Raw genomic sequence first — 144,179 nt, 5'->3', positions numbered from 1 at the left:
GAGGTTTCCACTCTGAATATATAATAAAACATTCATTGTAACAAACATGCTGTGTATAAATCAGAACTACCAATAATTGTCACTCATCTACCTGATGATGGTGAGGGATGGTGTGACCTTCCTGTGTGGAATCCCGGGAATACAGAGGACGGGGACATCTCTCTGGTGGGTTTCTGTAGCTGGATGACTCCACCATGGTGTCCTGGTACAGATCTTTGTGTTCTTTTAGAGACTCTGACTCCTCCATCACCCCATCCTCATCATCCTCCTCTTTTATCTCTTCTTTAATCTCAACTTTAGAATCTCTCAGGTTTCCACTCTGAATATAGAATAAAAATGACATCAATGGTAACAATGCAGATAATGTACAGATACTAATGATACTATCAGTGATTGTTCCTCGTCTACCTGATGATGGTGGGGGATGGTGTGACCTTCCTGTGTGGAATCCCGGGAATACAGAGGACGGGGACATCTCTCTGGTGGGTTCCCATTACTGGATCCATCTGTAGGAAACACACACACTGACTGAATACATTGTTTCTATGTGTTTATCAGATGATGGGGGATCTAGGTGGAGCCTCCGTACTGCTCTCTCCTTTACAATAAAGTCTCCTCTTACCCGGTGATGTGAGGGGCGGCTGATTGTCCATCATGACGTCCTTGTAGAGATCCTTGTGTCCTTCTAAATACTCCCACTCCTCCATGGAGAAATAGACAGTGACATCCTGACACCTTATAGGAACCTGACACACACAATGATACAGTCACCATCCAGACACACCCCTTGTCTGTTACTGGATAATGTCCCAGAATTCCCGGCACCGCTCACCTCTCCTCCATCATCTCTTAACTTCCGACTTCTAGAATCTTCTTTGTATTTCTCTATTCTATCAGGGAGGGAGGTGGAGGCAATGTGATGGTCATATGATCTCCAGACTTCAAAGGAGAAAAACTCTAAATATGAACACAAATCATACAATTAAAAGATATTCACAGAATGCTCCTCACCTCACCATTCAGGTTTCCATTTTATTTAAGCTCCACTTCAGTCTGAGGTATAATTTACACACACAGGACCCCCACACTATGCAGGTTAAAAGCTTGTAGCAGGCATTCTGATGTCATTACATACAATGCAGGACCAACAGTCCCACTTTGCTAGTGAGGATGCCAAGGGTCCGCCCACATCTTAAGAGCATCAGTATCTAGTCATATGACCAAACACTAGATACAGTGTGAAACGCGTCAGCTATCCAAGTTTTGTTTGCTGTGGCTTGTAGTGCTGCCAGAATTTTAATAAAGGCTACCATTGTTCAGAAATACATCCTTGCTATTCCTGCCTTGCTGATTGCATTGTCTGCACTTGAGATCTCTGTGGGATGGATCACCACCAAGGTTCCCACCTGGAGCGGCTTCCTTTCTTTCCCCTGCTGAGAGGGACATTAGGAGGAGGAGCTGTGAGGTCAGTGTGATGTCATAGGACATATAGACTCTGGATGGATGGACATTTGGATGGGGAGATTTGCGGGCCTCTATATGAGGCTCACGTGCAAACCAAATCATCGTTCCTGGGTGTGTCCCACCTCTCCTAAACTGAAGAGTGAACTTTGACCTTTGCCATACAGAAAGTTGGCAGGAATTTGTAAGAATTTGTAAGCTCTCATGTAAGCAGGTGAAGTGCAGAGGAACGGAGTTTAAATAGCAGACAATTAATCCAGATGTGGCCTGACCAGAGGGGAAACACAATCAAAAAACTGGGAGGGGCAGTGGCTTTTGACCTCTTATTTAATTGTGTTTCCTGTCAGGCGGGATCAGTCATCACTCAGGGTACCATCCTTGAAGACGACTTGAGATAATTTTCTTTTTTTTACATGCTAATCTTCTGCCGGCTTTGGTAGCTGCAGCTCGACATTGTTATTGCACAGACTGGGCCAGATTCTTGTAGAAAGTAGGCGGGCGTCGCGTAAGCCATTTAGACTCCGCCGCCCCAACCTACAGGAGCAAGTGCTGTATTCCCCAAACACTTGCTCCGTAGTTTGGGGCGGCGTAGTGTAGTTGGCCCGGCATATCCCCGCGTAAATCCAAGGGGGCGGCTTCTATTTAAATTAAGCGCGCCCCCGATTCGAACGAACTGCGCATGCGCCGGGCTTAAAATAGCCCAGTGCGCATGCTCCAGTTCTCGGCGTAAAACGTCAATGACGCCGACGTGTGCGTCATTGACGTACAGTCGTATTCAAGAACGACTTAGTAAAACGACGTACCCGACGGGAAAACACGACGCGGACCCGACGCCATACTTAACATGGCCTACGTGGGACTGGCGTAAGGTTACCCCTCATATAGCAGGGGTAACCTTACGCCTACGCAAACGACGTAAGCAACGGTTACGCAACGCAAATTCGTTCGGGAATCGGCGTATCAGGCTTATTTGCATAAACAAATGAGACCTGAACGTAAACGCCACCTAGCGGCCGGCGGAGTAATTACATTTAGGATCCGACAGTGTAAGTGTCTTACACTAGTCGGATCCTAGCCTAAATCCGGCGTATATTGTTTTGTGAATACAAAACAATGATACGCCGGCGGGAATTTTGAATTACGCCGGTGTATCAGTAGATACACCGGCGTAACTTGTTTAAGAATATGGTCCTCTGTCTTCTACTAGGACCCCCAGATCGTTCTCCATTATTGACTCCTCCAGTGGTTCTCCCCCCATGCAGGGTACCAGAGAAAAGGGTAGGTCACCAGAGCACATGGGATGCAGGAGAAGGGTGCAGAATGCAGGACATGGGGTGTATGGTACCAGAGAAGGGTGTAGGTCACCACAGCACATGGGATGCAGGAGAAGGGTGCAGAATGCAGATCATGGGGTGCAGGAGAAGGGTACATTGTGCAGAATGCAGGACATGGGCTGCAGAACATGTGGTGCAGGGTACCAGAGAAGGGTGTAGCAGAGAAAAGTCTAGGTCACCACAGCACATGGGATGCAGGACAAGGGTGCAGAATGCAGTACATGGGGTGCACGGTACCAGAGAAGGGTGTAGGTCACACGGGATGCAGGAGAAGTGTGCAGAACACAGGACATTGGGTGCAAGGGAAGAGTACATTGTGCAGAATGCAGGACATAGGGCGCAGGAAATGCAATGCAGGGTACCAGAGAAGGGTGTGGATCACCACAGCACATGGGAAGCAGGACTAGGGTGCCAAATGCAGGACATGTGGTGCAGGGGACCAGAAAGAGTGTAGGTCACCACAACACATGGGATGCAAGAGAATAGTGCAGAATGCAGGACATAGGGTGCAGGGGAAAGGTACATTGTGCAGAATGCAGGACATGGGGTACGGGGTACCAGAGAAGGGTGTAGGTCACCGCAGGACATGGGGTGCAGGAAAAGGTTGCCGAACACAGGACATGGGGTGCAGGGGAAGAATACAGTTTGCAGAATGCAGGACATGGGGAGCAAGGTGCAGAAGGGTGAAGGGCATGTGGTGCAGAATGCAGGACATGGGGTACAGGTTACCAGAAATGGGTGCAGGTCATCACAAAACACAGGGCATAGGGTGCAGGGTACCGGAGAAGGAAGAATATCACTGCAGGACATGGGATGCAGAAGAAGGGTGCAGAATGCAAGACATGGGGTGCAGGGGAAGGGTAGAGGGTGCAGGTCACCTCAGGATCTTCAGGATGCAGGACAAGGGTGCAGAATGCAGGAAATGCTGTGCAGGACACAGGACATGGGGTACAGAGTGTAGGACAGTAATGCATTCCCCCCTCCCCCTGTGTCCTCCTGCATGTCCTGTACATCTCCCCCAGCAGTGTGTGAGAGCAGAGTGGATGGAGAGGACATCTTGTGTACATAAAGCAGCATGTCCCTCCCTGGCTGGTCTCTTAGCTGGCTGCTTTGCAGGCTTGTCCTGGTTACTACTGTAAGGACTCTGTAGACCTGTTTCTCAGCACCTTGTGGGAATCTTTGTGGCTGTGCCATGTTGGAGATTCGGTCCCGCTCCTTCCTCTCTGTTCTGCTGGAGGGCTCTGCAGGGACACAGGCAGCTGTGGGTGGAAGAAGGAGCCGATGGTGACAGTAATACAGATGCGGAAAGGAGAACGATTGGCAGCGGGAGCTCAGTGAGATGAGTCCTCTCATGCTGCTGTCCTGCCCAGTCCTCCCGACTTCACAGGTCGGGTGCCTCCTCCTTCTTCTTCCCCCTCACCCTCCCGCCTGGCCCCACTCCGAGCCACATTCATGTCAGAATAATGTGTCCGGGTTTCAGGCAGAAACATTATTCAGACCAACAGTGAGAATGGGCTGACAAAAGCCCAGGTGCCAGGACGCCATTTTTAGACACCATGGTGACCTGGGATTTGTTAATCCCGGACTTATGGTGACCATAGATACATGGAAATTAGACTGGTTCAGCAAGGATCGGTCACATTTCCATCCATGTATGGCCACTGCCAGATAAAAGTCACTCAATCAGCAACTGCAGCCAATAGCTTCATCACTGATCTGTGTATTCTGAGAGTGGAGGAGCGCCCCCCAATGTCAGAATACATTAGTGCAGCGGGGACGATTCCCCCATCCCCCTTTAATTTGTGGATAGGGGAAATCATTTCAGTTTTTTTCACTCATCCCGCTGGCTGAATGATACAAGTGAACCATGTATGGCCAGCTTTGGAAGCAAGATATGTTCATCACCAACTGATCCCCCTGAAGGGGTTAATCTACGCATTACCTCCTCTGCCGCCAGATCCAGCAACATTTCCTCTCTACCTCCTTCCAAATGGAATGTCCTTTGTCCTATCTGTATCTGACATAACTTCCTATCTGACATCACTTCCTGTCTGTACCTGACATCACTTCCTGTCTGTATTCCATAGAGACTTCCTGTCTGGGTAAAAGTGAGATCACCACCTTGTGGATGTCAGAGGAACTGCAGCCCAGAGAAACGTCTCGTAGTGTAAACATGGCCTTGTGCTGTGTGTGGAGATGGGTCATCTCCACTCTTACCAAGGGGGATAAAAATATATAACTGCTCAGGAGGAGACATTTTGGCACCTTTAATTTTTCAATAAAATTGATGGCAGATTAAGGCCCCTTTCACACGTGCGGATAGTATGTCCGTATTTCATCCATCCGTTTTCGGATGAAATACGGACATACATGCATTTCGGGGGGAAAGACCGGTGCAGCATGAGGGACAGCTGTGAACACCGCTCTCCCTGTATAGCTGACAGACACTTCTCATTCTCTCCCTCACGTGGCTGTCAGCTAAAAAGCTATACAGGGGAATTGGTGATCACAGCTGTCCCTCCTGCTGCACCAATAAACCCCGACTGTATCCTTCTCCTCCAGCCCCCTCTGTGCTCTTCTACCCCCCTGTTCTTCTCCCCCCGTTCTTCTATGGTTCCCCTCCATGACGTTCACCCGGCTCCCTGTCCTCCTTCTCCACCCTCCCTCATCCCCCACAGCCAGCTTCCCTCTTCTCCTCTCCCGCCAGCTGTGGGGATCTGTCAGGATGGAGAGCGGAGGAAGGGACCTGTCATTTACTGGCCTCTTCCTTTTCTGAATTGGACACAGTGAGCAAGATTGCTCCTGTGAAAACCGAGTAACCTGTTTGTTTAAATGCTCAGTTTATGAATGGAGAGGAGCCGCTGTCTTCTGTTTATTCATCTTTAATGCTGAGAAAGGGACTGGGGAATCTGTGCCCTCAGCCTTTTTCTCTGTCTCAAAGGGGAGATGTCAGGTTTAGACCAAACATGTAATTGGAAACAAAAAAATCAGTCATAATAAAAAAATAAAAAAACTACTGACACCACCCCCTGCCCTACCAACACTGGCCCAGATTCAAGAAGCAATTGCGCCCGTGTAACCATGAGTTACACGGCGCAATTGCTTACTTGCTCCGGTGTAACGAGTGCTCCTGATTCAGGAACCTCGTTACACCGACTGCAGGCTAAAATCTGCGCGGCATAAGGCTCTTATGCCTCGCAGATTTTAGGCTGCATTCTTGCGGGGGCCGCTAGGGGGCGCTCCCATTGATTATCAGCGTGTAGTATGCAAATTGCATACTACCACTGATTCACAATCTTGCGCGGGCCCCGCGCAAGCCAGGTACGGAGTTTCCGTACGGCTACTTTAGCGCAAGGCTGCCCTTTCTAATAGCAGGGGCAGCCTGTGCTAAAGTATACCGCCGCTCCCGCGTCGCGACGTTCAAATGTTACGTCGTTTGCGTAAGTGCTTCGTGAATGGCGCTGGACGCCATTCACTTTGAAGCAAATGACGTCCTTGCGACATCATTTGCCGCAATGCACGTCGGGAAAGTTTCCCGACGGAGCATGAGCTGTACGCCCCCGGCGGGATCATTTAACTTGCGCGCGCTTACGCCGGGCAAATTTCCCGGCGCGCCCTCGCAAGTCACGGAGCTACTGCTAATTTTCCATTAGTTTTGTTATATGTATTAAAGCGGGGGTTCACCCTGTTAAAAAAAAAAAAAGTTTTTTTTTATTATTCCATTACTTTCGGCATCGTAGCGCGAGCTACGGTATGCCGGTCCTAAATTTTTAATCCCCGTACTCACTGTGCTATCGTTGATTGAAGAATCCGGGGAATGGGCGTTCCTATGGTGAGAGAAGGTGATTGACGGCCGGCTCTGGCACGTCACGCTTCTCCGGAAATAGCCGAAATAGGCTTGGCTATTCACGGCGCCTGCGCATAGCCTGTGCGCAGGCGCTGTGAATAGCCGAGACCTACTCCGGCTGTCTTCGGGGAGCGTGACGTGCCAGAGCCGGCCGTCAATCATCCTCCCTCTCCATAGGCACGCCCATTCCCCGCGGGAGTCGGATTCTTCAATCAACAATAGCACAGTGAGTACGGGGATTAAAAATTTAGGACCGGCATACCGTAGCTCGCGCTACGATGCCGAAAGTAATGGAATAATGGGGTGAAGGAGGGTGAACTACCGCTTTAATCTGCATTCAACAGCTAATCACCTGCCTTAGTCTGCATACTTGTAAATCACCATCGTATTAGAAACAGCACAAACATACTTAAAGCGGTGGTTCACCCTGCAGAACAACATTTCAGCATAAAATCCGGCATAGTAGCGCGAGCTACAGTATGCGCAGGCGCCGTGAAGAGCCAAGCCTATTTCGGCTATTTCCGGAGAAGCGTGACGTGCCAGAGCCGGCCGTCAATCACCTTCTCTCACCATAGGAACGCCCATTCCCCGGAATCTTCTATGTACGATATAACAGTGAGTACGGCGATAAAAAAATACAGACAGGCATACTGTAGCTCGCGCTACTATGCCGAATTTAATGCTAGAGGGAAAAAAATTTTTTTTTTTTTTTATATAGGGTGAACCCCCGCTTTAACACAAATAAGATTAAAATCCCCAAAAATAGGTCCATCAACTAAACTTATATACTGAGCTGTAATTTTTTTTATTTAGTTCAAGGACAGACATCTGAGTAGATACAGTTTGTTGCATTACACATCATAGCAACTAGACACTACATAAAATGTCACATTACAGCATTCAAATGACACTGGGCCAATTTCTCAGAAGAGTTACGACGGTGTATCTCATGAAACTCCGTCGTATCCTCCGTATATTTTTTGACCCGGGGATCTATGCGAGTGATTCCTAGAATCATTTTCGCATAGATACGCTGAAGATCCGACAGGTGTAAGTCACTTTTTTACCATTTATTGTTTTTGTTTATCCAACGTCAGCTGCTGCCTATAGACTCTGCTGTGGGAGCGCGGTTTTCTGTTTTCCAAGTCACTTACACTGTCGGATCTTAAATGTAATTCGCCGCCGGCCGCTAGGTGGCGTTTACGTTCAGGTCTCATTTGTTTATGCAAATGAGCCTGATACGCCGATTCCCGAATGAAATCGCGTTGCGTAACCGTCGCTTGCGTAAGGTTACCCCTGCTATATGAGGGATAACCTTACGCAAGTCCCACGTATGCCATGTTAAGTATGGCATCGGGTCCGCGTCGTCTTTTCCCGTCGGGTACGTTGTTTTCGTAAGTCGTTCTTGAATACGACTTTACGTCAATGACGCACACGTCGGCGTCATTGACGTTTTCCGCCGAGAACTGGAGCATGCGCACTGGGCTATGCGCAGTTCGATCGGAACGGGGGCGCGATTAATTTAAATATAAGCCGCCCCCTTTGAAATACGCGGGGATATGCCGGGCCTTTTACACTACGCCTCCGCAAACTACGGAGCAAGTGCTTGAGGAATACGGCACTTTCTCAAGTAAGTTGCGGCAGCGTAGTGTAAATAGCTTACGCGAGGCCGCCGCAGATTATTGGAGAATCTGGACCAATATGTCTATCTGCAACCTGGGATGTCTCGCGTGTTCCGTAGCGATGGTGTAATAGGTAGTAACTGGGAACCGGGTCTACTCAAGATGGGTTATTACCTAGTGTGACCAAACATCCCTGGTTTCCAGAGACAGTCCCTGGATTGAGGACACCATCCCCGGAGCAAGTCTGTCCCTGGATTGGATTTGAACAGGGGCTGAGACAATTTCAAAGACAGTTGGTGCAGAATAAAAAAAAAATCTGAATTACACACCCCTGCTCCGCTGCTCCTAATAGATTAGGGGGGTGTATTTTTTTCCATTATCTGTGCCCCTTTCTGATGATCATGTGCTGGTCGGAGCGGAAGGAATATTTCTTCAGTTTCGGGTGCATGGCCATTCAGCTTCGCTCGCATGTTCTTCTGCCTTGGCTCAAATCCCGGCCAGCCGCCTGCCTGCTAATCTCCTTGCCTTCCCTGGCGGAGTGATCTTCCTCCGCTCCCCACCCAGTAGTAGCCGGGGGCCCAGAGAGTAAGACTAGAGAGGCTGTGAGGCAGATGGCAGCGGCGATGGACAGAGAGTCGCTGATTGTTTCCATTACTAGTAAGAAAAAAAAAATATGTCCCTGGATTTCATTTTAAATATCTGGTCACCTTATTATTACCGTAACCAATATATTCCACTCAAAATAGGGTCCCAGACCAATCCAGATAAATTTTATAGTTTTAAATATTTAAAAAATTGCTTTGAGTCAGCAAGCACCTGTCCATATAACAGGTGTAGCACCCCCCTACTTTCAGTATGGGAACTACACTAAAGTTAATGGGAAATGGGAGAGTTAGTTTACTCCCATTTGCAATTTATTGAAATTTGGGCTGTTGTCAATTCAGAACTGTCCTGTAGGTCAGTCTGCGCTCCAGGGGTGCGTTACCACCCCTGGGCGACAGTTGGCGCTAGAGGGGTCTTGACAGACTCACTCTCCCCAGCAGCCAATCAGAGGGGTGGTTCCCTCTTGGGCATGCTGGGGGGTATAGCTGTGGCAACCGCCATTAGTTGTTCTGTTCTGTGCGGGGCCCGAGTTTCAGGTGCGGCATCCACCTTCAGGGTGCGCGCATCCATGGGCCCCGCCACCGTGGCCTACTTCACCGAGGTTGCGCACCATGCGGAGCTTCACCCTGACATTGAGAAGGGCCCCAGTGGCCCAGCAACCCTCTGCTGAGAGTATCCTAAGCTGGGAGCTGTGCGATGGGGGATCGGCTCGAGGAGAACCTAGAACTAGAGGTTGTCCAGGAGGCCTAGACGAACCATCGGTGATCCAGTCACTACACCGAATGACAGGTATGCTTAAGCTGTCAATTGGTGACACTATTCGAACTGACTGGGAGGATTCACTCAATCCAATCTCTTATATCTCAAATTGTTAAGCCTGTGGCAGAGGCTCTGAGTCAGGCCTGTGGCAGAGGTCTGTTCCTCCCAGTGATTTGCAAGTGGCGCTCCGGCTGCCAGGCCTTTGACAACAGCCTTTTTTGGGGGCACTTTACCCACTCTAGCTGGAGTGGCGACGAGTTGAGCTTAATTGTTGCCGAGAGCAGGCTTGCTCTCCTTCATATCCAAGGCCTGATACTAAAGTTCTCTCCTCGCTCATCAAACTTTCTCTATTGTGTGCCATGTTGATGTTGGCCATGTTGGGCCTTGGAATAAAGCAGGGGTGGCCAACCAGTGGCCCGGGGGCCACATGTGGCCCGCGGAGCCCTCTGACGTGGCCCTTGACCCCCTGCTCTGGAATGGCGGCTTGGCAAGCACAGTTTGCAGGTTGCCAACCCGTCATACCACAGCATCAGTGTTGTGAATGAAGCTGGTGGTAGAGGAAGAAAATGGCTGCGGAGCAGAACCCCATAAGCCGATGCTTCCTGTACAGGAGGAGTCTATGGCAAAACCCGCAGGATAGACATAGGTGCACTACGCTGCACCCGCGGTGTGGGTAAACCGCAGCACATCAGTGTGAAAGCAGTCTCAGGCCCTTTTCACACGATCGTCCCTACCTAATCGGACTCTCAATTCATCTCTACAGAGCGGCAGATGTAAACAGACTTTTGTCCGTTTACGTCCACCTACCTCCAATCCGATCCTCTAAAAAAAAATAGAAGGGAATTAATCCCCTTCCATGTGGGCAGATCAGATCGGAGGCCCTATAGGAGTACCTGTCATCCGCCTGCAGGATTCTGAGGTTGTGATAGTTGCTGATGAGCCACTACTGAGAGGATTTCTTATTAAACAGAGGGGGTAACAAGACTAGTAGGTGAAAAGGTGGCAGAACATGAAAGGCTGAGGGTGAAGGGGGAGGGGGAGGGGGGGGGCAGTGAGAGGCAAACAAGTAGTGGGAGAGAAGAGACATTGAGCAGCTGGACAGGACTGAGTGTGAGGAGTTCTCATGTGTGCAGGGATGCAGGAAACATCTTCAGCTCTGAGGGTTCATGCTGGGACCTGTAGTTCTTCACTTTTGGGGGGGGGGGAGTCAAGCGGGCGGCAGGTAGCAACCAGTTTGGGCACTGAGCCAGCGGTGGTGAATAAAGTAAAAAGGGGTCTCGCTCTCTGTTAGCTAGGGGCCCACCACAGGCTGAGACAGAGATGATGCATGCAAAGGCTATTTTAGGGGGCATTAGATCGGCCCAGGCCAATTCCGGGACTCTGTATTGTCCCGTAAGGAGGGTGCCCAGGACACGGGACACAAGTATTATTTAAGGGACAATCCCGGGCAATGCGGGACACGTGGTCACTGGTCAGGTCACCCTACCTCCAATGTGTGGATGGGGGAATCGGTTCAGTTTTTTTCACTCAGCTCGCTGGCTGAATGATAAAACTGAACCATGTATGGCCAGCTTTGGAAGCAAGATATATTAATCATCAACTGATCCCCCTGAAGGGGTTAATCTACGTATTACCTATTCTGCTGCCAGTTCCAGATAATGTCTCCTCTGACATCACTTCCTGTCTCTATTCCATAGAGACTTTCTGTCTGGGAAGACGTGAGATCACCATCTTGTGGAGCTCAGAGGAACTGCAGCCCTGAGAAATGTCTCGTAGTGTGAACACCATGTTCCGTCAGATTTGGCGATCTGTCAAATCTGGTAACAGAATTGACGTTCCACCGTGGCCATCTTGGTACACCCCGCACTCGTCTGCAGTAAGCCTACAGTTAGAAGGCGGCAATCGGACATCTTTTTACACCCATCGAAGTATTTCACACTTGTTTTTAATGGTAAACTGAGCTTATATAGGAAAATACAGTATTTAGAAATCCGTGAACTGTTTTGGTGTTGAATTTGAAAAGCAGCGGCAAGCCTTCTGATCTCACAAGTTTGCTGATAAGACAGAACTGCTTTTACAATTCAACATCAAAACAGTCTGACGAATCTCAAAATACTGTATTTCAGTATACAAGCTCAGTTTACTGTTAAAAATAAGTGTGAAATGCAAGACTGTAAGATGTAAAAAGATGTCCGATTGCCGACTTCTAACTATAGGCTTACTGCGGACATGTGTGGGGTGTAGCAATATTGCGGCAACGGAACGTCTTCCATTACCAGATTTCATGGGTCACTGATTCTGATGGAACAACGGCCTTGTGCTGTGTGTGTATGTACTCTATATCCTTATAGATGGGTCATCTCCACTCCCACCAAGGGGGATAGAAATATATTACTGCTCGGGGGAGGGGGGGAGACATTTTGGCCCCTTTGATTTTGCAGTAAAATTGATGTGAGATTTAGTCATGTAGAACATCTGTTATATGGATACAAAGGACCCCAGCCGAGAGTAAAGGGTGGAAATGGCTCCTGATCCCCAGATTTGGGCAATTATGTCCCCAAAATAAATAGAAAAAACCTGCGCTATGTGTAACAACTCAAATACCTCCAGAAATAACTTCTACCGGACTGCTGCTGTAACAAATGTAGCGCTACCCCCAAAGGAGCCGCTGGTTGATTTTGGGTTTGGCCTGCTAAGTTACCCTGGCAATGTCTAGGGGTGCAATATATGAGAGTAACAGGAGTGAGTGGAGGTCCAGACATTCAATAAAGAATTTTCAATGCTTTATTGCCCAGGCCAAACACGGCCAACATCAACACAATTCAGGAAGGTCAAAGTTGATGAAGGAAGAAAAGAGAACCATGCGGTATCAGGCCTAGATATAGAACTGAGCAATACACTGCTCTGCATTGAACCAATTGGAATATGTGGGGAAAATTGGGGACAGGGAAATGCGCAAGGTGACCGTTAATTTAATGGGTACTTGGGGCCAGATTCACCAAAGAGATACGCCGTCGTATCTCTGTTTCTATCTATGCGGCTGTTTCATAGAATCAGTTACGCATAGATATCCACAAGATCCGACAGGTGTAATTGTTTTACACTGTCGGATCTTAGGATGCAGTACCGCAGCCGCCGCTGGGGGGAGTTTGCGTCGTAAACCAGCGTCGGGTATGCAAATTAGGAGTTACGGCGGATCCACGACGGATTTTTGCGTTCGCTACGTCGCCGCTAGTCTAGTTTCCCGTCCCAAAGTTAGTCATCGTTTTTGGTGCCCTAGCTTTAGTCAGCAAACGTATTGCTGTCTAAAGTATGGCCGTCGTTCCCGCGTCGAAATGTAAAAAATAACGTCGTTTGCGTAACACGTCCGGGAATACTGAATTAGGCTATGCGCGTCGCCATTCAAAAAAATTACGTCACGGCGCGCAAAGCACGGCGGGAGTTAAGAAACGGAGCATGCGCAGTAGGTCCGGCGCGGGAGCGCCCCTTATTTAAATGGCACACGCCCATTTGAATTGGCCCGCCTTGCGCCGGCGTAGTTTTCATCGCAAGTGCTTTGTGAATCAGGCACTTGCGATGAAAACTTGCGGCGGTGTAACGTATCTATGATACGTTACGCCGCCGCACTTCTACCAGAATCTGGCCCTAAGTATGTTACCCCACCATGAAGGGTATATACAAATGGGTTCTGTTGCTGTAACCAAACTACATAGCTTAAAAATGGGGCGGGGAGAGAAGGAAGAGAAGGGAGGTGGCCAAGGACAGACCAGAAGAGGTTACTAGTAGCAGCAGAAAGTAATTGGTCAAGAGATGTTCAGATAGTATAAATATACAAAATTATTTATTAATATTAATATCAAGAACATATATAAGGAATAATTCAACAATGCCTGGATAGGAGATCAATCAATCATAAAGAATTTTTATGAAAAAATGGCAATTCGGCTGTAAAAAATATTTCCAAAAAAGGAGGATGGTAGAGCCACTTGAAAATATGAAATCCTGTATGGGGCTGTTTGAGGAGATACTGATTGGAACAATTTGTGCCAGATCAAAGCAGGTAAGTTGATTAGCAAGGAGCAACATGAACTAATTAGCATGGAACACCATATGCTGGTATAGCATAGGAAGATTGCCTATGTTAATGCAGAGTTCGTTTGGTAAGTTTGTACAATATAATTTAAATATTTTAGTTGTGTGCTGGGTATGAGTCTGACCACAAATGGTTAAGCACCCATAAAGCACAGATAGTAGCAGGCTGCAAACTTATAGCCTAGATTGTTTGTACATTACCGACTTCTTGCTTGTAATCAAATTTCAGTCATCTTAATGGGGATGACGATGGATGGATTCCTGGGCTTGTCCGATCAATGTATTAAATCACCGGGTTTGGAAGGTCCACAGTTAGGGATGGATGGCCTGATGTGGCGTCCGTATGGTCGGTGCTGAGGCGCACCATGCACTCAAACCTGGGCAGCTTTCTCGGTGTTTGTTCGAATCCTCAAAGCCCCGCGCTTAGCTTCGTCGTTCCTCTGCGTTCCTCTCACACACAGAGGACGTCACGTGACGAGGCCGGGTGGTGACGTCAACGCGTTTCGCTTGGCAGATAGCGTAGCTTCATCTCGGACGTTATACTGGCCCCCAGTGGTCATACGTATATATGCACACTGAGCGAGAGAGAGAGAGAGAGAGAGAGAGAGACTTGTAAAGCGCAACACATGCGAACTGAATCGCCTCTGGGCGCTGTATCCATTTCATGGGTAAGGAACCCCTTGACCTCAGAAGAGATGGGTTTTAATCTTTCTCCTGAAGGCCAAGTGGTCCGACTCCAGTCGGATGGTGGTTGGTAGTGCATTCCACAGGCGAGGTCCCTGGACTGCAAATCTTCGATCTCCTTTGGACTTGTATCTGGCTTTGGGTATCTGGAGGAGGTTTTGATTGGTGGATCGCAGAATGCGATTGGGGTTATGGGCTTTTATTTTTTTGCATAGATATTGGGGGGCGTTGCCTTGAATACACTTATGTATTAGGCAGAGCGCCTTGAAAGTGATTCTGTCTTTTACCGGCAACCAATGAAGGGATCTCAGTGAAGGTGAGATGGATTCCCATGGTTTTTTCCCAGTCACTAGTCGAGCGGCCGTATTTTGAACGACTTGCAGACGAGTGATTTGGTATTTGGGGAGTCCTAGATAGAGGGCATTTGCGTAGTCGAGTCTGGAATTGATGATTGTTCCCACCATGACTGCAATGTCCTCTTTCGGGATAAAGGGCGTGAGTCTGCGTAGTAGGTGCAGCAGATGGTGCGATCCGCTGACCACTGACCCTATTTGTGCATCCATTGTCATGTAGGTGTCGAAAATGACTCCGAGACTTTTGACTTTGGTGCTAGGGGTGATAGTTTTACCCAGAATGGGTGGGGGAGTCCATGTTGACGCGGGGTGATTTTTCCGGGTGGCGTGAAACAGGAGAAGTTCTGTTTTCGAACCATTGAGTTTAAGATAACTGTTTGTCATACAGTTATCTATTAGAGTAAGGCATTTCTCTAGTCCAAGAGAATGATCCTTTTTGTTGCAGATGCGGAAATACAGTTCTGTGTCGTCTGCATAGGAGTGGTAAAGTAACTTCTGGTTACTGATGATTTCAAAGACAGGGCGAAGATAGATATTAAACAATACGGGCGATAAGGGAGATCCCTGAGGGACTCCGCATGACACCGTACGTTTTTCAGAAGTGAAAGACCCCAGTTTCACTATTTGTGATCGGTTTTCCAAGAAGGAGGAGAACCAGGGTAAAACACCTTCAGCGACTCCGGCTACTTCAGCTAGCCTAGCCAGTAGTAGTCCGTGGTCTACAGTGTCAAAAGCCGCGCTTAGGTCCAGCAGTATCAGGAGACAAGATTCTCCTTCGTCTGCGGCCTCTAGAGCGTCATCCCATATTTTAAGCAGCGCCGTTTCTGTTCCGTGACCCGGACGGAAGCCTGATTGAAACGGATCGAGTAATTTATGGGTGTCTAAATGCAGTTGCAGCTGTTGTACAAGCGGCCAGTAATTGTCACCAGGAAAAAAGATGACTAATTGCCAGGTTCCCAGGTCCCTGCCTGTAGCCCTTCTAAATGCCCATATACCTCAAATATCAAAGGCTACACAAAAACAAATTCACTTTATCTTCACAGGAGCCAAGCTCACAATAGCCAAAGCATGGAAGAAACCTAAACCCTTCCTCTCGGAAGCCAGAAGGAAAATATCCTGGATAATGACCCAATAAAAATTGGCCAGTATCCTGACTCATACAATCCCGAAGTTCGAAAAAATCTGGGAACCATGGGCTAGATTTGTAGGGATTTCACTTAATCATGGTGTTCCATCGGTTCTTCACCCCTACACAGCCTTAGGGTAGACACGTACCCCTCTTCCAACCCTCTTTAATTTTTCTCCTCTTCCCCCCCTTCTTTTCCTTCTATCTCCTGCTATTGGGGAACCTGGAGATGACCTTAGGGAAATCTATTTCGCTTCTAACTTTAAAAAAAATAGAAGTATCAGACAAGTTAGCCTTGAGACTTGTCTACATGACCGGATCCTTCTGACTGGGTGGCTTTGGGGGCCCTGAGGTGGGGCCATGGGGGAGGTGGGAGGTTCTCTCCCCTGGTATAGCTTGATCCCGATAGGGGTACCGGGGGGTCAGGGGTGTCTCCGTCTCTCAGATGGCCTATTTGGGGGGGCTTCTCTGGGGTGGGCTAGTTTAAATGTGTTTATACCCGTTACTTGACATGCTAAGGCCATAATTAAAGATGACCTATTCTTTCATTATCTGATTATATGATAAATGCTTTTCTCTCATGCTGTCATCCTCCAGGTTTTGTTGTTAATTAAATGTAATGTAATAAATTATACTGTATACCTTTTGAAAATAGTAAAAAAGTAAAGTAAAAAATAAATGAAGTAGGTAAAGTAGTAAAGTGGAAGCAGTAGATCTGCAGAGAATATTATTGGAGCCCCTAGCACTTTATATATGAATGGGTGGCACACACAATAAGAGATGTTTCTCAGGGCTGCAGTTCCTCTGAGCTCCACAAGGTGGTGATCTCACCTCTACCCAGATAGGAAGACTCTATGGAATAGAAGCAGGAAGTGATGTCAGATACAGGCAGGATATTCAATTTAAAAGGACGCAAAGAGAAGACAATGCAGGATTTTGTGGCAGAAGAGGTAATATGCAGATTAACCCCTTCAGGGGATCAGTTGATGAATATATCTTGCTTCCAAAGCTGGCCATACATGGTTCAGTTTTATCGTTCAGCCAGTGGAATAAGTGAAAAAACTGAACTGATTCCCCCATCCACACACTGGAGGGGGATGGGGGAATCCTCCCCCGCTGCACTATTGTATTCTCCTCCGCTCTCAGAATACACAGATCAGTGATGAAGCTATTGGCTGCAGCCGCTGATCGAGTGGCTTTTATCCGGCAGTGACCACACATGGATGGAAATGTGACCGATCCCTGCTGAACCAGCTGAATTTCCATGTATCTATGGTCACCTTAAAGCGGAGGTCCACCCCAAATCCTGCAGCTGCTGACTTTTAATAAATGGACACTTACCTGTCCAGCGCACCCGCGATGTCGGCAGCCGAGGCCGAGCAATCCCTCGGTGAGGGAATCAGGAAGTGAAGTGTTGCGGCTTCACTGCCCGGTTCCCTATTGCGCATGTGCAAGTTGCCCGGCGCATCATTACTGGTCCTGCTGTCTCCTGGGACCTGTGTGTTTTCCAGAAGACAGTGGGGGGTGACGCGAAGGGGGCGTGACTCCCGCAGGAGTCTATTCCCGGAAGTGGGTGCAAATACCTGTATTATACAGGTATCTGCACCCCCTGAAAGGTGCCAAATGTGACATCTCAGGGGAGGAGGGTTCCGAAAAGCAGAGGTTCACTTTTTGTGTGGACTTCTGCTTTAAGTGACTTCCTCCCCTCCCCCTCATCTCCTTCATCATGTAAGTCATGCTGAGATAATCTCCCATTGGCTGAGCAATATTCTCATTTGTCTCTGAGCTCCTTCTTGCTATTCCTCGTCCTGCCTGTTGTTTCCTTGGATTGATTTTCTGTGTAGTGACCCCGGCTTCATCTCTTGGATGCGCTCGTCTGTTGCTTGTCCTGACCTTTATCCTGATTCCTGGATCTCCTCCTCATCTCTCCTCCATATCCTCTTACACAGATTTTCTCCACACCTGCAGTGACCCTGGGGGGTGGAAACTTGGCACCAACACTCAGAAAAATCCATCCTCACCATTAGGAGCTCTGGAGAAAATTGTTTGCTATTTACACTCCGTTCCTCCGCATGTCACCTGATCACATGAGAACTTACTTTCACAGATTTCTGACAGATTTCTGTATGGTAAAAGTTAAACTTCACTCTTCAGTTTAGGAGAGGTAGGACGCACCCAGGAACAATGATTTGGTTTGCACAAAAGCCTCATATAGAGGGCCCCTCAAATCTCTCCATCCAAATGTCCCTCCATTCAGATTCTATATGTCCTATGACATCACACTGACCTCACAGTTCCTTCTTCCCATGTCCCTCCATCTCTTTTGTTTTCTAATACTCTCAGGATGTGGACTGTTGGTCCTGCGTTGTATGTAATGACATCAGAATGCCTGCAACAAGCTTTAAACCTGCATAGTGTGGGGGTCCTGTGTTATATCTCAGTCTGAAGTGAGGCTTTAATAAAACAGAAACCTGAATGGTGAGGTGAGGAGGATTCTGGGAATATTGATGGATTTATTTTGCTCTTTGTGTCCAGATCTAGAGTTTTCCTCCTGTGAAGTCTGGAGATCATATAACCATCGCATTGCCTCCACCTCCCTCCCTGATAGAATAGAGAAATACAAAGAAGATTCTAGAAGTCACCAGAGAGATGATGGAGGAGAGGTGAGCGGTGCTGGGAATTCTGGGACATTATCCAGTAACAGACAAGGGATGTGTCTGGATGGTGACTGTATCATTGTGTGTGTCAGGTTCCTATAAGGTGTCAGGATGTCACTGTCTATTTCTCCATGGAGGAGTGGGAGTATTTAGAAGGACACATGGATCGATGCGGTCGAAGAAACATACAAAATGGAAGAACTGAAAGAAAGCTTAGAGGGAAATAACATACTACAAAGTATAAAATGGGATAACTGGAGGACCTTTAAGAGATCATGGAGTTATGCAGAAAAGTTAAGGGAAGAAGCCTAAAAGAATCTCTAGAAGAAATCAGAAAGAATTAGAGGTCTTCGAGCACGTCTAGGGTGAGACGGGGGGGGGAGGGGGGGGGGGAGGGAGGGGAAGGGGGGGTAAAAATTGAGAAGGATATACTTTGTGAGGTCTTCATTACTCTGTTATGCTTAAGCAGATAGTGGAAGCATACACGATATATTTACACTTATATATATATATAAAAAAAAAAAAAAAAAAAAAGAGAAAAAAAAAAAAAAAAAGAAGGACACAAGGATCTCTACAAGGACGTCATGATGGACAATCAGCCGCCCCTCACATCACCGGGTAAGAGGAGACTTTATTGTAAAGGAGAGAGCAGTACGGAGGCTCCACCTAGATCCCCCATCATCTGATAAACACATAGAAACAATGGGCCAGATTCTCAAAAGAGATACGCATAGATAACCATTAGATCCGACAGGCGTAAGGCTCTTGCGCTGTCGGATCTTAAATGCGCAGTACGTTCGGCGCAGGAACGCGCCTAATTTAAATGATCCACACCCCCTACCCGGATCATTTGAATTAGGCGGGCTTGCGCCGGAGGATTTCCGCTACGCCGCCGCAACTTTACAGGCAAGTGCTTTGTGAATCAAGCACTTGCCCGTAAAACTTGCGGCGGCGTAACGTAAATGAGATACGTTACGCCGCCGCAAAGATGCGGCGATCTACAAGAATCTGGCCCAATGTATTCAGTCAGTGTGTGTGTTTCCTACAGATGGATCCAGTAATGGGAACCCACCAGAGAGATGTCCCCGTCCTCAGGATTCCCGGGATTCCACACAGGAAGGTCACACCATCCCCCACCATCATCAGGTAGATGACTGACATTTATTGGTAGATATAAATAGTACATGCAAACAAAATACAGTGTAGCACAACCAAAAAACAATCATAATATATCAAGTCCTCATATTATCAAAATTCCACCGTTGTGCAACTTTCAGTGACAGTTCAATAATATCTGGTGACTTCGGTAACCACCACCTCTAGCTGGAATGCCTGATCACCTCCAAAAGTTGTCCCCACTACAGAGTCGCACACGCCTGAAATATATCTCTCAGGATACCTCAGGAAAAACGACCCCTCCTTGTGGTGTTCCTGGACAAGACAGACCTCCTCCCGGGTTCTCCCAATGTCGTGCCCACTACAGAGTCACACACGCCTAGTGTAATATATAAATATTACATGGGGATGGAGAGATTTGAGGGGTCCTCTATATGAGGCTCCCGTACAAACCAAATCATTGTTCCTGGGTGCGTCCCACCTCTCCTAAACTGAAGAGTGAACTTTGATGTTTACCATACAGAAATGTGTCAGGAATCTGTGAAAGTATTTATATATTACACCAGGCGTGTGTGACTTTGTAGTGGGGTCCACATTGGGAGAACCCGGGTAGAGGTCTGTCTTGTCCAGGAACACCAGGAGGAGTTGTTTTCCCTGAGGTATCTTGAGAGATATATTCCAGGCTTGTGTGACTCTGTAGTGGGGTCCACATTGGGAGAACCCGGGTAGAGGTCTGTCTTGTCCAGGAACACCAGGAGGAGGAGTCGTTTTCCCTGAGGTATCTTGAGAGATATATTCCAGGCTTGTGTGACTCTGTAGTGGGGTCCACATTGGGAGAACCCGGGTAGAGGTCTGTCTTGTCCAGGAACACCAGGAGGAGGAGTCGTTTTCCCTGAGGTATCTTGAGAGATATATTCCAGGCTTGTGTGACTCTGTAGTGGGGTCTACATTGGGAGAACCCGGGTAGAGGTCTGTCTTGTCCAGGAACACCAGGAGGAGGAGTCGTTTTCCCTGAGGTATCTTGAGAGATATATTCCAGGCTTGTGTGACTCTGTAGTGGGGTCCACATTGGGAGAACCCGGGAGGAGGTCTGTCTTGTCCATGAACACCCTGAGGAGTCGTTTTCCCTGAGGTATCCTGAGAGATATATTCCAGGCTTGTGTGACTCTGTAGTGGGGTCCACATTGGGAGAACCCGGGAGGAGGTCTGTCTTGTCCAGGAACACCCTGAGGAGTCGTTTTCCCTGAGGTATCCTGAGAGATATATTCCAGGCTTGTGTGACTCTGTAGTGGGGTCCACATTGGGAGAACCCGGGAGGAGGTCTGTCTTGTCCAGGAACACCCTGAGGAGTCGTTTTCCCTGAGGTATCCTGAGAGATATATTCCAGGCGTGTGGGGACAACTTTTGGAGGTGATCAGGCATTCCAGCTAGAGGTGGTGGTCACCGAAGTCACCGGATATTAATGAACTGTCACTGAATGTCAGGTCACCTGTGGCCAGGTGACAAGTGCACCCCGTTGGGGTCAGGAATGCACCACAGGGTAGTGAACCCTATGACCGACTGCTGCAATCAGAGAGGAAGCGTGAACCCAAGATTACCCAGGGCGCGGAGTCTAAGACCCAGCTTTGTGTTCACCAGAGCCTCTAGTGGTGTGGCTGGCCTTCGCTGCAGCTGGATCCAGGTCGCGACCCCTGGGATCCCCTAAGTCACGCTCCGCAGGGAGAGAGGGGAAGCAGCAACCAGGACAAGCGATAATAATGGGTAAGCCAAGGTCAGGACAACAGGCAGACAAGGGTAACCGAGGGATAGGCAAAAGGGTCAGGGTCAGGGTCACAGGCAAACAGGAGAAGTCAGGGACGAGCCAAAAACGGTACACAGGAAGGTAAACGTAGCACACTGCAGACAGGAACTTAAGCTAACAGCAAGGTTGAACAGCAAAGCAGACCTGCAGTGCAACAGTTAATATAGACTTCCTGGGATGGCCTGGGGTGGGGCCATACAGGAAGGAGAGGTGATAAAAAGGCAGCCAGAAGAGAGTCAGGCCTCTGATGGAGACATGAGAAGAAGGTAAGCTGCCAGACATTATTGCATGTCCATGACACTGAAAGTTCCACATCGGTGGAATTTTGATAATATGAGAACTTGATTTATTATTATTATTGTATTTTGGTTGCACTACACTATATTTTGTTTGCTAGGATTTCAATGAGAGTTACGTGTGGATTCTCTCTAAGAGGTGTGGGCACGTCAAGCCTATTAATAGGCTAATCCATTGAATATTTCATTTTATTATATTTACTCACATTATTTTTGTATTGTATATTGTGCTGATTATATATTTTCTCACATTATGATTTATATACAGCATGTTTATTACAATGAATGTTTTATTATATATTCAGAGTGGAAACCTCGGGGACGATAATATTGTTGTTAAAAAAGAGTATAAAGAGGAGGATGAGGAGTATGGAGTGATGGAGGAGTTTTCAGAAGGACACAAGGATATGATGGGGCCACCTAATACCAGGAACCAACCAGAGAGGTGTCCCCGTCCTCTGTATTCCCGGGATTCCACACAGGAAGGTCACACCACCCCCCACTGTTACAAGGTTGGTGGGACGGAGGTTATAAAACACACTTATAGAGACAATATTTTTTATGTGATGTCACAATATGGAGCTTAAATCTGACAGATGATATTCTCTCTCATTCTCTTGGTTTAGAGTGGAGATCCAATCGATATAGAATTTGAGGTGAAATCAGAAGAAGAAGAAGAAGAAGAAGAGAGTTATGTGAGGGATGATCAGCAGTCTATGGAGGAGGATGGAATAACGGGGACATTTATAGAGGAGGACACTCCTACAGAGATCAGCACAGGTGGGTCATTAACACTAAATACATTCCTCCACCCATACTGCTCACTGATTGGTCCAGAGTAGGGCGGGGACTGGGTGATATCAGCCTGTAATCCCCTGGTCACTTTCCTGAGCTGTGTTCCCCGTCCTGTATTCCTGTATTTCTCTCGGATAATCTTCCTTCTCTGTGCTGCAGACACAATTTATGTATCTAGACTAGGGATGAGCTTTGAGTTTGACTCGAACATCGTCTGTTCACTTGTTCTGCAAATTTCAAACATTATGGGCCGTTCACGCCAAATTCGAGTGGCGCGTCACGGCCCATAATGCACTGCGTCATCGCAGTGCATTGCTGGCTGTTGATTGGCCAAGCAAGCACTATGACCCGCATGCTTTGGCCAATCACAGAAAGCCAGAGCCATAATTGGCCAAAGGCAGGGTGCCTTTGGCCAATCATGGCTCAGGGGGACTAAGCACACGCCCAACACTATATAAGGCCGCCTGCACGTCAGCCTTGTGTAGTGTGTTGCGGCTGGGGAGAGAGAGAGAGTGTCATTTCAGTTATCTAGATTGAGCAGGCAGTTGATTTAGTTAGATCCAGTATTCCAGTATATTTAGTAGATATATACATCACAGGCTTTGTGTATGTTATATACTGTATACAGTTTAGCTAGATCTCACTGCAGAGCGTTCCTGTTATTCTCTTCCAAATAATACTACAGGCAGGCAGTTGATTCAGCTAGCTGCAGTATATTAAGTCAGTGTACTGTATTCTGGGCACAGTGGGCCAGATCCACGTACAGCGGGCGCAACTTAAATATTCAGATTTAAGTTACACCGCCGCAAAATTTCTACCTAAGTGCCCGATCCACAAAGCACTTACCTAGAAATTTGCAGCGGTGTACCTTAAATCCGTCCGGCGCAAGGCGGGCCCAATCTAATGGGGCGCGTCCCATTTAAATTAGGCGCGCTCCCGCGCTTGACGTTCTGCGCATACTCCCGACACGCTTTGCGCGAAGTTACGTTGCGCCGAGTTTTGTGAATCGCGACGGGTAAAAAAAAGTTGCGTCGGGGAAAAAAAAGAGATGCGGCGGGAAAAAAAAAATTTGACATCGACGAGGGAAAGACGGGTATACTTTTACAAGGTGTACTAACTTTACACTTTGTAAAAGCAGCCCTATCTTTGCGACGGCAAACTAACAACTTACGGAGACTTCACGAAGGGAAAAAGCTTAGTGGATCTCCGTAAGTGCTAATTTGCATACCCGACGCGGAATTTCGACGAGAAATGCCCCCAGCGGCGGCAGCGGTACTGCATCCTAAGATCCGGCAGTGTAAAACGATTACACCTGTCGGATCTTAGGACTAGCTATGCGTAACTGATTCTATGAATCAGCCACATAGATAGAAACAGGGATACGACGGCGTATCAGCAGATACGCCTGCGTATCCCTTTTGTGGATCTGGCCCAGTGTTCCTAATAATACTACAGGCAGGCAGTTGATTCAGGTAGTTTCATTATAAAACACTGAAAGGTAAAACCAAGACATGAGTGTGCATGAGTATAAAAAGTAGTGCTGAGCTGTTGATAAAATTATATGCTAAAGTATAAAAACGCACAAGTATAAAAGCAATGATAATGGGTGCAAAGTGCAAGATATTGTGCAAGTGGCAAACTAAATAACGTGCCAAACAATCTAGTGTCCAAATAAACCTCAAATGCTGAAGAGTTATGTAACGCAATGCAAAATAATCATGGAAAAAACTTCAAATAGTACAAATAACATCTGCTCTGAAACAATCACATCTGCTGAGAAATATGAAAAATAAGCATGAAATGAAATGCAAAGGTGCATTAGGTAAACGTGGTAAATTCCAAAATGTGATGCAAAAAGAAAATAAAAAGTCCAAAATGTGCAATCACACATAAAAAGTGATGTGTGCAGAGTGATAGCTTCTTCAGTGCCTTCTACTAAAGTGCAAATTTGCTGAGTGATGGCTCTTCAGTGCCTTCTGCTAAGGTAAATGGATGGCCCCTTGCCTCACTGCTGTGAGGTTACCGCATATAAGAAAAGCCTAAGGCCGCGTACAGACGAGCAAACATGTACGATGAAAGCGGTCCGTCGGACCGTTTTCAGCGTACATGTCTGCCCGGGGATTTCTGTATGGTGGCTGTACTCACCATCATACAGAAATCCGCGCGTAAACAATACGCGGGGCGTGTCCGCGCCGTCGCCGCGACGATGACGCGGCGACGTGGGCGGGCCTGCCAGTTAAATGCTTCCACGCATGCGTCGAATTCATTCGACGCATGCGAGGGATGGCGGGCGCTCGGACATGTACGGTAGGTCTGTACAGACGACCGAACATGTCCGACGGACAGGATTCCAGCGGGCTGTTTTAAAACAAGCCTGGAAATATTTGCCCGCTGGGAAAAGGCCCGGCGGGCAAATGTTTGCTGGAATCCTGTCCGCTCGGGCCTACACACGACCGAACATGTCTGCTGAAACTGGTCCGCGGACCAGTTTCAGCAGACATGTTCGGTCGTCTGTACGGGGCATTTGTGGATCCAGCGTAATCCAGCCTGCCTGGATGGTTCCTTTGGGTAATCCCTGGTTGTGGGGAGCGGCTGTTACGTCCGTGGTGTAAGGGGTCTCCGGATTCTGTGCATATATGATAGCAGGGAAGGGAAAAGGAATCCCAGGATAGTGTAGTATGTTTTAACTACAATTGCCTTTATTGCATAAAAAGTATACAAGGTACTCACATTCAAACAGTAAACAAAACGTGTATCCACGAGCGCCAAGCTCGTCTACATCACTTCCAGTTGTCCCATCAACAGGCAGGCAGTTGATTCAGGTAGCTGCAGTATATTCAGTCAGTATCCTGGCTGGGCACAGTGTGCAGCTAAAACTCACTTCAGACTATTCCTGTTGTTCCCTTCCTAATATACTACAGGCAGGCAGTTGATTCAGTTAGCTGCAGTATAATCCGTATATATATATATACATCCCAGCTTTGTGCAGCTACATCTCACTGCAGGCCATTCCTTGTGTACCTTTTCCAATACATCAAATACAGTATGTCTGGAAGGCCAACAAGGTGAGGCAGACATTCACAGGCCAATAAAAGAGGGCAAGCAGGCTCTAGAGGCAACAGTGCTGGTCGTATACATGGTGCATCCTCATCAGCATGTGGCCATGGGGCACGCTTGTCCTTTTTTTCGGCAGCTGGCCGTGTTGAGCCACAACATGCAGAAGAGTTGGTAGAGTGGATGACCAAGCCGTCCTCATCCTCTGTCACCCAGGCTACCTTGGGTGCCAAAGCAGCCTATTCCATCGGCTCGAGGTCATCATCAGTCACTCCTTCCCTAGCCCCACCATCATGCACAGAGGAGTCCCCCGAACTGTTCGACCACAGTGTCGGGTACATGCTGCAGGAGGATACGCAGCGTTTTGAAGGCTCTGATGATGGTACCCAGCTAGAGGAAGGGAGTAACGTGAGCCCAGAGAGAGGGGGTGCCCAAGAAGGACAACAAACTGCCAGTCATGTTCCCCCAGCTGCAGCATACTGCCAGGTTTGCTCCAGTGACAACAAGGGAGGAGATTATGAGGTGCCTGATAGGAGGGAGGAGGAGGAGGCACATTTCCAACGAGGCAGGATGCCCTCCAGGCACCAGCTTAAGGGCAGTCAACCGACTGCATCACACAGCAGAGCTCCGCATGTGCAGGTCGCTGCTGACTCTGCACGTTTTTCCAAAAGTTCTTTGGTGTCGGGACTTTTTTGATACGTATGCAGCAGATAGCACCGTTGCTATTTGCAACATATGTTTGAAGCGTATCAAGCGTGGCCAAAACACCAGCCGCTTGGGCACCACATGCTTGACCAGACATGTGTCCAAGTTCCATGCAGTCCTTTAGCAAGCGTACTTTAACCACTTGCTTACTGGGCACATATACCCCCCTCCTGCCCAGGTGAAATTTCAGCTTTCGGCACTGCATCGCTTTAACTAACAATTGCGCGGTCGTGCGACGTGGCTCCCAAACAAAATTGACGTCCATTTTTCCCCACAAGTAGAGCTTTCTTTTGGTGGTATTTGATCGCCTGTGCGGTTTTTATTTTTTGCGCTATAAACAAAAAAGTGAGACAATTTTGAAAAAAATACATTTTTTACTTCTTGCTATAATAAATATCCCAATTTAAAAAAAAAAAAAACATTTTTTTTTCTCAGTTTAGGCTGATACGTATTCTTCTACATATTTTTGGTAAAAAAAAAAAAAAAAAATCGCAATAAGCGACTGGTTTGCGCAAAAGTTATAGCGCTTACAAAATAGGGGACAGAATTATTATTTTTTAATTATTTTTTTTTACTAGAAATGGCGGCGATCTGCGATTTTTAATGGGACTGCGACGTTATGGCGGACACATCGGACACTTTTGACACATTTTTGGCGCCATTCACATTTATACTGCGATCAGTGCTATAAATATGCACTAATTACAGTATAAATGTGACTGGCATTGAAGGGGTTAACACTAGGGGGTGAGGAAGGGGTTAAATGTGTGTCCTATATAGTGTTCTAACTGTAGGTGGAGGGGGGGGTGACTGGGGGGGTGACCGATCTGTGTCCCTATGTACAAGAGACACAGATCGGTCTCCTCTCCAGAGACAGCACCGCTGTCTCTGTGTAAAACGGCAATGAGAGATGATCTCATATGTTTACATATGAGATCATCTCTCATTGGCCGCACAGATCGCATCGCGAACGGCCACTCTGATTGGCCGTTCGCGGCGATCTGTAATTGGCTGTGTCCGAGGGACACGGCCAACACAGATTTTCCCCGCAGCGCGCTCTGGAGCGCGGGCGGACGTCAATTGACGGCAGCTTGGCGATTGGGATCCGCACTGTAGCCGTCAATTGACGGCAGGCGGATCCCAAGTGGTTAACCACTTAAAGACCCCTTCATGCCAATATACATCGGCAAAATGGCACGTGGCCCTTTAAGCCCAGCCGTGGGGTCGCGTGCACGCGACCCGGTCTGAAGCTCCATGCCTGCGGGGCCCGCGGAGCCGATCGCCGCCGGTAAGTCCTCCGGAGCTGAAGAACGGGGAGAGGTGTGTGTAAACACACCTTCCCTGTTCTTCGTTGTGGCAGTGTCATTGATCGTGTGTTCCCTGATATAGGGAAAAACGATCAATGATGTCACACGTCCAGCCCAGCCCCCCTACAGTTAGAAAAACACATATGAGGTCACACTTGACCCATTCAGCGCCCCCTTGTGGTTAACTCCCAAACTGCAATTGTCATTTTCACAGTAAACAATGCATTTTTATAGCATCTTTTGCGGTGAAAATGACAATGGTCCCAAAAATGTGTCAAAATTGTCCGATGTGTCCACCATAATGTCGCGGTCACGAAAAAAAATCGCTGATCGCCGCCATTAGTAGTAAAAAAAAATATTAATAGAAATGCAATAAAACTATCTCCTATTTTGTAAACGCTATAAATTTTGCGCAAACCAATCAATAAACGCTTATTGCGATTTTTTTTTTTTTAACCAAAAATAGGTAGAAGAATACGTATCGGCCTAAACTGAGAAAAAAAATGTTTTTATATATTTTTGGGGGATATTTATTATAGCAAAAAGTAAAAAATATTGGTTTTTTTTTCAAAATTGTCGCTCTATTTTTGTTTATAGCGTAAAAAATAAAAACTGCAGAAGTGATCAAATACCACCAAAAGAAAGCTCTATTTGTGGGAAAAAAAGGACGCCAATTATGTTTCGGAGCCACATTGCGCGATTGTCAGTTAAAGCAACGCAGTGCCGAATCGCAAAAACTGGCCAGGTCCTTTACCTGCATAAAGGTCCGGTCTTAAGTGGTTAAAGACTCACACCAAAGAAAAAGGAGGACCTCTCCTTGCTCCTCATTATCTGGGATCTCCAACCCGACTATACCTTCAGTCCTCTCAGAAACCTGCACTGAGAGGAATGAAGGTGTAGAATTAGGTGTGCCACTGCCAAGTACTTGCGGGCAATCTGCTATCGTTAAACCAACGTACGATTTGTAGCAGGCAAATTTCCCTGCCCCAGTTGCTACACCGGCGAAAGAAATTCGCACCCAGCCATCCACATGCCCAGCGGTTGAATGCTAACTTGGCTAAATTGCTAGCACTTCAACTGCTGCCTTTTCAGTTGGTAGACTCTGCCCCCTTCCGTGAATTTGTGGAATGTGCGGTACCTCAGATATAACAGATGATGAAATAAAATAATGCTGCTGCTATAAATGTCCTATGCTGGTCATACACGGATCTATTATTGGATGAGAATATTCACACAAATATTTGTATGAAACTTATTTGTACATTCGATGAATGGACGAGTGTAGTTCAAAGATTTCTACTTGCTTTTACCATTCAATTTTAATGGTTAGAAAATTAGATGAATGTTTTTGTGAAAGAAAAATGAGTTTGTGTACGGCCAGCATAAGTGACATCAGGTGCAGGGAGCTTGTACCCACCTACCTGTCTATGACAAGGGAGTCTGTCATCCATCATATTATTTTACACTCCTGTCTGATCATCTGCAAAACAGCGTTTTACCCCTTTTTTATATTTTATTAATGTTGATCTCTGATTGTGATATGTAGCAGATTCACCCTCTAATAATACATCTATCTGTCTGTTATTCTCAGAGTGGATTAAATATCCAACTATATATCTGGAGATTTATATTTACCGCTGTATATAGATCTTCAAGAATATTAACTCCATTATACACCAACCTCTTTTTGATGTTTTTATCCAATTAGTCGATTAATTGAAACAATCGGCCAACTAATCAGTTGCTGTCCTACAGAGGACCCATTTACTGGTTACCTTGAGGGATAATTGTAAGATCCTCAGAGACAAAGCTGCCTGATGTGGGCGGAGTCCTGGTTTAGGGGAACCAATCTGCTCATGTCTAGTAATAATCTTTGTATTTCTATTTTAGATGGACGGGAGATGAGGAAAACCTCAGAGGATTGTCTCACTTTGTCTCCAGACTGTAAAGTAGAAGATGAGGACATCACACAGTATAGTCCAGGAGAAAACCCGACTACCTCAAATGTCCATCCGGCACCACACAGTGTAGATGGACCATCGTATTCCTCTTATCCTGAGGAACCTCAGACTGTGAGGAACGGTGCCGTCCTACCAACAGATAAGAGCTTTTCCTGTACTGAGTGCGGGAAGAGTTTCCCTTTTAAATCCAACCTTAATTTACATATAAGATCCCACACGGGGGAGAAGCCGTATTCCTGTCCAGAGTGCGGGAAATGTTTTTCACAGAAGTTCTATCTTTACACACATCAGAGATCTCACACCGGGGAGAAGCCCTATACCTGTCCTGAGTGTGGGAAATGTTTTTCAGTGAAGTCCAATCTTGACACACATCAGAGATCTCACACGGGGCAGAAGCTGTATTCCTGTCTTGAGTGCGGGAAATGTTTTTCAGTGAAGTCCAGTCTTTACACACATCAGAGATGTCACACGGGGGAGAAGCCGTATTCCTGTCCTGAGTGCGGGAAATGTTTTTCACAGAAGTCTGATCTTTCCAAACATCAGAGATCTCACACAGGCGAGAAACCGTATTCCTGTCCTGAGTGCAGGAAATATTTTTCAGTGAAGTCCAATCTTGACACACATCAGAGATCTCACACGGAGCAGAAGCCGTATTCCTGTCCAGAGTGTGGGAAATGTTTTTCACAGAAGTCCCTTCTTGACACACATCAGAGGTCTCATGCAGGGCAGAAGCCATATTCCTGTCCTGAGTGCGGGAAATGTTTTTCACGGAAGTCCGATCTTTCCAAACATCAGAGATGTCACACGGGGGAGAAACCGTATTCCTGTCCTGAGTGCGGGAAATGTTTTTCACAGAAGTCCCATCTTGACACACATCAGCGATCTCACACAGGGCAGAAGCCATATTCCTGTCCTGAGTGCGGGAAATGTTTTTCACAGAAGTCCTATCTTTACACACATCAGAGATCTCATACGGGGGAGAAGCCGCATTCCTGTCCTGAGTGTGGGAAATGTTTTTCAGTGAAGTCAAATCTTAACACACATCAGAGATCTCACATGGGGGAGAAGCCGTGTTCCTGTCCAGAGTGTGGGAAATGTTTTTCACGGAAGTCCGATCTTTCCAAACATCAGAGATCTCACACGGGGGAGAAGGCGCATTCCTGTCCTGAGTGAGGGAATTGTTCTTCATTGAAGTCCTGTCTTCCTGTACATCAGGGATCCCACATGTAACAAAACTTCCCACGCTCTGCTTGAGTGCTTTTGTCATATATTGCTTCCTTCCAGTCCGAATACAGATATTGGATATTATTGCTGTATATTACAACCACGAACAAGTCAGGACACATTTGGCTGTAAGCTGGAACATGAACTCTTTATTAGAATACAGTGTACAGTCTTTTATATATTTGAGGAGGTTCCCCCTGCTAATATGGCATATAGGCCTTATACAGGGTACCATCGGGCCCCTTACAGATGTAATGCAATAAATAAATAAAAACGGGAGGGGGGCCAGTCGGGCCCCTTTACAGGTGTAATGCCTGTACCCCCCTGATGGCGGCCCTGTTTATATGTCACACAATATTACCGCAAAAGTCTAGGAAACCCAACATTTCTGTAAAAAAAAACAACACACTAAAGTTCATTTTAAGGGGCGCAAAAACACAAATTACCCACATTTTTTGGTAAAATATAAAAGCTGAGTTGTACTGAGTAAATAGACAAAAAGGCAACCCCCTTGAAGGATGGGACTTTAAAAGTGACTGAGAAAACCAATGAGATTAGAGTAAAAACTATATATACATTTTATTGGTATACATATAAAGATTAAAAAATATATGATTGACAAGTAAAACATTACAAACCCATATGATGAATAAATGGATGAGAATGCCTGTGTGGAAAGCTCACAGCTGGACCCAACTTTTCTGGCAAACAAGCCCTTTTTTAGGATTTTTTTTTTCAAGCATGTAGAGCCAATCATCTAGTAAAACATATACATACATAAATACAGCAAATATTCAAAAATAGTTATCGTGTACATGTAAAAACGTGAGCACACAGAGCACATAACATGGAGATAGGAGGCTTCAAAAGTAAAATATCTTGCAGCAAAAGAATCCACTTGTCACATACAACCAAAAAGGCAAATCGCAGCAGCTGGTGATGATATATGAGATGCAGGAAAGAAATGAGAGCCTGCCAGCCCTCGTCCACAGATGCTCCCAACGAGGATCCAAGACTTAGGCCGGGTTCACACTTGTCCGACAAACGCTCCGACATTGGGAGCTCATGTCGCATGACGTGTGAAAATCAATGTTTCCCTATGAGAGTCGTCTTAACTGGTCTGACACAAGTCGGTCCGACTTTGAAAATGCTCCCTGTACTACTTTGGTCCGACTTTGATCCTACTTCAGCCCATTGAATATCATTAAAGCCGGACCAAAGTAGGAGCCTTGTCCTTACCATCCGACTTTTGACATCTGACATGTGATTACAGCAGCAGTAAAAGGAATTTATCTCACCCTGGGATTGTTTTGATTGGTCAAAGAACAAGTCAGACTATCACAAAGTCGGACCAAAGTAGTATCCTGTTCATGAAAGTCGGATGAATGTAGGACCAATGTCGCAGAGCAAATGAGGATGAAAGTCATACTACTGTCGTGTAGTATAGTGTGAACCCAGCCTCACTCCCAGAGTGTGCAAAGCTCTCTGTGTATTAAATTAAATACCAATAATAAATAAAAATTGGAAAATGTATGCAAAGAAAAAGACCCACATATCTACAGTTGTATTCAAAATTATTCAACCCCCACTGAAATTGATTGTTTTGGCCAGTTTGACATTGATTTTGATCATTCAGTCATCCTGCTTACAATTAAATCAAAGAGGCACGTGTAGGTCACACAAATATAACATAACATTTATAATGAAATAACCACAAATGTCTTTCTGATGATGTTTATCATTATCAGTTTTATTCAACCCCCAAGTGACATTCAATCTAAGGCCTAGTACACACGAGAGGATTTATCCGCGGATACGGTCCAGCGGACCGTTTCCACGGATAAATCCTCTCGAGGATTTCAGCGGATTTGGACCCGATGGAGTGTACTCACCATAGGATCGAAATCCGTGCCGAAATCCCCTCGCGATGACATGTCGCGCCGCCGCCGCGATGATGACGCAGCGACGAGCGCGACGCTGTCATATAAGGAATTCCACGCATGCGTCTAATCATTACGACGCATGCGGGGGATCCCTTCGGACGGATTGATCTGGTGAGTCTGTACAGACCAGCGGATCAATCCGTTGGGATGGATTCAAGCGGATAGATTTGAAAGAATGTCATCAAATATTTATCCGCTTGAAATACATCGCATGGGAGAAAAATCCGCGGAAACAGATCCGCTGGATTGTACACACCATAGAATCTATCCGCTGAAACCGATCCGCTGAGATTTTTCAGCGGATGGATTCTATCGTGTGTACGGGGCCTTAGTACTTAGTACAACATCCTTTTACAGTTATAACAGCTTTTAAACTTGAAGCATAGCTTGACACAAGTGTCTTGCAGCGATCTACGGGTATCTTCGCCCATTCGTCATGGGCAAAAGCCTCCAGTTCAGTCACATTCTTAAGCTTGCGCACTGCAACTGCTTTCTTTAAGTCCCACCAGAGGTTCTCAATCGGATTTAAGTCTGGTGACTGCGATGGCCACTCCAAAATGTTCCAGCCTTTAATCTGCAACCATGCTCTAGTGGACTTGGAGGTATGCTTGGGATCATTGTCCTGTTGAAAGGTCCAACGTCTCCCAAGCCTCAGGTTTGTGACGAACTGCATCACATTGTCATCCAATATCTCCTGTTACTGAAGAGAATTCATGGTACCTTGCACACGCTGAAGCTTCCCTGTACCTGCAGAAGCAAAACAGCCCCAAAGCATGATTGACCCCCCCGCCATGCTTCACAGTAGGCAAGGTGTTGTTCTTCCTCCTCCAAACATAGCGTTGATCCATGGGCCCAAACACTTCTAATTTTGTTTCATCAGTCCACAGAACACAATCCCAACCTTCTGTGGTTTGTCGACTCTTCTTATTCTTTGGAGACAGCAAGGGGGTGCGCCTGGGAGTTCTGGCATGGAGGCCTTCATTACGCAGTGTGCGCCATATTGTCTGAGCAGAAACTTCAGTACCCACATCTGACAAATCTTTTCTCAGTTCCTCAGCAGTCACACGGGGACTTTTCTCCACTCTACGCTTCAGGTAGCGCACAGCAGTCAGCATCTTCTTTCTGCCACGACCAGGTAGCATTTCAACAGTGCCCTTTGCCTTGAATTTGCGAATGATGCTTCCTATGGTGTCTTTTGGTATGTTTAACATCTTTGCAATCTTCTTATAGCCATTGCCCTTCCTGTGAAGAGTAATCACCTCTTCTCTTGTCTTCCTGGTGCTTATTAGGCTTTATTGCTGCTCCCTGACATCCACAGGTGTTTTCAATACCTGATTGAAAACACTTCAATGAACCTCTGTTCTTCAGAGTGGTAGTCTTTAAGGGGTTGAATAATTGTGTAAATGAAGAATTCACAAAAGAAACATTTACTACTGTATTACAAAACCAATTGATGTCATTTTAGTTGCATATGGTTCTTTAAGAAGTCATTGTAGGATTTCATTCTGAATACAATTACAAATGTACACTAAATTCCCTATGGACCCCTTATATATTTGTACATGTGGATCATATCCCCCCTTATTCTCCTCTTCTGAAGAGAGAATAAATTCAGTTCCTCTAATCTTTCCTCATAGCTGAGCTCCTCCATGCCTCTTATCAGTTTGGTTGCCCTTCTCTGCACTTTCTCCAGTTCCCCGATATCCTTCTTGAGAACTGGGGCCCAAAACTGAACTGCATATTCCAGATGAGGTCTTACTAATGATTTGTACAGGGGCAAAATTATATCTCTGTCTCTGGAGTCCATACCTCTCTCATACAAGAAAGGACTTTGCTCGCTTTGGAAACCATAGCTTGGCATTGCATGTTATTATTGAGCTTATGATCAACTAAAACCCCCAGATCCTTCTCCACTACAGATCCCTCCAGTTGTACTCCCCCTTGTATGTATGATGCATATTCTTAGCCCCCAAGTGCATAACTTTACATTTATCAACATTAAACCTCATCTGCCACATAGTCGCCCAATTAGACAGAGCATTGAGGTCGGCTTGTAAATTGGAGACATCCTGTAAGGACGTTATTCCACTGCATAGCTTGGTGTCATCTGCAAAGACAGAAATGTTACAGGAGTTGGTCAGAGACTGCGGACATGATACAAGAGATGATCATTACTGTGTCCCCTTCCTCATTGTCACTGTGCCCCCTCCTTATCATCACTATGTCCCCTTCCTTATCATCACCACTGTGTCCCTTCCTCACTGTTCCCCTTCTTATCATCACTGTGTCCCCTTCTTACTGTGCCCCCTCCTAATCATCACTGTGTCCCCTTCTCACTGTGCCCTCTCCTGATCATCATCACTGTGTCCCCTTCTCACTTTTTTCCCTCCTCATCTTCACTGTGTCCCCTTCTTACTGTGCCCCCTCCTCATCATCACTGTGTCCCCTTCTCACTGTGCCCCCCTCCTCGTCATCACTGTGTCCCCTTCTCACTGTGCAAAACAGATTATAGCACACACATGCAAAAATGACATTTATCCTGCAAGGCTAGTTAAAAAAATGTAATGGAATGAAAGAACCTAGTGTCTCAACCATGGGAGATAAACTCCTTCTCACTGTGATCCATCTTCATCATCACCATGCCCTCTCCTCATCACTGTGTTCCCTCCTCACTGTGCCCGCTCCTCATTATCTCTGTGCCTTCTCATCATCACTGTTGCCCCCCCTATCCTCACTGAGCCCTCTCCTCATCCTCATTGTAAGATACAGAAATTGTTCATTGCTCAATAAACCCCTAGAAACCTTTGGAGGAACCCTGGCTGAGAAGGGCTGGACTAGCCTCACGATTCGATTTGATTATGATGTCGACGATTTGATTCGGTTTGATATCACGATGCAGCATGATTACAGAGCAAGTGTGCATGGTTTTCATCAAGATACTGCGGACATGCTACAGGAGATGATCAGAGACTGCAGACATGCTACAGGAGATGATCAGAGACTGCAGACATGCTACAGGGGATGGTCAGAGACTGCAGACATGCTACAGGAGATTGTCAGAGACTGCAGACATGCTACAGGGGATGGTCAGAGACTGCAGACATGCTACAGGAGATGGTCAGAGACTGCAGACCTACTACAGGGGATGGTCAGAGAATGCAGACATGCTACAGGAGATGATCAGAGACTGCAGACATGCTACAGAGGATGGTCAGAGACTGCAGACATGCTACCGGAGATGGTCAGAGACTGCAGACATGCTACAGGGGATGGTCAGAGACTGCAGACATGCTACAGGAGATGGTCAGAGACTGCGGACATGCTACAGACGATGGTCAGAGACTGCAGACATGCTACAGGGGATGATCAGAGACTGCAGACATGCTACAGGAGATGGTCAGAGACTGTGGACATGCTACAGGAGATGCTCAGAGACTGCGGACAAGCTACAGGAGATGGTCAGAGACTGCGGACAAGCTACAGGAGATGATCAGAGACTGCAGACATGCTACAGGAGATGGTCCGAGACTGCAGACATGATACACAAGATCAGCAGGTAAGTAGGATATGTTTTTTATTTTAAAGACAAAAAATACCCTTTAGTATCACTTTAACAAATCCATTGAGTCTTTTGGCAGCAACTTGGATAGTAAACAGGTCAACATCATTGGAAAATAAAAAAACGGAAGACATTCCAATCAGCAAGAAATATACTGCTTGCAGATCAGTGGATGTTCCCAGAGGGGAGAGATGATAGGGAAATCGTAGGAAGAAATTAGACAATAAAAGAGTTTGCACTGTGCAGCCCCCAGTGTGTTAGGCACACAGGGCCAGATCCACAGTGAGAGTACGCCGGCGTATCTACTGATACGCCGGCGTACTTTCAAATTTCCCGCGTCGTATCTTTAGTTTGAATCCTCAAACCAAGATACGACGGCATCTGGGTTTGATCCGACAGGCGTACGGCTTCGTACGCCTTCGGATCGTAGATGCAATACTTTGGCGTCCGCTGGGCGGAGTTTGCGTCGTTTTCCGCGTCGGGTATGCAAATTAGCTTTTTCCGACGATCCACGAACGTACGCGCGGCCGTCGCATTCTCTTACGTCGTCTCTAGTCGGCTTTTTCCAGCGTATAGTTAAAGCTGGTATTTTGCGGCGTCTAGATAGACTTGCCATGTTAAGTATGGCCGTCGTTCCCGCGTCTAAATTTTTATTTTTTGCGTAAGTGGTCCGTGAATCGGGATGGACGTTGTTGCGACGTCATTTCGCGCAATGCACGGCGGGAAATTTCGAAACGGAGCATGCACAGTTCATTCGGCGCGGGGACGCTCTTCATTTAAATGAATCACGCCCCCTAATCGCCGATTTGAAATCCGCCGCCAGAAATACACTACGCAGCCGTAACTTGCGGCGCAAATTCTTCCAGGATTCGATTTAAAGCCAGGTAAGATACGGCGGCGTAGCGTATCTCTGATACGCTGCGCCTATCCATTTCTATGTGGATCTGGCCCACAGTACACACACTGGATAGGTGCAGCAGGTAGGGGGGTTGGGCCACTTCTATACACTCCCCCCACACATATATCAAGCATGATAGGCTAATCTCTCACCACCGAAGCACTCCCAACATCCCCCTCCTCTCCTCGCAGCTCGTTTCCTGAAGCCAACCCTATGCCTCATCTCACGGATTATATACAGCTGCAGTGATCTGTGTTTCTCAGCTCTGCGCCTGCCCATCAGGGAGATGACCGGTGTCACTGTCCAGAGCTACAAATCCCGAGGAGGGGGAGAGCATGGGTGGGGGCAGCACTCTGAGGCTACATTGTCTCTTGAGGAGGGAACAGAGCCAGGTGCAGCCACAGCCAGCCGATTGGTGTCTTGTCATTCCAGCAAAGACACTGTTGTGCAGGGGGAGGAGCTGTAATGACATCATAAATAATCGATTATACTGGATGCCGAATCGGGAAGGGCAGCATCGTGATGCATCGATGCGCTGATCATTTTCAACACCCCTAGTGTAAGGTGACCAGATTTTTAAAATGAAATCCGGGGACATCTTTCTTTTTTTTTTATTGGCGAACAGTAAATTATTTTATAAGCGTATTTTCCTCAAATTATATATATGCAGTGTATGTGCTATGTGTTTGTAGCACTACCCCCGGAGAAGCTGCTGGTTATTTTTGGGTGGCACATTACCTCTATATTCTCGCTGTCCAGGGTGAAAAGAGACCCCAAATAACTTCAATGTCCACACAATGCACTTCTTTTTCTGGGGTTTATTTTGCAGAACTTCAGTAGAAAAGAAGGATGAGGGGTGGAAAAGGTAGGTAGGTTCAGGTGCATAGTCACAAATAGGGAAACACTCCTGCTTCCAGCAAACAGTTCTCGTCGTCACTCTAGCCAGATAGCTAGATTCAGAGAGAGTTAGGCCGGTGTATCAGTAGATACGCCGACCTAACTTGGAATCTGCACCGTCCTAAGTTTAAGTGTATTCTCAAACTGAGATACACTTAAACCTAGCTAAGATACGACACCCTGCGCCGTCGTATCTTAGGGTGCAATATTTTGGCTGGCCGCTAGGTGGCGCTTCCGTTGAGTTTGGCGTAGAATATGTAAATGACTAGATACGCCTATTCACGAACGTACGTGCGCCCGTCGCAGTAAAGATACGCCGTTTACGTAAGGCGTTTTCAGGCGTAAAGTTATTCCATCAAATAGCTGGACTAGTTAAATATGGCCGTCGTTCCCGCCTCGAAATTTGAAAATTTTACATTGTTTGCGTAAGGCGTCCGTGAATAGGGCTGGACGTAATTTACCTTCACATCAAAACCAATACGTCCTTGCGGCGTACTTTGGAGCAATGCACACTGGGATATGTACACGGACGGCCCATGCATAAAAAACGTCAATCACGTCAGGTCACCCCCCATTAACATAAAACATGCCCCCTCAGCCTAATTTGAATTAGGCGCGCTTACGCCGGCCCCATTTACGCTACGCCGCCGTAAGTTAGAAGGCAAGTACTTTGTGAATACAGTACTTGCCTCTCTGACTTAAAGCGGCGTAGCGTAAATACGATACGCTACGCCGCCTTAAAGTTGCAGCAAGATACCTGAATCCAGCTAAGAGTGAGTATTCCTCACCCGGATAGGTCCCTCTCACTGGCCTACCACCCGGGATGGCGCACGGATTAAAGTACAGTCTCTGCCACAGACCTTTCTTTATGAGGAGACACTTTGGTCCGGAATCCTCTGCCACAGGATTCAGCACCCGGATCTCTTTAGCTTAGATTTGGTAGAACTTTTAGATCCGATTGGCGACACTGTCAGGCCTCTCGGTGCATCTTTCGATGAAGTTTCCAGGCCTTCTCCCAAGATAACAGCCTCTTGCATGGTCCTTACCAGGATAGGTCCTCCCCTGGTCTCCTTCATCAAGTGGCTTCCTCCCGCAGGACGGACAGCACAGGATCACCTTTGCAAGGCAGGCCCCAGCCAGACTACTGGGCCCACAAACTAAGTCACAGCCACTGGCCAACGTGGTCCCGGAACCAGGATTCAAGACACGCACCTCAGGCCAGGCGGGCCATGAGGCGCGTGGGACGACAGACCCCGCACTAATGGCGTCTGTCCCTTAAGTACCCCTCCCCAGCATGCACAGCGAGTAACCACTCCCACCGATTCGCTGCCGAGGGGAATACCCAATACACCTTGACCTTGCTGCTGCCACCCTTGGCCTGGGGTGGTAATGACACCCCCAGGCGAACATTGGTGGATACTCCAAGCACAGTCACGGCTGGAACAGAGGCTAAATTGCCCTTAATCACTCTTGTCTGAGCCAAATAACAGCTCAGACCCCACTAAATTTAAAGCAGCGCCTGATCAATAGGAACAGGGGGCTACATGTTTATGGAATGATTCATTATATATATATACACGTTATTTCATCCATGAGATAAATAAAATATACTTCTTAGAATTTTTGGGGGATAGGACTACTAAATGTTAAGAAGATAAAATAGGGAGCGATAAGGAGGCAAAATTCTAATCGATTCCAGGCGGAGGCGGCTCCAGACAATTTTTTTTGGGGGGTGCTTGAGGTAAACGTGAGGGTGCTAATGCTAAAGCAAAATGGACATGGAGGCCCCCAAACCCCCACGCACGCACGCACGCAAAGCCTACAGGAGCCACAGCATAGCGTTACAGTTTAAGTTCACCCACACTTTATATAAATACAAAAATTGACAGGGCAAATACTGCAGCAGAGCCCCCCCCCCCACATCAAGTGGTGTCCTTATCAGAGCCCCCCCCCCCCCCCCACAGCAGGTGGTGTCCTTATCAGAGCCCCATAGCAGGTGTCCCCATCAGAGCCCCCCCACAGCAGGTGTCCCCCTTAGAGCCTCCCACAGCAGTTGTCCCAAGATCATTAGAGCTGTACCTGTCCAATAAGTCCCTGGGAGCAGACGCATGTTGCAGGGGGTGGGGCATACGTGACATCTTCAGTTGCTAGGAGGGCGGGACTCGGAGGGCATTTCTGGGAGTGCAGGAGATGATTGGCAGCAGCTCTGGTCACCCAGAAGGCTCTCATCAGCCGCCTATGTCGGTGAGAGGAGCCGACACACACAGAGGGGGCGGGGGGCAGACAGGGGACTGCTACAGTACGGCGCGGCCGTTCCACGCGCGCCGGGCTGGAGGATTAGTGGATACAGCGCAGCAAGGCAAAGGCCCTGCTTGGGGGCCCCAGGCCAGCTGGGGGCCCCAAGCAGTTGCTTGTTTTGCCTGTCTTGTTCCGACGGGCCTGCCCATGAGGCATTGCAAGACTCTGACATTCATTGACATGACTAGGCATGATGGGAATTGTAGTTCCTGAACAACTGTAGAGCCAGAGTTTGAAGAACCCTGCTGTATACCAATACACAACCCTACACTTCCTTTATACAATTCTACAAATAGACGTATAAGTGAAATGGTAACACCTATAAATGAATATCCAGTGCAAATCAACCAATGAACTGCAAAATAGTAGTGATGGTGTCACCCCCCTCTGCAAAAATATTTTAGGAAATTGCAGAGCTTCAATGTGCAAATAATGGTGAAACCCCCTACATACAATAATAATAACAGAGATTCAAATCAACCCATGAATGAGAATATAATAGTGATGGTGTCACCCCCTCTGCAAAAGATAGGAAATATTGCAGAGCTGCGATGTGCAAATAGTGGTGAAACCCCCTATAAATAATCATAATAAAATGTACAATTGATGTACAAATTTTTCATTTTATTATAATTATATACAGGGGGTTTCACCACTATTTGCACATCGCAGCTCTGCAATATTTCCTATCTTTTGCAGAGGGGGTGACACCATCACTACTATATTGCAAAACATTGGTTGATTTGCACTAGATATTCATTTATAGGTGTTACTATTGCACTTATAAGTCCATTTGTACAATTTTATAGATGAAGTGTTGGGCTACGCTGCATCCTTTTGCTTTTTATTGATTTGTGTTAGATGAGGGAAGCAGCTAAAAAGATTCTCTTATTGCTTTTAAATTTTTTTAGTTGTATGGTTTAACTTGATTTGTTATGTCCACTGTATACTGGTAACCAGTCGCCCAGCATATTGGTGGTCAGTGTGCCCCCTGTGCCCCCTGTATGCTGGTGGTCAGTGTGCCCCCTGTATGCTGGTGCTACGTGCAGGAGAATGCTATGTACAGAGTGCAGGTCTCAGGAGGATACTATGTACAGAGTGCAGGGCTCAGGAGGATACTATGTACAGAGTGCAGGGCTCAGGAGGATACTATGTACAGAGTGCAGGGCTCAGGAGGATACTATGTACAGATTGCAGGTCTCAGGAGGATACTATGTACAGAGTACAGGGCTCAGGAGGATACTATGTACAGAGTGCAGGGCTCAGGAGGATACTATGTACAGATTGCAGGTCTCAGGAGGATACTATGTACAGAGTGCAGGGCTCAGGAGGATACTATGTACAGAGTGCAGGGCTCAGGAGGATACTATGTACAGAGTGTAGGTCTCAGGAGGATACTATGTACAGAGTGCAGGGCTCAGGAGGATACTGTGTAGAGAGTGTAGGTCTCAGGAGGATACTATGTACAGAGTGCAGGGCTCAGGAGGATACTACGTACTGTGATGGAAGATGAGAGAGATAAGAGAAGTGTTCAGCAGATTAGCAACGTTTTAGATGCGAATTTGGAGACCTGGGAGAAGTTCCGGGTGAGAGGAGAGTGGGGGAGAAGTGTATTGAGCTGAATGAGAGAAATTCCTGAAGAGAACTGAACACATCTGCGAATTAGATGCGTACCCATAGAAGATAATGGGACTGAATTCGCACCTGAGCCGCACCGCAAGACATAAAAAACGCACACGGTTTGGAGGCAATGCGCAATGCGAATGCATCGCACATATGTGAACCAGCCTCATTGAAAACAATGTATTTTGAAATGTCCTGCGAATTGGATGCGGTTTAAGCCGCACTCAATTCGCATAGGTGTGAACCTGGCCTGAAGGTTACAAGTACGTCTCAGCTTGAAGTGAGGACAAGAGAACTAATAATAGCAAACAGCTGTTATTCCTCCCTCCTAAACTCCCTCCTTCCGGCCCACTCCATCGACTGAAGAAAGATGGCCCCCTGTGTAAGGTGACCAGATTTTTAAAATGAAATCCAGGGACATATTTTTTCTTTACTAGTAATGGCAACAATCAGCACTCTCTGCCCGCCGCCGCCCGCCTCACAGCCTCTCAAGTCTTACTCTTCGGGCCCTGGCTACTACTGGATGGGGAGCGGAGGAAGATCACTCCGCCAGGGAAGGCAAGGAGATAGGCAGGTGGCTGGCCAGGATTTGAGCCAAGGCAGAAGAACATGCGAGCGAAGCTGAATGGGCATGCGCCCGAAACTGAAGAAATATTCCCTTCGCTCCGACCAGCACATGATCATCAGAAAGGGGCACAGATAATGGGAAAAATACAACCCCCCTATGCTAGTAGGCATGGCGGATCGGGGGTGTGTAATTCCATTTTTTTTATTTTAATTCTGCACTGGCTGTCTTTGAAATTGCCCCTGCCCCCTATTAAATCCAATCTGGGGACAAATCCAGGGACAGACTTGGTCTGGGGACAGTGTCCTCAATCAGGGGACTGTCCCCTGAAACTGGGGATGTCTGGTCACCCTACCCCTGTGAGTCTGAAGAGTGCCACGATGCCAAGAATAGCCTCACAGGAAGAAACCCTTATATGGACTGACCTATCAGTTTTGCTCATGTGAATGATGTCATGTTGTGCTTTAAAAAGACGCTGGAACACCGAAAGAAGCAGGGCTCCCTCTCAGCTTTCTGCATGCTTTCATGATTTGGGCCAGAGGTAGAATGGGTTTTGCCCTGAAGTTGTGTCAGGGGTTAATCAATCTTCATCAGTACAGTACTGAAAGTATCTGGAAGGGGGGGGAGGGGTAAGAAACTTACAGAGGTTGATAGAAGATCATGCAGGAAGGAGAGCTGATATCAGAACACTGAGCCATGCAGGGAGAATAACAAGAGACTGTGAATCATCAGCTATTGAAAGGCAGAGGGAGAGAGACACTTGTCAGCTGCTGGGCCCCTTCACTTCATGTTCTTCCTGCTCACTAAATTCCGGTATTCTGCTGAAAACTCTGTTCAATCTATGCTCCGAGTTGTATGACAAAGGGGCGGAGCTCCACATATTGGCCATGCCCATCCCCGACATCAGATCTTCAATCTGACAGGTCCACTCACTCTCTCTGCAGCGCTTGCCCCCCAATCACTGTCGGCACTGGATTCAAAGTCACAATGCTGTATGTCCTGTTAGGCCTTGTACACACGACTGAACATGTCCGCTGAAACTGGTCCGTCGGACCAGTTTCCGCGGACATGTCCGACCGTGTGTAGGGCCGACCGGACAATTTTCCGGCGGATCGGACAGGTTTCCAGCGGACAAAAGTTTCTTTGCATGCTAAGAAACATGTCCGCTGGAAAGCTGTCCGTCGGACATGTCCGATGGTCAGTACGACTCATCGGACATGTCCGCTGGCCCGAAATCCCGTGCATGCGTCGAAGCGATTCGACGCATGCGTTGGAAGCATTGAACTTCCGAGTTCGCGCACGTCGCCGAGTCATCGTCGCCGCCACGTCACTGCGTTTTCTGTCCGCGGGAAATTTGGTCTGATGGTGTGTACACACATCAGACCAAATTCTGCCAGCAAACATGTCTGATGAAAACGGTCCGCGGACCGTTTTCATCGGACATGTCTGGTCGTGTGTACAAGGCCTTAGGGAGTCAGCAATGGGTATGGGAGTCGCCCCTGAGTCCGGGGACTAATCCAGGGACTCATACGTTACGCCGCCGTAAATTAGGGCGCAAGTTCCGTATTCATAAAGAACTTGCGCCCTAAGTTACGACGGCGTACGTTTGTGGGCTGGCGTAAGCCCGCCTAATTCAAATGGGGATGATGTGGGCGTGTTTTATTTACCCCGCGTATTTTACGTTTTTTCCGAACGGCGCATGCACTGTTCGTGAAAGAATCCCAGTGCGCATGCTCGAAATTCCGCCGCAAATCATCATTGCTGTTGACGTGAACGTAAATTACGTCCAGCCCTATTCGCGAACGACTTACGGAAACGACGTAAAAAATTCAAAATTTGACACGGGAACGACGTCCATACTTAACATTGCGTACGCCTCATAATAGCAGGAGCAACCTTACGCCGAAAAAGCCTAACGCAAACGACGTAAAAAAATAGCACCAAGCGTTACCTAAATTTGTGAATCGGCGTATCTAGGTCATTTGCATATTCTACGCCGAAAACGATGGAAGCGCCACCTAGCGGCCAGCGTAAATATGCACCCTAAGATACGACGGTGTAAGAGACTTACGCCAGTCGGATCTTAGGCTAATGTCGGCGTATCTTGCTTTCTGAATACAGAAAGAAGATACGCCGGCGCAGCTTTGAATTTACGCGGCGTATCTATAGATACGCCGGTGCAGTGTCATATTCTGCTGCCTATCCTAGAATGCTGCGGAAGTCACGTGACGGGCAACTGCGCATGCGCAATGCGCTCCAACGGCAAATGTGATGCGTTCCAGGGGATTTACGACAGTACCCTTCAGTGAACCATCACAGTTTGTCACGGAAGAGAGAAAGAGACAAATTCACAGCGAGAGTCAAATTCACAGTTCGCCGCCACGTGACTTAGGTAGCATTCTGCGATAGAGAGCAAACGGTGACACTACACCGGCATAAATCCTTGCTGAATCCGGCCCATTGAGACGTTTCTCAGGGCTGCAGTTCCTCTGAGCTCCACAAGATGGTGATCTCACCTCTACCCAGACAGGTAGTCTCTATGGAATACAGGAAGTGATCCCGGGCACAGACAGGAAGTTCCGGGTGAGAGGTGAGTCGGGAAGAAGTAGAGAGAAGACATCACTGGAAGGGGCAGCAGAGGAGGTAATAAGATCTTATTTTCTATTTACATTAGGGTGACCAGACATCCCCAGTTTCAGGGGACAGTCCCCTGATTGAGGACACTGTCCCCGGACCAAGTCTGTTCCTGGTTTTGTCCCCAGATTGGATTTAATAGGGGGCAGGGGCAATTTCAAAGACAGTCAGTGCAGAATTAAAATAAAAAAATTTGAATCACACACCCCTGCTCCGCCGTGCCTACTAGCATAGGGGGGTTGTATTTTTTCCATTATCTGCGCCCCTTTCTGATGATCATGTGCTGGTCGGAGCGGAGGGAATATTTCTTCAGTTTCGGGCGCATGCCCATTCAGCTCCGCTCACAGGTTTTTCTGCCTTGGCTCAAATCCTGGCCAGCCACCTGCCTATCTCCTTGCCTTCCCTGCAGAGTGATCTTCCTCCACTCCCCATCCAGTAGTAGCCGGGGCCCGAAGAGTGAGACTTGAGAGGCTGTGAGGCGGGCGGCAACGGGCAGAGAGCCGCTGATTGTTGCCATTACTAGTAAAAAAAAAAATGTCCCCGGATTTCATTTTAAAAATCTGGTCACCTTAATTTACACCCAGTAACCCCGTCATGTCCGTCCTCTTCCTCCATAGTCACTGTGACGTCTTTTATCTCCAGCAGATGATGATACTCACATATATAGTGTGGAAATGTAGAATATCCCCGTATATTACAATGAGGGAATTTATGGTCTGTACCACGAGGGGAATTATTGATGTCAGTAATAGGGTTGCCACCTGTACGGCTTTCATCCGGACAGTCTGGTTTCTAAATGATGTGTACAGGTTTTCATCTGCTCCAGACCCATACAAATCATTCAGGCAAGACTGCGCCGAGAGTGATGAGATTTCTGGATGATGTGTCTCCCCTCCCCCGCCTCCCACTAGCGGCACAGTTAGGGTTGCCACCTCATCCCTTTAAACCCGAACACATATTAATTACACAGGTTCTGTGGCTGATTAAAGCGGAGTTCCGGCCACAATTTCACTTTTTAAATATAAATACCCCTGTAATACACAAGCTTAATGTATTCTAGTAAAGTTAGTCTGTAAACTAAGGTCCGTTTTGTTAGGTTGTTACAGCATTTAGACACTTTATAAAATAGAAATTGACTGGGGCCATCTTAAGTGTGGGCATCATGAAGCCAGACTGTATGACTTCCTGGATTTCAGCCTTGCAGATCTCGCACATGCTCAGTGCTGCACAAGCAGTGTAATGGACAGTACAGGTGCTATAACCTGATCTGAAACCTAAGTCACATGATTCTTCGAGACTGGGGAGTGCACAGACTCCTGGAAAGTTACGCCCACTACATTCCCAGGAGTCTGTGCGGTGTAGGTTAGGAAGCTTAAGCGCCTAGGTGCAGGAAGTGGGAAGATTAACTATTCTGCCTAGCAACAACACTTTGAAGGCATCTAAAAAAAAAAAAAAATTCTTAAAGGACTAATGACATTTTTTTAAAACTACTGATGTAATGTTATATTTATGGGTGGAACTCCACTTTAAGGTGGTAATTAAACTCACTTGTTGCCTTTCCTGCATTAAATTAGCCTTAGAACCTGTGTAATTCATATGTGTTTGAGTTTAAAGGTATGAGGTGGCAACCCTAGGCACAGTGTCAGTCCACCCCACACTAATGCTGAGTGCAGGGGGATCCGAAGAACTTTAGCGAGCCCACTGCCGCTGATTGCATACAGGAGGGAGCCCAGACAAGGGGGTGGCACTGGCAGCTGAAGAATCCAAAAGCATGGACGAGAATGCACCCATATCTACTGCCAGCTTCCTTTCTATGGCAGCAGCACACCCTTTCTCCTGGGCACAGGCTCCTCTCAGGCTGGGAGGCTGAATCGGGGCTTTAACAAAGCTCCTCTATAGGTGGGCGGAGCAAGACTACAGCCCGATCACTGCATCCTGTCCAGCTGACATCAAGGCTCACCCTGGGGCAGACTGAAGATAAAGAGGATGGATGCCACACTGCATATTCTCCTCCTGTGAGTCCCCATGTTCTGCTTTCCAAACTCTATGGGCCAGATTCACAAAAGAGATACGACGGCGTATCTCCTGATACGCCGTCATATCTTTGAGATACGATTCTCGTATCTATGCGGCTGATCCATAGAATCAGGTTACGCATAGATAGCCCTAAGATCCGACAGGTGTAACTGTGTTACACCGTCGGATCTTAGGCTGCAATTCTAGGCCGGCCGCTAGGTGGCGATTCCATTGCGGTCGGTGTAGAATATGCAAATGACTAGTTACGCCGATTCACGAACGTCCGCTTTGCCCGTCGATCTAAATTTACGTAGTTTCCGTAGAGATGCGTCACGTAAAACTAAGCATGCCCTCTAGGTGGTCTAACCAATGTTAAGTATGGCCATCGTTCCCGTGTCAAATTTTTAAATTTCACGTCGTTTGCGTAAGTCGTCCGTGAATGGCGCTGGACGCCATTTACGTTAACGTGTCGAAACCAATGACGTCCTTGCGACGTCATTTAGCGCAATGCACGTCGGGTAATTTTAGGGACGGAGCATGCGCAGTACGTTCGACGCGGGAACGCGCCTAATTTAAATGGTCCCCGCCCCATTTGAATTAGGCTGGCTTGCAAAAATCATTTTTTTTGATAATGTGGAATACTTCTATGTGTAACCTGTAAAGTCCCAGTGTATTCCTGACATTGTCATGAGCATAAACAGCAAGGGACATACAGAATTAAACCCACCTCCAGGAAAGGGAAAAGTCCACCCTTGCAGCGCTGGGGGGAAATTGCCACTTTCTTCTATGTTTCCATGTTCCATCCAGAGCTAGCTGCACTGCTCTCCTCCTCCACCCAAAGCCTCAGCATCATTGCACACCATACAGGAACATTAACCCTGTATGGTACAATGAGGATGATGGAGTGTGACCACAGCCTGTCACAAGTTTCACAGAAGCTGCAGGGGACCAATCACAGAGATTGAGGGAATCAGGAAAAGTTCGATATACACACAGAGTAAATTTGTTCCAATTTACTGTTTATTATGCTTCAGAGAAAGGAACTGTAGAATCTGCCCTCTTTTTCAAAAGTGAGCTATCAGGGGTCTGTTTAGTCCCCTGATTTTTTCCCCCTCCCAACAAGACTGTTAAAAATTTTAAAATAAATACATTTGTAAAAAAAAAAAATGACTGACACCGTCCTTTGCCCTACTGACACCGTCCTTTGCCCTACTGACACCGTCCTCTGCCCTACTGACACCGTCCACTGCCCTACTGACACCGTCCACTGCCCTACTGACACCGTCCTCTGCCCTACTGACACCATGCTCTGCCCTACTGACACCGTCCTCTGCCCTACTGACTCCGTCCTCTGCCCTACTGACTCCGTCCACTGCCCTACTGACTCCGTCCTCTGCTTTACTGACTCCGTCCACTGCCCTACTGACTCCGTCCACTGCCCTACTGACTGGAGAGGACTGAAGGTATAGTGGGGTTGGGGATCCCAGCTGATGAGGAGCAAGGAGAGGTCCGCTTTGTTTTTTGGTGTGGGTCTTTGATGTACGCTTGCCAACGAACTGAATGGCAGGTCAACATATGTCTGGGTAAGCATGTGGTGCACAAGCGGGTGATGTTTTGGCCATGTGAGATACGCTTGCGACATATGTTGCAAATAGCAACGGTGCGATCTTATGCACTCGTCTCAAAAAAAGGCCCACACCAAAGAACTTTTGGAATAATGTGGAGAGACAGCAGCGCCTTGCACATGCGGAGCTCTGCGGTGTGATGCAGTCGGTGTGCTGGCCCCTGGAGGGCATCCTGCCTCGTTGGAGATGTGCCTCCTCCTCCCTCCTATCAGGCACCCACGTAGAGTCAGTGACCTCATCATCCCCTCCCTCCTCATCACTGTAGCAAACTTGGCAGTATGCTGCAGCTGGGGGAACATGACTGCCAGATTGCTGTCCTTCTTGGGCACCGTCTCTCTCTGGGCTCACGTTACTGCCTTCCTCTAGCTGGGTACCATCATCGGAGCCTTCAAAACGCTGCGCATCCTCCTGCAGCATGTACCCAACACTGTGGTCAAACAGTTTGGGGGAATCCTCAGGAGCACATGGTGGGGCTAGGGAAGGAGTGACTGATGCCATTGAGCAGAGGGAAGAGGCCGTGTGAGAGAGGATGAGGACGGCTTGGTCATCCACTTTACCAAGTCTTCGGCATGTTGTGGCTCAACACGGCCAGCTGCCAAAAAAAGGACGAGCGTGTCCCATGGCCACGTGCTGATGAGGATGCACCGTGTCCATGACCAGCACTGTTGCCTCTAGACGCAGAGCCTGCTTTCCCCCTTTTATCGGCTTGTGACTCTCTGCCTCTCCTTGTTGTCCTTCCAGACATACTAATGGCCTGCAGCTACACAAATACTGAAAATACTTGCTGATCACTGCCTGTGGTATTAATATGAGAACACCAGCAATTGTATTCACGTAGCTTTAGGTGCACACTGTGCAAAACACATAGTACACTAAGTGAAAATACTGAAGCTAGCACAATCACCTGCCTGTCAGTATAATAGGAAGAGCATACAGGAACGAATCTAGCTAAACTCAATACAGTGTATAAATATATATACAAAACCTGGGATGCATATATATCCTCTACACACTGTAACTGCCTCGCCTGCCTGCTCTATCTAACGCAATTGAAATGACACTGTCTCTCTCTCTGTCTCTATCTTTAACCACCACCGCAACACACTACACAAGGCCGACTTCCAGGCGGCCTTATATAGTGTGGGGCGTGTACTAAATCCCCTGATGCATAATTGGCCAAAGCCACCCAGGCTTTGGCCAATTATGGCTCTCCGTATTTTGCGTGCTGTGATTGGCCAAAGCATGCGGGTCATAGTGCATGCTTGGCCAATCGTCGGCCAGCAATGCACTGCGATGCCGCAGTGAATTATGGGCCGTGACGGGCCACTCGAATTTGGCGCGAACGACCCATAACGTTCACAATTCGACAAACGAGCGAACATACGATGTTCGAGTCGAACACAAAGCTCATCCATACTTCACAGGCATCACAAACTCACAAACTCTGTGGGACTACAGAGCCCAACACATCTAGTCATCTACAGCCGGGAGTAAGTGCTGCCAGGTTACCCCAGGAGTTGTCTGACACTTTATCAGAAAGTTTTATTGGAACTTGTGTTGTGGATTCAGATATTTTGTCCATAGTGCAAGCGCTGCCCCAACATTTATTATTTGTAGATTTCTCCATTTATGAATTTATTCTATTCATTTTGGAGATAAATTCTAGTAATATGGTCCTCTAAACAAATGTAGCAGACCCTTGAGGGAGCTGCTTTGTTTGTTCAGTCCGTTACTCTGCCTTTCAACCCCAATGAACTGTCCCAGTCCATCTGGCACACCTAGCAATGTGATTAATGCAGGGCTCGACAAATCCCGGTCGCCAGGTCGCCATGGCGTCTAGAAATAGGGTCCTGGCGACTTGGCTTGTGAGCTGGCGGTGAGCCGTTGGTATTACACGTTATTACCACCAGATGTGTAAGCTGGCGCCATCTGGTGGTGGCCGTTGGTATTACAAGTTAAACAGCAATTCTAATGTAATTTTTCACTATTTTCACTGCCATATTCTTCCCTCTAATTAGAACCCCCAAACATTATATATATTTTTTATCCTAACACCCTAGAGAATAAAATGGCGATCATTGCAATACTTTCTCTCTTGCCGTATTTGCGCAGCGGTCTTACAAGCGCACTTTTTTGGGAAAAAATTACACTTTTTTTTATTAAAAAATAAGACAACAGTAAAGTTATACCCATTTTTTTTTATATTATGAAAGATAATGTTACGCCGAGTAAATTCATACCCAACATGTCACGCTTCAAAATTGCGTCCGCTCGTGGAATGCCGACAAACTTTTACCCTTTAAAATCTTCATAGGCGACGTTTAAAAAAAATCTACAGGTTGCATGTTTTGAGTTACAGAGGAGGTCTAGGGCTAGAATTATTGCTCTCGCTCTACCAATCGCAGTGATACCTCACATGTGTGGTTTTAACACCATTTACATATGCGGGTGCTGCTCACGTATGTGTTCGCTTCTGCGCGCAAGCGCTGGCTCCTAGATTCCAAGCAAATTTGTCAACCCCTGGATTAATGGAATAACTCAGCAGGAATACACAACACAGTTCTTCTTGTAGTTTATTGAAGAAAAGTAAAATTCAGGTTAACAGTCAGCCAGGACCTGTATAAGTACCCGGGACTTGGTTGAAACAGTTTAAAGAAAACGTCAGGAACACTATGCAAACAACGAAAGCAATAGGTAACAATATTTACAGATTAAATAGACTCCCCAATAACTTTTGGTGTGTGTGGGATGCTGTGGCTAAAGGGGAACACCAGGGCGGCCTACGATACCTCTAGTACACACCCAGTGAAATGATCTCAATAACAGTGATGTGTCCGCTTTAAGAGCAACCATGGTAATGTCCTGGAGGCAAAGCTTTACATTTTATTATCTTCACCGGCAATGTAGGAGCTCTGTGGACAATATTTGGATGTGGTATTCTATGAAAAGCATTAAAGGTTCCTGGGCATGGCCCCCTCACCAAATCCTGTACACAGTCAGCGGTCCCCCCCCTGAGCGATTGATTGAACTTAGATGCAGGTGTGTGGCAGTGGCATTCAGTCCTTAAACTGTTGCAGGGTGTCCTTCTTTAGCATGGACAGTCTGTTCCTCTGGGCTGGAGCTGCATGAACAATCTGTTCCTCTGGGCTGGAGCTGCATGAACAATCTGTTCCTCTGGGCTGGAGTTGCAGGCTGTTTGCCCTTTAGTAGGCCGCGATTCCACACACACATAGGCCCGGATTCAGATACATTGGAGCATCTATCGGCGGGGCGTAATGTATCTCAGATAGGTTACGCCGCCGTAAATTAGGGCGCAAGTTCCGTATTCAGAAAGAACTTGCGCCCTTGGTTACGGCGGCGTAATGTATGAGGTCCGGCGTAAGCCCGCCTAATTCAAATCTGGATGATGTGGGCGTGTTTTATTTAAACTTCATGTGACCCCGCGTATTTTACATTTTTTACGAACGGCGCATGCGCCGTTCGTGAAAGAATCCCAGTGCGCATGCTCGAAATTACGCCGCAAATCGTCATTGCTTTAGACGTGAACGTAACTTACGTACAGCCCTATTCGCGAACGACTTTTTCAAAATTCGACACGGGAACGACGTCCATACTTAACATAGGATACCCCCTCATATAGCAGGGGTAACTTTACGCCGGAAAAAGCCTAACGTAAACGGCGTAAAAAAATGCGCCGGGCGAACGTACGTTTCTGAATCGGCGTATCTACCTAATTTGCATATTTGACGCGGAAATCTACGGAAGTGCCACCTAGCTGCCAGTGTAAATATGCAGCCTAAGATACGACGGTGTAAGAGCCTTACGCCGGCCGTATCTTAGTAAAATTCTGGCGTATCTTGCTTTCTGAATACAGAAAGAAGATACGCCGGCGCTTCGTAGCACTTACGCGGCGTATCAATAGATACGCTGGCGTAAAGGCTATCTGAATCCGGGCCAAAAAGTGCAGGAGAAGCTCTACTGATGGGGTGCATGCACAAAGAGGCTCCGGCCTAGTTTCTCTGGCCCAGATTCAAAGAGATCTGCGCTATATTTGTGGAGGCGCAGGGCAACGATTTTGCCCTGCGCCCACGCAAATATTTTGCGCTGCCCTCGATTCACGGAGCAGTAGCTCCGTAAATTGCGAGGGCGTGCCGGAAAAAATTGCCCGGCGTAAGCGTGCGCAATGTAAATGATCCCGCCGGGGGCGGGAATCATTTAAATTAGGCGCGCCGAGCGTAGAGCGCATGCTCCGTCTGGAAACTTTCCCGACGTGCATTGCGGCAAATGACGTCGCAAGGACGTCATTTGCTTCAAAGTGAACGTGAATGGCGTCCAGCGCCATTCACGAATCACTTACGCAAACAACGTGAAATTCAAATTTCACGTCGCGGGAACGGCGGCTATACTTTAGCATTGGCTGCCCCTACTATTAGAAGGGGCAGCCTTACGCTAAAGATGCCGTACGGAAACGCCGTACCTTGCGTACGCAGGGCCCGCGCAACATTGTGAATCGGCGTAAGTATGCAATTTGCATACTATACGCTGACCACAATGGGAGCGCCCCCTAGCGGTCAACGCAAGAATGCAGCCTAAAATCTGCGTGGCATAAGAGCCTTATGCCACGCAGATTTTAGGCTGCAGTCGGCGTAACGAGTTCTCTGAATCAGGAGAACTTGTTACGCCGGCGCAAGTCAGCAATTGCGCTGCGTAACCTATGGTTACGCAGGCGCAATTGCTTACTGAATCTGGGCCTCTGTCTTTTTATCTCCTGCCCCACAGTCCTTTGCTGCTGCCTGATGATTGTCTCAGACTCTCCAAATAGGGAGTTTACAAACAAGCAGTTCTGAGTGTCTGTGTGTGAAGAGAGAAAGGGTGGTGAAAAAGCCCATGCTGCTGCAGCAGACAGCTGTCCCCTAATAGATTAGATCAGTTTGGAGAAGTACCTGCTACACAAATAGTAATGACAAGACAATGACCATCCTGACCATGCATGGCCTATAAAGGGCAATTATTACACTACACAGGCAGCCAATGGGCAATCATTACAATATGCAGCCAACACAATTATGGAATGCAGGGGTCAGGAGTATGGAGCAAAGAGCTGGTCGAGAGGAAGAAAACATCCCTCAGCCTGCCATGAAGAATATGTTCCATCATTGGTGTCAGAGGGAGGAAAATACTAAAAGTTCCAAGGGAAGTAGAGGAGCTAAGGGGTCTCTCAGTAGGTAGTGTGACTAAAGTGAGCCTCTACGAGTTTACTGTATCTGAAGGACTTTGGGACCCTAAGGAGGAAGTGTAGCTGAAGGACTGTGGGAGCCTCTTGGGGAGTAATAGGGCTGAAGAACTTTAAGAAGTTAGTAGGGCTAAAGGGTATTTGATGCCCCTGAAGGGGTAGTCAGGCTACAAGGCTCTGAGGTAAGGGGGGCTTTAGGGCTATTAGGGGCTCTTGGTCTCTGATGGTCCTCAAACCCCACCTGCACTTATTTTTCTGACCTCCTTAAAAGGATTGTAAAAGCTCTTTTTTTTTTTTTTTTTTTTAATATACTTACCTCCTCTGTGCAGTTGGCTTTGCACAGAGCAGCTCGAATCCTTCACTTCTCAGGTCCCTCTTTGCTACTCCTAGAACCTCCCTCCTTTGAGTGCCCCCTCAGCCAGCAGCTGGCTACAGGGGGCACCTAAGCTGAGTCAGAGCTCTGTGTATCCATTTAGACATGGAGCCCTGACCTGGCCCCGCCCCCCTCTCTCCCCTGATTGGCTGACTGACTTTGATGGACAACAACAGGAGCCAACTGCTCTGTCTTCACCAATCAGGAGGAGTGTACTGGATGGCTGAGGGGGATCGTGGACATCGCTGGAGAGAGAAGGGGCTCAGGTAGGTACTTGGGTGGCGCTGGAGAGGCTGCTACACACAGAAGGTTTTTTATCTTAATGCATAGAATGCATTAAGATAAGAAACCTTCTGCCTTTACAACTCCTTTAAAGAACACCTGCCAGCAAGTGAAAGAAACCTTAACCTCACCATCTCACTTTTCAAGAAATATGTTGCAGGATACAAAGTAGACCAAGGCCCCGCACACACGAGAGGATCGATACGCTGGAATTGATCCGCGGACCGGTTTCAGCGGATAGATCCCCTGGTGTGTACGATCCAGCGGATCTTTTTCCGCTGATTTTTTTCCCCGGGGATGGATTTCCAGCGGATCAAAATTTCTTGACATGCTAAGAAATCGATCCGCTGGAATCCAGTCCAACGGATTGATCCGCTGGTCTGTACAGACTCACCGGATCAATCCTTTCCGAATCCATCCCCCGCATGCGTCGTAATGATTCGACGCATGCGTGGAAGTCCTTATATCACAGCGTCGAGCGCGTCGAGCACGTCGACGCGTCATCATCACGGCGCGACACGTCACCGCGGACGGAATTCCGCGGGGATTTTGATCTCATGGTTAGTACAACCATGAGATCAAAATCCGCCAGAGGATTTATCCGCGGAAATGGACCTCCGGACCGTTTCCGCGGATAAATCCTCTCGTGTGTACTAGGCCCAAGAGAACAAACATATAGTTACATAGTAGGTGAGGTTGAAAAAAGACACAAGTCCAACCAATGTGTGTGATTATATGTCAGTATTACCTTGTATATCCCTGTATGTTGTGGTCGATCAGGTGCTTATCTAATAGTTTCTTGAAACCATTGATGCCCCCGCTGAGACCACCGCCTGTGGAAGGTAATTCCACATCCTTGCTGCTATTACAGTAAAGAACCCTCTACGTAGTTTAAGGTTAAACCCCTTTCCTTCAAATTTTAGTGAGTGGCCATGTGTCTTGGTAAACTCCCTTCCACAAAAAAGTTTTATCCCTATTGTGGGGTCACCAGTACTGTATTTATTAATTGAAATCATATCCCCTCTCAACCGTCTCTTCTCCAGAGAGAATAAGTTCAGTGTTCGCAACCTTTCCTCATAACCTCAAGACCCTTTATTAGCTTTGTTGCCCTTCTTTGTACTCTCTCCATTTCCAGTACAGCCTTCCTGAGGATTGGTGCCCAGAACTGGACAGCATACTCCAGGTGCGGCCTGACCAGAGTCTTGTAGAGCGGGAGAATTATCTTTTTATCTCTGGAGTTAATCCCCTTTTAAATGCATGCCAATATTCTGTTTGCTTTGTTAGCAGCAGCTTGGCATTGCATGCCATTGCTGAGCGTATCATCTACTAGGACCCCCTGGTCCTTTTCCATCCTAGATTTCCCCAGAGGTTCTCCCCCCAGTGTATAAAATGCATTCATATTTTTGCTACCCAAATGCATTATTTTACATTTTTCTACATTGAACCTCATTTGCCATGCAGTTGCCCACCCCTTTAATTTGTTCAGATCTTTTTGCAAGGTTTCCACATCCTGCAGAGAAGTTATTGCCCTGCTTAGCTTAGTATTGTCTGCAAATACAGAGATTGCACTGCTTACCCCATCCTCCAGGTCATTTATGAACAAATTAAACAGGATTGGTCCCAGCACAGAACCCTGGCAGACCCCATTACCCATCCCTGACCATTCCGAGTATTCCCCATTTATCACCACCCTCCAAACTCGCCCTTGTAGCCAGTTTTCAATCCATGTACTCACCCTATGGTCCATGCCAACGGACCTTATTTTGTACATTAAACGTTTATGGGGAACTGTATCAAATGCTTTTGCAAAATCCAGATACAATCCAGATACACCACGTCTACGGGCCTTCCTTTAGCTAGATGGCACTCACCTCCTCATAGAAGGTTAGTAGATTGGTTTGGCAAGCACGATTCCTCATGAATCCATGCTGATTACTGCTAATGATACTGTTCTCATTACTAAAATCTTGTATATAGTCCCTTATCAACCCCTCCAACAGCTTACATACTATTGATGTTAGGCTAACTGGTCTGTAATTCCCAGGGATGTATTTTGGGCCCTTTTTAAATATTGGCGCTACATTGGCTTTTCTCCAATCAGCTGGTGATAAAGATGGGGGCCCTGTCCCAAGACAGGATAACCTGTACTGCTTCACTGGCTCAAATTGTATAGCAAGAATGCGCACACAGCCTGCTTGTTTCGTTCCCAATGTGTAAAAGAGAATGAACTGCAGCTGGGGAGCTGCTTTATTGGCAAATGACATCACAAAACATATGCATTCAGATTGGTTCAGATTATACATTCACTCCCATTTAGGGCCGAAACAACTAATCGATTAATCGACAACTAATCGATTATGAAATTAATCGATTACAATTTTCATAATCGATTAATCGGCCAGTAACATAATGGGGTTAAAAAAATAAAATTAGTATTAGTACAAAAAAGCAAATCGCTACTGTAAATATTACTTTCACTGTCCCACAGTAAAAAAAATGAACCCCTTACAGTAGCGATTATTTGCTCTTTTTGTACTTATTTTTTTTTTTTAACCCCATTATGTTACTAAACATCTCAGGTCTGGGTCACACCTCTGTTTTTTGGTGCTTTTTGCAGAAACACACTACAGTTCATTTACATGTTTTCCTATTGGACACGGTCACATCCATGATTTTTTTTCAGCTGCTGCGTATTTGGAAAGGGCAAGGACTTTTCAACGCAAAACGGTGCTATTTTGTTTTTTTTGGTTCAATATACTTCAATGGAGAAGCTGCAGAAAAGCATGTAATGTGTTTTTTTGCGGCAATTTGTGTTTTGTAATCTGCCCAACAACAAATTGACCCCAAAAAAATTAAAAATGCTAATTTTTTTTTTTGTCTATTATGCGATTAATCAAAACAATAATCGGCCAACTAATCGATTATTAAAATAATCGTTAGTTGCAGCCCTACTCCCATTTACCCCCTCCCCCCCTGTGACGTCTGTAGCACATGGCACACATTGCTAAAGTCCAGGGGCCATCTTTATTTCAGACGATGGTGTGGGCTATGGGAGGAGCTGTCTAGGAGCAAGGGGCAAGGAGTGGAAGTCCATATTTGGAAACAATTCTCTGGTCACGGGACATAAATTCCTTCAGTCGGATGGAGACAGGAAGGGGGGGTTAGGTTGAACACATTTGGAAGATGGAATCTGAACTCTCCTTTGTCCTTTTTCCAATGCTGAGTTATAATTTCTTTAAATCATCATATCTGATATAAAATTCTCAAGGAAAACTAAACACTATTGTGACATATATCTTTTACACATGCATATATATAATGAATATAAAAACAAATCAAAAGAATATAAAATAAATTAAAATAATATAAGCAGAGAAAACATTTTAGTGGTTCTAATAAAAGAATTAGCTTAATTAAAAAATAGGTATTTTAGCCTAATCCATCACACTGGTACCATTCCAGTCAGTAACAATTACGAACAATGGTCTGGCAATTACTTGACGGAGTACCTGAGTACCCTCGAGTGCAAGCCACCTGGTCCCGGTGATTTATTAATGTTAAGTTTCCCTAATGTTAATTTTAATTCTGTCCTCTGTTAACCATGGAGGTGCTTCCGTTTATGTGTCATGAGGATAGACATTGCAGTTTTGGTTACTGAAGCCCCCGATTCCCTCGTGAAGACTGAGGAGAAGAATAAATTCAATACCTTTGCACCTCCCCATCCTTTGTAACCAGATGCCCTTCCTCATTTTTTATGGGGCCAATATGGTCTGTCCTCCCTTTTTTACTGTTTACATACTTAAAGAATTTCTTGGGATTTATTTTGCTCTCCTCCGCTATGTGTCTTTCCTGTTCTATCTTAGCCGCCCTAATTGCACCCTTACATTTCTTGTTGCATTCTTTATAAAGTCTGAATCCTGATAATGATCCCTCAACCTTGTATTTTTTTGAGGCCTTCTCCTTTGCTTTTATATGCATTTTTACATTGAGTTAAGCCATACAGGACTTTTGTTCGCTCTTTTAAATTTATTACCCAATGGGATGCATTGGCTAATGTCATTATTTAATTTGCTCTTAAAGCAAGCTCATCTCTCCTATGTGTTCTTTGTTCCTAAGATTCTATCCCAATTTATGCCTTCTAGCAAGGTTCGTAGTTTAGGGAAGTTGGCTCTTTTGAAATTCAGTGTCTTTGTATTCCCCTTATGTTTCCTATTTGTGTGATTTATACTGAAGCCAATTGACCTGTGATAGCCGTTACCTAAATTGCCCCATATTTCCACATCCGTGATAAGGTTTGTATTGTTGGTAATCAGTAGATCCAGTAACGCTTTATTTCTAGTTGGTGTGTCTACCATCTGTCTCATAAAATTGTTCTGCAAGACATTTAGGAACTGGCGAGCCTTAGGCCTCGTACACACGACCGAACATGTCTACTAAAACTGGTCCATCGCACCAGTATCCGCGGACATGTTCGGTCGTGTGTACGGCCGACCGGACAATTTTCCGGCGGACAAATGTTTTTTAGCATGCTAAGAAACATGTCCGCTGGAAGCCTGTCCGTCGGACATGTTCGATCGTCTGTACGACTCACCGGACATGTCCGCTCGGCCGAAAGCCCTTGCATGTGTCTAAGTGATTCGACGCATGCGTGGAAGCATTGACCTTTCAGGGTCGCGCACGTCGGCGCGACGACGGCGCGGCCACGTCACTGCGTTCGCTGTCCGTGGGAAATTTGGTCTGATGGTGTGTAAAGCCATCAGACCAAAATCCGGCAGCGGACATGTCCGATGAAAACGATCCGCGTCGTGTGTACGAGGCCTTAGATGAATGCGTGGTTCCCTCCGCCCTGTCTATGTCTGGATAATTAAAAACCCCCATTATAATAACACTTCCCATCCTTTCTGCTGATCCAAATTGTGGTAGGAGATCCGTCTCCCCTCCTCCCTCCGGTTAGGGGGCCTATAGCATGCTCCCAATATTATTTTCCCCTTAGCTTCATTCGTTTGGAGCTCTACCCATAAGGATTCCACCTCCTCCCTAGCTCCTTTAGTAAAGTAATCTCTCACATCCACTTGTACATTATTCTTGATATATAGGCATACTCCTTCCCCTTTTTTACCCTCTCTAGCCCTGCGATAAAGGGTATACCCTTGAATGGTTGCCAGACAATCATGAGAGCTGTTGAACCAGGTCTCTAAAATTCCCACAAAATCCCAAATCTCCTCGTACAACAGTATCTCTAGTTTACCCATCTTGTCCACAAGGCTCTTGGCATTGGTGAACATTCACCTACCCCCTGCTGTCCTCCTCCTACCCACATTGGGCTGCCATTGGAGGAAAGAGAACAGGCTCCTCCCTCACAGCTCTCTACTCCACCACCATCCTCCTCCTGCTATCTAGTCCAATTAATTCTCTTACTGCAGAGACAGTGACATCACTCCTGTCAGTTAACAGGATGCTGGAGATTGGAGCCTTGCAGACAGAGATCTGGCAATTATCCTGTTTAGCCAACAACTCCGGCCCAAAAAGTCAGCAAGTTCCCCTTTCTGGACATCATGATGACCCTACATTGTCCTCACAGCACTGCCTCAGAGCAAACAAGTCAAAGGAAGGATCATGTTTATCATTCCTTGTCTGCAGATCAAATCCAGTTCAGAAACTAAACAAACCCAACAGAGGGTCCCAGGACCTCAAAAGTGTAGCAAACACTAAAAAGTGTAGACTAAATGTGTACCCATGGGGGACAGTAGTTCTTAAATGTACAGCAACCCTCCTATTACCCCCTCACATCCACATCCTATTATTGTGTGACCAATTCCATCCAAATAATTTGTACTTTAATTTCCCAAAGTTATCCATCTCCAAGGAGACCTGTATAGATCAAATGACGGCACCCATGAGGATGGAGGAGGACCGGAGTCACATGACTGAGAAGATACTAAACCTCACCCTGGAGATCATCTACCTGCTGACCGGAGAGGTGAGGAGGATTCTGGGAGGTCACATGACATCACTCTTATCTCTATTAATAAAACACAGACCTGACCGGGGAGGTGAGGAGGATTCTGGGAGTCTAACATGATATTCTATTGGTTCCTCAATACAGAGATTTCCTCTTGTGAAGTCAGGTGATCATATGACCATCACAGTGCCTCCATGTGACTCCCTAAAACCTGAGAGACACAACATGGAGAAGATTCTAGAAGTCACCAAGAAGATGATGGAGCTGCTGACAGGAGAGGTGAGCGGTGCCGGGAATTCTGGGACATTATCCAGTAACAGACAAGGGGTGTGTCTGGATGGTGACTGTATCATTGTGTGTGTCAGGTTCCTATAAGGTGTCAGGATGTCACTGTCTATTTCTCCATGGAGGAGTGGGAGTATTTAGAAGGACACAAGGATCTCTACAAGGACGTCATGATGGACAATCAGCCGCCCCTCACATCACCGGGTAAGAGGAGACTTTATTGTAAAGGAGAGAGCAGTACGGAGGCTCCACCTAGATCCCCCATCATCTGATAAACACATAGAAACAATGTATTCAGTCAGTGTGTGTGTTTCCTACAGATGGATCCAGTAATGGGAACCCACCAGAGAGATGTCCCCGTCCTCTGTATTCCCGGGATTCCACACAGGAAGGTCACACCATCCCTCACCATCATCAGGTAGATGAGGAACAATCACTGATAGTATCATTGGGATCTGTACATTATCTGCATTGTTACCATTGATGTCATTTTTTTTTCTATATTCAGAGTGGAGACCTGAGATATTATAAAGTTGAAGTTAAAGAAGAGATACATGATGAGGATGGGGTGATGGAGAAGTCATTGTTTCTAAAAGGACACAAAGATCTGTACCAGGACACCATGGTGGAGTCATCCAGCTACAGAAACCCACCAGAGAGATGTCCCCGTCCTCTGTATTCCCGGGATTCCACACAGGAGGATCACACCATCCCTCAACATTACAAGGTTGGTGGCATCTAGAACATGGAATCATAGAGGTGATGTGTTGATTTTTTATTTGATGTCACAAGATAAAAGCTTATGTTTTACAGTTATTATTTTCAATAATTTTCTTGGTGCAGGGTGAAGATCTGATAGATATAATCCAATTTGAGGTGAAATCAGAAGAAGAAGAAGAGAGGTATGTGAGGGATGATCAGCAGTCTATGGAGGAGGATGGAATAACGGGGACATTTATAGAGGAGGACACTCCTACAGAGATCAGCACAGGTGGGTCATTAACACTGAATCCATTCCTCCACCCATACTGCTCACTGATTGGTCCAGAGTAGGGCGGGGACTGGGTGATATCAGCCTGTAATCCCCTGGTCACTTTCCTGAGCTGTGTTCCCCGTCCTGTATTCCTGTATTTCTCTGGGATAATCTTCCTTCTCTGTGCTGCAGACACAATTTATGTCTCTAGACTGGATTTATGGAGATTCTGGGGTTCAGCTGGCAGCAGAATGTTGTTTTTCACCATAGATGTTACTAGGCACCTGGGTTATGGACTTTGGGTCTTCTTCCATATGCCTGAGTCTAGCAAGATCTCTGACAGAACAATTCTCCTAGGATTTGTTCTGTTTGCTGTCTGTGTCGGGTGGAGGGATATGTCTGTATAGTCTCAGACCCAAGTCACTGAGTGAAGGAGATGGGAGGCTGTTAGGTAAACCGTTAACTTTCCACTGATTTATTGAATAAAAATATTATGAGTCCTGACCTTTACACTTAGGGATGGGCGAGCGGTTCGGACAGAGCATAAGTTCGGCCCGAACATCACTCATTTGCCGAACACTCAAATTCTCTATGCGCTCAGCGGGATGTTCGCCGGTTGGGCACACAGTCAATAGGTTATTAAGGAGTGGGGCTTGAATACTGGACACTGCATCCTTAACAACGGATGAGCCAGCAGCTGTCAGCTGGCTTCCCCACTGACATTTGAATGAAAAAAATAAATAAATAAACATTGCCGAATAAGCCGGCAACCGAAGGAAAAAAAATGGATGGGGACCCCAAATCCATTCCAGTCCATTATCCATGTACACAGCCTGGCAGGCCAGGAAAGGAGGGTGACAAGCAATTGGTCCCCTCCTAAACCATACCACATGCCCTTTAACATGGGGGGTGCTTTAAGGCAGAGTGGCTCTGCCCCCCACCCCAAAGCACCCTGTTTCCATGTTGATGGGGACATGGGCCTCTTCCCCGCAACCCTGAGAAGAAGCCTCTTCCCCGCAACCCTGAGAAGAAGTGGTTATGGGGGGGGGGGTCTGTGGAACGGGGGCTTATCATAATCTGGAACCCCCTTTAACAAAGGGCACCAGATCCTGCCCCTCTATGTGAACGAATATGGTACCTCTACCCAGTCACCCAATAAAAACCAGTGTAGTGTAAAAAAAACAGGAGCCAGTTTTTGACAAGCCATTTATTAAAAAACAATGTCCTTTAAATTAGATCCATCATCAATCATGACGCCTGCCGCACCGCCGGACCCAAAAAAAGAAAATACAAATGCTCCACCCGCGATGAAAGCTAACTTCTGACTGCCTGCTCTGCCATCTGACAGTTCTTAAATAGGTAAGGAACAGAGCCACCTGGTGATGTCACCAGGTGGAACCTTCCCCTTAGCTATTTAAGAACTGTCAGACCGAGGAGCAGGCAGATAGAGGTTGGCCTCCATGGCGGGTGGAAGTTTTTTTTTTTCTCTCTCTTTTTGGGTCTGGCGGTGTGCCAGGCGTCATGATTGATCTACATTGGCGGACATTACATAGTTACATAGTAGGTGAGGTTAAAAAAAAACACAAGTACATCAAGTTTAACCTACATTTTTTTTTTAAATAAAGGACTTGTCAAAAACTGGCTCCTGTTTTTTTTGTACACTACATATATGGGTAGAGGACCAATGTACCCGATATTCATTCACATTGGGGGGCTGCTGATAAGCCCCCTATGGCAGACCCCCACAATCACCTCCCAGGGTTGTTGGGAAGAGGCCCTTGTCCCCATCAACATGGGAACAAGGTTCTTTGGTGTGGGTGGCTGCATGTTACATAGTCCTGACCATTGCCCTATATACTGTACTCTATGTTGTACTGTATATTACTTAGTTCTTACACCTGCACTACATACTCTATTTTGTACGTTACATACTCCTGACCCCTGCACTATATATTCTATGCCAGGATTCGACAAAATCTGGGCAACCCGGTCGCAATTGCGACTAGAATTGGTGACCTGGCGCACGGGGAAAAAAGCTTAGGCCTGCAGAAGGCCGCAAATCTGCAGCCTCAATTACCGGCCGGTGCGGCCCGACGCGATCACGCGGTGGGGAAGTAGGGGCGCACAAAGACACAGGATGGGGTATCCTGTGTCTCCGTGCGCCCCCACCTCCCCTTCCGGCTGATAATTGATAATTAAGCTTTGCGGCCTTCTGCAGGCCTATGCTTCCTTCTGTGATCTGGCACCATCTTGTGGTGGCCGTTGGCATGACAAGTAAATCAGCAATTCTAATGGAGCTTCCCCAGTGTTTTCACTGCCATCTCCTTCCCTCTAATTAGAGCCCCCAAACATATATCTTTTTTTATTCTAACACCCTAGAGAATAAAATGGCGGTCTCTGCAATACTTTCTGTCACACCGTATTTTGCGCAGCGGTCTTACAAGCGCACTTTTTTGGGAAAAAATAAACTTTTTTTTTTATTAAAAAAATAAGACAACAATAAAGTTAGCCCAATTTATTTTTTTATATTGTGAAAGTAAATATATACCGAATAAATTGATACAAACATACTCCTGGAACAGATTATGCTTGTAATCCGAGGTTCAACTGTACTCCGTATTGTACATTACATAGTACTGACCCCTGCACTATATGCTGTACATACAATAACCCAATGATGGTGGTCTTCAGGATCAGTCCTAAATCATGGACTAAATAAGGAAGTGCAGGACTTCTTGTGTTGGGAGGATGGCAATGAGTGATAGAGGGGGATGGGGACACTCGTCCTATAATCCCCTCATCACTGTCACTCCTATAATAGACAGTTCTCGTTGTTTCCTCACTCTCTGACTAAGGCCCATGAATAAAGAAATGATCTGGTAGGAGATCAGAGGACCCATTTACTAGTTACCTTGAGGGGGAATTGTAAGATCCTCAGAGACAAAGCTGCCTGATGTGGGCGGAGTCCTGGTTTAGGGGAACCAATCTGCTCATGTCTAGTAATAATCTTTTTATTTCTATTTTAGTAGATGGACGGGAGATGAGGAAAACCTCAGAGGATTGTCTCACTTTGTCTCCAGACTGTAAAGTAGAAGATGAGGACATCACACAGTATAGTCCAGGAGAAAACCCGACTACCTCAAATGTACATCCGGCACCACACAGTGTAGATGGCCCATCGTATTCCTCTTATCCTGAGGAACCTCAGACTGTGCGGGACGGTGCCGGACCATCGTATTCCTCTTATCCTGAGGAGCCTCAGACTGTGAGGGACGGTGCCGGACCATCGTATTCCTCTTATCCTGAGGAACCTCAGACTGTGAGGGACGGTGCCGGACCATCGTATTCCTCTTATCCTGAGGAACCTCAGACTGTGAGGGACGGTGCCGGACCATCGTATTCCTCTTATCCTGAGGAGCCTCAGACTGTGAGGGACGGTGCTGTCCTTCCAACAGAGAAGAGGTTTTCGTGTACTGAGTGCGGGAAGTGTTTCCATTATAAATCTCGTCTTAATTTGCATAAAAGATCTCACACAGGTGAAAAAACGTATTCCTGTCCTGAGTGCGGGAAATGTTTTTCACGCAAGTACAATCTTCAAACGCATCAGAGATCTCACACAGGTGAGAAGCCGTATTCATGTCCTGAGTGCGGGAAATGTTTTTCTGTGAAGTCTCATGTTTATAGACATCAGATTTCCCACATGGAGGAAAAGCCATATTCCTGCTCTGAGTGTGGGAAATGTTTTTCACAGAAGTCCAATCTTTACAGCCATCAGAGATTGCACACCAGAGAGGAGTCGTATTCCTGCCCTGAATGCGGGAAATATTTTTTAGACAAGTCCAGTATTTACAGGCATCAAAGATCTCACACAGGGGAGAAGCCGTATTCCTGTCCTGAGTGTGGGAAATGTTTTTCACAGAAGTCCAATCTTTACAGCCATCAGAGATTGCACACGGGGCAGAAAACGTATTCCTGTCCTGAGTGCGGGAAATGTTTTTCAGGAAAGTCCCAACTTTACACACATCAGAGATCTCACACGGGTGAGAAGCCATATTCTTGTCCTGAGTGCGGGAAATGTTTTTCACGGAAGTCCCATCTTTACACACATCATAGATTACACACAGGGGAGAAGCCGTATTCTTGTTCTGAATGCGGTAAATCTTTTTCAGACAAGTCTAGTCTTTACAGACATCAGAGATTACACACAGGGGAAAAGCCATATTCCTGTCCTGAGTGCGGGAAATGTTTTTCACAGAAGTCCAGTCTTTACACACATCAGAGATCTCACACGGGGGAGAAGCCGTATTCCTGTCCTGAGTGCGGGAAATGTTTTTCAAAGAAGTCCAGTCTTTTCAAACATCAGAAATCTCACACAGGAGAGCAGCCGTTTTCCTGTCCTGAGTGAGGGAATTGTTCATCACTGAGGTTCTGTCTTCCTGTACATCAGGGATCCCACACAACCCTTGAGGTCTATTAGTGCCTTGAGTGCGGGAAATGTCTTCTATATGAATGTTGCTGGACATCACAGCTCTCATGTGGGGAAGAAGCACACCCTGATATACACCTCAGATATACTCCATGGCTGATCTTCATCATGTAAGAAACACTTCATAAGGAGATCAGAGATCACCAAAGACATGGATGAAGTGTTGTACCGTGTTGGCCATTGATAGCAGTAGAAAAATAAAAATTGAGTCATTACCTTTCATTGGCTGAGTACATTTTGTGGTGTAAAATTTCACACACTGTTTGAAGTAGTTGAACAAATGTGTATAGCGCAACTTTTTAGCGGATATATACCATAAAGTGCAATGACTCAACAAGTAAACATTTGTATATGACATAAAGTGCAATACAATGCAAAGTTATTCAAATCCTACAGTTTATTCAAAAAGGCATAATACAGGCTTACCCTACTTTTAGGTATACAATGGGACCAGAGCATGTATGTAAAATGAAAATGTACTTAAAGTGAACCAATACCCTTTTTCACTTCTTAATGCATGTACTGCATTACAATAGTCATTTACAGGCATAACCGATTACCTAGGCAAGCTGCCGACCTTAAAATTGGATATGTTGTAGTCCCTCTCAGTGCTCCGCAATTTTGGTGTCCCTCTCAATTATGGTTCGGGAGCAGTGCCCTCTCAAACTGACCAAGATTTGCCATAGACGCCAATGTTAAAAACCGGGAGCAGTGCGATGTCAAGTTGACCAAGATTCATCATAAGTTACACTATCCATCCATATCATTATGCTTTATTTGCTGAGAAATCACTCTGAAAATCAAACTCTAGCATTTCTGGCCATGGCCATCGTGAGCAAGGGCAGATGAATCATGTAGCAATTATTTCCTGGAATCCATCTGCCCTTAGTTAAAGCGGAGTTCCAGACACAATTTCACTTTTTATATACCCCTGTAATATACAAGCTTAATGTATTCTAGTAAAGTTAGTCTGTAAACTAAGGTCCATTTTGTTAGGTTGTTACAGCATTTAGACACTTTATAAAATAGAAATTGACTGGGGCCATCTTAAGTGTGGGCATCATGAAGCCAGACTGTATGACTTCCTGGATTTCAGCCTTGCAGATCTCGCACATGCTCAGTGCTGCACAAGCAGTGTAATAGGTTTCAGGTCAGGTTTCAGCACCTGTACTGTCCAAGTCACATGATTCTTCGAGACTGGGGATTGCACAGACTCCTGGAAAGTTACACCCACTACATTCCCAGGAGTCTGTGCGGTGTAGGTTAGGAAGCTTAAGCACCTAGGTGCAGGAAGTGGGAAGATTAACTATTCTGCCTAGCAACAACACTTTGAAGGCATCTAAAAAACATATTTTTTTTTCTTAAAGGACTAATGAATTTTTTTTAAAACTACTGATGTAATGTTATATTTATGGGTGGAACTCCACTTTAAGGCATGCATGAAGGAGAGCGTGCGTAGCTGAGAAAACTTCCTGAATGATATCAATTTCCTAGACCAGGAAATAACTCCAGCAAAGACCCCCAAAGGTCCGTGGACACTTTACAAGCAGACTCCAATGCTGCTTGTTCCGGGTTTAGGAAAAAACAGTTATTCCTATGTTAGTCTCAAATGAATAGCTTAAAATCCATAACAAGGACTCCCATAGTGCAGTAGTTTATTAAAAAATAAAAATAGACATGATAAAAAAAGCCACTCACAAAAGGTATAGGAGTCATCAGACTCAATAAAGCATCAAAGGAATACCAATATGGCTAGGGTTGTCCCGATACCACTTTTTTAGGACTGAGTACAAGTACCGATACTTTTTTTCATGTAGTCGCCGATACCGAATACCGATCCTTTTTTTAAATGTCATGTGACAGTTTTCAAACCACAATGCAGACTAAGGATATTTTCTTTAGAATTATGAAGAACTCTAACTCAAGACATTATAAAAGAATAAAAATCAGTAAAAATGAATAAAAATGTTTTATTTGCTTGTCACGCAGTAGTAAAAAACTCAAAGAATTTTCATAGAACATGTTGATAAATACAAAAAAAGTATTCTATTTAGGTATCGGGAGCATTTGCGCGAGTACGAGTACTCCCGCAAATACTCGGTATCGGTCCCGATACCGATACTAGTATCGGTATCTGGAAAACCCTAAATATGGCCAACACAGGAAATGATGTCACCCACTTCTGTTCCTACGTGTTACGTCACATGACTTCATCAGGATCCCTATTGCACTTTATGTCATATGCAAATGTTTACTTATTGAGTTATTGCACTTTAAAGTGTGTGTGTGTGTGTGTGTGTATGTGTGTATATATATATATATATATATATATATATATATAGATCTATCTGCTAATAAGTTGCGCTTCACTAAATGATCTTGTTGATTTTTACATAGTGGAGCACTGTGAGTGTTTAAGTTAGCAACTTGATACACATACAGTGCCTTGCGAAAGATATAAAACTGTAATTTTTTTTTAAGAATCAAAAACAAGTGGGACACAATCATGAAGTGGAACGAAATTTATTGAATATTCCAAATTTTTTTAACAAATAAAAAACTGAAAAATTGGGCGTGCAAAATTATTCAACCCCTTTACTTTCAGTGCAGCAAACTCTCTCCAGAAGTTCAGTGAGGATCTCTGAATGATCCAATGTTGACCTAAATGACTAATGATGATAAATAGAATCCACCTGTGTGTAATCAAGTCTCCGTATAAATGCACCTGCACTGTGATAGTCTCAGAGGTCCGTTTAAAGCGCAGAGAGCATCATGAAGAACAAGGAACACACCAGGCAGGTCCAAGATACAGTTGTGGAGAAGTTTAAAGCCGGATTTGGATACAAAAAGATTTCCCAAGCTTTAACCACTTAAGCCCCGGACCAATATGCTGGCTAAAGACCCAAGGGGTTTTTACAGTTCGGGACTGCGTCGCTTTAACAGACAATTGCGCGGTTGTGCGACGTGGCTCCCAAACAAACTTGGCGTCCTTTTTTCCCCACAAATAGAGCTTTCTTTTGGTGGTATTTGATCACCTCTGCGGTTTTTATTTTTTGCGCTATAAACAAAAATAGAGCGACAATTTTGAAAAAAAAACAATATTTTTTACATTTTGCTGTAATAAATATCCCCCAAAAACATATATATAAAAAAAAATTTCCCTCAGTTTAGGCCGATACGTATTCTTCTACATATTTTTGGTAAAAAAAATCGCAATAATCGTTTATCGGTTGGTTTGCGCAAAATTTATAGCGTTTACAAAATAGGGCATAGTTTTTTTGCATTTTTATTTTTTTTACTAGTAATGGCGGCGATCAGCGATTTTTTTCGTGACTGCGACATTATGGCGGACACTTCGGACAATTTTGACACATTTTTGGGACCATTGTCATTTTCACAGCAAAAAATGCATTTAAATTGCATTGTTTATTGTGAAAATGACAGTTGCAGTTTGGGAGTTAAACACAGGGGGCGCTGTAACATTTAGGGATCAGTGTGTATGTGTTTACAACTGTAGGGGGGTGTGGCTGTAGGTCTGATGTCATCGATTGTGTCTCCCCTATAAAAGGGATCACTCGATCGATGCGCCGCCACAGTGAAGCACGGGGAAGCCGTGTTTACATACGGCTCTCCCCGTTCTTCAGCTCCGGGGAGCGATCGCGACGGAGCGGCTATAAACAAATAGCCGCGCCGTCGTCCCGGATCGCTCCCCGAGCGGACCCGACCTCCGCATGTACCGGGGGGGGGGGGGTCCCGATCGGACCCCCCACCCACGTCTAGGCAGGCACGTACAGGTACGTTGATGTGCCTGTCCGTGCCATTCTGCCGACATAAATGTACATGAGGAGATCGGGAAGTGGTTAAACTTGCCAAGGAGCACTGTGCAAGCGATAATATTGAAATGGAAGGAGTATCAGACCACTGCAAATTTACAAAGACCTGGCCGTCCCTCTAAACTTTCAGCTCATACAAGGAGAAGACTGATCAGAGATGCAGCCAAGAGGCCCATGATCACTCTGGATGAACTGCAGAGATCTACAGCTTAGGTGGGAGACTCTGTCCATAGGACAACAATCAGTCGTATACTGCACAAATTTGGCCTTTATTGAAGAGTGGCAAGAAGAAAGCCATTTCTTAAAGATATCCATAAAAAGTGTCGTTTAAAGTTTGCCACAAGCCACCAGGGAGACACACCAAACATGTGGAAGAAGGTGCTCTGGTCAGATGAAACCAAAATCAAACTTTTTGGCAACAATGCAAAACTTTATTTTTGGCGTAAAAGCAACACAGCTCATCACCCTGAACACACCATCCCCACTGTGAAACATGGCGGTGGCAGCATCATGGTTTGGGCCTGCTTTTCTTCAGCAGGGACAGGGAAGATGGGAAGATGGATGGAGCCAAATACAGGACCATTCTGGAAGAAAACCTGATGGAGTCTGCAAAAGACCTGAGACTGGGACAGAGATTTGTCTTCCAACAAGACAATGGTCCAAAACATAAAACAAAATCTACAATGGAATGGTTCACAAATAAACATATCCAGGTGTTAGAATGGCCAAGTCAAAGTCCAGACCTGAATCCAATTGAGAATCTGTGGAAAGAACTGAAAACTGCTGTTCACAAACGCTCTCCATCCAACCTCACTGAGCTCGAGCTGTTTTGCAAGGAGGAATGGGCAAAAATTTCAGTCTCTCGATGTGAAAAACTGATAGAGACATACTCCAAGTGACTTACAGCTGTAATCACAGCAAAAGGTGGCGCTACAAAGTATTAACTTAAGGGGACTGAATAATTTTCCACTCCCAATTTTTCAGTTTTTTATTTGTTAAAAAAGTTTGAAATATCCAATAAATTTCATTCCACTTCATGATTGTGTCCCACTTGTTGATTCTTATTTTTTTTTTACAGTTTTATATCTTTATGTTTGAAGCCTGAAATGTGGCAAAAGTTCGCAAAGTTCAAGGGGGCCGAATACTTTCGCAAGGCACTGTATTTATATAATTTTTGTAGCTTTACTTTAGGTTGATAGCGCTGGTTTTCTTTTTCCAAATGTGACCAGCATTCTCCCAGCCATGATGAATATTGGCATTATTTAATTTTGAAAGGTGATTTCCTTGGCTTCATCTAGTGGCTATAATGTGTTATTGAAATAAATCATATAAACCCCCACTCAGCTTTAAATAATCAAAATCAAACCCCAGAATTCGGAACCTAAATTTGAAATCTGCTGTAGTAATAAACCCTTTCATTTAAAAATTGAAAATCTGCCGTAGTAATATATAATACAATGTGAAATAAAGAAATAACAGGATGTCAATACCCAGAATTCTTTGACACCCCTCAGTGAATCAATACACATCATGAACTGATAGAATGTGTCCTTATTGGCACAATCCAGTCCACTTTGGGCCAGATTCACAAAGAGATACGACGGTGTATCTACAGATACACCATCGTATCTCTGACTTACACTGGTCCTATCTATGCGCCTGATTCATAGAATCAGATACGCATAGATAGGGCTAGATCCGACAGTGTTACACTGTGTTACACTGTCGGATCTTTTTTTCAATTTAAAAATGGCGCCGGGGGCGTTCCCGCTGATTTACCTTGAATAATATGTAAATCAGCAAGATACGCAAATTCACGAACGTACGCGGACCCGTCGCAGTGTTCTTACGTCGTTTCCGTAGCGGTTTTCCGTCGTATACTTACCCCTTCTTTTATCAGGCGCAGCCAATGTTAAGTATAGCCGACGTTCCCGCGTCGAATTTAAATTTTTTAACGTCCTTTGCGTAAGTCGTTCTCGAATACGGACGGACGTCGTTTACGTAAGCGTCGCAACCACTGACGTCCTAGCGACATCAGTGGGAGCAATGCACGCCGGGAAATTTCGTGGACGGCGCCTGCGCATTTAAATCGGCATGGGAACGCGCCTGATTTAAATAGTACACTCCCCTAGCCGCGGAATTTGAATTCCGCCGGGGGATTTAGGATCCGCCGTCGCAAGTTTGGAGGTAAGTTGTTTGTGAATTAGCCACTTGCCTCCTAAACTTGCGGGAGCGGATCTTAATTCACGTAGAACGAGCGGATCTATAGATCCGCTGCACTACGTGAATCTGGCCCATAATGTGTAACTCTTCATGTGCATACACCAATCCATCTTCCTATATTTGTGTTCACCACTGTGACTTGAATATTGGAGTGCAGCTCACCATCTATTGAAGGACTTACGCTCACCAGCTGAATATGCCCAAAATGTGTGGATTCGGGCTAAAACGGCACAAGATCCGGAATGGATGGATGAGCTGAGCACGGCCTCCCAGTATATCCTGCTCCGAGCCTCAGAATTCTACTGGATCTCCAGCTTCTGATTTCCCTCCAAGTATGTTACATCTCCGTCTCATCATATATACGCACAGATCTTTCCAATAACAGAGGATTAAACCCACAATAGTGTGATAATGTAAAAACTATTGTTTTTATCTATAAAATACACTCACATAAGAACCGATCAGAATTGGTCCAGCAAACGCCAACAATATGGCGATCCTCTCTCCCTGTCCAGCGGCTGTCAGTGTGTATACGGCTGTTCTCATTGCACCAGCCACCTCCGATCACCACCACTCATCTCTGCTGGCCCACACACATAGTAAAACCACGCCCTTTATTCATTTTGCTAGGCTTTCTCAAAGGGTGTGGCTACACATTTCGGAGCTTGCACACTAAGCCTAGGCTCAAGACAGGAATGTACCTGCTCTGAAACATGTAGCCACACCCAGTTTCCCTCCAATTGTGAATTCACTTCCATCTGGTGAGGTGGTGCGTTCCAGCATAATTCTGAGGCAAGCTGAGGGACCTGTCAGCACTGGTGCTGTGTACACCTCATGGAGACTACTCGCAGGGAGACGGCCACATTTATTACAGCGACTTGCTTTTTTATGAAGAGCGTGTGGCTTACTTATACATATGAATTTCCAATCATGTTTAACAATAATTATGTCTTTATACTGCACTTAGAAGGCCTCTCCCTCTTATTTATTTTCTGTGTAGCACCACTTTGTGTCCTTTTAGTTTAAGTACAGGCAAAGTTATGACTCATGGTAAGTGCAAGCCTGAAATCTGGGTCAAGGTTTACTGCAGGTCAGGCTGGGTGACTCTGGTGCCTCACCCTGGTTTTGGAAGTTTTTAGAAACTTCTAGATGTTAGTAGGTGGGGTGTCCAGGAGGGTTGTTCTGTATACTTACGGGAACCTGTCCAATCCCCAGGCATACTGTCCTGGAAGGGTGGTTAGGCCAGCCCTTAAATATGGGAGAGCCACGCTAGCAGAGAAGTCGGGTGGAAGTTGAGGAGGCTGTCAGTGGCCTAGGGGGATCTTCTAGGTCTAGGGGAGACCTCATCTCCAGGCTGGGCTTTGCCTGGCTTAGAGGATCCATGCAACATTAAACTGTCAAGTTGCACCCGGTGTGAATGGGAGCTAATACCTTTATTGTTACCTTCTTTTTTTACTGCAATCTTGTTAGAAGTAAAATTATAATAAAAATGTATTGAACAAAAAAAAATATTGTGTATATGGGTGCAATGAAGACAAACTTTGGTACCCAAAAATTGCTCATAGGTGACACTTTAACTATTTTCTGCCCACCCACAGTATATTTACTGTGGGTGGGCGAAAGCTTCAGGCTGAGCGACATACTGGTACATCGCTCAGCTCATGCACACTTGGCACCACCTGAGGCACTCAGTACCAGCTTCCTTACTATTGTGATGCCATGATTGGCCCACAGCTATTACCTGGTACCTGGGCCAATCATAGCACCCTGTACTATGTGATTAGCTGTTGCCGATCACAACAGTAAGCAGTCTGTAATGAATGGCTTCTATTTATGACAGTAAAATCTATTGCTTATATCAGTTATCAACAGTGTTATATGCAATAGCAGTCTAAAAAAAAATCCCGATCAATCCTCCAGAGACCCACTTTGGTGACACTGAACTACTCTGATGACAGGATGCAAAATAAATGTTAACAAAGAAAAAAAAATAATAATTGAACAGATTATTTATTTATTTTTAATACAGTCACCAGTCCGTATCCCTGATCATTGACACACCAGTCATATGATGGTGCTGTACTGCACTGGTGACACCCTTATCACCGCACACCAGTCATATGGTGGCGCTGTACTGGTGACATCATGATCACCCCTACACCAGTCATATGATGACACTGTACTGTACTGGTGACACCCTGATCACCATCAAACCAGTCATATGATGACACTGTACTGCACTGGTGACTAGGGATGAGCTTCGAGTTCGAGTCAAACTCATGTTTGACTCGAACATTGCCTGTTCGCCGAACATCGAAAAATTTGGTGTGTTTGCGTGCAAATTCGAAAAGCCGCGGAACACCCTGTAAAAATCTATGGGTAAAATCTAAAGTGCTAATTAAAAGGCTTATATGCAAGTTATTGTCATAAAAAGTGTTGGGGTACCTGGGTCCTGCCCCAGGGGACATGTATCAATGCAAAACAAAGTTTTTAAAATGGCCTTTTTTCCGGGAGCAGTGATTTTAATAATGCTTAAAGTGAAATAATAAAAGTCAAATATTCCTTTAAATTTCGTACCGGGGGGGGGGGTGTAAAGTATGCCTGTGAAGTAGCACTTGTTTCCCGTGCTTAGAACTGTCCCTGCACAAAGTGTAATTTCTGAAGAAAAAAAAAGTAATTTAAAACCAATTGCGGCTATAATGAATTGTCGGTCCCTGACAATACAGAGAAAAGGCTTTGAAAGTCATTAAGAAAAAAAAATAAAAATGTGTGGGGGTCCCCCCAAATTCAATTACCAGGCCCTTCAGGTCTGGTATGGATTTTAAGGGGAACTCCACCTCAAATTAAAAAAAAAATGGCATGGAGTTCCCCTCAAAAATCCATACCAGACCCTTTATCCGAGCACACAACCTGGCAGGCCGCAGGAAAACCATACCAGGCCACATGCCCTTAACATTGGGAGGATGCTTTGGGGGTCTGTGACCCCTCAAAGCACCATGTCCCCATGTTGATGGGGACAAGGGCCTCATCCCCACAACCCTTGCCCGGTGATACATAAGAGCTGTCACTGGCTGAAGCCGCGCCATTCCCAGGGTGTCTCCGGTGGAGACAGGTGATGCGCTGCGGACATTTCATCGCTGGACCTGGATGAAGTGGAGATATCATCGCTGGACCCCGGAGAGGAGATCATCCATCGCAGGATACAGACAGCATTGGAGCGGAGACCGAGAGTGGATCACCACAGCTGGATTTTTTTTGTTTTTAATAAAGGACTTTTCCAATGGTGTCTGTGTTTTTTTGTACAATTTGTTACACTTTCTTTTGTGAAATGGTAGGGGTACAATGTACCCCCATTACCAATTAACATAGGGGGGCCGGGATCTGGGGGTCCCCTTTGTTAAAGGGGTCTTCCAGATTCCGATAAGCCCCCCGCCTGCAGACCCCCACAACCACCGGGCAAGGGTTGTGGGGATGAGGCCCTTGTCCCCATCAACATGGGGACATGGTGCTTTGAGGGGTCACAGACCCCCAAAGCATCCTCCCAATGTTGAGGGGGTTTGGTATGGATATTTGGGGGGAACCCCATGTCATTTATTTTTTATTTGACGCAGGGTTCCCTTTAATATTCATACCAGACCTGAAGGTCCTGGTAATTAAATTTGGGGGGACCCCCACACATTTTTTTTTTATCATTGACTTTTCTCTGTATTGACGGGAGCTGACAATTCATTATAGCCGCAAGTGATTTTAAATGATTTTTTTTTCCTTCAGAAATTACACTTTGTGCATGGACAGTTCTAAGCACGGGAAACAAGCACTACTTCACAGGCCTAATATAGACACTCCCTCTAGGTACAAAATTTAAATTAACATTTCACTTTTATTGTTTCACTTTAAGCATTATTAAATTCACTGCCCCCGAAAAAACGTCAGTTTTTAAAACTTATTTTTGCATTGATACATGTCCCCTGGGGCAGGACCCGGGTCCCCAAACACTTTTTAAGACAATAACTTGCATATTAGCCTTTAAAATTAGCACTTTAGATTTCAAACGTTCGAGTCCCATAAACTTTAATGGGGTTGTAAAGTTCACACAAACTTTTGGTCTGTTCGCAGGTTCTGGTCCGAACCGAACGGGGGTGTTCGGCTCATCCCTACTGGTGACACCCTGATCACCCCACACCAGTCATATGATGATGCTGTACTGTACTGGTGACACCCTGATCACCATCACACCAGTCATATGATGACACTGTACTGCATTGGTGGCAGTATGGAGAAATTGTGAAACAAAATGTATTTAACCGCTTGCCAAGTGCATAAATTACTTATACAGTGGCAGAGCAGCTTTCCTGCAATCATGTACACACTCCTGCTGGCCCAGCACTGCTGTGATTCGACACAGCACCAATCAGTGTTCAGGTCGAGGCCAATGATTTTTGTCCTGGACGTGTGGATTAGTTCTGGCAAATCACAGAACAACATGGGACTGTGTTTCCAAAACACAGGAAAGAAAGTGATTTTCTCTGGTGGAGCTCTTTGCAGTTCCAGTGAGAAAATATAGCAGAAGTACAGTAGGTAAAAGCAGCACACTGACACAAAAACATAGAGAGACATATTTTAACCTTCTGATGCCCCCCCCCCCCCCGTAAACCCTTTTCTTTGCCCTGTCACAGTGTCATTCGTACAGATTATTTTACTGATCTCTGTATTAGTGTCACAGGCAACACCAGATAGCTTTAGCGTCAATCTCTATTTCCTCATTTCAATTCCTATACTTGTACCCTGCTGACAGCTGAATAAAAAAAAAAATATTTGCCAGTAAAAAAATATATATATAAAAAAAAACTGCGTGGGGCCACCCCCATTCAATACCAGACCCTTCACACAAACCGATTAATATATACTTATTGGAATTCTTTTTTTTGCTGAAGACATGTAGCATAATACATTTTAATATAAATGTAGGGTGACATTTGAGTTTATTGGTTATTTGTTAAAAGCAGAAAGAAAACATTTTTTTTCTTCAAGATTTTGGTTTGGTCTTTGCCCCAAGGTTTTAGCAGTCCTTGTTAGCTAGCTTCCAGCACGCTCACAGCTCTCCAAGACAGGTGTATTCACACAACTCCTTCTCACCACCACACCTAACACTACTTCCTGACCCGGATTCACATACCTTGGCGCAGTTATGCCGGCGTAGCGTATCGAATATACGCTACACCGACGTAGCGCAGAGCGGCGAGCACAGTATTCACAAAGCACTTGCTCCCTAATCTACGCTGGGTTCCCTCGGCGTAACTCGTCGTAAGTGGCAGTGGGTGTGAGCCATGCTAATGAGGCGTGTCCCCATGTAAATGATAGGCCGAGCACCATCAAGATACGAATAACGAACGGCGCATGCGCCGTCCCATGGACGCTTCCCAGTGCGCATGCTCAGAATCATGTCGAAACAACTGCCTAAGTTACGTTGAATCACTGCCTACGATTTGAATGTAACCTACGACTAGCCCTATTCACGTACTACGTAAACAACGTAAAAAATGACAGCTGTGTTCCCTGGTGCAGCCATTTGCATTGATGCTGCTGATTTACACCTGCTTTATGCGGCTTAACTTTACGCTGGACGTACGACTTACGTAAACCGCGTATATTAATGCACCGGGCGCAAGTACGTTCGTGAATCGGCGTATCTCACTCATTTGCATATTCGAATCGTAAATCAATGGGAGCGCCCCTTGCGGCCAGCGTAAATATGCGCCCACGATACGACGGCGTAGGAAACTTGCGTCAGTCGGATGAAGCCTATTTTCAGGCGTATCTTGCTTTCAGAGTCAGGCGCATAGATACGACGGCGCATATGTGCACTTACGCGGCGTATCTCGAGATACGCCGGCGTAAGTGCTACGTAAATCCGGGCCCCTGTCTTTAAGAGCTGCTTGCTGAAGTCCAGGGTCACTAGTACCGGTAACCCACAAAGGGCCTGCTTTAAATTCTGAAATGCCTCATTAACTTTGGGATTCCACTTGACCATAACCGACCCACTACCCTTCGTCAGGTCGGTCAGATGGGCGGCCATAGTGGTAAAGTTGGGTATAAACCGTCTGTAATACCCCGAAATGCCCAGGAAGGCACTCGGTTGGGGCCATTTTTGAATTACCTTCACCTTATTGGTCTGCAGCTTGTCCACTTCCCGGCCAATAATGTACCCAAGGTATTTGGCCTCCTCCAGGCCTATGGCACATTTTTTTGGATTGGCCGTGAGACCTGCTTTCCTAAGGGAATCTACCACCGCTTGTACACGGAGCAGGTGCGATTGCCAATCTGGGCTGTGGATGACCACATCGTCTAAATATGCAGCTGCATACGGGTGATGTGGTCTCAAGGCTTTGTCCATCATTCGCTGCAATGATGCAGGGGCTCCGTACAGACCAAAAGGCATCCGCTTATACTGAAACAAGCCCTCAGGAGTGGACAGTCAGATTATTGGTAGAGGGACAAGGGGGCTGCAAAAATGGGGCGACGGTGCCGATATTTGGCACGCGGGGCACGATTCGCAGTACTCCTTGACATCTGCATGCAATCCGGGCCAGAAAAATCTCTGGACGATTCTCTCGCTGTTTTTTTCGATACCAAGATGGGACCCCCATTATGTGACCATGGACCAGGTCTAGCACCACCCTTTGGAAGGGTTTGGGGGACCAGTAGCTGTTCTACCGCGTCCTCTCCATGTTTTATCACTCGATACAATAAATTGTTTTTAATGGCCATGTAGGGGAAAGACACCACCAAATTAAGATCCACCAGTTCCCCATCCAACATCTTAACGTTTTCCCTGGCTCTCATGAGGGTGGCATCTCGCAGTTGCTCGATACAGAAATCCTCTTTGCTGACCTCTAAGTCGGTTACCACATTCTGGCTACTCAATGTCAGGGTCAGAGGGGTTCTCCTGTTAGTTACCCTGAGGCTGGGAGCTAACTTCCAGGTCCAAGGGCAGAAAATCTTAAAACTGAACCCCAAAATGTCCCTATGAATGGATTCCTCCGCTCGGCCAATTAAGGGGAAGGATGCTGCAATTTGAAAATGCCTGGCGGAAAGAAGTTTGGGACAAGTGGGTCATCTCCACAGTGTCCTCAGCCTACAAGCTGGAATTCAGAGAACTTCCACCATCCCGTTTTCTGAGATCAAGAGTTGCCAAAGATCCACAAAAAATAAGGCCTTTGTTTGTTCCAAGGGGTAATCATGGAGTTAGCCCCAGAGTATAAGGGATAAGGGTTCTACTCAAACCTTTTCACGGTTCCAAAGCCAAACGGGAATGTCAGACCTATCCTAGATTTGAAAAGCCTGAATCAGTTTCTGAACATTCACTCCTTTCACATGGAGTCTGTCCGTTGTTTTCACCCTTCAGGGAGGAGAATTCCTGGCATCAATAGACATCAGAGATGCATATCTACATGTGCCAATATTTCCCACTCACCAAAGAATTCTAAGGTTTGCGGTGGATCAACGCCAATTTCAGTTTGTGGCACTTCCTTTTGGGCTGGCTATGGCACCTCGAGTGTTCCCAAAAATACTGGCCCCGGCCCTGGCAAGGCTAGGGGCATAGGAATAACAGCCTATCTGGACGATTTGTTGATCATAGATCAGTCCGCTGCACGCTTGGGCCACAATGTGAACAGCACAGTGGGAAAATCCTCCTTGCAGCTTCAAAAAAGGCTGGAGTATTTGGGTATGATTATAGACACATCCCAAAGCAAGGTATTACTTCCAAGCCAAAGGCAAAAGCCATAGGAGACTTGGTCAGAGTGATAAAGACAAAAAGAAGGCCTTCCATCCGTCTATGCATGAAGTTATTGGGAAAGATGGTAGCCTCTTTTGAGGCTGTCCCTTACGCCCAGTTTCACTCAAAGCCTTTACAGGGCAGAATTCTGTCCACTTGGAACAAAGATGTTCTGGCCCTGGACCTTCCTATGATCTTATCTCCAAAGGTTCGCCAGAGCCTCAATTGGTGGTTGCTCCCCCAAAATATGTCAAAAGGAAATTCCTTCACTCAGGTTACCTGTAAATTGGTAACCACAGACACCAGTCTTCATGGCTGGGGGCAGTTCTGGAAGAGGCATCTGCCCAGGGAAGTGGTCCGGAGCAGAAAAGCTCCTCCACATCAACATTTTGAAGATTTGGGCAATTCATTTGGCCCTCAGAGTCTGTTCTTACAGACTGCAGGGTTGGCCTGTTTGGATTCAGTCCGACAATGCTACAGCCATGGCCTATATCAATCACCAAGGAGGCACCAGAAGTCCGGATGCTCAAAGAGGTGAATCACATCCTGGCCTGGGCAGAAAGGCATATTCCTCGCATGTCTGCAGTCTTCATTCCAGGGGGTTGACCTTGGGTTCTCCCACTACGCTCAGAGGTCACCGGGTGATATCCGCCCCCTTATGTCGTCACCACCTGGAGCATGATGGGTCTGTGACGTCATAAGAGGCCTATATAAATCAGTGCGCGCCGTGCACCCGGCATTACAGCCGGAGGAAGCGACATTTCAACATCGAAGAAGAAAGAAGGCGACAGAAGACCGGGCCCCTGCTGGTAAAAGAGCTGCAAGAAGACAGCGGAGAAGCCCGGCAGAAGGAAGAAGGAGAATATGACAGAAGACCGGCCCCCCCCCCCCTGGTAAAAGAGCTGCAAGAAGACAGCGGGGGCCCCAGCAGAACAGAACAAGACGGCGGTATAGACCGTTCCCCCCGGCAGAAGAGAACATAAAAGACGGCGAAGAAGACTGGGACCCCGGCAGAATAGAACAGAGAAGACGGCAAAGAAGACCGGGGCCCCCACTAGTAAAAGAGCTTAAAGAAGAACGCAGGGGCTTCGGCAGAACAGAACAAAACAGCGGTGAAGACCGGGGCCCCCGCTAGTAAAAGAGCTTAAAGAAGAAAGCGGGGGCCCCCGACAGAACGCCCCCCGAAAGAGCGGAGAAGTTGCAAGAAGACCCCCAGAGCTGTCTAATAAATTACTTTATAAAACCTGTGTAGTGTTTTTTTTGTAATTTCTTTTTCCTCCAGGTGAATGGGTAGGGGTATGATGTACCCTATACTCATTCAACTAGGGTGGGGGGCCCCCTTATTAAAGGGGGCTCCCGGATTCTGATAAGCTCCCTGCCCGCAGACTCCGACAACCAACGGCCAGGGTTGTCCGGAAGATGCCCTGTCCTCATCAACAAGGGGACAGGGTGTGTTGGGGTGGGGAGGCTGCACCTACCCCCCACATTGAGGGCATGCGGCCTGGTACAGTTAAGGAGGAGGGCGCTCACTTGTCCCCACCCCCTTTCCTGACCGACCGGGCTGCGTGCTTGGAGAAGAGTCTGGTATGGATTTTGGGGGGAACCCCCAAGCCGTTTTTTCAGCGTATGGGGGGTTCCCCTTAAAATCCGTAGCAGACCCAAGGGCCTGATATGCGCTTGGAGGGGGAACCCATGCCGTTTTTTTTATTTTAAATTTGGCGTGGAGTTCCTCCTCAAGATTCATACCAAACGCAGCTAACACAGTGCACTGCGATTACCTGCGGTTATGTGCCGATAGCTGCACGAGATCGCACCTGGACGCATTCAATTCTATTCGCACAAAACCGCAGCTAAATGCAGTGTGTGAAAGGTGTCATAGGAAAGCATTGTGTGCTTCTAGCTGCGGTAAAATCTGCAGCTGAAAGCACCATTCTATCCGTCCCTGTGAAAGGGGCCTAAACTGTCCAAGGATAATGACTTTTCTTCACCTGGGCAAATATGTTTGTTTGCACTTTTGTCCTGTCTATGTGAGAAGAAATTGTGTCTACTTTGAGAATCCTTCAGCTTATTTGAGGTCTCCCTGTCATCCAGGTGTATTTACCGGGAGTCAATGGTGGCTCTTTATCTCAAAAAATAGTCCTTCCCAGGCATTGTATCATTAACCTAACCCAGGAGTTCAAAGAAAGTTAGTCTTAGTTTTCATAGAATAAACTAGAGAGAGAACTAGAATAAAATATATTTTTTTCCTTCATGAAAATTCTTGTGTGCCCTTCGCCCTCATGTGCACCCACCACTGCTCCTAAGCTGTCACCTCAGTTTGATAGAGGGGTCCAGGTAAATGTAATTTCAGTCCTCGAGTTGGCTAGTGGGAGCAATGGTGTTCAGTTTAAAACAACTGCACCGGCAGTCCATAAATGAGCATTAGAGCTGCCCTGGCCCCCTGTGAATCCGATGGGGCCCAAGACCAGTACGGGAGGGCTGCTTGTACTGCCTTATCAGTGGCCCTAACTCTAATGCCGCGTACACGTGATCATTTTTCGTCATGAAAAAAAAACGTTTTTTAAAACGTCATTTAAAATGATCGTTTGTGGGCTTCACATATTTTCTTGGCTTCTGAAATGTTGTTTTTCGTGTTGTAAAAAATGATCGCGTGTGGGCAAAAACGACGTTTTAAACCCGCGCATGCCCAGAAGCAAGTTATGAGATGGGAGCGCTTGTTCTGGTAAAACTACCATTCATAATGGAGTAAGCACATTCATCACGCTGTAACAGACAAAAAAGCGCAAATTGTCTTTTACTAACACGGAATCAGCTAAAAGCCGCCCAAAGGCGAATAGAACTTCCCCTTTAGAGTGCCGTCGTACGTGTTGTACGTCACCGCGCTTTGTTCATCATTTTTCAAAAACGATGGTGTGTGGGCAACATCTAATGATGAAGTTGGAAAAACTACGTTTGGACATGCTGAAAAATGACATTTTTTTTCATGCCGAAAAACGATCGTGTGTACGCAGCATAAGCGTTTGTGAAATCTTACACCACAAAATGTACTCAGCCAATGACTTAATTTTTATTTTTATGCTGCTATCAATGGCCAACACGGTACAACACTTCATCCATGTCTTTGGTGATCTCTGATCTCCTTATGAACTGTTTCTTACATGATGAAGATCAGCCATGGAGTATATCTGAGGTGTATATCAGGGTGTGCTTCTTCCCCACATGAGAGCTGTGATGTCCAGCAACATTCATATACAAGACATTTCCCGCACTCAAGGCACTAATACACCTCGAGGGTTGTGTGGGATCCCTGATGTACAGGAAGACAGGACTTCAGTGAGGAACAATTCCCTCACTCAGGACAGGAATACGGCTTCTCCCTCATGTGAGATCTCTGATGTCTGGAAAGATTGTACTTCTGTGAAAAACATTTCCCACACTCAGAACAGGAATACGGCTTCTCCTCCGTGTGAGATCTCCGATGTTTGTAAAGACCGGACCTGTCTGAAAAACATTTTCCACACTCAGGACAGAAATAAGGCTTTTCCCCCGTGTGCGATCGCTGATGTCTGTAAAGATGGGACTTCATTGAAAAACATTTCCTGCACTCAGGACAGCAATGCAGCTTTTCCCCCGTGTGAGATCTCTGATGTCTGTTAAGATCAGACTTTTGTAAAAAACGTTTCCCACACTCAGCACAGGAATACGGCTTCTCCCCCGTGTGAGATCTCTGATGTATGGAAAGATGTGACTTCTGTGAAAAACATTTCCCACACTCAGGACAGGAATGAGGCTTTTCCCCCGTGTGAGATCTCTGATGTATGTAAAAATTTGACTTGTGTGAAAAACATTTCCCGCACTGAGGACAGGAATACGGCTTCTCCCCTGTGTGAGTTCTTTTATGCACATTAAGATTAGATTCAAAACGGAAACACTTCCCACACTCAGTACAGGAAAAGCTCTTCTCTGTTGGAAGGACGGCACCGTCCCTCACAGTCTGAGGTTCCTCAGGATAAGAGGAATACGATGGTCCGGCACCTTCCCTCACAGTCTGAGGTTCCTTAGGATAAGAGGAATATGATGGTTCATCTACACTGTGTGGTGCCGGATGGACATTTGAGGTAGTCGGGTTTTCTCCTGGACTATACTGTGTGATGTCCTCATCTTCTACTTTACAGTCTGGAGACAAAGTGAGACAATCCTCTGAGGTTTTCCTCATCTCCCGTCCATCTACTAAAATATAAATAAAAAGATTATTACTAGACATGAGCTGATTGGTTCTCCTAAACCAGGACTCCGCCCACATCAGGCAGCTTTGTCTCTGAGGATCTTACAATCCCACCCTCAAGGTAACTAGTAAATGGTTTAAAGAAATACATTTTTACTTGTATCTTCACAGGGTGACACTGTAGATACAGCAGTAATGGTGTGCCAACCTCCCGCTAATATGCAAAGACTATCTAAAAACGAAGGAAAATGGACTTTGAAAGCACACAAGTAAATAGTGTAAAAACATTAAGGGTTTTTATTTTAGAAAAGTTGTAAAAACAATTATACGTATAAAATTGTTATACCACTGTTATTAAATGGCCCACACATAGGTTATCATAGCACTTCCAACACTGACAATAGTGTCTGCAAGACCCAAAAAGTACATTAATAAGTATCCAAAAAGAATAAATAGTTTGGAAATACAGATGTGGAGTGGGTGAACCACGGTGTGGGTCCAGAAGCAGAAAATATTCGCTCTGTGCGTAACATGCCTGTAACACTCGGTCCTGTTGTGAATTGTTAAGGTCTGGAAGCGTTTCGATACCTTCGGGTGATTCTACGCTATACAAGCAATAAACAATAAACAATAAACATGTAGAGCGAATCTTTTTATAGGTATAATTTTTCTGCATCTTTTTATACGTATAATTGTTTTTACAGCTTTTCTAAAATAAAAACCCTTCATTTTTTTACACTATTTACCTGTGTGCTTTCAAAGTTAATTTTCCTTAGTTTTTAGATAGTCTTTGCTAACTAGTAAATGGGTCCTCTGATCTCCTACCAGTTCATTTCTTTATTCATGGACCTTCGTCAGAGAGTGAGGAAACAACAAGAACTGTCTTTTAAAGGAGTGACAGTGATGAGGGGATTATAGGACGAGTGTCTCCACCCCCTCTATCACTCATTGCCATCTTCTCAACACAAGAAGTCCTGCACTTCCTTATTTAGTCCATGATTTAGTCATGAATTACAGCGGGGCTAAACCCCACCAGAGGTCAGAGAGTGAAAGTGAGAGTGAGGATGGGGGACAAGGTGCTTTGGGATGGGGGAAAACAATTACCGTAAGTAGTGTTGGGCAAACTGTTCGGCCCGAGCATGAGTTCTGGGCAAACATTGGCTGTTCGCCCTGTTTGGGTAACACCCAAATTTGCAGGGTGTCTGCCCTGCCAAACGCCCTGATTGGGCAAAGCATTGCCCAATCAGGCCACAGTAAAAGCTAGTTGTTAATGAATGGGACCGGGAAACTGACCGCAGTGTCCTTAGCACCAGATGATCATCAGATGTCAATGAGCTTCCCCGCTAACAGCTGAATTAAAGAAAATTGCCAGGAAAATAAAAATTGGTGTGGGGGTCCCCCCAGTCCATACCAGACCCATATCAGAGCATGTAGCCTGACAAGGGTCTTATTCCCACAACGCTGGGCGGTGGTTGTGGAGGTCTGCGGGCAGGGGGCTAATCAGATCCCGCCCCCCCTATGTAAATGAATATGGGTACCTACCCATTCACCAAAATAGTAATAAAAACACAGACAGTTTTTGACAAATCCTTTATTAAATAAAAATCCACTGATGTAAATCCATTGCCGCCCACCTCACCTGAAAGAGAACAGAAAAAAACCCTCTTCGATTTCATAGACTGCTGACCGCCTCCTCCGCTGTTTGACAGTTCTCACATAAGGAAGGGACGAGGCCACCCAGCGACATCACCTGGTTGTCTCATGACATCACCGACCTAGCATGAATGGTCTGTGATGTCACAAGAGGGCGGTGCATCCTTACCTATATAAGAACTGTCAAATGACGGAGGACGCATTTAACGGGCAGCTGTCAACGAGCGAGGAGCATTTTTATTATTTTCGGGTCAGCAGGCGGCGTGAATGCTGATGGATTTACATCCGAAGGGAGACCCCATGAGAGCAGGTGAACTAAGCCAGAAGGCCATGTCCACCCACTCCCAAGACTTTCAGGGCTGGCCCGAGGACCGGCACCCTAATAGTCACACAGTGAGACAAAACGTGCACAAACAAAAAAAGACAAAAAGTGACAAACATAGGCTTAAATAAAAAAAAGTGGGGGAAAGGGATAATGGAGGGGAGAGTGAAAGAAGTGGTCATTGTGTTCAACAATAACCAGGCCCTCTGGCCAGGAATAAAAAAAAAAGGAGTGATATAGATTATGAAAGGGATCCTCCACCACTAGGTACCAGATTGTATGAACCTCTGTTCCAGGCCATAAATTTTTCTGTGGACACTTGGGTCGGATACTTCTGACGGTATCGTGGACTCTGGGTGTGAGGAATCTACATTTTTGAAACTTCCTTCTGAAATTCTGTTTCTGTTTTGGAAATTTCAGTGTGGATTGAACACAGTGTAGGGTCTATCAGCCCTCCTTCTACAACATTTATAAATATTTTTTACTTAAAGGAGTTGTAAAGGAAACATTTTTTTTGCCTAAAACTAATGTCTGCAAGGTAGACAGACAGAATAGTGTAATGATTCTGTTAAAACGAGTAAATACCTATTAAATTCCTTCATCTATATCACCTCCGGCGTTCTAGTTTCTGTTCTCTCATTCACTTCCTGGTTTGCGGCGCTCATTCATGTAAGAACTACATTTCCTAGTATGCATTGCGGCACGCCCAGTAATTCACACCTCCTTGAAGTCTCTAACACGTAGAAAGATGTAGTTCCCAGGAGGGGGCGAGCACGTCACTGACCACCACAGTAAAGCCTCCCTTCACGGTGGTGAGTAACAATCAGACAAGCAGGAAGTGAACAGAACAGAGAAGAAATAGAGCAACTTCTGAGCAAAAATGAACAATGAGGAAGTGAAAAGAGGAATGTCTGCAGGTAAAGGATGCTTATTATGAAGAAAAAAAAATTCCTTTACAACCCCTTTAATTCACAGAGAGACTATGATCAATGTTCAATAAGCTCTTTTTCCCTAATTTTTTTATTTTTTTCTATCATTTTTTATTTATATTTGTCACAGTGATCACTCACTTTACTTAGTGAGAGAGACGCGGGATAGTCTCTTCACTTTATGTGTCTGCACAATATACATTTACAGACTAAGGGGACCCCCAGGCACAATGGGCCAGATCCACAGCCGCCGAGCGCAACTTAACTTTTCAGAGTTAAGTTACACTGCCGCAAATCTCCCAAGTTAGGTGCCGATCCACAAAGCACTTACCTGGAAATTTGCGGCGGTGTAACTTAACTCCGTCCGGCGCAAGGCGTTCCTAATACAAATGGGCGATTCCCATTTAAAGTAGGCGCGCTCCCGCGCTGGACGTACTGCGCATGCTCCGTCGGGTAACTTACTGCGCTAACTGACGTCGCTCCGACGTCATTTGCTTAGACGTTAACGTAAATGGCGTCCAGCGCCATTCACGAACGTCTTACGCAAACGACGTAGAGTTGAAAATTTCGACGCGGGAACAACGGCCATACTTAATAGGGCTTAGTCAAATAGGACTCAGCCCTATTTTTACGCGGCGTAACTCGACGTAAACAACGTAAATTTAGCACGACGGGCCCGTCGGAACGTTCGTGGATCGCCGTAAGTGTTCATTTGCATATTCTAGGCCGGCCACAATGGCCTCGCCACCTAGCGGCCGGCCTAGAATTGCATCCTTAAGATCCGACAGTGTAATTCAATTACACATGTCGGATCTTCTGCCTATCTATGGTAAACTGATTCTGTGGATCAGTTCCATAGATAGAAACAGGGATACGACGGCGTAACAGTAGATACGCCGGCGTATCCCTTTTGTGGATCACCCCAATAATTTAAAAGTAATTTTTCATTTTTATTATTGCACTTTAAGCATCATTAAAATCACTGTTCCTGAAAAAACAATTGTTTAAAAAAAAATCATTTATAAATGTCCCCCAGGGCAGTACCCAGATCCACATACCCCTTTTATGGCCAAGTGCCTACAAAATGGGCACTTTTGATTTTTCCTGTTTGGCTCCCATAGACTTTAATGGCCTTCGCCGTTCGGGTTAGAACTTTTCCCCTGTTCAGGAGTTCTGCCCATCTCTACAACCAAGATGAAGACTGGACGGATCCTGAAGACCACCATCATTGGGTCATTGACTCCTCCCTCATTATCACTTTCTGTTTAAGGTTCCAAAGTTTGAGGATGTTATCACATTATTATCACCATGTAAAAGTTTGTGCTCCAATCACATCATCAGATATAAAATGTCCAGCTGGGGGAAAATGGGTGTGTGACAGACCTAGCCGGGACAGAGGCTTTTGGAGAGGACTGAAGGCTAGCCTCTTGCCTTCTGATTATGGGCCCTAGATTCTAAGGGAACAATGCTCTTTGCGAGAATTTTGGGAGACAGCCGACATGTTTCGCACTACGTTAGTGCTTAGTCATGGTTAAGCACTAACGTAGTGCAAAACATGTCAGCTGTCCCTTTCTGTGGCTGTGTCTTGCTGTGTATGCTCACTTTTACCGAATAAAGACAACTTTCCGAAGTTTATCTGGAGTGCGGCTGTCCATTTTCTCCCAAAATTCTCTTCATTTGCCTTGTGCATTGCCAGCACCTTGGTCTCCTGAGAGGTTCCTAATTGCCCACAAGATCCACCTGGAGCAGTGACTCCTTTCTAATGCTCTTTGCGAGGTGTATGTTTGGGGACCTTGAAGTAATGTTACTTTAGATTCAAGTCCATGTCCCCCCAAAACTCTGGGAACCCTGTATATGCCATATTATTAATAGTGACTGATTCATAATGTTGGGGCTAATAGAAGATGCTGATGTCGTCAACTCCAGTCACCTGTCTGTCTGTTGTCTGCTATTGTAAATTGTTTATTGTAAATAAGGCTAGTGTGGGATCTAAGAGCCGGTTCACACAGGGGCAACACGACTTCCAGCATGACTTTGGGAGGCAACTTGGACACGACTTGAGTATGAATCATCAGACAACTTACAAGGCAACTTCAAGTCGCCTCCAGGACAGTACAAGGCAACTTCAAGTCGCCTCCAGGACAAGAGGCTTTCCAGTGGCCAATCAAACAACAATCAGCTCTGTGTGAGGGAAGGGGAGGGAGGGGTTTGCCTGAGAAATGTATGCTATCTTCCTGTATTGTTGCTTCAGTTAAGACAGTGATCAGACTTCTGAGGCAACTTCCATTGAAATCTATGGGTACAAGTTGCCTAGAAGTCGGATTGAAGTAGTACAGGAACCTTTTCTGAAGTCGAAGCGACTTCAGTAGTGTGTATTAAGATGGCTCCATTCACTTCCATTGATTTTCTCAACCGCACGACTTGGGGAGACTTCAAGTCGGATCCCAGGTCTCCTCTGTGTGAACCGGCTCCAATGCCGCGTACACGTTTTTCGGCATGAAAAAAAATGTCATTTTTCAGCATGTCCAAAAAACGAAGTTTTTCCAACTTCATCATTAAAAACGATGTTGCCCACACACCATTGTTTTTGAAAAATGATGAACAAAGCGCGGTGACGTACAACACGTATGACGGCACTCTAAAGGGGAAGTTCTATTCGCCTTTTGGCTGCTTTTAGCTGGTTACTTGTTAGTAAAAGACGATTCGTGCTTTTTTATCTGTTACAGCGTGATGAATGTGCTTACTCCATTATGAATGGTAGTTTTACCAGAACGAGCGCTCCGGTCTCATAACTCGCTTCTGAGCATGCACGGGTTTTTAACGTCGTTTTAGCCCACACACGACCATTTTTTACAACACGAAAAACAAAATTTTAAAAAACGACATGAAAAAATGCAGCATGTTCGAATTTTTTTTTTTGTTGTTTTTCAGAAGCCGAAAAACGATGTGAAGCCCACACACGATCATTTTAAATGACGTTTTAAAAAACGTTGTTTTTTCATGCCGAAAAATTATCTTTTGTACGCGGCATAAGTCTTTCACTCATTGTTGTTTGTGTTAATTAACTCTGCTATTGTGACAAGGTTTTTTATGTTTCTATTTATGATAATGTTGATTGTGTCTTCTGAGCTAAAAGACGGCAAGTCTGTCCTAAAGGTCATGCCTCTGAGTCACCTAGGCTGTCTAAAGGATTAGTAATTAGCTCATGTTAATTAGGTTTCTGGTTACAGTTTGTATTGTTATCATTGTGTATATATTTGTTTGAGATCTCAAATAAAGAGGCTATTCCTGATGTACTCCAAGACTGGAGTATTTCTTACTATGTTACAATATATGTATGCCTTTTGCACTAATTAAACAATGTTTACATTGATTGGTTCATTCAACTTAGTAGTGCTGCTTCATATAATGTCCCACAACTTCTCTCATTTTCCAAAATACTAGGGATGGAGGTAAATCATAGTTATTGTCTCATACAAAGCCCCCGACTTTATGTCTTGTTCCCAGGACTGGTGTTGGCTGGTGACTGGGTGGGTTAAAGAGTCTTGGATAGTGCTGGTTCTGGACAAAGGAAGCATTTATGGGAAAAGTTCTGTTGAGGACAAGGGTTCGTCACAGGGTGTAACAAAAGATAATCACCTGTACTGATCTTTGATGTCCTTATTATTCCATCCACCTCTTCAGACTGCTGATCATCCCTCAAATACCTCTCTTCTGCCTTAAGATCAACTTTGATATCTATTAGCTCTTCACCCTAAACCAAGAGCAAAATCAACAATAACATTTGTACAACATAAGCTTTAATTATGGTGACATCACCACAACATATCTACATATTGTCACCACAAGTCCATGTTCTAGATGCTCCGTCCCACCAACCTTGTAACAGTGAGAGATGGTGTGACCTTCCTGTGTGGAATCCCGGGAATACAGAGGACGGGGACATCTCTCTGGTGGGTTCCTGGTATTAGGTGGCTCCATCATATCCTTGTGTCCTTCTGATAACTCCTCCATCACTCCATACTCCTCATCCTTCTCTTTATACTCTTCTTTAACAACAATATTATCATCCCTGAGATTTCCACTCTGAATATATAATAAAACATTCATTGTAACAAACATGCTGTGTATAAATCAGAACTAGCTATAATTGTTCCTCATCTACCTGATGATGGTGGGGGATGGTGTGACCTTCCTGTGTGGAATCCCGGGAATACAGAGGACGAGGACACCTCTCTGGTGGGTTCCCATTACTGGATCCATCTGTAGGAAACACACACACTGACTGAATACATTGTTTCTATGTGTTTATCAGATGATGGGGGATCTAGGTGGAGCCTCCGTACTGCTCTCTCCTTTACAATAAATAGCTAGATTCAGGATGGCGAGCGCATACTTGCGGCGGCGTAGCTTAAGGCATTTAGGCTACGCCGCCGTAAGTTAGCGAGGCAAGTACATGATTCACAATGTACTTGCCTGCTAAGTTACGGCGGCATAGCCTAAAGCGGGCGGGCGTAAGGGCGCCTAATTAAAATTTGGCTGAGGGGGCGTGTTTTATGATAATTAGGCTTGACCCGACGTGATTGACGTTTTTTTGCAACTGCGCATGCGCCGTACGCCTACATTTCCCAGTGTGCATTGCGGCTAAGTCCGCCGCACGGGCCTATTGATTTTGACGTGGACGTAAACGACCCAAATCCCTATTCACGGACGACTTACGCAAACAACGTAAAATTTTCGAATTTCGAAGCGGGAACGGCGGCCATACTTTAACATTGGCTACGCCACCTAGGGGGCATCTTTAACTTTAGGCGTATCTGTACTGCGGCGGCCGGGCGTACGTTCGTGAATAGGCGTAAGTAGTGATTTACATATTCTACGCCGACCGCAATGGAAGCGCCACCTAGCGGTCAGCCTAAAAATTACACTTTAGGATACGAGGGTGTAAGACACTTACGCCGCTCGTATCGGAGCCTAATTTAAGCGTATCGGGTTACCAGAATACGCTTAAATTAGCGCGGGCGCACATTCAGACTTAGGCTGGCATATCTACTGATACGCCAGCCTAAGTCTCTCTGAATCTAGTTAAAAGTCTCCTCTTACCCGGTGATATGAGGGGCGGCTGATTCTCCATCATGACGTCCTTGTAGAGATCCTTGTGTCCTTCTAAATACTCCCACTCCTCCATGGAGAAATAGACAGTGACATCCTGACACCTTATAGGAACCTGACACACACAATGATACAGTCACCATCCAGACACATCCCTTGTCTGTTACTGGATAATGTCCCAGAATTCCCGGCACCGCTCACCTCTCCTGTCAGCAGCTCCATCATCTTCTTGGTGACTTCTAGAATCTTCTCCATGTTGTGTCTCTCAGGTTTTAGGGAGTCACATGGAGGCACTGTGATGGTCATATGATCACCTGACTTCACAAGAGGAAATCTCTGTATTGAGGAACCAATAGGAATATCATGTTAGAATCCCAGAATCCTCCTCTTTTATTAATAGCGAAAACAATGATTTCATGTAAGCTCCCAGGATCCTCCTCACCTCTCCGGTCAGCAGGTAGATGATCTCCAGGGTGAGGTTTAGTATCTTCTCAGTCATGTGACTCCGGTCCTCCTCCATCCTCATTGGTGGCGTCATTTGATCTATACAGGTCTCCTTTTAGATGGATAACTTTGGGCAATGAAAGTAAGAATTATTTGGATGGTATTGGTCACACAATAATAGGGTGTGGATGTGAGGGGGTAATAGGAGGGTTGCTGTACATTTAACAACTACTCCCCCAATGGGAACACATTCAGTTTGGACTATTTAGTGTTTGTAAATCTTTGAGGACTCTGAACCCTCTGAGCTGGTTTTCTCATTGTGTTGGCTGCATGTTGTAATGATTATCCATTGGCTGCCTATGTAGTGTAATAATTGCCCTTTGTAGGCCATGTATGGTCAGGATGGTCATTGCTTTGTCTATTTATTGTCAGTGATGTTTGTTTAAAGGAACATATTACTAGAATTTATCTCCAAAATAAAGAGAGAGGCCCAGATTCACAAAGCACTTACGCCGACGTATAACAAGATACGTCGACGTAAGTGCAAATGTGCGCCGTTGTATCTGTGCGCTGGACCCACAAACTAAGATGCGCCTAAAAACAGGCTTCATCCTGCCGATGTAACTTGCCTACGCCGGCGTAGGGTGGGCGCACATTTAGGCTGGACGCATGGTGGCGCTCCCATTGATTAGCCATTCAAATATGCAAATGAGTGAAATACGGCGATTCACGAACATACGTGCGCCCGATGCAGTGCGCGTAAGTTGTACGTCCGGCGTAAAGTTATTCCCCATAAAGGAGGTGTAACCCAGCAGCAGACATGCAAAGGTCTGCACCAGGGAACACAAGCCGGCGTATTTTACGTTGGATGTGTGTCTGGCTGGGCGTAGTTTACGTTCACGCCGTACGCAGTGATCCGGCGTAGTTTAGGCAGTTGTTCCGACGTGGTTGTGAGCATGCGCAGGGGGATGCGTCCACGTCTCGGGGAATGCGCAGTTTGTCATACGTATCTGTCTGGCGCTCGGCCCATCATTTGCTTGGGGTCACGCCTCATTTGCATGGCTCACGCCCACTTCCACCTACGCCGGCGTATGCCTTCGAAACCCAGCGCAGCGTTGGGAGCACTGGCTTGGTGAATTCCATGCTTGCCTCTCTGCGTTGCGTTGGCGTAGCATACATTATTTGCGCTACATCGGCGTAATGTGCGCCCACTCTCTGTGAATCTGGGCCAGAATGTTCCCGCCATGTACGCGGGGAAATGTTCTGACCCTGAAGGGGTTAATCTAGGTTTCCACACTATATATGTGTGCAGGGCTTTTTTTCAGGGGGAACTCAGTTCCGCCACCTCTGGCTCAGACCCTTTGGTGCCCGCTCACCACAATCACTTGTAAACACAGGAGTCTGGTTTCTGTGTTTACAAGTGACAGCTCTGCACTCTGTGTGTAACCACCTGAACTCTGCATTCTGTATGTAATACAATCCTGGTATTTAATTCCCCTTTAAGACCCTTCTACTGTTTGTGAAATCTGAACGGGGTCGTGGTTGAGTTCCTGCACCTATTTTCTGAGAAAAAAAGCTCTGTATGTGTGTATCATCATCTGCTGGAGATAAAAGACGTCACAGTGACTATCGAGGAAGAGGATGGACATGACGGGGTTACTGGGTGTAAATAGAAAATAAGATCTTATTACCTCCCCTGCTGCCACTTCCACCAATGTCTCCTCGTCTCTACTTCTTCCCAACTCACCTCTCACCTGGAAATTTCAGTCTGTATGTGACATCACTTCCTGTCTGTATTCCATAGAGATTGGCTGTCTGGGTAGAAGTAAGATCACCACCTTGTGGAGCTCAGAGAGACTGCAGCCCTGAGAACATGGCCTTGTGCTTGGTGTGTATGTACTGTACACCAATCAGCCATAACATTCTGACCACTGACAGGTGAAGTGAATAACATTGATTATCTCACTACAATGGTATTTGGAAGTGGGTGGGATATATTAGGCAGCAAGTGAACATGTTGTCCTTAAAGTTTTGATTAGTTGAAAGCAAAAAAGCAATGTTCATTGCAGTTTGTTGTGTATGGAGCTGTGTAGCAGATTGGTCAGGTTGTACATGCTGACTCATGTTCATAGTTGAAAGCGCCTACAATGGTCCCATGAGCCTCAGAACCGCAGCGCAGAGAAATGGAAGAAGGTGGCCTGGTCTGATGAATGAAGTATTCTTTTCTATTGGGTGGGTGTGTGTGCGTCACTTACCTGGGGAAGAGATGGCACCAGAATGCAGTATAGGAAGAAGACAAGCCAGAGGAGGCAGTGTGATGCTTTGTCTGGTGGAGTCCATGCCTTGATGACAGCAAAAGGGGGACCTACTCAATATTAGAGGGGTGATCATTATGTTCTGGTGGGTAGCTATAGTGTTCTGTTGGGTGGTCTTAATGTTCTTGTGGGTGGTCCTAATGTTCTGCGGGTGGGTATAATGTTCTAGTGGATGGTCCTAATGTTCTGGTGGGTTGTCCTAATATTGTGGTGGGTGGTCAAAATGTTCTGGTGGGTAGTTATAATGTTCTGGTGGGTGGCACATGAACACACAATTCAAATAAAATGAAATAAAGGAAAAGAAAATCCACCACCATTTTATTCTCAGAATAGGAAATAAATGCTAATAGGCTGCAGGAGATCTGCTGAAAAAAAGGGAAGGGGGTGGTGTGCTAGAAAGCTGCAAGAGATTTGCTGAAAAAAGGAAGGGGGCTGGGTTGGGTGCTATTGAGCTGTCAGATATCTGCTTCTTTTCAACCCCCTCCTTTTTCTTATCAGATTTCCTGCAGCTTATTAGTATTCAGTAGGGATGAGCCGAACACCCCCCTGTTCGGTTCGCACCAGAACTTGCGAACACACCAAATGTCCGTGTGAACTTTAGAACCCTGTTAAAGTCTATGGGACTCGAACGTTTGAAATCTAAAGCGCTAATTTTAAAGGCTAGTATGCAAGTTATTGTCCTAAAAAGTGTTTGGGGACCTGGGTCCTGTTTGGGGGAACTCCACGCCATTTTTTTTAATTTGGGGTGGAGTTCCCCTTAAAATCCACACCGGCCCTTCAGGTCTGGAATGGATATTAAGGGGAATCCAGCCGTCAATTTTAAAAAAAAATAACGTGGGGTTCTCCCCAAATATCCATTCCAGACCCTTCAGGTCTGGTGTGGATTTTAAGGGGAAGTCCACCCCAAATTAAAAAAAAATGGCGTGGAGTTCCCCCAAAAATTCACACCAGACCCCTTATCCGAGCACGTTAACCTGGCCGGCCGCAGAAAAGAGGGGGGGACAGAGTGCGGCCCCCCTCTCCTGAACCGTACAAGGCCACATGCCCTCAACATGGGGAGGATGTCCCCATGTTGATGGGGACAAGGGCCTCATGCCCACAACCCTTGCCCGGTGGTTGTGGGGGTCTGCGGGCGGGGGGCTTATCAGAATCTGGAAGACCCCTTTAACAAAGGGGACCCCCAGATCCTGCCCCCCCCTATGTGAATTGGTAATGGGGTACATTGTACCCCTACCATTTCACGAAGGAAGTGTAAATAGTTTGAAAAAAACACACACACACACCGTAGAAAAAAGTCCTTTATTAATAAAAAAAAAAGAAAAATAATCCAGCGGTGGTAATCAACATGGGGACATCCTCCCCATGTTGAGGGCATGTGACCTGGTACGGTTCAGGAGAGGGGGGGGCCGCACTCTGTCCCCCCCTCTTTTCTGCGGCTGGCCAGGTTAACGTGCTCGGATAAGGGGTCTGGTGTGAATTTTTGGGGGAACTCCACTCCATTTCTTTTTATTTGGGGTGGAGTTCCCCTTAAAATCCACACCAGACCTGAAGGGTCTGGAATGGATATTTGGGGGGAACCCCACATCATTTTTTTTTAAGTTGACGGCGGGGTTCCCCTTAATATCCATTCCAGACCTGAAGGGCCTGGTAATAAAATTTGGGGGGACCCCCACGCTATTTTTTTTAATGAATGAATTCTCTCTGAATTGCCAGAGCCGACAATTCATTATAGCCGCAAGTCCGGTTTTAAAAGACTTTTTTCCCTTTCAGAAATGACACTTTGTGCAGGGACAGTTCTATGTACTGGAAAAATGTGCTATTTCACATGCTAAATTTACACCCCCCTAGGTACGAAATTTAAAGGAATATTTCACTTAATTGTTTCACTTTTAGCATTATTAAATTCACTGCTCCCGAAAAAAACTGCAGTTTTTAAAACTTTTTTTTGCATTGATACATGTCCCCTGAGACAGGACCCAGGTCCCCAAACACTTTTTAGCACAATAAATTGCATATTAGCCTTTAAAATTAGCACTTTAGTTTTCTCCCATAGACTTTAACAGGGTGTTCCACGGCTTTTCGAATTTGCCGCGAACACCCCTAATTGTTCGTTGTTCGGGTCGAACATGAGTTCGACTCGAACTCTAAGCTCATCCCTAGTATTCAGTTGTGTGTTTTTTTTCCCCCAGCAGATCATCTGCAAACTATTATAACTAGGGTTGTCCCAATACCACTTTTTTAGGACCGAGTACAAGTACCGATACTTTTTATCAAGTACTCGCCGATACCGATTACCGATACTTTTTTAAAATCTCATGTGACAGTGGCACATGTGTCAGTATTTTTTTTTTTATCATTTTTATTTTTTACAATTTTTTTTTTTTTTTACAATGCTTCCTTCCCTGGGGCGGGGGGGGGGGGGGGGGTGGACAGTGTCAGTGTGTTTTTTGTATTTTTTTTTACATTTTTTTTTATTATTTATTGCAATTCCTTTTTTTTTTTTTTTTATCAGCCCTTTTGGGGGCTTTGGTGAGATATCAGGGGTCTTGGAAAAAGAGGGATAGGATCTGGCTGGTCTAGACTGAAAAATAGTATCATTGACAAGAGCACCTCATCCCAAATTTATATATGGGAAAGTCGAACAATGGCGGGACTATAACGGTGCAAGCAGAAACCCATAAAGAAAAATAGAACAAGTACTATAAATTTTAATGGTTTATTTAAAAAAATATAGCGTCAGGTTGTAGGATATATCTTAGACTCTAACGGAGCCCAATTCATAAATCAAAACAACCTGGACAGGTATAACAATGTTAAAAGGTTTCCATAACAGACATAAATACTGTAGCAGAGATCACAACCCGGTTGGTAAACCCTATATATTTCGCCTGGTTAGGCTTCTTCAGGGGTGGTTGAGATCAGAGTTTGGATTCTGATAATAACATACAGAGAAAAGAAAGACAATTAGTGATTTATACACAGATATATTAAATATACATAAACAATAAATAGAGTATATAAAGTCGCTCTGTCAGTGTATATCAACATAATGCCCACCTGCTGGTCCGTAGTGGATGTAAACAAACAACAGGGTGTATATTACCCTGATACCATCACCTGCCTGAAAAATCAGGCCAGATGGACACAAGTTGACAGCCAAAAGGACAACCTAGGCAGGAAAAGTGAAAAACCGCTGCAGATGAGATTCACACAGTCCCCAACCATCGGAGAGGCAGGGGGCGGCACCCAGAAGCAAAGTGGCCAACTGTGGAGAAGAGTAGTAATATCAATATCTATTGTAAAGTACATAAGGAAATATTTATTTAATAAAGAGTAAAGATAGAGTGTACACTCACAGTGCTTAGGTATACAGGTATAGCATCTGTGGAGGCTTATGCCTAGCTTGAGACGGGAGGCTAGTCAAATTTGTGACAAGCTGATCCAAATGTTGTGTCAACCAAAAAAATAATAAAAAAATATAAAAAAGAAAACAGTTAGAGATCAAGCAAGAAAAATAAATGAATAGAATGAAAAAATATGGAATAAATAAAAGAAAAGTAAAATGAAACAGACAGTTTGTTTCTATATCATATTTAAAATAAATATAGTGATCATCAGCAAGAAGACTATTCCATAGTAAAGAAAATCCAGAACAGGAAGAAAAAAGAAGAAATAGTTGAGAAAATAACAAGTCAAGAGACTTAGACACGCAAAGGAAACAAATTAGTATAGTAAGCAACTGGTAGGCATGATAGGGAGAGTACCTGGTTCGTCTGTCTTAGCAGCATAAGTTAGCTCCACAGGAGTGCACAGCACACTGACGCTCCACAGCCAGACACAGTCCAGATATATCCCTTAGCCCCTCCCACACGTCCATGCGTCATAGGAGGCGCGGTCGGGCGTGAGCGGACACAAAGTGCCAGTGCACAGACACCCAAGCTGATGCTGGACCGGAGGCCTACAATCCCCAGCAACCCCTGGGTTGGAAGGCGTGGACGGTCGAATAATCGGCCAATCACAACGCGCCGGGGGAGGGGCACCGCCGTACAGCGGAGCGGCTCGTAGACAAGGAGAGAAACCCAAGTCCAAAAGCCGGGAGTGGCCGAATCACCGATGGAAGGGGAGGGGAATCAGCAAGCAGGAGGGGGAAAGAGAGCACTGGCAAAAACGGGCTCACAAAGTGAAGCCCTTGGGTGTCCAGATGGAGGGGGACAAAAGGCGAAAAGACAAACGCAGCAGCATCATAAATCCTGCAGATGATATAGGATTGTCCAATAGGCAAAGAAATTGCAACTTGGAAAAATAAAAATAAAAAGGATAAGTCAAGGCCCGTACCTGAAAGGTGCAGGGTCATTGAAAAAAACCAACATGGATATAGGCAGGGTGGCAGAAGCACATATACAATAGCAGAGCGATTCACAACAAAGTTCATATAAATGGACAATACTCATAAAGCAGAAAAATATAATTGAAGGTCAAACATTTCTGGGGCAATCATATATATAAATAGAATCCCATGCATATATATACACATTAGCAAAATGCCAAAATAGCGGGGATAGTGGAAAGGGAGGAAAGGAAGAGAGGGGGGAAAAAGGAGAGAGGGGGGGGGGAGGGGAGAAACAGGAAGCCAGGGAGAGGGGAAAAGAGGGAATTGGAACCAAATAGCAAAGGGAAGGGAATGTGAAACAAAACAGACAGAGGATGCAGAATGACAAGCATCATATAGTCCATGCTGGAACAACTCAGGCAGTCGCCCGATGAAGGCATGGCAAGCCCAAAGATGGAGCACAGGAAAAGATGGGATTGGGACATACAGACTAGGTAGCCCTTACAGGAAAGATTTAAAGCTGATATATTCATTCAGTCCTGGGTAATGGGTGGCGTTTAAAGTTTGTATCCATTTAGTTTCAAGTTGCAGAAGACTGCGGTCAATACCCCCACCCCTAACGTGTGTGGGCACATGTTCCAGGGCAGTGAATTTAACCATATTAGGCTCAAAATTGTGTTCATGTCCCACATGCCTACTGATGGCAGTGGTAGACTGTTTTTTCCGTATGGGAGCAATATGATCCGATATTCGTTTGTGGAAAGGTCTCTTCGTCTTGCCTACGTAGAAGCACCCACACATGCATTTGGCCAGGTACACCACGCCGACAGTCTGGCATGTGACCCGATGCCGAATAGTGTGGGTACGTCCGCCGGGCAACACGACTGTAGATCCACTCAAAATAAAAGGACACATGTGGCATCCCTTGCATGAGAAGGTACCATTAATTGTGTGTGAAGAGTTTTCTAAGGGATTATAATGACTCCGAACAAGTTTGTCCCGCAGAGATGGTGCTCTGCGGTAGGTAACTTCAGGTCGATCCTTGATAAATTTGTTGACAGTGTTATCCGCCAATAATAATGGCCAATATCTATCCAAAATTTCCCTAAACTGTGTATGGCAAGCAGAATATTGAGTAAGCAGACGTATTGGTTGCAGGGAGTTAACCTTTCGGGAGGGAAAAATCAAGTCCCTGCGGTCGATACTCGCAGCTCGATTGTAAGCCTTCTTCAGGATATTGTGACTGTAACCCCTATCCTTCAAACGGCAGTATAGGTTTCTAGCAGCTATTTCATAATCATTCTTGAGGACACAATTCCTCTTTAGTCTAATGTATTGGCTGTAGGGTATACTTTTTACAAGCGACTGCGGGTGGCCACTAGAGGCATGCAGAATAGTATTACCTGCAGAAGGCTTACGAAAGAGAGAGGAGTAGACAGTTCCATCAGATCCAATGAAGATGGTAAGATCGAGAAAATTGATCGATTTACGACTGCATTCCATGGTGAACTTAAGATTAAAGGTATTTTTGGCCAATCTCTTCATAAATGAGTCAAGTTCTGCTCTGCTACCAGACCATAATAGCAGAACGTCATCGATGTATCTGTACCACGAAATAACGTGGCACAGATACATCGAGGAATCCTCATCAGAAAAAAGCTCCTTCTCCCACCCCCCCAGGTACAGGTTGGCATACGATGGGGCACATTTAGTCCCCATCGCAACCCCCTGCACCTGGAGGAAGTGGGAGAGTCCAAACATGAACACATTTCTGGTGAGAATGAACTTTAATATATCCAAAATAAATACGTTATAAGGCTCTGCCTGATCGCCTCTATCCTTGAGGATTTTGCCCACAACTTCAATGCCCCTATCGTGTGGGATTGCGTTATAAAGGCTTTCAATATCGATAGCAACCAGCCAGGTATTGGGTGGGACTGATATGCCATCGATAGTTTGCAAAAGGTCAATCGTGTCCTTGATGTACGAGGACAGGGCGGTAACATGCGGGCGAAGGTAATTATCTACCAGGGAGCTGGCATTCTCTGTTAGTCCTGCACAGCCCGATACTATAGGTCTCCCTGGTGGACATTTTAAAGATTTGTGAATCTTTGGTAGGGCGTACATTGTAGGGACCTTAGGTTCCTGAATGTTCAAAAAGTTCCACGTATCCTTATCAATCAGGCCCTGATGATAGGCCTGAGTGATAAGGGCGTAGTATTCATTATTAAAGCTTAGAATTACCGACTGAGGTATTGGGCGGTACCAATCCTCGTTTTCAAGGATCTTTAAACACATGCGTTCGTAGTCCTTTAAGTCCATGACTACTACGTTGCCCCCTTTGTCAGAGGGTTTAATTATTATGGAGCGATTATCCTGAAGATTTCTGAGGGCTTGTCGTTGATTGAAAGTGAGGTTCGAAGAATTATTAGAGAGGTCAATTTTCTCGACCTCTCTTGTGGTCTGCTGGACAAATGACCATATACTGGCATTTTTGTTCAGGAGAGGAAAATTTAACGATTTGGGTTTGAAGGACATAGGTGGAGGAAAAGTGACCCCAGAGGTACAAATTCCCAAGGTGGGTGGTACCAAGGGGGAATCGTCATCCACATGTCCCTCCTCCCATAGTTCCATCAGAGTCTCGATGGCCTGTATCTCATCGGCATCATTTTTAAGTTGTTCAAAGTTTCTATTATCTGACTCAGTAGATGGTTTGTCATAGATAACCTTGAACATTAATTTCCGGGCAAAGAGATGAATGTCTTTAATCATTTGAAATTTATCACCTCCGATGGATGGACAGAAGGTAAGTCCAAGCTTGAGGACATCAATCTCATGTCCACTCAAGGAAGTGGATGATAGATTGATGACCTCAAGATCCAAAGAGGGCGTACTCACTTCGTCGAGGGTATCGGGGTGGATGATAGTTCCATCTGTTTGCCTAAAAAAGTTGGTGCAGTTTTGGGATCTATACTTGCCGAGCTTTGGGGAAAGAGTGAAGATACATGTGAGGATACATTGGGTTCGCTTACCCGTCTCGTCGGGGTGGTGTGGGGTGTCATTAACAGAGGCGACGTAAGTGCCGGAGCTCGCGGAGGGTGCGCTAGTAAAGCATTCGTCACCTGTGGGGTATCAGGATGCAAGATTCGTGATAAGGAAGATGGACGAAAATTATCTAAAATAGAAGAGTTAGTAGGTAAACGCTTAGTGGTGTTGAGACCGGTTTGTGATAAAGATTCTGAGGATGTAGATTTTCGGTCATTTTTACGTTTCCGTGGGAAACGATCATGAGACATCTCTCGGTAAACAGTTGACTGACTTGATGCTGTAGAGGAAGCAGAAGTGACATTTGGTATGTTAGTCAGATTAGCAGGTACATTGCGTGTAGAAGGATGGGCTGTGGGTTTGTTGAAAGTTGGTTGATTCCATTTATAAGCATACTTATTGTCATATGCAGCCTTATCTCTAAGGTATTTGCCCTCCTTAAAATTAATTAGGTCAGTGGTATACTCTTCCAAATGTTCTTTAAGGGATTTCTCCCTCTCAATGAACAGCGGATTTGATGTCGACAATACCAATTCAATGTACCAGGCATTGACCTGAACATCAAGATCCTCAATTTCAGCTTCGTATTGGTTGCATAAGATGTTCATCATTTCGAACGAACAAGACTGTAAGTTCTGTTCCCATCTAAGTTTAAGGGCGTCATCTACCTTTTTAAGATTGGGGAATATTTGTATCCTCAGGCCCCATGGGGTGATCTGATTTTCAACATATTTGATAAAGTATTGTTTATGCCAAAATATTCTGACCTTTTTTTCCAAAAGTCGTTGTAATCTAGGGAATGCTCGATCAAGCTCAGGAATAGTTATATCGGCATTATTTGTATTGGACTGGATTTTGAACATAAAGCCTTCCCATGCAGCGCCACGAAAGTCTGCCATGCCAGCAGCAAAAGACGGCCTGAGAAGAAAAAGCCAGCAGAGAAAAATAAACAGATAATACAAACAAAAAACAGTGCAACATACACCGGGTGTCCTGTAGCAGGTGAGGTGGGAGTCTGCACCGTACACGGCAACCAGGTGGGGATGACAGTGATGCACACTCAAGGTGCTGGAGACACTGTCAGTGGGGAATAACTAGACAAGGGGCAAAGAAGGGGATCCAGGAGGGATACTTGAAAAAAGAGGGGGGAGGGGGACTAGATGGCAAAGTGGTGGAAACTAAGTCCTAAACAGATATTAGCATATACATCAACATATATATACACCACAGTCAAAATGTCATGTATTCATAAATAGAGCCAGAGGCATCATATTTTAGTTAGAGATTGCTAGGCCACTCAGATCCAGATATGATGTATTAAAACATCCAAGAAAATATTTGGAAAAAGAGGGATAGGATCTGGCTGGTCTAGACTGAAAAATAGTATCATTGACAAGAGCACCTCATCCCAAATTTATATATGGGAAAGTCGAACAATGGCGGGACTATAACGGTGCAAGCAGAAACCCATAAAGAAAAATAGAACAAGTACTATAAATTTTAATGGTTTATTTAAAAAAATATAGCGTCAGGTTGTAGGATATATCTTAGACTCTAACGGAGCCCAATTCATAAATCAAAACAACCTGGACAGGTATAACAATGTTAAAAGGTTTCCATAACAGACATAAATACTGTAGCAGAGATCACAACCCGGTTGGTAAACCCTATATATTTCGCCTGGTTAGGCTTCTTCAGGGGTGGTTGAGATCAGAGTTTGGATTCTGATAATAACATACAGAGAAAAGAAAGACAATTAGTGATTTATACACAGATATATTAAATATACATAAACAATAAATAGAGTATATAAAGTCGCTCTGTCAGTGTATATCAACATAATGCCCACCTGCTGGTCCGTAGTGGATGTAAACAAACAACAGGGTGTATATTACCCTGATACCATCACCTGCCTGAAAAATCAGGCCAGATGGACACAAGTTGACAGCCAAAAGGACAACCTAGGCAGGAAAAGTGAAAAACCGCTGCAGATGAGATTCACACAGTCCCCAACCATCGGAGAGGCAGGGGGCGGCACCCAGAAGCAAAGTGGCCAACTGTGGAGAAGAGTAGTAATATCAATATCTATTGTAAAGTACATAAGGAAATATTTATTTAATAAAGAGTAAAGATAGAGTGTACACTCACAGTGCTTAGGTATACAGGTATAGCATCTGTGGAGGCTTATGCCTAGCTTGAGACGGGAGGCTAGTCAAATTTGTGACAAGCTGATCCAAATGTTGTGTCAACCAAAAAAATAATAAAAAAATATAAAAAAGAAAACAGTTAGAGATCAAGCAAGAAAAATAAATGAATAGAATGAAAAAATATGGAATAAATAAAAGAAAAGTAAAATGAAACAGACAGTTTGTTTCTATATCATATTTAAAATAAATATAGTGATCATCAGCAAGAAGACTATTCCATAGTAAAGAAAATCCAGAACAGGAAGAAAAAAGAAGAAATAGTTGAGAAAATAACAAGTCAAGAGACTTAGACACGCAAAGGAAACAAATTAGTATAGTAAGCAACTGGTAGGCATGATAGGGAGAGTACCTGGTTCGTCTGTCTTAGCAGCATAAGTTAGCTCCACAGGAGTGCACAGCACACTGACGCTCCACAGCCAGACACAGTCCAGATATATCCCTTAGCCCCTCCCACACGTCCATGCGTCATAGGAGGCGCGGTCGGGCGTGAGCGGACACAAAGTGCCAGTGCACAGACACCCAAGCTGATGCTGGACCGGAGGCCTACAATCCCCAGCAACCCCTGGGTTGGAAGGCGTGGACGGTCGAATAATCGGCCAATCACAACGCGCCGGGGGAGGGGCACCGCCGTACAGCGGAGCGGCTCGTAGACAAGGAGAGAAACCCAAGTCCAAAAGCCGGGAGTGGCCGAATCACCGATGGAAGGGGAGGGGAATCAGCAAGCAGGAGGGGGAAAGAGAGCACTGGCAAAAACGGGCTCACAAAGTGAAGCCCTTGGGTGTCCAGATGGAGGGGGACAAAAGGCGAAAAGACAAACGCAGCAGCATCATAAATCCTGCAGATGATATAGGATTGTCCAATAGGCAAAGAAATTGCAACTTGGAAAAATAAAAATAAAAAGGATAAGTCAAGGCCCGTACCTGAAAGGTGCAGGGTCATTGAAAAAAACCAACATGGATATAGGCAGGGTGGCAGAAGCACATATACAATAGCAGAGCGATTCACAACAAAGTTCATATAAATGGACAATACTCATAAAGCAGAAAAATATAATTGAAGGTCAAACATTTCTGGGGCAATCATATATATAAATAGAATCCCATGCATATATATACACATTAGCAAAATGCCAAAATAGCGGGGATAGTGGAAAGGGAGGAAAGGAAGAGAGGGGGGGAAAAAGGAGAGAGGGGGGGGGAGGGGAGAAACAGGAAGCCAGGGAGAGGGGAAAAGAGGGAATTGGAACCAAATAGCAAAGGGAAGGGAATGTGAAACAAAACAGACAGAGGATGCAGAATGACAAGCATCATATAGTCCATGCTGGAACAACTCAGGCAGTCGCCCGATGAAGGCATGGCAAGCCCAAAGATGGAGCACAGGAAAAGATGGGATTGGGACATACAGACTAGGTAGCCCTTACAGGAAAGATTTAAAGCTGATATATTCATTCAGTCCTGGGTAATGGGTGGCGTTTAAAGTTTGTATCCATTTAGTTTCAAGTTGCAGAAGACTGCGGTCAATACCCCCACCCCTAACGTGTGTGGGCACATGTTCCAGGGCAGTGAATTTAACCATATTAGGCTCAAAATTGTGTTCATGTCCCACATGCCTACTGATGGCAGTGGTAGACTGTTTTTTCCGTATGGGAGCAATATGATCCGATATTCGTTTGTGGAAAGGTCTCTTCGTCTTGCCTACGTAGAAGCACCCACACATGCATTTGGCCAGGTACACCACGCCGACAGTCTGGCATGTGACCCGATGCCGAATAGTGTGGGTACGTCCGCCGGGCAACACGACTGTAGATCCACTCAAAATAAAAGGACACATGTGGCATCCCTTGCATGAGAAGGTACCATTAATTGTGTGTGAAGAGTTTTCTAAGGGATTATAATGACTCCGAACAAGTTTGTCCCGCAGAGATGGTGCTCTGCGGTAGGTAACTTCAGGTCGATCCTTGATAAATTTGTTGACAGTGTTATCCGCCAATAATAATGGCCAATATCTATCCAAAATTTCTCTAAACTGTGTATGGCAAGCAGAATATTGAGTAAGCAGACGTATTGGTTGCAGGGAGTTAACCTTTCGGGAGGGAAAAATCAAGTCCCTGCGGTCGATACTCGCAGCTCGATTGTAAGCCTTCTTCAGGATATTGTGACTGTAACCCCTATCCTTCAAACGGCAGTATAGGTTTCTAGCAGCTATTTCATAATCATTCTTGAGGACACAATTCCTCTTTAGTCTAATGTATTGGCTGTAGGGTATACTTTTTACAAGCGACTGCGGGTGGCCACTAGAGGCATGCAGAATAGTATTACCTGCAGAAGGCTTACGAAAGAGAGAGGAGTAGACAGTTCCATCAGATCCAATGAAGATGGTAAGATCGAGAAAATTGATCGATTTACGACTGCATTCCATGGTGAACTTAAGATTAAAGGTATTTTTGGCCAATCTCTTCATAAATGAGTCAAGTTCTGCTCTGCTACCAGACCATAATAGCAGAACGTCATCGATGTATCTGTACCACGAAATAACGTGGCACAGATACATCGAGGAATCCTCATCAGAAAAAAGCTCCTTCTCCCACCCCCCCAGGTACAGGTTGGCATACGATGGGGCACATTTAGTCCCCATCGCAACCCCCTGCACCTGGAGGAAGTGGGAGAGTCCAAACATGAACACATTTCTGGTGAGAATGAACTTTAATATATCCAAAATAAATACGTTATAAGGCTCTGCCTGATCGCCTCTATCCTTGAGGATTTTGCCCACAACTTCAATGCCCCTATCGTGTGGGATTGCGTTATAAAGGCTTTCAATATCGATAGCAACCAGCCAGGTATTGGGTGGGACTGATATGCCATCGATAGTTTGCAAAAGGTCAATCGTGTCCTTGATGTACGAGGACAGGGCGGTAACATGCGGGCGAAGGTAATTATCTACCAGGGAGCTGGCATTCTCTGTTAGTCCTGCACAGCCCGATACTATAGGTCTCCCTGGTGGACATTTTAAAGATTTGTGAATCTTTGGTAGGGCGTACATTGTAGGGACCTTAGGTTCCTGAATGTTCAAAAAGTTCCACGTATCCTTATCAATCAGGCCCTGATGATAGGCCTGAGTGATAAGGGCGTAGTATTCATTATTAAAGCTTAGAATTACCGACTGAGGTATTGGGCGGTACCAATCCTCGTTTTCAAGGATCTTTAAACACATGCGTTCGTAGTCCTTTAAGTCCATGACTACTACGTTGCCCCCTTTGTCAGAGGGTTTAATTATTATTATTATTATTATGGAGCGATTATCCTCTTTTTTCTTCCTGTTCTGGATTTTCTTTACTATGGAATAGTCTTCTTGCTGATGATCACTATATTTATTTTAAATATGATATAGAAACAAACTGTCTGTTTCATTTTACTTTTCTTTTATTTATTCCATATTTTTTCATTCTATTCATTTATTTTTCTTGCTTGATCTCTAACTGTTTTCTTTTTTATATTTTTTTAATATTTTTTTGGTTGACACAACATTTGGATCAGCTTGTCACAAATTTGACTAGCCTCCCGTCTCAAGCTAGGCATAAGCCTCCACAGATGCTATACCTGTATACCTAAGCACTGTGAGTGTACACTCTATCTTTACTCTTTATTAAATAAATATTTCCTTATGTACTTTACAATAGATATTGATATTACTACTCTTCTCCACAGTTGGCCACTTTGCTTCTGGGTGCCGCCCCCTGCCTCTCCGATGGTTGGGGACTGTGTGAATCTCATCTGCAGCGGTTTTTTCACTTTTCCTGCCTAGGTTGTCCTTTTGGCTGTCAACTTGTGTCCATCTGGCCTGATTTTTCAGGCAGGTGATGGTATCAGGGTAATATACACCCTGTTGTTTGTTTACATCCACTACGGACCAGCAGGTGGGCATTATGTTGATATACACTGACAGAGCGACTTTATATACTCTATTTATTGTTTATGTATATTTAATATATCTGTGTATAAATCACTAATTGTCTTTCTTTTCTCTGTATGTTATTATCAGAATCCAAACTCTGATCTCAACCACCCCTGAAGAAGCCTAACCAGGCGAAATATATAGGGTTTACCAACCGGGTTGTGATCTCTGCTACAGTATTTATGTCTGTTATGGAAACCTTTTAACATTGTTATACCTGTCCAGGTTGTTTTGATTTATGAATTGGGCTCCGTTAGAGTCTAAGATATATCCTACAACCTGACGCTATATTTTTTTAAATAAACCATTAAAATTTATAGTACTTGTTCTATTTTTCTTTATGGGTTTCTGCTTGCACCGTTATAGTCCCGCCATTGTTCGACTTTCCCATATATCAGGGGTCTTCACAGACCTCTGACATCTCTCCTCTGAGACAGAGAAAGGGACTAGGGAAACAATTTCCCCAGTCCCTTTCTCTGCAGCCTAAGCTGTACTGAAAATGAGAGAAGACAGCGGCTTCTCTTCATTCATAAACTGAAACGTTGTAAACACTGTTTACGATGTTTCAGTTATGTGAATGTAAAGAGCAGAGTCATCACTGTACATTCGGAAAAGGTAGGAGCCGGATTTACCGGCTCCTACCGCCGCTCTCCATCCTGACAGATCATCTCCATCCAGGACACGGCGGCAGCACGGGAGGGGGGGACACGGTGGCAGCACAGGGGGGGGAACACGGCGGCAGCAGGGGGAGGGAGAAACACGGCAGCAGCACGGACGGAGAGAGAGGGGGGGAGAAACACGGCGGCAGCATGGGGGGGGGAAACACGGCGGCAGCACGGGGGGGGGGAACACGGCGGCAGCAGGGGGGGAGAAACACAGCAGCAGCACGGACGGAGAGAGAGGGGGGGGGGAGAAACACGGCGGCAGCATGGGGGGGGAACATGGCAGCAGAGAGAGGGGGGGAGAGGAGGAGACACACGGTGGCAGCAGCATGGATGGCAGCACGGAGGGAGATGGCAGTATGGAGTGGGACACGGAGGGGGGCTGGAGGAGGATACAAGGACAGTCAGCTGTGATCAGTGCTTGTAACTCCCCCACTAGTATTGGTATCGGGACAACCCTAATTATAACCCATTTCTGTTTCTATGGCTCAGCAGGTCTCCTGCAGCCTATTAGCATCCATTTCCAGTTCTATGTCTAAGCAGATATCCTGTAGCCTATTAGCACTCATGTCTTTGTCTCAGCAGATCACCTGCATTCTATTAGCAAAGTCCATCCAACGTCTCATTTATACGTCAATAAATTATATCACCACCAATAATCGTCTCCAAAACCTCTAGAGCTACTTCATCCAAATCTCAGTATATGCTCCAGCAAACCGTGCGTAGTGGAATATACAAAACGCCTCCTTCCCCAAACATCAATCCTGTGCTCTATAGGTGCTCACACTCAGATTGGGGGCTCACCAGACCTCCATCACCTTCCTAATAAGTGGATCCACAAAAGCTTTGGAGGAACCCTGGCTGAGAAAGGCTGGACTGGTCAGTAATATATTTCTATCCCCCTGGTGGGAGTGGAGATGACCCATCTATAAGGATATACAGTACATACACACACAGCACAAGGACGTGTTCACACTACGAGACGTTTCTGCAGTTCCTCTGATCTCCACAAGGTGGTGATCTCACTTCGACCAAGACAGGAAGTCTCCATAAAAATCCAGATAGGAAGTGATGTCAGACACAGACAGGAAGTTTCGGGTGAGAGGTGAGTCGGGAAGAAGTAGTGAGGAGACGTTATTGGAAGAACCAGCACATGAGGTAAAAAGATCTTATTTTCTATTTACACCCAGTAACCCCCGTCATGTCCGTCCTCTTCCTCCATAGTCACTGTGACGTCTTTTATCTCCAGCAGATGATGATACACACATATATAGTGTGGAAACCTAGATTAACCCCTTCAGGGTCAGAATATCCTCATTTTGGAGATGTGTCATATTTCCCACCAATCACCTTCTCACCTCATCAGTCTATACCAGTGTTTCTCAACTCCAGTCCTCAAGGCGCGCCAACAGGTCATGTTTTCAGGCTTTCCATTATTTTGCACAGGTGATTTGATCCGTTTCACTGCCTTAGTAATTACCATAGCTGTTTCATCTGAGGGAAATCCTGAAAACATGACCTGTTGGTGCGCCTTGAGGACTGGAGTTGAGAAACACTGGTCTATACTAACGGGTTATACCACTATTATTAGTGGCAGGTGGGGGATTCATTTAGGGGATTGGAGTATGTATGTCTTTATTTTATAAGATTCATATAGGAGGAAAGAGGGAAAATGTCATTTGTAGTAAATGTCCTGAAAACTATTTTTTCTCCATAATGATCCCAGTCTCAGATATTCATCCTAAAATCTGATCAGTAAAGTCTCCGAAGTACACAGAGATCACAGGAATATGACCTGGAAAAGCCCAATACAAAGATCATCTTTCAGGTTAGGAGAGGTGGGACGCACCCCGTAGAAATGACTCTGTGTACAGGAACCTCACAGAGTGCCCCCACAGCTCCTCCTCCCAATGTCCCCCCATCCAGAGTCAGGGAATCCTATGACATCACACTGACCTCTCAGCTCCTCCTCCCAATGTCCCGCCATCCAGAGTCAGGGAATCCTATGACATCACACTGACCTCACAGCTCCTCCTCCCAATGTCCCTCCATCCAGAGTCAGGGAATCCTATGACATCACACTGACCTCACAGCTCCTCCTCCCAATGTCCCGCCATCCAGAATCAGGGAATCCTATGACATCACACTGACCTCACAGCTCCTCCTCCCAATGTCCCTCCATCCAGAGTCAGGGAATCCTATGACATCACACTGGCCTCACAGCTCCTCCTCCCAATGTCCTGCCATCCAGAGTCAGGGAATCCTATGACATCACACTGACCTCTCAGCTCCTCCCAATGTCCCTCCATCCAGAGTCAGGGAATCCTATGACATCACGCTGACCTCACAGCTCCTCCTCCCAATGTCCCTCCATCCAGCTTTATTTTACAATGGTCTTAGGATGTGGATGGACCCATTGCATCCTCACAATGAAAGCAGTACTGTTGATCCTGTATTTTATGTAATGATGTCAGAATTCCTTATTGCAAGCCTTTAACCTACAGAGTGTGGGGGTCCCTAAAGTGGGGCTTTAATAAAACACAGACCTGACCAGCAAGGTGAGGAGGATTCTTGGAATGACATTTAATTTGACTATTTGTGAAATCTGCCAACAGGAGAGGTGAGCGGTGCTGGGAATTCTGGGACATTATCCAGTAACAGACAAGGGATGTGTCTGGATGGTGACTGTATCATTGTGTGTGTCAGGTTCCTATAAGGTGTCAGGATGTCACTGTCTATTTCTCCATGGAGGAGTGGGAGTATTTAGAAGGACACAAGGATCTCTACAAGGACGTCATGATGGACAATCAGCCGCCCCTCACATCACCGGGTAAGAGGAGACTTTATTGTAAAGGCGAGAGCAGTACAGGGGCTCCACCTAGATCCCCCATCATCTGATAAACACATAGAAACAATGTATTTAGTCAGTGTGTGTGTTTCCTACAGATGGATCCAGTAATGGGAACCCACCAGAGAGATGTCCCCGTCCTCTGTATTCCCGGGATTCCAAACAGGAAGGTCACACCATCCCCCACCATCATCAGGTAGATGATTAATTATTGGTAGTTATACCATACAGTATATGCAAATATGTTTGTTACAATTAATGTTTTATTATATATTCAGAGTGGAAACCTTGAGGATTATAATATTATTGTCAAAGAAGAGTATAAAGAGGAGGATGAGGAGTATGGAGTGATGGAGGAATTTTCAGAAGGACACAAGGATATGATGGATCCACCTAATACCAGGAACCTACCAGAGAGATCTCCCTATCCTCTGTATTCCCGGGATTCCACACAGGAAGGTCACACCATCACTCACTGTTACAAGGTTGGTGGAACAGAGCATCTAGAACATAGACTTGTGGAGATGATGTGTGGATTTTTTATGTGAGCTTATATTCTACAGATGACATTTCTCTAATTTTATTGGTTTAGGGTAAAGAACTGATAAATATAAAAGTTGAGGTTAAAGCAGAAGAAGAAGAGGCTTATGTGAGCGATGATCAGCAGTCTATGGAGGAGGATGGAATAATGAGGCTAATTCTAGAGGAAGACACACCTACAAAGATCAGCACAGGTGGGTCATTAACACTAAATACATTCCTCCACCCATACTGCTTACTGATTGGTCCAGAGTAGGGCAGGGACTGGGAAATATCAGCCTGTAATACCCTGGTCACTATGTTATCACCTGATCACAATGTCAACAAAGCTGTGATTTAATGTGATTAATAGCAGCTTTGCTTCTTTTACTAGTGAGTTGTGATTGGCCTACAGCTATCACTTGGTACATGGGCAAAATACAGCCCCCTGTACCATGTGAATTTCTGTATCCAATTACAGATCACTAGTATTCAGAGCTGTCAGTAACTTAATCAATTTCATGACAGTTCAAAGCATTGCTGGTACAATAATCTTCATTGTACCAGCAATTAAAGTTTAGAAAAATATCTCTGATTACTATGGTAACATTAAGCTACTCTAAATAACCAGTTCCGGACCAGCCACCGCAGTTATACGCAGGTTGGTCCGGCTGGGTGAGGTGTCGTAGCTGTATGTCGTGGGGATCAGCCCAGATACCTGCTAGCACTTGTGTTTAGCCCCTCCGCCCAGCCCACCCAAGTGCAATATTGATTGATCACTGTCACTTGCAAAACACTAAACCCAGAACTGCAGTTTTCGCAGAGTCAGGCCTGATCCCTACGATCGATAAAAAAAATGTTGGTATAATTTAAATCAGTCGCTGACAGTCAGGAGCTTTTTTCCTGTAAGTCTCATTACTGTACCAGTAAATTTAGAGACCTTAAATGTCAAATCGAAGGTATAGTAGTGAAGGGGCCTACACGTTTCTGAGCATGACAGATAGTGAAGAGGAATTCACCCATCTGTCAGATTCAGGCTCAGAGTATGAACCAGTAGACGGCAGCGGCACCCTGGCAGATAGCTCTGATGACAGAGTAGTGGTCCCTGCCAAGGTCAGGTGTACCCAACCCCATTCTGCTGTCGTTGAGGTGCAAGAACCGCAGGGCTCTCGTATGGAGCATAGAGCCAGTACTAGGGCCGCTCATCCTTCTGGTGAACTGGCAAGCACCAGCATCCTAGTACATCCTGGTTGTACATCCAGCACTGCAGTATCATTTGGTGATGTGGCAAAATCCCATAAGTGCAGTTGAAGCTGGCGAGGTGGCTAGCACAAGTAGTGTTCCACTGCCGCTAATAAGAAGACAAACGCAGGCCCATAGTGCTCTTCCTGCTACATTTGCCAATCTGAATTGGGAGCCCACCACTTCTGCAGCACCTGCACTTCCCCCGTTCACTGGCCAGCCTGGAATTCAAGTGCAAACAGTTGATATTACGTCACTTGATTTTTATGCGCTGTTTTTCACTGAAGATCTCTATAGCTCTAGTGTGTACCAAAGCAATTTGTATGCTGGTCAATGCATTGCTGCTAATCCCCAGTTGCACCTTCCCAGAGATTGGAGACCTATCGCGGTCTCCGAATTTAAGACCTGTCTGGGCCTATACCTCCTCATGGGAATAATTTAAAAAGAACGAGTTGCGGTCATATTGGTCCACTGAACCAATTTACCATATGCCCGTGTTCTCTGCCTCCATGACCAGGACACGATACGAGCAGATCTTGCGGTTCATGCACTTCAATCATAATGAACTCTGTCGTCCTCAGGATGACCCTGGATTTGATCAGGTCTACAAAATTTAGCCCCTCGTAAACCACATGAACTTGTTTACTCCTGATCAAGTTGTTTGCGTTGATGAGTGCCTGATTACGTTTTCTGTCCGCTTGTCTATCAAACAGTACCTTCCAAGCAAGCGTGCCAGATATGGGGTCAAGATGTGAAAGCTCTGTGACAGGGCAACAGGCTATACATATAGTTTTATGGTTTACGAGGGAAGAGATAGTCACGTAGAGCCATGGTAAGATAGTGTGGGACTTTGTGTCACCCTTATTCAAAAAGGGGTACCACTTGTATGTGGACAATTATTACACCTTTTTGACTGTGGATTTGGAGCATGTGGCACCGTGCAATCTAATTGCCGGGGCTTTCCCCAATGGCTTATAGAAACCCGACTTAGACAGGGGAGAGAGCCTGCTTGAAGTGTAATAATTTGCTTGCTGTGAAGTGGAGGGATTCACGGAATGTTTTCGTCCTGTCCTCCCTTCACGCAGATACGACAGTCCAAATTTCTACGGCGACTGGTGTTGTGGAGAAACCCCTTTGTGTCCACGAATACAACCTTAACATGGGAGGAGTGGACGTCAACGACCAGTTGTTGGCGTCGTACCTAATTGCCCATAAGGCCAGACGCGGGTACAAAAAAGTGTCTGTATATTTATTTCAATTGGCTTTGCTGAATGCTTATGTGCTATACAAAGCCTCAGGACAGACTGGATCCTTCCTAAAATTCCAGGAAGGGATCATCACAGCCCTTCTGTTTCCAGACGGTGCTGTGCCCCAACTTCCCAATGCAAATGCAGTGAGCCAGCTGCATGAGAGGCATTTTCTGTATGTCCTCCCTGGTACCCCTACCCAAAGAACACTCCAAAGAAAATGTTGTGTCTGCAGAAAACACGTATATAGGTGTGACATCCGCTTTTATTGTCCCTCCTGTCCTGACCAACCTGGTCTCTGCATCGGTGACTGTTTTAAACGCTACCACACACTATCGGAGTATAGCATAGGGTACAGCACTGCACAGTCCTAGGCACACTAATGCCGTGTACACACGGTCGTTTTTCGGCATGAAAAAAAATGAAGTTTTTCCAACTTCATCATTAAAAATTATGTTGCCCTAACACCATCGTTTTGAAAAAATGATGAACAAAGAGCGGTGACGTACAACACGTACGACGGAACTCTAAAGGGGAAGTTCTATTCACCTTTGGGCTGCTTTTAGCTGACTCCTTGTTAGTAAAAGACGATTCACGCTTTTTTGTCTGTTACAGCGTGATGAATGTGCTTACTCCATTATGAATGGTAGTTTTACCTGAACAAGCGCTCCCGTCTCATAACTTGCTTCTGGGCATGCGCGGGTTTAAAACGTTGTTTTTGCCCACACACGATCATTTTTTACAACCCGAAAAAACGATTTTTTTAAACAACGTTAAAAAATGCAGCATGTTCGAATTTTTTTTTTGTCGTTTTTCAGAAGCCGAAAAACGATGTGAAGCCCACACACGATCATTTTAAATGACGTTTTTAAAAACGTCGTTTTTTTTCATGCCGAAAAATGATCGTGTGTATGCAGCATTAGGCTGGTGAGAATCAGTCTGGAGGACTGGTACGGAGAGTTAGCCTGGAGGGCTAGTGAAAGGGGCTGCTGCAGCCAGGAGGGCTGGTAGGGCCAAAAGAGGTAGTGCTGGAACCAGAGACCACAGAGAGTAAGTGATGTGAAAAGTACAAGCTGTGTGACTAAACTGTTCTACACTCATAGGGGCTGTGAGTCCCTGCCTGTACTAGGCCATTGCTAAAAATCTGATTGGAGCCTGTCAGATCATCTTCAGAGTGACACAGCTAGGAAAGGCAAGTGTGTGCTGGAGGAAGAAGTTGGAGCTGTATATAGGAAGAATGTCCCTAATGTTTTTAAAAAGTCAAGTGGGCATCCTACGGGTTAAAAATGACCGCACCAGCCAAGCAGATACTGTCTGGAAAAAGCGCCCAGAGGCAATTCAGTTCGCATGCGTTGCGCTATACAAGTCATTCATTCATTCATCCCATATCTTCCCATCCCTCTTCAAGTTGAAACCCTTTAATAAACCATAAGAACAAAGTCACAGACTGTTCTCTGTCTCTGGGGTGCTTGTGAAAATTTAGTGTGCCTGCCTGTGCGGGATTGGGGGATCCCTTTTATCTGCAGCTCCTATGTGGGGTGTGCTACATTTGTTATAAAATGTCCAGCTGGTAGAGAATTGGTGTATCTGATGATTTGATTGGAGCACAGACTTTTACATGTTAATAATAATAATAATAATGTGATAACATCCTCAGACTTTGGAACCTTAAACAGAAAGTGATAACGAGGGAGGAGTCGATAAACCAATGATGGTGACCTTCAGGATCAGTCCAGTCTTCATCTTGGTTATTCTCCCCCCATCCTCACTCTCTGACCTCTGGTGGGGCTCAGCCCTGCTGACTTAATAAGGAAGTGCAGGACTTCTTGTGTTGAGAAGATGGCAATGAGTGATAGAGGGGGTGCGGACACTCGGCCTATAATCCCCTCATCACTGTCACTCCTATAAAAGACAGTTCTCGTTGTTTCCTCACTCTCTGACTAAGGTCCATGAATAAAGGAATGATCTGGTAGGAGATCAGAGGACCCATTTACTAGTTACCTTGAGGATGGAATTGTAAGATCTTCAGAGACAAAGCTGCCTGATGTGGGCGGAGTCCTGGTTTAGGGGAACCAATCTGCTCATGTCTAGTAATAATCTTTGTATTTCTATTTTAGTAGATGGACGGGAGATGAGGAAAACCTCAGAGGATTGTCTCACTTTGTCTCCAGACTGTAAAGTAGAAGGTGAGGACATCACACAGTATAGTCCAGGAGAAAACCCGACTTCCTCAAATGGCCGTCCGGCACCACACAGTGTAGATGGACCATCGTATTCCTCTTATCCTGAGGAACCTCAGACTGTGAGGGGCGGTGCCGGACCATCGTATTCCTCTTATCCTGAGGAACCTCAGACTGTGAGGGGCGGTGCCGTCGTTCCAACAGAGAAGAGATTTTCCTGTACTGAGTGTGGGAAGTGTTTCCGTTTTAAATCACGCCTTAATGAGCATAAAAGATCTCACAGGGTAGAGAAGCCGTATTCCTGCACTGAGTGCGGGAAATGCTTCCGTTCTAAATATGGTCTTAATGTGCATAAAAGATCTCACATGGGTGAGAAGCCGTATTCCTGTCCTGAGTGCGGGAAATGCTTTTCAGATAATTCCAATCTTTATAGACATCAGAGATCTCATGCAGGGGAAAAGCCGTATTCCTGTCCTGAGTGCAAGAAATGTTTTTCAGACAAGTCTAATCTCTACAGACATCAGAGATTGCACACTGGGGAAAAACACTACTCATGTTCTGAATGTGGGAAATATTTTATGCAAAAATTAGCACTTGTCACACATCAGATGCATCACTCAGGGATGAAGCCCTATTCCTGTCCTGAGTGCGGGAAATGTTTTATAAGAAAGTACAGTCTTAACAAGCATCAAATATCTCACAAGGGGGAGAAGCCATTTTCCTGTTCTGTGTGTGGAAAATGCTTTTCAGAGAAATCCAGTCTTTACAGACATCAGAGATCTCACACAGGGGAGAAGCCGTATTCCTGTCCTGAGTGCGGGAAATGTTTTTCAGATAAGTCCAATCTTTCCAGACATCAGAGATCTCACACAGGGGAGAAGCCGTATTCCTGTTCTGTGTGTGGAAAATGTTTTACACAGACATCCAGTCTTCACACACATCAGAAATCTCACACGGGGGAGAATCCATATTCCTGTCCTGAGTGAGGGGATTTTTCCTCACTGAAGTCCTGTCTTCCTGTACATCAGGGATCCCACACAACCCTCGAGGTATATTGGTGCTTTGAGTGCGGGAAATGTCTTCTATATGAATATTGCTGGACATCCCAGCTCTCATGTGGGGAAGAAGCACACCCTAATATACACCTCAGATATACTCCATGGCTGATCTTCATCATGTAAGAAACACTTCATAAGGAGATCAGATTTTTGCCTTACTAACTTTTTTGATGTACAGTTGTTTTGCTTGCGTCTATCTACGGTAGTAAGGTTGCTTTGCGGTATAAGCAAGGAAGCTCAGACCTATTAATGTGCTTTTACTGTACAGCTTGCACAGCATTTTTACCTAGCATGAGCTACATAGAAAAACATGTCTTCTTCAGTTGGACTTTAGCGCAATATCCCGGATGAGCCCCCAATTGTTTTGCTTGTATCTATTTAGTAAGGTTACTTTGCGGTAAAAGCAAGGGAGCTCAGACCTCTGCAAAGTAATAATGGGCCAGATTCATGTATATTTACGGCGGCGTAGCGTATCCCGTTTACGTTACGCCGGCGTAAGTGCTTGATTCACAAAGCACTTGCCTGTCAACTTGCGGCGGCGTAACGTAAAGCTGTCTGGCGCAAGCCCGCCTAATTCAAATGGGGCGTGTACCATTTAAATTAGGCGCGTTCCCACGCCGAACATTCTGCGCATGCTCCGTTAGGAAATTTCCCGCCGTGCTTTGCGCGAAATTACGGCGCCCCGACGTGTTTTTTGAACGGCGACGTGCGTAACGTACTTTCGTATTCCCGGACGTCTTACTAAAAAAATAATAATTTAAAATTCGACGCGGGAACGATGGCTGGTCTAAATCTAAGCCATGAAATAGCAGGCCTAAGTTTGAGACAGGAAAAGCCGACTAGCGACGACGTAAGAGAATGCGACGAACGCGCGTACCTTCGTGGATCGCCGTAAACAGCTAATTTGCATACCCAATGCGGAAAACGACGCAAACTTCACCCAGCGGTCGCCAAAGTATTGCATCCTAAGATCCGAAGGCGTACGAAGCCGTACGCCTGTCGGATCTTAGCCAAATGCCGTCGTATCTTGGTTTGTGAATTACAAATAAAGATACGACGCGGCAAATTTGAAAGTACGCCGGAGTATCAGCAGATACTCCGGCGTACTTTTTCTGTGAATCTGGCCCAATGTGCTTTTACTAAACAAAAATGCTTTACATACAAAATTATTACAATATTAGAAATACAAGACTGAAAGATAAACCTATAACAAGCAAGATGCTACCTACTTCATAGCAAATAAGCAACAGGCAACTTTTAAGCGTATTTCTACTAACTCAGGTTAGAGTGAGTTTATAATCTCCATTGGTAATGAGGACCCAAGCTTCTATAAGCAGTTGCTAGAGAACAGGCAAAAGCGTCTTCAGGTATAGCTTCTTCTGGCTGGTACAGACCTTCCTTGGTGTTAAGGCATTATGGAGTCGTCCTGCCAGCTTATGACTTAACACCAAGGAAGATATGTACTAGCCTGAAGAAGCTATACCTTAAGACGCTTTCACCCGATCTCCAGACACTGCTTAAAGACGCTTGGGTCCTCGTTGCCAATGGGCATCATGAACCCACTCTAACCTGAGTTAGGTATCTTTTAAGGGTATTTCTACTGACCATAGGATGCTTATTTGCTAGAAAGTAGATAGCATCTTGTTATTTATAGACATATCTGTCAGTCTTGTATTGTAGTCCTAATATTGTAATAATTTTATAAGTACGAGGGTAGGGACTGATGTGAATGTACAGTGTATATGTAAAGCGCTGCGTAAATTGGCGGCGCTATATTTAAGTAGCTTAATAATAATAATAATAATAATAATAAGTAAAGCATTTTTGTTTAGTATAAGCGCATTATTACACTGCAGAGATCTGAGCTTCCTTGCTTATACCACAAAGTAACCTTACTAGGTAGATGCAAGCAAAACAACAGTAGAGACTTAACCACTTGCTTACTGGGCATATATACTCCCCTCCTGCTCAGGTGAAATTTCAGCTTCCGGCACTGTGTCGCTTTAACTGACAATTGCGCGGTCGTGCGATGTGGCTCCCAAACAAAATTGACGTCCTTTTTTCCCCAAAAGTAGAGCTTTCTTTTGGTGGTATTTGATCACCTCTGCGGTTTTTATTTTTGCGCTATAAACAAAAAAATAGTGACAATTTTGAAAAAAAATCAATATTTTTTACTTGTTGCTATAATAAATAGCCCATTTTTTTCTCAGTTTAGGCCGATACGTATTCTTTTACATATTTTTGGTAAAAAAAAAAAAAACGCAATAAGCGACTGGTTTGCGCAAAAGTTATAGCGCCTACAAAATAGGGGACAGAATTATTATTTTTTATTTTTTTTTTTACTAGTAATGGCGGCACTCCTTTTTTTTTTTTTTTTTTTTTTTGGGATTGCGACATTATGGCGGACACATCGGACACTTTTGACACATTTTTGGCACCATCCACATTTATACTGCGATCAGTTCTATAAATATGCACTAATTACTGTATAAATGTGACTGGCATTGAAGGGGTTAACACTAGGGGGTGAGTAAGGGGTTAAATGTGTACCCTGCATAGTGTTTCTAACTGTGGGGGAAGGGGACTGACTGGGGGAGGTGACCGATCTGTGTCCCTATGTACAAGGGACACAGATCGGTCTCCTCTCTCCCTGACAGGACGTGAATCTGTGTGTTTACACACACAGATCCACGTCCTTGTCTCTGTAACCGCCAATCGCGGGTGCCTGGCGGACATCGCGGCCGCCAGGCACGCGCATCGGCATATCAGTGATGCGGCGGGCCGCCGTCGTCGGAGCTCGCGCACCCCCCAGTGGCCAGAGGCCGTATATAGACGGCCTCCCAGCAATTAAGATCCACACTGTGGCCGTATAAAGTCGTACGGCCGTCAGGTAGTGGTTAAAGGTATATTTCTGAAAACAATAGGTGAATATATACCGGATGACAAGCATTAATTAATTCATGTCAAATGTTGATCTTATTTTATTTCATACAGTGATTTCCTATGATTATTGGGGTCATCTAGTGACCATAAAGTTGTATTGAACAATTTTTCCTGATTGAGGCGTTTTAGAACTAATACCCCACTATGACCACTAGTTGGAGCTGACGATCATAGAAATGTTTGTGTTTATTAAAATACAGCCAGAATTTGTCACAGCTAGATGAGTGCTTGTCACCCTCACCCAACAAACCCCTTAGTTTACTATGTCGGGGGGGGTGGGGGGATTTCATACAAATACCTGAGATCATACTCATGCATTTAGGAGTACAGTGACAAAAAGGGTATCAATAAAACACAACTACAATATTAAAGCAAACTATAAATAAAAAATACCTCAATTGGCTTAACTAATATGCCAATAACATTTTTTCCCCTCGTCCTAATAACACATAAGGAATGTACATGCACTTTCACCAGATGAATTGCTGTGCAGAGTTTTTATGACTAGACCCCTAAAGGAGACGTTTATATAAAGATGGGAAGTATGTAGCAGATAAATGAATAGACCTCCTAGCAATGTTATTACCAGGCTGCAGCTAGGGGGAGCTCTAATGATTAGAGTGTGATCCCATCTAGCTCCCATTAACCCTTTCGCTGCCTGAGCTGGTTTTGCATTATTTCTGCACACATGGGGCCGGATTCAGTTAGAGATACGACGGCGTATCTCCTGATACGCCGTCGTATCTCTGAGTTCCGACGGTCATATCTATGCGACTGATTCATAGAATCAGGTTACGCATAGATCTCCCTAAGATCCGCCAGGTGTAAGTGACTTACACCGTCGGATCTTAGGCTACAATTCCAGGCCGGCCACTAGGTGGCGCTTCCGTATCTTTTACACGAGGAATATGCAAATGAGGAGTTACGCCGTTTCAGAAACGAACGACGTTTTTTTTACGTTGTTTGCGTTCAGCTTTTTTCAGCGTATAGTTACCCCTGCTATATGAGGCGTAGCTAATGTTAAGTATGGCCGTTGTTCCCGCTCCGAGTTTTGAATTTTTTACGTCGTTTGCGTAAGTCATTCGCGAATACGGATGGACGTAATTTACGTCCACGTTGAAAGTATGACGATTTGCCGACGTCATTTGGAGCATGCGCACTAAGATTCAGTCGCGGTCGGCGCATGCACAGTTCGTTCGGCGCGGGCACGTGCCTGATTTAGATGTTATACTCCCCCTACCCGCGGAATTTGAATTCCGCCGGGGGATTTACGTTACACTGGCTCAACTTTACAGGCAAGTGTTTTGTGAATAAAGCACTTGCCTGAAAAACTTGCGCCGGTGTAACGTAAATGAGATAGGTGAGCGGATCTTTAGATTCCGTGTAACATATCTGAATCTAGCCCACGGTAAAATGCAGATTTTGGGCATGAAGATTAGATAAAACCCCCAAACATATATTTTCTGAAAGCAGAGGCCCTGGAGAATAAAATGGTGGTAATTGTTAAGGAGTTCCTCGTACACAAATGTCACCTTCATATCCGGGTTTATTTTCTCCTTTCCCCCATTTTCTATGGTGTGATCTTTTCTACAATACTTTGTTATATTAATGTAACACGTTGTGTATTGTATTGTACACAAATTAATAATTACTCCGCCTCCACATTCCAGACAAGTATTCCTCCTGACCAATTGTTTTTTTTTTTTTTTTTTCCTTTTACTATTTTATTCATTTCTTTCTGCACTCTTGTTCAAATAAAAAATTGTAATAAAAAATATATTGAATGAAAAAAAATTGTGTGTGTCGGTGCAATGATGACAGACTTGGATATTCAGAAATGGCTGGTAGGTGACACTTCCATATACAACCCAAGGAAGTGATAAGGAACCCCTAGAAACCTTTGGAGGAACCCTGGCTGAGAAAGGCTGAACTATGCAGTTATATAATATTATTATACAGGATTTATATAGCGCCAACAGTTTGCTCAGCACTTTACAACGATGTTGCAAAGAGCAGTTACAATACAATTTACAGGAGGAATCGGAGGCTCCTGCTCATTAGACATTACAATCTAGGAGGGGGGGTCAAATGATACAAAAGGTAATAGCTGTGGGGGATGGGCTGATGGAGAAAATAAGGGCCAGATCCACAAAAGGGATACGACGGCGTATCTGCTGATACGCCGTCGTATCCCTGTTTCTATGAATCAGTCGCATAGATAGAATCAGTTACGCATAGATATCCATAAGACCTGACAGGTGTAATAGTTTTACACTGTCGGATCTTAGGATGCAATACCGCGGCCGCCGCTGGGGGGAGTTTGCGTCGTAAACCAGCGTCGGGTATGCAAATTAGGAGTTACGGCGGATCCACAACGGGTTTTCGCGTTCGCTACGTCGCCGCTAGTCTAGTTTCCCGTCGGCATATTTAAACTTTTTTTTTGCTGCCCTAACTTTAGTCAGCAAGTGTATTGCTGTCTAAAGTATGGCTGTCGTTCCCGCGTCGAAATGTAAAAATCAACGTCGTTTGCGTAAGCCGTCCGGGAATACGGAATTACGCTACGCGCGTCGCCGTTTGAAAAAATGACATCATGGCGCGCAAAGCACGGCGAGAGTTCGGAAACGGAGCATGCGCAGTACGTCCGGCGCGGGAGCGCGCCTAATTTAAAGAGGAGTTCCACCCAATTTTGAAATTTCCGCTTATCCCACTCCTCACCCCCTTACATGCCACATTTGGCATGTAATTTTTTTGGGGGGGGAGTGGGGGCTTCAGGAAGAGTGGGACTTCCTGTCCCACTTCCTCCTTCCTGTAGGCGATTACACGGCGCCGGGCCGCGCCACTCGCGCATGCGCAGTGCCGCTCGCGCATGCGCAGTGGGTGCCTGGCCGTGAAGCCGAAAGCTGTCACGGCCGGGTGCCCACACTGAGAATGAAGACGCCGGCCGGGGAGGGGGGGAGAGGAGCGGAGCCCCGGACGGCGCGTCGCTGGAGCAGGTAAGTGTCTGTTTATTAAAAGCCAGCAGCTACACTTTTTGTAGCTGCTGACTTTTAATAAACATACAAATTGTCTGGAACTCCCCTTTAAATGGGACTCACCCCATTTGAATTGGCCCGCCTTGCGCCGGCCGAATTTAGGATACACCGCCGCAAATTTCCAGGTAAGTGCTTTGTGGATCGGGCACTAACTTGGAAAAATTGCGGCGGTGTAACTTAAATCCGAAAAGTTAAGTTGCGCCCGGGCTTCGTGGATCTGGCCCTAAAAGTCCAATTGTTCGATGTGGGCAGGATAGGCTTCTCTGAAGAGGAGGGGTTTCAGGGATTGTCTAAAAGCTAATAGAGTTGGAGATAATTGGACAAATTGGGGTACGGAGTTCCAGAGGATGGAAGCAGCTCTGATTAAGTTCTGGAGGTGAGTATGGGATGAGTTGACAGGGGAACAAGAGAGCAGGAGGTTTTGGGAGGAACAAAGAGAACAATTTGGTTAGCATTGTGAGACCAGCTTTGTAAGTTATTGTTAGTATTTTGAATTTTATTTGTTGGGTGATTGGCAGCCAATAAAAGAATTGGCAGAGAGGAGTAGCAGACACTGAGCGGTTGGTAAGGTGGATGAGTCTCGCAGCAGCATTCATGATGGACTGAAGAGGGGATAGTCTATGTAAGGGTAAGCCAATGAGGAGGGAGTTTCAGTAGTCGAGGCGAGAAATAACCAGAGAGCAGGGATGGGCAAAGGGTTCGGGTCCAGCATAAGACCCAAGCTTTCTGTGTGCCCGGCATGATGTTCAGGATGTAGACTGAGCGCATGGTCAATAGGTTGTTAAGGAGTGGGGCAGCCGGCCACCGCATCTGTAACAAGAAATGAGTCATTAGGCCTCGTACAAACGACTGGGAAAGTCAGGAAAACTGCCAGGAGAGCTTTTGGCCGGGAATCCCGGCTGTGTGTATGCTCCCTAGGAGGTTTCCCGGCAGGAAAACAGACGGGAATCCTGATGGGAAAATAGAGAACCCTGCTCTCTATTTTCTCATCGGGTTTCCCGGGAGAGTGTTTCCTGCCGAGAAAACCGGTCGTCCGTAGGCAGTGAAAAAGCGCGCATGCTCCATAACACTTCAACGCATACGCGGTAGCATACAAGGTTAGTGTGGGGTGTAGCAAGATGGCGGCGATGGCATCGAATGTGATGAGACGCTGGCTTGTCGTAGTCTATGACGTCGCCGCGATCTCGCCATTCAAAAGAACGGCGGTTCTTTTGAGTGGCCGTCTGGATACACGGCTTTGCAAGGCAAGCTTGCCAGGAATCCTGTTGGGGAAAACCAACGTTTTTTTTCCTGACGGGATTCCTGGCCGTGTGTACAGGGCTTTAGTCTGGTTTCCCTGCTGACAGCTGAATGTAAAAAAATTATTGCCAGCCCATAATAAAAAAAAAAAAAATCGGGTATAAAACAGTGTGGGGTCGCCCCAATCCATACCAGGCCTTTTAGGTCTGGTATGGATTTTAAGGAGAAGCCCACGACAACTTAAAAAAAAAAGAGTCCTCCCAGCAATGTTTCTTTTTTTTTTCATTCAGCTGTCAGCGGGGAAGCCCTCTGTCAGTGGATGACAGCTGAAGGACAGAGTGTCCGGCTTTCCAGCCCGCTCCTTAATAACCAGCTACGTAATATGCCCCTGATTGGGTAAAGCTTTGTCCAATCAGGGCTTAGAATTTAATGTGCAGCCTGCAGTATATTGTGGGTTGCTCGGGCGAGCGAGCATCCTACCCATAAAATAACTACTTTTAATTATTCAACTTTTATTATTGAATATACACAACAAAGATGGCAATATTATATGTGTTAATAATATTATGTTGTGTATCTTTGCCAATGCACCCATATCAACTACGACTTGAAATTATAAGTTGCACATCCAAAACAGTGGGGTAGATTCAGAGAGCAATTGCGTCTGCGTAACCATAGTTACGCAGCGCAATTGCTTACTTGCCCCGGCGTAACGAATGCTCCTGATTCAGGAACCTCGATACGCCGACTGCAGCCTAAGATATGACTGGCATAAGGCTCCTTATGCCGTCATATCTTAGGCTGCATTCTTACGCAGGCCGCTAGGTGGCGTTCCCGTTGTGGTCAGCGTAGAGTATGCAAATTGCATACTAACGCCGATTCACAACCCTACGCGAGCCCTGCGTACGCAGTTTACGTTGTTTGCGTACGTCGGTTTTTGCGTAAGGCTGCCCATGCTATTAGCAGGGGCAGCCAATGCTACGTATACCCGTCGTTCCCGCGTCGCGAAATTTGAAAATTACGTTGTTTGCGTAAGTGAATCGTGAATGGCGCTGGACGCCATTCACGTTCACTTTGAAGCAAATGACGTCCTTGCGACGTTATTTACCGCAATGTACGTTGGGAAAGTTTCCCGACGGAGCATGCGCACTATGCTTGGCGCGGGAACGCGCCTAATTTAAATGATCCACGCCCCCTACAGGATCATTTAAATTGCGCGCTCTTACGCCGGGCATTTTTCAGGTGCACCTACGCAATTTACGGAGCTACTGCTCCGTGAATCGAGCGTAGCGCAGGTAATTTACGGAGGCGCAGCGGCAAAACATCCTAAGATCTGAACAGCCCTTAATGATCTCATTTAAAGAGGAAGTAAACTCTCCCACTCTGATGCTTCTTTTCATTTAGTCCATTATATTAATTATCAATCTATAGCCACTGTAACCCAGACCAAATTGCATATTACTTACTGTTTAAACAAACTTAAAAAAAAAACTTGTTTCTAGGGGTAAGGCAGCGCCATCTTAAGTATTGTTTTCTGAGTCCACATGGAGTGCATTTCCGCCCATACATTGAGCACTTCCTGTACTGTTAACAAAGCCTCCTTCTCAATCCAATGTTTCTATGGCAACCCTGCTTCCCTGCTCATAGCCACTTGTTTAATACCATAGGGGCAGATCCACGTAGCGCGGCGCATATATCCACCGGGCGTAGCGTATCTAAGATACACTACGCCGCCGTAACTTTTTTTTTTCGAATCCTCAAAGAATTTGCGCCGTAAGTTATGGCGGCGTAGTGTATCTTTGGCGGCGTAAGGGCGCGGAATTCAAATGGATGTGATGGGGGCGTGTTTTTATGTAAATACGTCGTGACCCGACGTAAACAACGTTTTTTTTGAACGGCGTATGCGCCATCCGTGGGGGTATCCCAGTGCGCATGCTCGAAATTAAACCGGAACAAGACAATGCTTACGACGGTGACGTCATTCTACGCAAATCCCTATTCGTGAACGACTTACGCAAACAACGTAAAAAATTCAAAATTCGACGCGGGAACGACGGCCATACTTAACATTGAGTACGCCTCATAATAGCAGCTTTAACTATACGCCGGAAAAAGCCGAACGCAAACAACGTAAAAAAAAATGCGCCGGCAGGACGTACATTGGTGGATCGCTGTAACTAGCTAATTTGCATACTCGACGCGGAATTTGACGGAGACGCCACCTAGCGGCCGGCGTAAAAAATGCATCTACGATCCGACGGCGTACTAAGACGTACGCCTGTCGGATCGATCCGAGATGCAGTCGTATCTTGTTTAGTAGATACAAAACAAAGATACGACGCGGGAAATGTAAAATTATGCGGCGTATCAATAGATACGACGGCGTAATTCTTTTGTGGATCTGCCCCATAGTATTTACTTGTGCCGATTATTTTGTGTTTGCCCATGTCAGTCTTATCAGCTTGTGCTGACCATCAGGCCTACCGGGAGTTTCCTGGTGGGCCAGTTTCAGTGACAGAAATGCCTTTTTTTGTGTAGTGGGTGCTCATGGCCCCGCATCTTCCCTACGGCCGCTGCCGAGCTGACACACAGTTCTAAAATTGGTTCTCACAAGCGAGATTTTAGAACTGGTTGCTGGCTGCCTGGCGTCTAGCAACCAGTGACATCAGACACAGGAGGCTGAGGCGGCCCCAGCATTGACAGTGGAGCAGGATTTAACTTTCTCCTCCTCCATGCGGAGTGCTTAGCTCCCCCCCCCTCCTCCTCTTCTCCGATTTGATGACATGCTTTCAGAGAGGGAGCGCTGTGTGTGATCCTCTTCTGCTAAATTCAATCGCTGTTGCTAAAGTGCGCCATAGACATCAGTGCCCGTCATTTCTGGAAATATCTCCTAAACCATGGAGGTTTAGGAGATATTTCTTGCACCTACAGGTAAGCCTTAATCTAGGCTTAACTGTAGGTAAAAGTGGTTGTAAAGGGTTTATAACCACTTTAATGCTCATTCTCTTTATGTACTGTATGTCTGTTTTATTCTCTTGAGATATTTGTTGACACTCAGTAAGAATATAAATATCCGTTTCTACCCCTCTGTCAGAATTCATCGGTGGCTGTGGTAACCTAAGCAAAGAAGCTTTCTCTTGTTTAACCATTAACATATCCCTTTGAATTCTCTGTGTAACTCTGGTTATAATTTTTTTTATAGTAGTTAAAGCTTTAAGTTTACATTGCATAGCTAAAACCTCTTTTTCCCGTTTGCACCAGAACAACATAAGTTTCCTTAACCACTTCCTTACCGGGCCATAGTAATATGACGTCGGCAGGAACCCTCCCCCCCTCCAGGTGGACGTCATAAGACGTCCTTTCTTCTCGGCCGTCTAGGGAGCGCACGTGCATGCCCGCGGCATCGCTCGTGATCCGGGGCGCATTCCAGGTGGCCGCGATGTCCGCCGGGCACCCGCCATCACACACAGATCCACCTCCTGTCAGAGGTGAGGAGACCGATGTGTGTTCCCAGTACAGAGGAACACATATCGGTCTCCTCCCCTTGTGAGCCCCTCCCCCTACAGTTAGAATCACTCAATAGGGAACATTTTAACCCCTTCAGCACCCTAGTGTTAACCCCTTCCCTGCCAGTCACATTTACACAGTAATCAGTGCAGTTTTATAGCACTAATCGCTGTATGAATGTGAATGGTCCCAAAAACTTGTCAAGAGTGTCCGATATGTCTGCCGCAATGTCACGGTCACAATAAAAATAACAGATCGCTGCCATTATTACTAAAAAATATGCCATAAATCTATCCCCTATTTTGTAGACGCGGTAACTTTTGCGCAAAACAATCAATATACGCTTATTGCTATTTTTTTTACCAAAAATATGTAGAAGAATACGTATCGGTCTAAACTGAGGAACATTTTTTTTTTAAATTGTGATATTTATTAAATCAAAAAGTTAAAAATATTATTATTATTTTTTTAAATTGTCGCTCTTCTTTTGTTTATAGCGCAACAAATAAAAACCGCAGAGGTGATCAAATACCACTAAATGAAAGCTCTATTTGTGGGTACAGTGTTGCATGACTGCGCAATTGTCATTCAAAGTGCAACAGCACTGAAAACTAAAAATTGGTCTGGGCAGGAAGGGGGTGAAAATGCCCTGTATGGAAGTGGTTAATTTCTTTAGTGTTTTTAACACCTTAAGTGATGACCTACCGACATGTCAGATTTTCCCTATACTTCTTTTCATTCTTTAAAGTAAACTTGGAAGATTATATGAACATACATACAAAAGTACTTACCACTCTCATATTTGGGTGGGAGCAAGGGAGATTCCTAATTTATTTTGTCCCTATTTTTTACTAAAAAACTACCAAAAGCTACCAATGGGCGTGTGCACTTTTCCACAGCGTTCCCAGGATGCTTAAAGGGGTTGCATTCTATGCATTAAGGTAAAAAACCTTCTGTAGTGCTGCACCCCCGCCCCCCCCCTTTTACTTACTTGAACCGTGTCTTTCTCCGGCTAGGAACGAGCACACCAGCTCTAGCTGCTGCTGCTGTCAATCAAATCCAATGACGTGGGCACCGGGGGGTGGGGATGAGTCCTGCTTTCTGTGTGAATATACGCAGAAGCAGGACTCAGGAGTGCGCCCACACGGGTGTCCACCAAGGAGAGTGTTTCTCCAACATGGACACCTGATGCGGGGAGGAGCTACTGTAGTAAAATATCATATAGTGGTTACATAATTAATTAGTTATTTTAATGATGAAGTAAGTAATGTTCCAGCAGCAACCCGATTCTTCTAGAGAGATGCACTTTTATTTGATTTCCAACACAGAACAGAGTCCAATACTTGCAGATGATGACAAAAATCCAACAGAGTAAATATAACTCAGAGTCCCATTTTCCTTCATAATCATGGAGCATGACAAGACAGAACTCCAGATTATATTCCCTATACACTGAATGGCTGAACAATTTGATTGGTCTTCTCTATTAGGTCTTTGATCTACCCCCAGCCGGAAACGGCTGCAGTCATTAAAGTGGAGTTCCACCCATTTTTTTATGTTTGTCTGTGCTGCATGCTCTAATCTCATAGTGTTCAGAATGGACAATTTTTATTTAATTTGTTGCTTGTAAATACCTTTATTTTGTAGTCCTTCATTACTTCCTCCTCCTTATTTGCCTAGGCTATTTGCAAGGGTTTCTGGGATAGGCATCATGTTACCCAGTAGTCCTTGCAAACCTGACTGAAACCTATTACATTGCTTGTGCACTGAGCATGTGCAAAGCTGAAATCCAGGAAGTCATACAGTCTGGCTTCATGATGCCCACACTTAAGATGGCCACGGTCTATTTCTAGATTATAAACTATCTAAATGCTGTAACAACCTAACAAAACGGACCTTAGTTTACAGACTAACTTTAATAGAATACATTAAGCTTGTGTGATATACAGGGGTATTTATATTTAAAAAGTGAAATTGTGGGTGAAACTCCCCTTTAACTTCCCTAATTTGCATTCTTGCATATTAACATCAACAAGTTCCCCCTTTGATGTGTGCAATTAGATTAACAGATATCAATGTAGCCTGTACAACCTTTAACACCTTTTTGATGTGTAAAATGGACTTGTCCTGGAATGTCTACATTACATATAACACAATATATAAAATACATACACATTGGCCCGGATTCAGAGAGCAATTGCGCCTGCGTAACCATAGTTACGCAGCGCAATTGCTTACTTGCGCCGGCGTAACGAATGCTCCTGATTCAGGAACCTCGTTACGCCGACTGCAGCCTTAGATCTGCGCGGCATAAGGCTCTTATGCCCGCATATCTTAGGCTGCATTCTTGCGATGGCCGCTAGGTGGCGTTCCCGTTGTGCTCAGCGTATAGTATGCAAATTGCATACTAACGCCGATTCACAACGTTACGCGAGCCCTGCATACGCAGTTTACGTCGTTTGCGTACGGCGGTTTTCGCGTAAGGCTGCCCCTGCTATTAGCAGGGGCAGCCAATGTTACGTATTCCCGTCGTTCCCGCGTCGCGAAATTTGAACTTTACGTAGTTTGCGTAAGTGATTCGTGAATGGCGCTGGACGCCATTCACGTTCACTTTGAAGCAAATGACGTCCTTGCGACGTCATTTGCCGCAATGCACGTCGGGAAAGTTTCCCGACGGAGCATGCGCTCTACGATCGGCGCGGGAACGCGCCTAATTTAAATGATTCCCGCCCCCTACGGGATCATTTAAATTGCGCGCGCTTACGCCGGGCAATTTTAAAGAGCGCACACGCAATTTACGGAGCTACTGCTCCGTGAATCGCGGGTAGCGCAGTAAATTTGCGGGGGCGCAGGGCAAAAACGGTGCCCTGCGCCTACGTAAAAGTTACTGAATCTATCCCATTATATATTAATATTGCAACAGCTACCAGCACTGCCAGGGGACCCCTGAAGAGGAGGATCAGGGCCACTCTGTGCAAAACAAACTGCACAATGGAGGAAAAGTATGACATGTTTGTTATTAAAGACAAAAAAAAGCTTTACAACACCTTTAAAGCCAACCTGGGCACAACATCATAGAAGCCCCATGCTGCTACAATAAACAGTATGCAAGCAGTAGCTACCAACCAGTAATCACAAGTAATACACTTCAAAGTACCGTATTTATCGCGGTATAACGCGCTCCCGCATATACCGCGCACCCCCAAAGTGCCCCCGAAATTCCTGTAAAAAATTTTTTTTATATGATTGCATTACTTACAGTTTTGGTGTCTTCCCAGCGTCCATCGTCCGGTCCGGCGTCCGTCTGCGGCCTCGATGGTGTCCTCCCGGCTTCTCCAGCGCGCGCCTCACGTCGAGTCCCCGCTTCCCGCGCTCAGTTCGAACGCCTCCGCCGACATATACCGAGTGCAGTACACTCGGGTACATTCGGCAAGGCTCGGCGTCGCTCGCGCTCTGTGACGTTTATGCGTGAGCACGAGCGAAGCCGAGCCTGGCCGAATGTACCCGAGTGTACTGCACTCGGTATATGTCGGCGCAGGATTTCAAACTGAGCGCAGGAAGCGGCTATCGGCGTATATCGCGCACCCACGATTTTCCCCTTATTTTAAGGGGAAAATAGTGCGCGATATACGCCAATAAATACGGTACTTCCAAAGCACCTGACCTGAGGCGTTTCTCCTATAAGGGTGGGCAACCCAGGAGAAATTTACCAATTCTATCACCAAAGCGGTCTGCACCCTCCCCAACAAAAATACTCAAGAAAAACAATTCTCCTCTATTAATTTAGGTCCCTATCAAATGTATTCTATATTAAAATATTATCCAATTACCTGAGTATTTAAAACCATGACACCAAAGTTGTTAGGACCACCTTTACTATAACCACTAGTCCTGACTCCTGACTATTATCCTATTATTTAATTACCTCATCGTCGGCCGATTCTGTTGCTCCCACTCAAAATCTTCTACGCGTAGGAAACACTGTATATAAATAATTGACACAACACAAGTTGTTTCATACACTGTTCGGATTTATTATGGCTCAGACAGGGTGTTTAAGGCCGCGTACACACGATCGGTTAAACCGATGAGAACAGTCTGATGGACCGTTTTTATCGGTCCAAACCGATCGTGTGTGGGCACCATCGGTTATTTATCCATCGGTTAAAAAAAAGCCAACTTGTTTTAAATTTAACCGATGGATTCCTAACCGATAGAAAAAAAAAACGATCGTTAGTAGGCACAACCATCGGTTAAAAATCCACGCATGCTCAGAATCGAATCGACACATGCTTGGAAGCATTGTCACCGCGTTCTGATACAATGGTTTTTTTAACCGATGGTGTGTAGGCACGACTGACCATCAGTCAGCTTCATCGGTTAACCGATGACAACGGTCCACCAGAACGTTCTCATCGGATGGACTGATCGTGTGTACAAGGCTTTAGGGGTTGTAAAGGTACAATTTTTTTCCTAAATAGCTTCATTCACCTTAGTGCAGTCCTCCTTCACTTACCTCATCCTTCCATTTTGCTTTTAAATGTCCTTATTTCTTCTGAGAAATCCTCACTTCCTGTTCTTCTGTCTGTAACTCCACACAGTAATGTGAGGCTTTCTCCCTGGTGTGGAGTGTCGTGCTCCCCCCTCCCTTGGACTACAGGAGAGTCAGGACGCTCTCTACGTTGCAGATAGAGAAAGGAGCTGTGTGTTAGTGGGCGTCCTGACTCTCCTGTTGTCCAAGGGAGGGGGCGAGCATGACACTCCACACCAGGGAGAAAGCCTCGCATTACTGTGTGGAGTTACAGACAGAAGAACAGGAAGTGAGGATTTCTCAGAAGAAATAAGGACATTTAAAAGCAAAATGGAAGGATGAGGTAAGTGAAGGAGGACTGCACTAAGGTAAAGGAAGCTATTTAGGAAAAAAAATGTTTATCTTTACAACCCCTTTAAGTATAAATAAAAGATGGGCGTTACCAACCATTTTCCACCAATAAGGGGTACATGTTCAAATGACATATTTCCTTTTAACATGCATTCAACCAATTATAGTCATGTATTAACTCTTTACATCTCTGTATCTAAGCAAACTCATTATATCACATTATATTATGTCACCTATACAGATATAAATACGACAAATACGTCTGACTTCAGTTTCAGCACAAGTTCACTTCTTAAACAACAATCATTTTACTTGATTCCGCAAAATGATGAACTTAAAGGAGCAGTTGAGTCTTAGATTACAAAACACAAATATGAACATAAGGGGGGCTTTTTACATGACCCTTTCAGGGTCTACTTATAGAAAATGTATTCAGCCGTTACAAGGTATAACCATAATTTAACACAGTGATTTCCTATGAATGTGACCAGCATTTGCTCAGCCATGATGATTATTAGACATACAGTGGGTGACTGTGATATTGTGTTTTTAGCACGACAGCATCGCACTGATTCTCGGCGACATGGTGCCGACATCTCGCTGGAATAGACAAAGCGCATTCCAGCGAGCACGTCATAGAAGCGACGGGAGATCCGACTTGGATTCCCGCCAATTCTAGCGTCTGCATTTGGTACGCATTCCTGAGGGAGAACTCCACGCCAATTTTTAAATTAAAAACCGGCATGAGTTCCCCCTCCAGGAGCATACCAGGCCCTTAGGTCTGGTATGGGTTGTAAGGAGACCCCCCTACGCTGAAAAACCGACGTGGGGGGTCCCCCTACAATCCATACCAGACCCGTATCCAAAGCATGCTACCCGGCCGGCCAGGAAGGGAGTGGGGACAAGCGAGCGCCCCCCCCTCCTGAGCCGTACCAGGCTGCATGCCCTCAACATGGGGGGGTCGGGTGCTCTGGGACAGGGGGCACACTGCTGGCCCCCCCCACCCCAGAGCACCCTGTCCCCATGTTGATAAGGACAGGGCCTCTTCCCGACAACCCTGGCCGTTGGTTGTCGGGGGGCTTATCGGAATCTGGGAGCCCTCTCAAATAAGGGGGCCCCCAGATACCGGCCCCCCACCCTAAGTGAATTGATATAGGGGAACATCGTACCCCTACCCATTCACCTGGAGGCAAAGTGTTAAAGTAAATAAACACACAACACAGGGTTTTTAAAATAATTTATTAGTCTGCTCCGGAGCCCCCCCCTGTCTTCTTTAGCTCTTTCAGCAGGGGGGCTTCTTCTTTCGCTCTCCGGGGGGGTCTTCTCCGCTCTCGGGGGTCTTCTCCGCTCTCCGGGGGGTCTTCTTCTATGTTCGCCGCTCTCCGCTGTTGACTCGGCGCACCCCGGTTCTTCTCCCGATGTCCGGTGCCTTCTCCTTCAGCGCTGGCCGCCGCTATCTCCGTGTGTTAGCTCAGTTACTAGCAGGCGGCCAGCACGCTCTTCTGTGACATCATCTTCTTCACTTCTCTTCTTCTGCCTTCTCCAGATGTTGACCCGATGCTTCTTCTCGCTGCAATGACGGGTGCGCGGCTTGCATCCGACTTATATAGGCCTCACAGTCCCATCATTCTCCGGTACCTTCACCCAAGTGAAGATGACGTCACAGAAGAGCGTGCTGGCCACCTGCTAGTAACTGAGCTAACACACGGAGATAGCGGCGGCCAGCGCTGAAGGAGAAGGCACCGGACATCGGGAGAAGAACCAGGGTGCGCCGAGTCAACAGCGGAGAGCGGCGAACATAGAAGAAGACCCCCCGGAGAGTGGAGAAGACCCCCGAGAGCGGAGAAGACCCCCCCGGAGAGCAGAAGACCCCCCGGAGAGTGGAGAAGACCCCCCGGAGAGCGAAAGAAGAAGCCCCCCTGCTGAAAGAGCTAAAGAAGACAGGGGGGCCTCAGGAGCAGACTAATAAATTATTTTAAAAACCCTGTGTTGTGTGTTTATTTTCTTTAACACTTTGCCTCCAGGTGAATGGGTAGGGGTACGATGTACCCCATATCCATTCACTTAGGGTGGGGGGCCGGTATCTGGGGGCCCCCTTATTTGAGGGGGCTCCCAGATTCCGATAAGCCCCCCGCCCGCAGACCCCGACAACCAACGGCCAGGGTTGTCGGAAAGAGGCCCTGTCCTTATCAACATGGGGACAGGGTGCTCTGGGGTGGGGGGCCCGCAGTGCGCCCCCTGCCCCAGAGCACCCGACCCCCCATGTTGAGGGCATGCAGCCTGGTACGGCTCAGGAGGGGGGGGGGCGCTTTCTCATCCCCACTCTCTTCCTGGCTGGCCGGGTAGCGTGCTTTGGATACGGGTCTGGTATGGATTGTAGGGGGACCCCCTACGTCGTTTTTTCGGCATAGGGGGGTCTCCTTACAACCCATACCAGACCTAAGGACCTGGTATGCTCCTGGAGGGGGAACCCATGCCGTTTTTTTATTTAAAAATTGGCGTGGAGTTCTCCCTCTCAGGAATGCGTACCAAATGCCGACGCTAAAATTGGCGGGAATCCAAGTCGGATCTCCCGTCCCGTCGGCTTTGTCTGCATCGCGGCTGGCCAGCTCGGCGCTGGCTCCCGCGATGGGGCTCGTAGGTGGTCAATCTCGCCGAGAAAGGGAGCGAGATTGACACAATTTCGCGGTCACCCACTGTATTTTATTTCATACACTGATTTCCTTGGCTCCATCTAGTGGCCATAAAATAGTATTTTTCATGAAATACCTCAATCAGTAAAAATAGCACAATACCACATTATGGCCACTAGATGGAGCCAAGGAAATCTGTGTATGAAATAAAATACATCCAATATTCATCATGGCTAAGCAAATGCTGGTCACATCAAACTATTTTTTATTTCTTTTTAAATAGACATTTATGTGTTTGTGAAAGCTTACACTACAAAATGCACTCAGCCAATGAAAGGTAATGACTCAATTTTTATTTTTCTACTGCCATCACGGTTGTCAGGAAAGGTTCCATCCGCTGGTAATATTTATTATTATTTGGCTCGCAGTACTGTGGTTCACCAGCAGGTGTCTCCTGGCAGTTTGGAACTGTCAGGAGAACTTCTCCCTGCTGGTGTTATATCATCTTTGGGACGCAGTACTGGTCTCCACCAGCGGATGGATCCTGGCAGTATGGATCCGACGACTTTTTCTGCACTCAGGTGTAACGTGAAGCCAATTACTGATCCCTATTTATACCCGGCGAGTGCAAGCACACCTCACCTTGGTATCTCTCTCCCTGACCTTGAGCCTGTGATCCTGATGTGAGCCTGTATCTTCCTGACCCGACCCCTATTCTGAACCCATCCTGGACTTGCCCTTCCTGCTTTCCCATTGCCTTGGATCTCTGTCCACTTGTTACCTGGATCCCTGCTTGCAGCACATCCATCCGTCATCTCCCTGTTTATTCCCCGTCCTCGTCTATCTTCTGATCTCCCTGTGTACGACCTCGGCCTGGCCTGTTTACGATTACGGTATCTCCCATCACTGTATATATTGTCTTTGGTTATCTTTTGGTCACTGTTTATTGGTTTATTTATTGCACTGTGTTCTGTTGGAGGTGGTTGTGTGTTATTCCCGTTTTCTTAATAAATTACTGTCATGGATCTTGAGATATTAAAGTGTTTCTACTTGACATATGTTACACAGGAGAGGGACATTCAATGCAAGGACACCGGCTTTTGAAATGCTAAGTGGAACCAGCTTGTGAAATACCTTTTATTGTGTTCTGCAGGTTAAGAGCGGGTGTCGGAGACAGTCTGTCTGGCTAGAATTGGGGTTTGAAGGTTAATTGAATCTATTATGTAGGTTTGAAGATGTATGTGTTTACGCTAAGGGACTTTGTATTGTTCTAAAGGTCAGAAGCCTGTCAGCTGTATTGAATTAGCATTCTATTGTCTAAAAGGAATGTAACCTCTCAGAGGTAGTAATTAAGTAGACCGGGTTATTGTGTACATTGATTACCCCCTGGGGCTTCTGTCTCAATACACAAGTCTTTCTATCCAAGCTATTGGACCAATCCCTGTTGACTATTTCAAGTCCTCATTTGCATGGTCAAGGAGGACCTGAGTGAAGACTGCATACTTTACAATTGACCAATAGGAAAGCGGTTGTTGGGAGTGGGATGTTCCAAAATTCTGTATAAAAGTGTGCTGTGTACTTGAAAATAAAAAGTCCTGTTGAAACTTACATACAGCCTGCCTGGTGTTTGTTCTTAATGGGTCCGAATGGCACATAGCTGTAATTCGGATCCCGGAACCTTGGATGACTGGACCATCAGACGTTGCAATCTGCAAGTTACTATGGCCCAGATTCTCGTAGATGGGCGTAAAACTGCAGGGGCGTAACGTATGTCATTTACGTTACGCCGCCGCAAGTTTTACAGGCAAGTGCTTTATTCACAAAGCACTTGCCTCTAGAGTTGCGGCGGCGTAGCGTAAATCACCCGGCGCAAGCCCGCCTAATTCAAATTAGGCGGGTAGGGGGCGTAGAGCATTTAAATTAAGCGCGTTCCCGCGCCGAACGTAATGCGCATGCGCCGTCCCTAAAATTTTCTGACGTGCATTGCGCTAAATGACGTCGCAAGGACGTCATTGGTTTCGACGTGAACGTAAATGGCGTCCAGCCCCATTCACGGACGACTTACGTAAACAACGTAAATTTTTAAATTTCGACGCGGGAACGACGGGCATACTTAACATTGGTTGCCCCTCATATAGCAGGGGCAACTTTACGCGTCGCAAATCTAACGTAAACGTCGTAACTTCACTGCGTCGAACGGGCGTACGTTCGGGAATTTGCGTATTTTGCTAATTTGCATCCTCGACGGGGAAAACGACAGAGGCGACACCTAGCGGCAAAAAAAAAAATTGCATTTAAGATCCGACAGCGTAAGAGCCTTACGCCTGTCGGATCTAATGGATATCTATGTGTAACTGATTCTAAGAATCAGTCGCATAGATACGACGGCACAGATTAGGACTTACGACGGCGCACATTGCGTTGCGCCGTCGTAAGCCCTTTGAGAATCTGGGCCTATATTTTTATCTATATACGTTTTGGGTCTCCTCTTTGCAGTCACACAGTCTGGTCCACTAGCTTCTCTGACAACGGTACAACACTTCATGTCTTTAGTGAACTCCACTGATGAACCTATTATTCTGAGAAAACGAAGAGAGAGCTGAACATGATGCCGTCTCTCTGTGCCGATGTAGCAGGAGCACCCAGCAATCTGCTGAATGTAACACGGAGAAGAATGCTGTCAAATAAACAAAAGGCGGGAAATGACTCAGACTTTTGCTGTATTGTTCATTTAAAGCGAGGGTTCACCCTATAAACAAAAAAAAAAAAAATTCTTCTAGCATAAAATTAGGCATAGTAGCGCGAGCTACAGTATGCCTGTCTTGATTTTTTTAGCGCGGTACTCACAGTGCAATCGTACATTGAAGATACCGACTCCCCGCGGGGAATGGGTGTTCCTATCCAGACGGAGAATGATTGACGGCCGGCTCTGGCACGTCACGCTTCTCTGGAAATAGCCGAAAAAGGCTTGGCTCTTCACAGACTATGCGCAGGCGCCGTATAGCGCCGTGAAGAGCCGAGACCTACTCCGGCTGTCTTCGGGGAGCGTGACGAGCCAGAGCCGGCCGTCAATCATCCTCCGTCTGGATAGGAACGCCCATTCCCCGTGGGGAGTCGGAATCTTCAATGTACGATTGCACTGTGAGTACCGCGCTAAAAAAATCAAGACAAGCATACTGTAGCTCGCGCTACTATGCCTTAATTTATGCTAAAATGTTGCTATGGAGGGTGAACCACCGCTTTAAGCACAAGAGACTCCATCTTGCTTGCAATGTTGCACTGTCTCCATGTCCTTCACCTTAGTACACAATCTAACACACAGCTTTCCTAGACATTTTCTCTCTCGCCCCCCACTCAAGGTTTTAGTTCTACAACTGTTAGACATAGCTGATGAAATATGAAATGTGACATTATTCTATTCATTAGTTTGTAATAACATCTCACACCTCCCTCTTTCTTACTTTCTGCATAAAATAGAATCTAATATTACATTTTGTCATAACGGATACTTAGGCCTAGTACACACGAGAGGATTTATCCGCGGATACGGTCCAACGGACCGTTTCCGCGGATAAATCCTCTCGAGGATTTCCGCGGATTTGGATCCGATGGAGTGTACTCACCATAGGATCGAAATCCGCGCCGAAATCCCATCGCGATGACGTGTCGCGCCGTCGCCGTGATGATGACGCGGCGACGTGGTCATATAAGAAATTCCACGCATGCGTCGAATCATTACGACGCATGTGGGGGATCCATTCGGACGGATTGATCCGGTGAGTCTGTACAGACCAGCGGATCAATCCGTTGGGATGGATTCAAGCGGATAGATTTGAAAGCATGTCTTAACATTTTTATCCGCTTGAAATCCATCCCAGGGGATAAAAATCCGCGGAAACAGATCCGCTGGGTTGTACACACCAGGGGATCTATCCGCTGGAACTGATCCGCAGATCAATTCCAGCGGATAGATCCTCTCGTGTGTACGGGGCCTTAAAGGGGTTGTAAAGGTTTGTTTTTTATTTTCTAAATTGGTTCCTTTAAAGCAGGGGTCTCAAACTCAAATTACCTGAGGGCCACAAGACAAGTTTCCATATCCCATGGGGGGCCGCATGCAAACTTTCAAACTTCAAAAACACTACTAGTGTCAGCGAACGCATTATTAACCCTGACCACTACACTGCACACTGACCACTACACTACACACTGACCACTCACCATCAGGGTACAGCACATCAGGGCACAGGGCACAGCACACATGAGTGCACAGCGCACATCAGGGTACAAAGCCCAGCACATCAGGGTACAAAGCCCAGCACATCAGGGTACAGGGCACATCAGAGCACAGCACATAGGGGTACAGCACAACAGGCCACATCAGGGTGCACGGCACATTAGGGCAGGGCATATCAGCACAGGGCACATGGCAAAGTGCAGGACATGGCACATCAGGGCACAGCACATCAGGACAGGGCACATGACACATCAGGGTACAGGGCACATGAAACAGCACATCAGGGTACAAAGCCCAGCACATCAGGGTACATGGGGCACATCAGGGTACATGGGGCACATGGAACATCAGGGTACATGGGCCACAGCAGGGTACATGGGGCACAATCAGAGCACATCAGGGCACATACGAGCACACCAGGGCACATGAGAGCATATCAGGGCACAATCAGGGAACATGGGGCACACCAGGGAACATGGGGCACATGAGAGCACATCAGGGCACAGCACATCAGGACAGGGTACATCAGGGTACAGGACATGGCACATCAGGGCACAGCACATCAGGACAGGGCACATGGCACATCAGGGTACAGGGCACATGAAACAGCACATCAGGGTACAAAGCCCAGCACATCAGGGTACCCCATGTACCCTGATGTGCTGGGCTTTGTACCCTGATGTGCTGTTTAATGTGCCCTGTACCCTGATGTGCCATGTGCCCTGATGTGCTGGGCTTTGTACCCTGATGTGCTGTTTCATGTGCCCTGTACCCTGATGTGCCATGTGCCCTGTCCTGATGTGCTTTGCCCTCATGTGCCATGTCCTGTACCCTGATGTGCCATGTGCCCTGTCCTGATGTGCTGTGCCCCAATGTGCTCTCATGTGCCCCATGTTCCCTGGTGTGCCCCATGTTCCCTGATTGTGCCCTGATGTGCTCTCATGTGCCCCATGGCACATCAGGGTACATGGGCCACATCAGGGCACAATCAGAGCACATGGGGCATATCAGGGCACATGGGGCACATACGAGCACACCAGGGCACAATCAGGGCACATCAGGGCACAATCAGGGAACATGAAGCACATCAGGGCACATGGGGCACAGCACATCAGGACATGGCACATCAGGGTACAGGGCACAGGGTACCCTGATGTACAGAGCCCAGCACATCTGGGTACATGAGACACATGAGGGTACATGGGGCACATCAGGGCACAATCAGGACACATGAGAGCACATCAGGGCACATGAGGGCACAATAAGGGCACATGAGAGCACATCAGGGCACACGGGAGCACATCAGGGCACATGAGAGCACATCAGGGCACATGAGGGCACATCAGGGCACATGAGAGCACATCAGGGCACATGAGAGCACATTAGGGCACATGAGAGCACATCAGGGCACATGAGAGCACACCAGGGCACAGGTCAGCATTTACTTGTTGTTTTCTTCAAAGGCAGAGTAGCGCAGGAAGCGTCTGTCATAAGTTCACTTGTCTCTCATGTCACGCTGCTACTCCCTGGCAGCCCCCCCTCTCTTCTCGTTCATCTCAGATGATGTCACAAGCAAATGGGGATGGACGAGAAGAGAGGAGGGGCCGCCGGGGAGTAGCAGTGTGACATGAGAGACAAGTGAACTTATGACAGACGCTTCCTGCGCTACTCTTCATGCACCTCGATCTACACTTCCGCGGCACCCGCCCTGCCTGCGGGCCATTTAAAACCGGTCCGCGGGCCGCAAATGGCCCGCGGGCCGGTACTTTGAGACCCCTGCTTTAAAGGGTCACTAAAGGAAAAAAATGTTTTGCCTAAAATTAATGTCTGCAAGGTATACAGACAGAATAGTGTAATGATTCTGTTAAAAAAACTAGTAAATACCTATTAAATTCCTTCATCTATATCACCTCCGGCATTCTAGTTTCTGTTCTCTCATTCACTTCCTGGTTTGCTTCACTCGTTCATGTAAGAACTACATTTCCCAGTATGCATTGCGGCACACCCAGTAATTCACACCTCCTTGAAGTCTCTAACATGTAGAGAGCGTCCTGCCGCACAGATGTAGTTCCCAGGAGGGGGCGAGCACGTCACTGACCACCGCAGTAAAGCCTCCCATCACGGTGGTCAGTAAAATCAGACAAGCAGGAAGTGAACAGAACAGAGAAGAAATAGAGCAACTTCTGAGCAAAAACGAACAATGAGGAAGTGAAAAGAGGAATGTCTGCAGGTAAAGGATGCTTATTATGAAAAAAAAATTTTTTTTTTACAACCCCTTTAAGCTAGTGCATTGTTGGTTCACTTACCTTTTCCTTCCATTTCCCTTCTAAAAGTTTTTTTTCTTTGCCCGAATTTCTCACTTCCTGTTCCTCCTCAGTAAGCTTGCCCCCATCACCCGAGCCGTTCTGGCTGGGGGTTAGTCAGCATGCTCGCCCCCTCCCTTGGGACTACATCCCTGCGGGGAGATGCTGTGAACATTCACAGTGTCTCCCCGCAGGGATGTAGTCCCAAGGGAGAGTGGGAGCATGCTGACTAACCCCCAGTCAGAACGTCTCGAAATGATGGGGGCAAGCTTACAGGAAGTGAGAAATTCAAAGAAAAAAACATTTAAATTGAAGGAAAAGGCAAGTGAACCAACAGTGCACTAGCTTAACCACTTAAGCCCCGAACCATTATGCAGCTTAAAGACCAGGCCACGTTTTGCGATTCGGCACTGCGTCATTTTAACTGACAATTGCGCGGTCGTGCGAGGTGGCTCCCAAACAAAATTGACGTCCATTTTTCCCCACAAATAGATCTTTCTTTTGGTGGTATTCGATCACCTCTGCGGTTTTTATTTTTTGCGCTATAAACAAAAAAAGAGCGACAATTTTGTAAAAAAATTCAATATTTTTTACTTTTTGCTATAATAAATATTCCCCTAAAATATATATAAAAAAAAAAAATGTCCCCTCAGTTTAGGCCGATACATATTCTTCTACCTATTTTTGGTAAAAAAAAATAAGCGTTTATTGATTAGTTTGCACATAATTTATAGGGGCAGATCCACAGAGATCTGCACCCGCGCAGTGTATCAGAGATACGCTACGCCGCCGTATCTTACCTGGCTTTAAATCGAATCCTGGAAGAATTTGC

General features: G+C 45.8%; 2 protein-coding genes and 4 long non-coding RNA genes across 6 annotated transcripts in view; 2 read left to right on the top strand and 4 right to left on the bottom strand.

Annotated features, from left to right (window-relative positions):
• The window catches only part of LOC120935480 (zinc finger protein 585A-like), a gene marked incomplete at its 3' end in the record, with an annotated part of 218,553 nt that extends 217,707 nt beyond the window's left edge, over nt 1-846 (bottom strand). Inside the window, exon 1 of the mRNA XM_040347531.1 lies at nt 833-846. Within this exon, the coding sequence (XP_040203465.1) occupies nt 833-846 (14 nt within the window). The remainder of the gene's footprint in view (nt 1-832) is intronic.
• A 23,658-nt stretch (nt 847-24,504) lies between these two features.
• On the top strand, nt 24,505-118,528 carry LOC120935479 (oocyte zinc finger protein XlCOF6-like). Its single transcript, XM_040347530.1, has 4 exons — nt 24,505-24,530; nt 29,618-30,725; nt 65,592-66,349; nt 117,875-118,528. The coding sequence occupies exons 1-4, from the start codon at nt 24,505-24,507 to the stop codon at nt 118,500-118,502; spliced, it is 2,520 nt and encodes an 839-aa protein (XP_040203464.1). The 3' UTR covers nt 118,503-118,528.
• On the bottom strand, nt 84,478-91,330 carry LOC120935849. The gene is made up of 3 exons (XR_005748535.1): nt 91,291-91,330; nt 91,051-91,165; nt 84,478-84,512 (listed from the first exon to the last, which is right to left on the bottom strand). It is a non-coding gene; the product is annotated as an uncharacterized LOC120935849 (long non-coding RNA).
• LOC120935851 lies at nt 98,079-99,094 on the bottom strand. The gene is made up of 4 exons (XR_005748537.1): nt 99,047-99,094; nt 98,639-98,718; nt 98,340-98,547; nt 98,079-98,214 (listed from the first exon to the last, which is right to left on the bottom strand). It is a non-coding gene; the product is annotated as an uncharacterized LOC120935851 (long non-coding RNA).
• Nucleotides 104,246-105,261, bottom strand: LOC120935850. The gene is made up of 4 exons (XR_005748536.1): nt 105,214-105,261; nt 104,806-104,885; nt 104,507-104,714; nt 104,246-104,381 (listed from the first exon to the last, which is right to left on the bottom strand). It is a non-coding gene; the product is annotated as an uncharacterized LOC120935850 (long non-coding RNA).
• Nucleotides 112,776-117,493, top strand: LOC120935853. Its single transcript, XR_005748539.1, has 3 exons — nt 112,776-112,813; nt 112,921-113,062; nt 117,454-117,493. It is a non-coding gene; the product is annotated as an uncharacterized LOC120935853 (long non-coding RNA).
• Nucleotides 118,529-144,179: the final 25,651 nt, after the last annotated feature.

Source organism: Rana temporaria, chromosome 4 (genome assembly GCF_905171775.1).
Source record: "Rana temporaria chromosome 4, aRanTem1.1, whole genome shotgun sequence".
Lineage (NCBI taxonomy): Eukaryota > Metazoa > Chordata > Amphibia > Anura > Ranidae > Rana > Rana temporaria.
Note: the sequence above shows the minus strand (reverse complement) of the source record. Positions and strands in the feature narration are given on the sequence as shown.

Coding starts and splice junctions, on each gene's coding strand:
- LOC120935479 (XM_040347530.1), top strand. CDS start 24,505: ATGGCTCTTCAGTGCCTTCTGCTAAG. Junction 24,531..29,617: donor CTTCAGTGCCTTCTGCTAAG/GTAAATGGATGG, acceptor GACTACCTCAAA/TGTCCATCCGGCACCACACA. Junction 30,726..65,591: donor GATCTCACACGGGGGAGAAG/GCGCATTCCTGT, acceptor ACAGGTGAGAAG/CCGTATTCATGTCCTGAGTG.